The sequence below is a fragment of the Rhinopithecus roxellana genome, chromosome 14 (assembly GCF_007565055.1).
Source record: "Rhinopithecus roxellana isolate Shanxi Qingling chromosome 14, ASM756505v1, whole genome shotgun sequence".
Lineage (NCBI taxonomy): Eukaryota > Metazoa > Chordata > Mammalia > Primates > Cercopithecidae > Rhinopithecus > Rhinopithecus roxellana.
In genome coordinates, this window is record NC_044562.1 from 33633090 (window position 1) to 33777268 (window position 144179).

Sequence of the window (144179 nt, forward strand, 5' to 3'; positions counted from 1 at the left end):
CACCTGTAATCCCAGCACTTTGGGAGACCAAGGTGGGCAGATCACTTCAGGTCAGGAGTTTGAGACAGCACGGCTGACATGGTGAAACCCTGTCTCTACTAAATATATAAAAATTAGCTGGGCATGGTGGTGGGCACCTGTAATCCCAGCTACTCAGGAGGCTGGTGCAGGAGAATCGCTTCAATCCCGGAGGCAGAGGTTGCAGTGAGATGAGATTGTGCCACTGCACTCCAGCCTGGGCAACAGAGAGAGACTGACACTGACACACACACACTGAGACAGAGAGAGAGAAATAAAATGTAAAAACAAAAGTTTTAATGGTTCATTTAAATTGCTTCCTTTGTATTATTTAAGAAATATATCTAGTGGCTTATACATTTTCCCATGGTTCTCAGGCTAATACATCAAATACCAGTGCTTAATAAGATGAAATGAAATAGTAATACAATAATCAATGCTATTTGGCACATGGTAGCCAAGAAAAGAGAGGACTTACTTATTGCTCAATTTAGCAGTGCCCTAACAGGTTTAGAGTTTAGTTTACAGCTAATTTAAATCTCCCACTTAAATATTACTATGTCCCTGTAAGCTCTAGGCTCATACAGGCATTGTGGCCACAGCAGCTTTCCATTTCTTGAGTAAAAGAAAGCTTCCGAACCTGTTTGAGATCCTTAGCCCCATCTCCAGAGACTGCAGTGAATTTACAATTGGAAGCCAGGAGGTGGCAGCACAGAGGATTATAGGAAGGTTTGTATAGAACCTTTGTAGGAAAGTCTAAGGTTTGTATATAACCTTTGTGGGGAAGCCTACCTGCTGTCTTTACTTTTGTAGAACTTGTCCGGAAGAGTTGCAGGGTTCTGGTCTGTCGATGTATCTCCTGAGTGTTGTGGAGAAAGAAACCATATAAAGGAATGGTGAACTAAAAACCCACAGGCATAAATTCGGTTATCTTTAACACTCAGATGGGGAAGGATCTGGGCTTCACATTGAGGCAAGCCTTCGGTGGTCTTTGATGGCAAATGTGAATGATGCTCAACTTTTCTCCTACTACAGTTTTTGATGCATATTTTCTCCTATTTTGTAACTTTGAGTCACCTTGCATATAGAAAGTGCTTAATAAATGCTTCTTAGAAACTCTGCTTCTGCTTTTTAGAGTTTAATTGAATTAGGAAGAACACCCATGATAGCTGGGTCCAGGCTTATGTTTAATTTTGGTTAGGTTTAATATGGAGAGACTTTGGAGAACACAGAAAACTTGGAATTGTAGGGGGCTTGTCTTCCGGAGGTAGGAAGAGGTTGAATTCCAAATCTCATCTCCAGGGCTGAGACTTGAGACTGTTCTGGGCATCTGGAAAGTGTTTGTTATGGCAGGAGAATTAGCTGTGACAACAGAGTTCGATATAGGAGTATAGTTAGAAATGGAGATATAATTAAAGTGGGAATATTGTTAGATGTAGCAGTATAATTAACCATGGGAGTCTAGTTAGAGATGACAACATAGCTAGCTATAAGAATCTACTTAGAGATGGCAGCATAGTTAATCATAGGAAAGATGGGGGTGAGGTAGGGAAGAAGATATGGTAGGAACCGAAGGATGGGTGACTCAAGGCACAGATGAATATAGAACATTTGAGTTTCATAATTTTCTACTTTTGGCTCTGGGTAGTACACTAAGGATAAGTACTGTTGTTATTATTTTTTTTGAGACAGAGTTTTGTTCGTCACCCAGGCTGGAACACAGTGGCACAATCTCAGCTCACTGCAACCTCCACCTCCCAAGTTCAAGTAATTATCCTGTCTCAGCCTCCTGAGTAGCTGGGATTACAGGTGCCAGCCAGCCACCACACTCAGCTAATTTTTCTAATTTTTGTGTTTTTAGCAGAGATGGGGTTTCACCATGTTGGCCAGGCTGGCATTGAACTCCTGACTACCTGCGCTGGCTTTCCAACGTGTTGGGAGTATAGGCATGAGGCACCACACTTGGCCAAGTACTGTTTATTTTTCTTCTTTGCATTGCAGAAGAGGTTGAGCACAGTGCCATGCTTACACAGTTCATAATAAATATTTGTTGAGTTGAATCGTTTCAGATGGTCACAGTTGCCTATAGAAGGTGATGGGGTTGGATCTGACTAAAGTATGAATACTTAACAATAATTGCAGCTAATGTTTATGCAGTGCTTCCCATTTCCCATGAAACTGTACTAAGGGCTTTCTGTGTATTATTTCACCCAATCCTGACAGCAGCCACAGGGAGGCACTGTCATGCCAAAGGCCATACTCTAAACAACCCCGCCAGTGGTTCATACATTTGACATGCCTCAAAATTCCCAAGCCTCTGGAGTTTGGGAGCCTTTTAAAAATGCAGATTTGGCCGGGTACAGTGGTTCACGCCTGTAATCGCAGCACTTTGGGAGGCCGAGGTGGGTGGATCGCCTGAGCTCAGGAGTTTCGAGACCAGCCCGGGCAACATGGTGAAACTCCATCTCTACAAACAAACAAACAAACAAACAAAAACCAAAATATTAGCTGGTTGTTGTCGTGCATGCCTGTGGTCCCAGCTGCTCAGGAGGCTGAGATTGGAGAATTGCTTGAGCCCAGGAGATAGAGGTTGCAGTGAGCCGAAATCGCACTGCTACACTCCAACCTGGGTGACAGAGTGAGACCGCATCTCAAAAAAGCCCAAAAACCCCGAGAAATGGTATAAAACACAGATTCTTGGGCCCCTACCAAAGAACATCAATTCAAATGATGTCAAATAGGGCCCAGGAATCTGGAGTTTGGGTAAGCATCCCTAGGGATCCTAGTGCTAGGTCTTTAGGGTCATTGCTCTGTGAGAAACTCTGCTTCTGCTGACAGTCTCAGATGAGAGTCCCTTTACACTCAGTGAAATCATTTCTCTCTGTCTGTTTGGTTTGGGGGTAGATGTTGGTGAGGTCACCAGTTTTCTATCTGAATTTTTAAGGGACGCAGTGGGAGTCTGACGTTCCTCTTGCAGAGAGCTCCTGTAGTGTGTTTTGTGGGGCTTTGGCCCCACAGGACTATTCCCTGTGGGGTCCTTTCTGTCCATTCTAGATGGCGGTCCTCCTTGGATACACACATCCTGCTTGAAACAGTGCATTGGCAGCTGCCATTACCAAGAGTAGTGGATGTTTTCTCTGGCCCTGCCAGCATCCATTCCCCTTTTTGTGTTTCCAGTTGATTTTCCTTTGGAAATGAGACTTTTCCCACTCTTAGCCCTTTCCTGTCTCCCCAGTTCCTCTTCACTTGAGCTCTGCAAGGGTGTGCATGAGACTAGAACCTGCTAGGGAGATGTATTTCCTCCCTCTGAGCAGAGCAATTGGTTCTATTTGGGCCCAGGAGAGTCAAGGCTGGGCCTGTTGATCAACTGTCTGGGAAGGAGCTATCCTCTTTCTGCTAAGATCACTAACAGAAAAGAGGGTGCAATTCAGGCCTAGTGGGGACCTGAGAATGCCATAACTCAGAGCTCAGAGATGAAAAGAGACCAATGTTTATTTTATCTTTGGAGGGCCTTGGTCCAGTTATGTCTAAAGCTGGCATTATGTCTGAAGTTTCCAGTTACTTGAGGCAGTGCATTTCTTCTTATACTTAAACTCGTTTGAGTGATGTTTTTTGTCCTTAATAATTAGAAGATGATTAATATCCAGAGGATAAAGGTCATAAATTTCTACACAATAAAGGTGTTAGACACACAACAGGGCTAGAACCCCTTCATTGAAGGGCTGAAATAACCAAACTTTCTTGGAGAAAAACATCTTACTGTGCTCTACACCTCTTCCAGCCCAGCTTATGTGTTTTTTTTTTTTCTCCCTGGGAAAAATTACTTTCTCTTTTTAAAAGGGTAGAAATATTCCTGAGTATGAACTTGCCTAGAGAGTAATCTCTACTGAATTTTGAGAAGTTATAATAGGTTTGTTGTTTGGAACTGAAGAATAAGAAAAGACTAGCCGGGCGCGGTGGCTCAAGCCTGTAATCCCAGCACTTTGGGAGGCCGAGACGGGCGGATCACGAGGTCAGGAGATCGAGACCATCCTGGCTAATACGGTGAAACCCCGTCTCTACTTAAAAATACAAAAAACTAGCCGGGCGACGAGGCGGGCGCCTGTAGTCCCAGCTACTCGGGAGGCTGAGGCAGGAGAATGGCGTAAACCCGGGAGGCGGAGCTTGCAGTGAGCTGAGATCCAGCCACTGCACTCCAGCCTGGGTGGCAGAGCAAGACTCCGTCTCAAAAAAAAAAAAAAAAAAAAAAAAAAAAAAAACAGAAAAGACTATGACTATTAAGGTTTCCTAGAGTATATACTTTGGGGAAGGAGGGGAAGTGAAATTGACCAACAAACTGCATCCAATAAAAATAGTTTGAGGCCGGGAGTGGTGACTCATGCCTGTAATCCCAGCAATTTGGGAGGCCGAGGTGGGCAGATCACGAGGTCAGGAGATCCAGACCATCCTGGTAACATGGTGAAACCCTGTCCCTACTAAAAGTACAAAAACAATTAGCCGGGTGTGGTGGTGGGTGCCTGTAGTCCTAGCTACTTGGGAGGCTGAGGCAGGAGAATGGCATGAACCTGGGAGGCAGAGCTTGCAGTGAGCCGAGATCGCGAGATTGCGCCATTGCACTCCAGCCTGGTTGACAGAGCAAGTCTTTATCTTAAAAAAAAAAAAAAAAAAAAAAAAATTGAAAATGTAGAAAGTCATTTGTATTATGGGAAATGACAGGGTGATAGAACAGATAGAAACAGATAGATAGTGTCTGTTTCTCTTCAGGGAGGCGAAGCGAAGCAGATACACAGAAATAAAAATCTCGCCTGACTAAACCCAACTTTGGTGTGTTGTACCCTGCCTAAAAGAGGGTTGTGTTCTTTCAGGATTAGCTCTCTCTCTCATCACAATTACCCTTTTCCTGCCTCTTAACCTACTTCAGGTGACTGTATGGGGTTAGTTCTGAAAGCAACAGACTCTAACACTGGTTAACTTAAGCCAAAAAAGAAAAAAATAATTAGTGTTGATTGACAAGTTATGGAGTAACCCATAGAATGATGGGAATACTAAACAGCTAGACTAAGAGACCTTGTTTCGGAAATGCAAGAGCAGGAAAGCTCTAAGCATCTAACGCCTAGAGCAATAGCGGTTGGGCCGGCTCTTCAAGATGCTACCCTTAAAATCATTCATGCCTCAACTCCAACTGTTTTCCAACTTTGAGTCTTTGCCCTTAAGATGCAAATTATAGAAAAAGTGATTGGCTCATCTTGGTCACATGTCAATGTCTTGGTCACATGTCCATTTCTTGTTGAGGGTTAGGGGTGAGGGATGGAGGGTACCTTCATTCTTATAGCCAACCTATGGAATTGGGGGCGTGTTCTTCAAAGGAAAACAAAACGCTGTTACCAAAAGACAGAGTGAGGGATACTACAGAGGCAGAAACAAGAGACTCTTTAAGGACCCGTGGCTGGATTTTACTTTGGTGATGTTAGTCATGTCACTCCCTAATGTGACTTCTCTGGAGAGGTGAGGCATGTTGCTTCTCTATCTTGGATCACTTGGGGTGAGTGATGATGCTTGGCTCAGAGTACTGGTTTATTTCAGAAGCTCTCTTTTTTCTCTAAGGAAGACGGTGCTTGTTAGTTTTTCTCTGCTGGATTTGGGGAGCTCATAAATAGGCTCCTCAGAATTAAACATAACCTTCCATGCCAACACTAAATAGCTCTTTTTCTGTTTTCTTGCACTTATTCAGCACATTTGTTAAGTGCGCACTATGTGCATGCATTATTCTAGATGTTGTCGTATGGCAAGGTCTGCACTGTTCTAGATGTTGGGGATACTGCAAAGAACAAAAGAAAGTCCTTTACTCCATGAATGGACCCTACATTCTAGTTCACCATTGTATTCCCAGTGCCTGGCTTAACAAATTTTTGTAGAACGAATAACTGAATGATACCAGCTATTGCTATGTTGTCTAAGCACAACTTTTTGGTGAAATGTGTTAATGATGTGCCATAGGAGCTTAATTTTTTTTTTTTTTGAGGTGGAGTATCACTCTGTCGACCAGGCTGGAGTGCAGTGGTGTGATCTCAGCTCACTGCAGCCTCTGCCTCCTGGGTTCAAATGATTCTCCTGCCTCAACCTCCCGAGCAGCTGGGATTACAGGCATGTGCCACCACTCCTGGCTAATTTTTAAAAAAAATATTTTTAGTAGAGACAAGATCTCACCATATTGGCCAGACTGGTCTCAAACTCCTGACCTCAGGTGATTCACCCACATTGGCCTCCCAAAGTGCTGGGATTATAAAGGCATGAGCCACCATGCCTGGGCGGAGCTTAAATGTTTTGAATTTCTACTTCTTCCTCCCTGCCTATGGCTTTTCCTCTAACTCCCAGAAGTCGTCAAAAAATTCTTAAAGAGAGGGGCCTGCAAATTCTACTAGTTGTTTTCAAACCAGACTCTAGAGTTTCCCCTGCTATGGGGAAATCTGAAAATAGGAGCCAGCAGGTCTGCCTTAGAAACAAGGAGATAATGGGTCTGTGAGTCACTGATGTCAGGGGACTGCCTACTCCCCGGACATCAGGTGCCAAGGGGGCTCTTGGTAAAAGTCAGATGATGCTGCCTGTGGTTGGCGGTGTTGGCTTCAACTTAGGCAGTAGGAGCCATCTAGCACCACTCTAAAAAAGGGGAAGCTTGCTGCTCCCCTGTGAATGCTATCTGAAATAGGAAATGGGATTGTCAAAATGTGATCTCAGCTACCACATTTGAATGTGAAACTGGAGAGTTTGGTCGTGTTTTCATTCCTATCAAAGTTGTAATTTATCAACAAGGAAACTATGAAGGCACTAAAATTCTGGGAAGATGAATGCTAAGAAAAATACTGATCTAAAAATCCCTTAAAACCTAATAAACAGAATACTCCCATCAGTTAATAAGAATGAGGTAGTATTATGTATAACAAGCATTGCTTTCCAAGACATATTATTAAGTAGAAAAAGCTTGCAAATAGATGCATGCATGCCTTTTAGATAAACAAAATAAAACAAAACTCACTGATAATAACAGCACACACAATGATGCTACATCACAAGTACACATACGTGTTTATGTGTCCAGAAAAAGGTTTGTACCATATTGATAATAATGGTTACCCTGGGAAATGTGGGGGGGTGGAGGTAGAAAGGGGATTAGCGTTGTGGATAGTCAACAGAGGAAATCTGAACTGTAATATTCCAATTTTTCAGAAGACTTAGAACTTAAAATTAATTTAAAAAATGTTAGTAACTGTTAGAGTTGGCAAACATTCGACATAATCCTTAGCAAGGCAGGACATTAACATCTTGATCAAGTTTGTTAAATAGATGTAGTTTTGTGGCTTTCTATAAATACCCTGTCTGAAACAAACCACATAAAAGATGTCTGTATATTGCAGAGGTACAAATGTCATATGCAAGCCAAGTAGTGCTGGAGCAGACATTTCCCCCAACAGGCCTATATTATTTGAATTTGTTTAATAATATTGAATTCTGATATTTCTTCAGGGTTTTATAAAGGTTTTAATTTGAGTCTCACAACTGTGTTGAATAGGGTAAGACTTGTCACCTCTATTTCACAGATTAGAAAACTGAGGTTCAGAAAAATAAGTGACATGTTTAAAAATCAAAGTTAGTAATGGGGCACAGCACCTATATCTTCCAGGAGCTGAATGCTCCAATTACTCCATTCTCAGCAAATCCAACTCCAATAGTTACTAGTAGTTGTCTGTCCCTAGATTTCATTTTCTTGCTAGCTGAGTTCACATTTTGGGACCCTCCTTTACCCACTTTCTACTTGAACCTAGGTGGATTATCTTAAAATCCAAAATCCAATTTCAGAATATAGTCATTTTTACCAGGGGATTTTCCAGCCAGTAGGAAGTGTGCTTTCTAAAACCACACTCAGCCTTCATCCTGGCACCAGGTGCAAGTGGTAAGCGACATGGTGTGGGCATGACAACACAGTCCTGTGCTGTCTGGTGACAGCTGGTTCTCTGTCACATCCTGTTAATGTTTCATGATGGGTCCATATCCTGTCTCCTCAGCTAAGCCAGAGGCTGCAGGGACCTTCTGTTATTTTTACTTATCTGTTAGTAGCCTCTCAATGAATATGTACTTGGTAAGTCCCTTCAGCCTCACACTGTAGCTGGAACAGGACAAACCTATGTGTAGTAAGACATTTTTAAAAATAATTCACCACCCATGAGGACTGACACTTTCATAAGCTCTTGCTCCTCCTCCTCACCCTCCAAACCGGTTCCTCCCACACTCCCTCTATCTCAGCCAGTGGAGATTCAGCCTGCAAGTTTATAAATCCAAAACTTGGGACTCACTTTTTTCTTTTTTCTTTTTTTTTTTTCACACTCTACTTACAATCCTTCAGCATATTCTGTTGGCTCTACCTTCAAATTCCATCCAGAGTCCAGTCATTCCTTATCACCTAGACTGCTACCACCCACCACCCTGGTCTAAACCACTGTCATCTGTCACCCGGGTTATTAGAATGGCCTCCATATACATCTCCCTTGACACCTAGATTTTTCTCAAGACAGCAGCCAGTGGATCCTATTACCATCTTAGTCAGACCATATCGTTCCCTCTACTCAAAAACCTCCGAAGATTTGCTCAGCTCATGTGGAGCAAAATCCAGAGTCCTTGCAATCAATGTCCTACAACGTCCCATGTTCCACTATCTCCTATAACTCTTCCCCTTCCATGGCCCCCTTCTCTCTAGGGCCCCTGGAGTCCATACTCTCTCACAGGTACCCTATAGTTCATTCTCCCTCTAGGGTTTTGCCCATAGCTTTCACTCTGCCTGAAATACTCTTCCTGGCAGTATCATGGCTAGCTTGCTCACCTCCTTCAAGTTTTTCTTACATGTCATAGTCTCCGCAAGGCCTTCCCTGACCACCTCATTTAAAAGTGCAGGCACCACTCCCCTCCACGCAACACACACGCGCACGCACACACACGCACGCACACGCACGCACGCACATGCGCGCGCACGCACACACATACACACACCCCGCTCTCCCTGGCACTTCTTACTCCCTTCCTCGCCTTATTTTTCTCCATAGTACATATCGACTCCTAACATACTGAATAATGCTTTGTTTGTCTGACTTCCCACTAGAACATTTGCTCCATGAGAGTAAAGATTTGTATTTATTTCATTCACTGCTGTATTCCCAGCTCTTAGAAAATGCCTGGCACATAACAGATGAGATGCTCCATAAATATTTGTTGAATAAATCAGACTGGAAAAGACAACACTTCAGATTGAACCTTGTATTTGGCGAGGGTATAGGGAAGTAGATACTTTCATATGTTGCTGGTCAGAGTGCAAATTCGGATTATTTCTTTGGGGAGCAATTTGGCAAGATCCATCAAAATTAAAAAGGCACCAGACCAATGACCCAGCAATTCAACTGCCAAACATTTATCCAATAGATATTCTTTTTTGTTTTTAATTTAATTTAATTTTTTTTTTTTTTTTGAGACGGAGTCTTGCTCTGTCACCCAGGCTGGAGTGCAGTGGTGTGATCTCGGCTCACTGCAACCTCCACCTCCCGGGTTCAAGTGATTCTCCTGCCTCAGCCTCCTGAGTAGCTGGGACTACAGGAGCGTGCCACCACGCCCGGCTATTTTTTGTATTTTTAGTAGAGATGGGGTTTCACCATGTTGGCCAGGATGGTCTCGAACTCCTGACCTCGTGGTCCGCCCCCCCCTCGGCCTCCCAAAGTGCTGGGATTATAGGGGTGAGCCACCGCACCCGGCCTATCCAATAGATATTCTTGCAGATGTGTTCAAATACGTTGGTTCAAGAACGTTCACTGCAGCATTATCTTAATAACAAAAGGCTGGAATCCACCCCATATGTCCATCAATAGGGGTCTGAGTAAGTAACATGTGGGCATCCTTAAAACTGCTTAGCATGAAACTGTTAAAATGAGAGGAGGATATCCACGCTCTGACATGGGACAGCCTCCATGATACACTGAGTCAAACAAACCAGGTGCAGAAATGTGTGGAGTTTGCCGCTGTCTGGGTCAAAGGGAGGAGGACAGGCACATATATTAACAAGTTTTTACAAGCACAAATAAATACAACTGCATATAAATAAATAACTCTGGAAACTCACAAGTGGTTGCTTCACAAATAGGGGCTACTTAAGGACTAGGAGGTTTGAAAACAATTTTTCAAATCATTGTAAATATATTAAACAACAACAACAACAACAACAACAACAAACCCCTACGTCTAGATGCATCAATCCATGCTCTTTTGGTAACTTTTTCTCTGTGTGGAGCTGACATCAAAAACATGCCCAAAACTCTGCTTTGAAGGCGTGGGGGTGGGGGTGGATGAAGAACTTTAATTTCCTCGCGCAGTGAAGCCAATAAAAGGTATGAATAGATTCAGCCCAACCTCGTGCTCTGTGGCTCCAGGGCTTTCCCCTCTCCGCCCTCCCCCAGCCTGGCTGCCTGTCTTCGGTGCCCTGGGATTTTGAGGACTGGCTGGAGTCTCTGCTTCCCCCTTAGAGGGCGGCAGCGGGGCGTCTCGGGGACGCATGCGCCCCAAATTGCGCTCGGGGAATTAAAAGAGAGGGAAAAAAGCCCCAAGAAAACTCACGCCCCAAACAAAACGCAAGTAGAGGAGGGCGCGCGGCCTGCAGCCCTCGCTCGCGTCCCCGGCCGCGGCGTGATGCGCGCGGACCAGCCCGCGACGCCCGGGCTGCAGCTGTCCCCGCACCTGGACGCCGGCCCGGTGGCCGCGCCCCAGCCTCGATCGCTCGCCGCGGCGACTGGCCCCCAGCCTTCCGGCGCCGGTGGGGCCCCTCGCTCTCCATGGGGCTGAGGGACTGGCTGAGGACCGTGTGCTGCTGCTGCCGGTGCAAGTGCCTGGAGGAGCGCGCCCTGCCTGAGAAGGAGCCCCTGGTCAGGTGGGTGCACCGCCCGGGCCGGGATCTGGGCTTACCTGGGCCGAGGCCGGGCGCCGGGAGTGTGGACACCTGTGTGCTTGTGTGAGCTGGGAGGTGGGCTTGCTAGAAGGGCACGCGGAGGCGCCATCTCAGCCCCTTGGTTCCTTATAGGATGTTTTGCGTTTAATTCTTGGGTAAGATTTTTGTCGAAAAGCACAAATCTTCGGAGACACCTGAGACCCAGCTGGATGTCTGTACAAAGTGCCAAGAATTCGGGTGTCCTGCCTGGGCAGGGAAGTAAGGGAGAGAAGTTAATCAGAAGTTTCCATAGGGGTCTGATAAAATACAACTGTGACTGGGTATTTGATCGGTATATTACAGTGAAATGGGCGACTGTGGATTTCTGTGTCATTCAGCAAAAAAAGTTGTCTATTTCTCATTCAATTTTGTTACCCAGAGAAGACAATTCCAGTGACTGAGTACGAGGAAATATTTTTCACACGAAAAAAATGCATGTTTCATCAAGGGGCAGCCTATTCACTAGGATGTTGATTCATTACAGGTTAAGCTATGAAGTGTGAGGAAACGTAATTCTCATTAGCAATAAGCTAAGAGGCTTTGTGAAGAGACCATACCAGCCCAGTTTTGTTCAGGGCTGTGATTTTAAGCAATGGTTTTCTATCTCGAGTTTGCTGAAATCGAGGCTGGACTAGGTCATGCCTCAGGGGTAGACATGACAGAAACAGAATATTTAAAATGGAATTAGGAAACAGTATTTCAGGTGGAACTCCAGGGTTGAGTAAGCCAATACTGAAGCCAGGTTTTCTTTCTTTGAAGTATGCAAGTCACGTAATACAGCTTGCACAACTTTTTCTAAGGGATGATTTACCTTTTCTTACTCTATCAAGTCCAAACACCCCCTTGACTTTGGAGATCTTACATAACCCCTTCCTGTCTGTCCACTGTGATTTTCCAGTACATTAAACAGTGTACACTCCTTGCGGCTGTGGGAATAATCCACTCATTTGCTCCAACCCTCCCTCAAGTGGTGACCTTTATCCTTGCTCCTCCTTACCAAAAGCTGTTTTGAAGGCCTTCTCAAGCAATCTTCTTTGATTACTTTGCCCTTATCCATCTTCCTCTTGTAGGATGTAGGACTTAGAAATTACCATCTACTCCTTGCTGTTTGGTGAGCACACATGTATATAAACATGTAACTCTTGTATATTATATATATAAAGTCATACACACAATACACGGTGTTTTTGATTGCTCTTGTCGATGGCACTCCCACTTAGATTTTTAGATTATTGTGGGTAGGGAGAAATGGAATAATCTATCTCTAATCTAATAGGTAGTGGGCAACTACAATCTAGAATTTTATGCTTAGGTTATATGCTGAACTTTTCAGGGCTCTTAGTAACATGAAATACAGGCTTGAGCTTAGTTTCATCCTCAGAGGCCTGAGTATTTCCAGTTTTCTGTCCAGGATTGCTGTTTCAGTTAATAGTTCTGGTGGTTTTAAGATCTAGACCCTCTCCTGTCTTGGCTTCTATCCAGTGAGTACAAGTCAGTGAATTTTGCAGGTGATTTTAAGAAGCCCCAAGGTCAATTGGAGCGGAATAGCATAGTGCTTGTGAATCAGGTTGCCTGGAAGGAGTCTGCTCACCCAACTGGGTGACCTGGCACAAGTTATTAAAATTATTTGTGCCTCAATTTCCTCATCTGTAAAATGGGGATGATAATGGTACATAATTCAAAGGGTTGCTGTGAGAGATGAAAGGAGATAATACATATAAAGTGCTTAGTAGAGAGTGTGACACATGGTTAACACTCAATAAATTGTAGTAATTAATTATCATTGTTATTCTGAGCATGTGGGTATGAGTGGACTGGTCTCATGTGGTTTAGTGTCATACTGGCATCATTTCCATGTAAGAATATTTGGGAAGAACAGCTTATTAATGGATACGTGGAACAGTGGCATGTGTGTATATGGGTACCTGCAGGTTCTTTCCTATACAAGGCATCTGAAGATTGGATCTGAAAACTCTTTTTAGTTGATTTAAAATTTTTTTAAAGTATGCAATTCAGTAGTTTTTAGTATATTCACAAAGTTGAGCAACCATCACCACTATCTTTTTTTTTTTTTTGAGACAGAGTCTCACTCTGTCGCCCAGGCTGGAGTGCAGTGGCGTGACCTTGGCTCACTGCAAGCTCCGCCTCCCAGGCTGACGCCATTGTCCTGCCTCAGCCTCCCGAGTAGCTGGGACTACAGGTGCCCGCCACCATGCCTGGCTACTTTTTATTTGTATTTTTAGTAGAGATGAGGTTTCACTATGCTGGCCAGGATGGTCTTGAACTCGTGACCTCGTGATCCACCCACCTTGGCATCCCAAAGTCCTAGGATTACAGGCATGAGCACTATCTAATTCCAGCAGGTTTCATCACCCCCAAAAAGAAACACTATACCCTTTTGCAGTCACTCTTCCCTCTCTTCCTGCCCCCACTGAGGCAACCACTAGTCTACTTTTTGACTCTATGGATTTGTCTGTTCTGGACATTATGTATAAATGGAATTATGCAATATGTGGCCTTAGGTATCTGGCTTATTTCACTTCACAGAATGGTGTCAAGGTTCATTGTGCTTTAGCGTGTATCAGCACTTCGTTCCTTTTTATGGCTGAAGATTTCATTGTGTGGCTCTATCACAGTTTGCTTATCCATTCATTAGTGGATTGACATTTTGATTGTTTCTACTTTTGGGCTATTATGAGTGCTGCTGTGAACATTCAAGTACATACAGATTTCTGTGTAGATGTGTGTTTTCAGCTCCCTTGGGTAAATACCTAGGAGTGGAGTTAGCGGACCATATAGTAACAGTATATCTAACTTTTTGAGAAGCTGGCGTGCTATATACAAAAATGACTGGTTTGAAATCTTGATGTGGTGAAATCCTGTGGGCAGATGGTCCGAATTATTATTTTATTAAGAGCATCATTCTTCATGTCAATTTTTTTCCATCTATAAAAAAAGTTTTGTTCAGACATCTTTTATTCCCAAACCAAATCCTTTACTGATTGAAAGAATGGTTTCCGTGTTTTCGCTCCCTAAGGCAATAGTGCATGGAAGAGGTGAGGTCAGGGAAGACATTTGTCACCTGTGTGCATGGTCACCTCCAGTCCTTTTCCAAAATGCACCAGGGACTCCGTTCATTCAGGAAAAACAACGCTTGGTCCCAGCTCATTTGCCAGACTGACAATACCACTGATGACATTGGTCCTTTTGACTTTGGTCCTTTTGCTTTTTCTGGAACCATGTCCCAGCGGGGGGAATGCCTGTGCTTTCTCTGATTTGCATCTGTATTTCTCTCTGGCCCACTAGTTTCCTTCCTTCCTTCCTTCCTTCCTTCCTTCCTTCCTTCCTTCCTTCCTTCCTTCCTTCCTTCCTTCCTTCCTTCCTTCCTTCCTTTCTTTCTTTCCTTTTCTCTTTCTCTCTCTCTCCCTTCCTTCCTCCCTCCCTCCCTCCCTCCTTCCTTCCTTCCTTCCTTCCTTTCCTTTCTTTCCTTTCTTTTCTTTCTTTCTTTCTTTCCCCTTTGTCTAGAAATCTGCTGAGGCTTCCCCCAACTAAAAATTTATCTTGCTGTGGTCCTGCCCTTCAACTCCTGTTCTCTGCTGTTCACTGTATAACGCACAAACGTCTTTAAAGAATAGTAAACTGTACCCCCACCTGCTTCTTCACCTTTGTATTTTCCCCCCACTTAGAATCACCTGGTAAATTTGCTTAAAATGCAGCTTTTGGGACCTATCCCTAAAGATTGTGACTCACTGGGTCTGGGATGGAGCCTGGAATTCTGCATTTTGGTAAATATACCAGATAGTTTTGCTGAAGGTGGTCTAGGAATACCCTTTGAGAAGCACAGCTCTAAATGCTGATGCTCAAGATGGGACTGAAGGATTGCATCCATTTGGGTAGCATCCATTTATTAAGTTAGTAGTTATTGGGCTTCTACTGTTTGCCAGGCACTGAAATCTGGTTTCTGCCTCTGGTATAATTACATGAAAAGTGCTCTCTTGAAAGAGAAAGAAATTGGATATTCTTTTCTCAGTGTACATGGAGTACCTCTGTGCAGACTATTCATCCTTTCTTTTACATTTTCTGCTGCCCTGGCTTCTCTGATTTTGCTTTCTCTAGTCTTTTTGTCTGTGATCAACCTCATCATGCAGGTTTTCTTCCTGGTGCCATCGCCAATGCCATAATTGTTAGCAGAGACACCTTTTTGTTTTCTTTACTTTTTAAAACTCTGCTCAGATTTTAAAGACTACCTTTTCAGTTGCCACCTTTTTGATGAAGTCTTAGAAATTCTCCCCAAGAAGTTATGGTATCTCGTTTCTTTCTTTTTACCCCTCGAGTCACTTACTGCATTTTGCCTAGTATTACGTTATAAGGTGGGTGGTATAGTTCCAGTGAAATTGGAGAGGCTGAATCTTACCTTAGTATCCTCTGTGGTGCCCAGCACAGTGGTCTACATGGAATAAGAACTGAATAAATCCTTTTTTTTCCTCTCTTGAGACGGAGTCTTACTATGTTGCCCAGGCTGGAGTGCAATAGCATGATCTCAGCTCACTGCAACCTCTGCCTCCTGGATTCAAGTAATTCTCCTGCCTAAGCCTCCTGAGTAGCTAGGATTACAGGTGCACCCCACCATGCCCAGCTATTTTTTGTATTTGTAGTAGAGACGGGGTTTCACCATGTTGGCCACGCTGGTCTCGAACTCCTGACCTCATGATCCTCCTGCCTCGGCCTCCCAAAGTGCTGGGATTACAGGCATGAGCCACTGCATCTGGCCCATACTTTTTGAATAGTAATAATTACAATGAATGTTTGTTTATTAATTGCTTTCTATGTGTAAAAATTTTAAATGGTATTTAAAGCAAAATATTGTGAAGAATAATAAAGCTAATACCCATAGCTAGCTACCCTAGCACTCACCTTAAGAAAGAAAACGTTAAATAGAGTTGGGTGATGCACATATTTCTCCATAGCCGCATCCTGCTCTCACCTGCAGTGGTGACCTTTACACTGAATCTGTGTTTAGTTTTCTTAAACATGATGCATACTGGCTCTGTGAACCAAGCCTAGTGGGAGTTAGGAGACCAGGGTCCTCATCCCAGCTATTAACCAGCTGTGAGATCCTGGGGAAGTCTCCTAACTTCCTTGAACCTTAGTTTCTTCTTTTGTAGAATAAGGAGATCAGACTTTAATCATGATCTTGAAGGGCTGTTCCAGGCTTGATTGTCCTCTGCCCATGGACTTGTGTTAGCTGACGTTCTGTTTGACCCGACGTGGAATACAGAGCAGTGAGGCTGGCGGTAGTGCCCGGAAGGAGGCTGAAGACCCAGGAAATATGAATCCTGACCTTTTGTCTAACTCTTCTGTCCAGAGTTGTCTCAGCAGTGAATAATTTTGAGTGAGCAATTTTTATGGAAGGAATTTTTATTTTTATGGAAGGAGCAATTTTTATGGAAGCAATTTTTGTGGAAGGAAGAACAAGTCTGGGCCTGGAGAAAGGACACATGGCCTGATTCTAACACAGCCTTGATCCTAACCCAGGCTTCAGTCCCAAATATTTGAATCATCTACTTACTGTTTTCTCACGTTTTCCCCAATTTTAGGACTGAGTCATCTAAGAGTCACAATATCAACCGTCCGTATAAGGTTTGAGGTTCTGTATGCTACTCTCCCCTACACTGACCACATTTCTAAAACAGGGTAAATAGTGATCAAACAACAACAACAACAACAACAATAAACCGGTATGCATTGAGGAGAGGATAATGATGCAAATAGATTGTTTTGGTGTGGCTAGATCATTGATCATTTGTCTGTAAAATAGTGAGTGGCTTTTGGTTCAAAATTTCATGTTATTAATTAAAAGAAATACTTGGAGTATGTAATCACCAGTTTTCTGGGGTTGCCACCACCACTTCCCATAAATGTGGTAGCTTTAAAACAAGATAAATCTATTCTTTCACAGTTCTAGAAGCCATAAGTCCGAAATCAAGGTTTCAGCAGGGCCACAGTCCTTCCAAAGGGTCTAGGGGAGAATCATTTTTCAGTGATTCCAGCTTCTGGTGGCTCCCAGTGTCCCTTGGCTTGTGGCCACACAGCCTCATTGTTTGCCTCCCTTCATCTTTGATGTGTCTCTCCTCTGTGTCTCAAATATCCCTCTCTTTTCTCTTTTGAGGACACCAGTGATTGGATTTAGAGTCTGCCCTAAAACCTAGGATGATTTCATCTCAAGATCCTTGACTTAATTACATCTGCAAAGCCCTTGTTTTCAAATAAGGTCATAATTATAGCTACTGGGGATTAGGACTTGGACATATCTTTTGGGGGGAAACTATTCAACCCATTACAGAATGCTTTTGGAAAGATGTGTGAGCCCAAAGCATTGGTTATTATTTCACTTTTGTAGCATGGCTTTCTTCTGTCAGTGATAAGAACATGCTCTTGCCATATAAAAATCTACCTGAGGCCAGGTGCGGTGGGTCATACCTGTAATCCCAGCACTTTGGGAGGCCGAGGCAGGCCGATCACCTGAGGTCAGGAGTTTGAGACCAGGCTGGCCAACATGGTGAACCCTGTCTCTATTAAAAATTAAAAAAAAAATTAGCCAGGCGTGGTGGCGGGCACATGTAATCCCAGCTACTTGGGAGGCTGAGGCAGGAGAATCGCTTGAACATGTGATTCTTCTGAGCATCTTTGTGTTCCTGGTGGCACAGCTGCAGTCACCTTTAAGGAGAGAGAGATGCTCAGGTCCTCTGGCACCATGGAGCCTACTGCCATGTAGGAACTAATACAGACATCAGAGGCCTGGGAGATGCTGAGTCAGGGCACAAAAGAGCTGGCTGTGGTGTAAACGTCATGCACCGAGGGATCTTTCACAAGGGTTACTTTGAACTTTTTCAGGGAAGTACAATTGTTACTCTCTAATTTCTATTAGCTGTTAATAACTGATAAACATCATTACATCTGTCTGATTTTTCAAAAGCAAAAGAAGAAATGGAAAGAATGAACAACGATAGCTATGTTTTTATGCGTGGCTCTCTCTTAAGCCACCCAAGAGGACCATATAATGAGCTTCCAAATCTATTTTGCTCCTTGTTCATCTCGATGCCCACCTGCAGCTTCCATTCATGATAACAAACTTGATGCCCTCTGCAGGCAATGAATGGAGAACAGATGTCACTGTTTTATTTTTCTACAGTGCCTGAATTCCTGTGAGGGAAAAGTAAAATAAAATCTCAGTTTGCTCTAGATGACTATTTTGTGCCCACAAAAGGATCATTCTAAAAAGGAATTGATCAGGGCCTTCAGGTGTGGGTCAAATTCAAAACAAACTGAATTTTCCGGAATGACCCACAGATAGAAAGCATTTACAACAGTGCCTAGTCTATCACAAGCCCAATCTGTGCAGGATCAGGAGCATGAGGGCAGGGAAGATGAACTTCCCTGTCAGAGATACTTTCCTCCTCAACTCAGTCTCTGCCCCAAGCAATGTGACTCAAACTAAACCATTTCTTCTGTATCTGTTAATAAAATCCTCACCATAGCCCTATGAGGCACAGCTGATTCTTGTTGTCTGTGGTAGTTAGATTCTGTAAAGTCACTTGAACACTGAATTAGTGAATACTGAACCATTGTTCCTAGGAGAAATACAGGGTTAGGTTCCTGTGAGCCGATGGCAGGATTAGATCCCTGTCAACCAATCAATACATAACGTTGTTTTTTGGGTTTCTGCCTAAAGACACCTTATTTAATATATATTGTTGATCTATCAATATTGAACTCATGGACAACACCCTATATCCCACGTTGGAGTGAAGCTTATCCAACATGTATGTTAGCACTTCAGCACTACATTTTGGGAGATATTCTAAACAGTGAAATTGCCAGCTAAAAGTACAAAAATGAAAAAAAAAATGCCGCTAAGTGGGGGTCGGGTGCAGTGGCTCACACCTGTAATCCCAGCACTTTGGGAGACCAACACAGGTGGATCACTTGAGGTCAGCAGTATGAGACCAGCCTGGCCAACATGGTAAAACCCCGTCTCTACTAAAAATACAAAAATTACCTGGGCGTGGTGGCACATGCCTGTAATCCCAGCTACTCTGAAGACTGAGGCAGGAGAATCACTCAAACCTGGAGGCGGAGGTTGCAGTGAGCTGAGATTGAGACACTGCACTCCAGCCTGGGTGACAGAGTGAGACTCCATCTCAAAATAAATAAATAAATAAAATGTTGCTAAGTGATCACAAAAAGGACACTTGTTTCCAATCTGATAGCTGAACCAAGAAGCCTGAGTGTTGCCTTTTGACCGCATCTGGGTTGTGCATCTCAGGCAACTCTAAATTTTTTACCATTCTAGGCCTGTTCACGAATGGCCTTGGAAACATCACTAGTATTGATTTTGGGGTTACAGGTAAATTTTGATGAGTGGGCGAATTTTCAAATACAGAATCTGCAAATAATGAGGATTGGCTGGAATTATGTCCGCCATCCCCACTTGGCCATTGAGGAAACTGAGGCACAGAGAACTTCAGTAACTTGCTTAGAGGCACACATGGTTGAACTGGGATTCATATGCTAGTAGATTTCAATGCCATAGAAAGAGCAGAGCCCTTCTGGTGCACTGAGAGGTATGGAACTAACTGCTTATGTGGTATGTGTTAGAAATTGTGTTTGGAGTTTGAATCTGTCCCTGAATTGTTACAGCCTGGGATCCAGAAACACTGGGCCTTTTCCTGCATTGAGGCTAGGGAAACCAGGTGCCAGTGGGAAAGAAGGGTGGGGGTAAGGGAGGGCTCACAACATGTAAAAGGGAATCACCACCAACTCTAGAAGTATCACAATCTTTCACATTTGTAGAGTTTTTCATTTTACAGTGTGGACTCTCATGACCCTGGAGCTGATCAAATCGTCTTCTCCCCATTGGAAGGGCTTTTAGAGAGTGTTGACGAGTATGTTTATGTCAGTGAGATTTCTCAGACCGGGGCCCAGATGGCCTGACTTTTTTCCCACCACATACTATTGGATTTTCCAGAGCCAGGTCTCTGAGCAGATTGGGAAGATTGGCACACCTCATCTGTGGCTTCCTGCAGAAACCTGCAGTTTACAAAGCTCCGGGGCCAGACAGTGATTCACAGGAAGTGCCTGCAGGGGCACAAAGGGTTTGTACTGAAGGAAAGTGCCCTAGATGGAAGATTCTCATTGCAAGGCTGGTACTTTTGCCTGCTTGAAAGACAGGGGAGTGATAGGGGAGGGCCAAAGGGGCATGAATGCTGTCCCGGGCCAAAGGGGCCAAAGGGGCATGAATACGCCCAACAAGTAGGAGGGAAGCTCTTTATAAGAAGTCAGCTGTCCAAAATTCACAAGGATGACTTTTAAAGGTTTTCTTCCCCAGAAAGCCACAGCATCCCTCTTCTTTTTTTGTGACTTGCATTAGTCAGTCTTAGTGACGTTGGAAGTTCCTGAGAAGATGAAATTTTTTTCTCCTACACATCATGTGAGAGTTTGCTGGAACTTTTTATTCTCTAGAATCTTGAAGTGATCTTATCAGTACACCACCTATGTTTAAAAAGTAAACTCTGCTTAAATGCTGGGTAAAATAGTTTATTCCATTAGCAACTGAAGTTGTTTTAGTCTTGTTAATAAATCTTTGTTTTGTGACGGTTACATACCGTGCACTCTATTCTTTTGTCCCCTTTTAGGAAATAATTTTGGTGACACAGTGTGCAATAAAAGAACCCTGAACTGTTTGACACTGTCCTGAATTGGCTTTTACTTAGCTTTTTTCTTTTTTTTTTTTTTTTAACAAAATCTTTTAAAAACATGTGTTCGAATATGTGATATTACAGACAAAAAACCATACACAAATATGTTCAGTATAAAGAATAACTATAGGCTGGATGCTGTTGGCTCATGCCTGTAATCCCAGCACTTTGAGAGGCCAAGGCAGGTGCATCACTTGAGGTCAGGAGTTCGAGACCAGCCTGGCCAACATGGTGAAATCCCGTGTCTACTCAAAATACAAAAAAAAATTAGCTTGGTGTGGTGGCAGCACTTATAATCCCAGCCACCCTGGAGGCTGAGAAAGAAGAGTCACTTGAAGCTGGCAGGCAGAGGCTGTGGTGAGCCAAGACTGCGCCACTGCACTACAGCCTGGGTGACAGAGGTAGACCCTGTCTCAAAAATAAATAAATAAATAAATAAAATAAAAAGAATGACTAGAAAGTGAACACTCCTGTAACCACCTCCCATGGCGAGAGATAGCTATTGCCAGCCCCTTATCTCCTCCTTGATCATATCTAGACTTCTAGCTTTCCCACCTATGTGTGCACCTTAAAGATGTACTTTTGTATTGCCTGCCTTTAAACTTTGCATAAACGGGATCAAACTGTGTGTTCTCATAGAACTCACTTTGTTGGTGGAGCTTTGTGAGATTCCTCCGTGTTGTTGTGTGTAGGCTTGTTCATGGTTCTTATTGCTTTAGAGTGTATTCCATTTTGTTCCCCTATTCTACTCTTGGTGGCCTTTTGGGTGGTTTCCAGTTTGGGGCTATTAAGTATGGTTTAAAGTCAGCATATAAGGTGAAATTAATTATTCATCCTTCAGTCATACTGGCCTGCCCCTGGTTCCTCAAATATACCACCCACACCCCTGCCTCATGGCCTTTACACTTCCTGCCTGCCCTGCCTTGAAGACTCTTTCTCTAGTTTTCTGTGTGGATAACTCCTTCACTTTATTTAGATCTCTGCTCAAAGTCATTTTATCAGAACATTCTTCCCTGACCATTCTCTTAAAACCGTGCCCCACTCTTCACTGTGTCCCTTACTCACTATGTATTTCTTTATAGTCCTGAATATCATGTGACATAAACATATGTGCTTATCATCTGCTTCCTTCCACAAGACTGTAGGGTGAATTTTCATAAATTTAAACAGCTAAAAAATGTTAGGAGCTTGTCTGTGAGCCTGAAGACACAGAGTCATACTCATCTGTACAGTTTAGAGCCCTGTGAACTTGGGAAACAAGGGTGCATTGGGTCAGAAAATATTTATTGAGCATTTACTATGTGCCAGGCACTGTTTTTTTTTTTTTTTTTTTTTTTTTTTGAGGCAGAGTCTAACTGTCATTTAGGCTGGAGTGCATTGGCACGATCTCAGCTCACTGCAACCTCCGCCTCCTGAGTTCAAGTGATTCTCCTGCCAGGCACTGTTTTAAGCACTTGAGATATATCACTGAGCAAAGTAGATGCAGATCCCTGTCCTAGTGGCTTTTATTCTAGTCCTAGTGGCGGTGGTAGTGGTGGGGGGCACAATAAACAGTAATAAGTAAACTAGGAGATAAATAAGATAAATAAGTATGTAGGAAACAAAAGTAGAGCAAGGGAAGGAGCATATTGCAATTTTAAATAGGTTGGTCGGGCAGGCCTTGTTGAGGAGGTGGTGTTTAAACAAAGACTTGCAGGAGAGGGAGGAGTGAGGATGTGGCTGTCAGGAGAAAAACATTCTAGGCAGATGGAGATCAGCCAGTGCAAGGCCCTGAGGTCAGAGTGTGACTGATGGGTTCAGGGAACCGAAGAGGACAGGGTGGTAGGACTGTCACTGCAGGCCTGTGGACCACTGCAGGACTTTGGCTTATCTCGTAGGCCAAATGGGTTAGCCACTGGCAGGTTTTGAGCTGAGGGATGACATGATCTGATTTACATATTAAAATGATCACTTTGGCCATCCTGTTAATAAAGAGAAATAGGTGGGTAAAACAGACAACTGCAGAAATTCTTTTGCAAAACGTAAGAGGCCTTGGCTCAGGGTGTAGTGGTAGCGGTGGATGGTTTTTGAATGTGGAGCCAATAGGATTTTCTGATGGATAGGATGTAGGGGATGAGGGAGTGGGGGATGCCGTCAAGGGTCTTGGCCTGAGCAATGGGAAGGATGGAGTTGCCATCATCTGAGTGGGGAGCCTGTGGATGGGTTTAGTGGGAAGATCAGGTGCTTGGTCTGGACCACACTGAGCTTGTGTTGTCTGTGAGACATCCCAGTGGAGATGGGAAATTTGAAATTTGGGAGAGAGTACTGAGCTGGGGATTCCGATTCAGGAATCTTCCTCATGTAGATGATGTTTAAAGGCGTGGCACTAGATGAAGTGACCAGGTGTGAATGAAAGCAGAGGAGACACCAAGGACTGGGTCTTATCTTCCTGAGCCCTCGTATTTCCTCAGCTGGATGACATAACAGTGCTTGCTTCACAGGGTGCCTGTAAGGACCATCTTCAAGCCTCGAAAGCAGGGCACAGATGTGTGAAGCAGCGTCATACGGGGCTCTGCCTCAGTGTGAGAATAGAAAGCCCAAAGGATAGGAGCACATCAGAGTGGGATGCCAGGAAAGGGGTGCCCAGGGCTTTTCTTCCTTCACACTGAGCCAGGTCACATCTCTGGGGTTGAAGGAGGTCATGAGTTTAGGTGGCAAGTGCTGAGGAAAGTGCTGGAACCAATGGAACAATCGCCCCACCGCACCCCAGCTTGGGCAACAGAGCAAGACTCTGTCTCAAAAAATAAAAAATAAATAAATAAATAAGAAATAAACTTGGGGATAAAACATGTTTAAACACTGGATCAACTAGGTAAGACAAAGCCTGTATCTGAAAGAACAAAAGAAGGAGAGATAGAAAGAGAGAAAGGAGAAGGAATGAGAGAATGAGAGAGAAGGAAAGAGAGAATGAGAGAGAAGGAAAAAGAGAGAGGAGGAGAGGGAGAGAAAGAGAGAAGAGAGAGAGAAAGAGAAGAAGAGGGACAGAGAGAAACCAAGAAAGGAGAGGAAGAGAGAGGGGGGAAGAAAGAAAAGAAAGAAAGAAAGAAAAGAGTAGAGGGAGAAAGGAAGGACTGAAGGAAAGACAAGGAAGGAGAGTGAGGAGGGAAGGAAGGCGATGATGGAGAGGGAGAAGATCTTTGGTTCACCTTCTCCATCCCAGGGAGGTCTCAATAGAGGGAAGAAGGGAAAGGTCTTGAAGCCAGGGGAGGTAGCAGGCCAGCGACTTCCTAGCAGGAAATCAGACCAAAATCTGTGAGTGTCAAGGGCGTGGACCTGGCAGCCTGTTTTTCTGGACCATTGATTGCTGTTGACTGGAGATTTTCTTTCCTTGCTGTTTTCAGAGTTTCAGTCTTAAGCTAGTGGCCACTGCCACATGGCCTGTGGGGAGAGCAGTAAAGTCACTGGAACTGCTGGTGTCGGCAGCCAGCCTGTGTGCACTGTATTTTGTGGAGCCTTCCAAGGTCTTTTACATACAGCCCTTGTTAGTAGTGAGGAATCCTGAGGAATTCTTGGTAAATGGCTTCAGTGCTGACTGGCACTTTGCAGCTGTATCCCCAGGCAGAAGTTAGTACCTACAGACCTTTGTCTCTTGTTTAGCTGTAGATCATGTTGAAAGAAAAGACTCTGGATTGATTGGGTCTCATGCCCCTGGGTGGGATTAAGGGTGAAATCTGAGACTTTTCTCACCCTACCTTTTGAGAATAAAAGCAGCTTAGTGTGTAACCTCAGAGCCACCTCTCAAATGCCTGATGTTAATAAAATATTTATCATCAGCAGATGGTGGCCAGGGGAAAACAACCACTCTCACTTTCTTTAGAGCCTTTTAGAACTCATGATATGGGGGAGGGAGAGAAAGGGAAGTTTCTGACTTCTGGTCTGTTTCCCCTCATCTGTCCTCCCAGGGGTTTTCAGGCCCAGGCCCCTGGGCCTTTGCACTAAATTCTCTTGGCACAGGCCCCAGAGCCCTTCATGGTCTGGGATACATAGTGGTTCCAAAGCTGCTTCTCCTTAGGCCATTTGCTGTAGGCTTCTCTCTGTTCTAGTTTCTCTGTCCAAAGGGTTAAAAGTTTTAAAACAACGTGGCTTGATACCTTGACCTGATGGCTGTGAAGGAGTGAAAGGGGCAGGCCCAGAGAACCGGACCCAGGATCCGGTGAGCCAGGCCAACTCTCACAGATGCTTCTGACGCTGCTGAATGAGCTCACAGCCCCTGTGCATTTTCACCAGTATTTTGAAAAAAGTTCTTTCTTTATTTAACAGTGGCACCCCACCTTTCCTATGCCCCAAAGAAACCTTGCAATTACTGAATAAGAACGAAACAGGAGCCAGGTCTGGGTCTGGAGAGGGAGCGGGGCAGAGTGGAAGAGCTGCTCTGTGGCCACAAGCAGGTCAGATCCTGCTGGGAAAGGCCCAGGAGCTCACAGAGATTACCACTGCTGGGAGGCATTGCCCGTCCAGGGGCATAGCAGTTGGTTCTCTTTCCTGATTTACATCATTCTCTGAATATCAGTGACGAGGCAGAGTTGGAGGCTTGTTACAGGAACACTGCTTCTAATTAGAGCAGGGCTAGATATGGTGAGATCCAGGAGGCACTCACCTTCTGGAGACATGGGCACTTCTAAACAGGCTGGGGTTGACCTTCCTATAGAGCTTTACTTGGGCTTGTAGATTAAGGATGAGAGGCTAGTGTTTTATGCTGGCTGAAGTCATGTGTGTATGTGTGTGGATGGATGTGATAGGCGAGAGAAAGAGAGGAGAGACAGAGATGCAGAGACAGCTAGAGAGAGGAGAGGAGACATAGAGAAAGAGGAAAAGAAGCGAGAGTGAGAGAGAGCAAGAGAGAGGAAAGAGAGACAGAGACAGCTAGAGAGAGGAGGGACAGAGAGACAGAGAGAGAGGTTGTGAGAAGGTGGGGAACTGGCCAGGGAGGCAGCTGAGATCGTCATTTTAAAATAGGAAAAGAAATTGTGGCTTAGTGAAGTAAAAGGTGGCTAAATTATTCATGGTCTAATGTTATTTTTACTGATTTTTCAGGTACATACTGGCTCCTTTCTAAAGCTCCTGCTTTAGGGAAATTTTTAAAAGGCAGTAACCATGAGTTATGTCTGGGATTTCCTTCAGCAGATTTTGGGGTTACAGCGCAGTTTGTTGCATTCAACAAGTACTTTTAAGGCAACTGCTGTGTCCTAGGACCCTGCTAGGTGATGTGGGAAAGAAACGTAGAAATGTAGAAGAGAAACTGGATACAACCCCTTCCCTAGAGGAACTGACCCACCTGTTGAGGAGACAAGACATAGAAATGAAACACATCTGGGAGAAGATGGAAGACCGATGTCAGGAAAAGTCCCAGGGTTTCATTGCCCCAGAAGTTCATTTATTGTGATGTTGGAAGCCATGGTTGCCACTCTTGGTAGAAGCTCTGTGCCAGGTCTGGGTGACTCAAGGACAGTGCGTCCTGGAGACAAGCCCCCAGGGGAACCTGCTGGTTTGTACAGGGAGCATCCACGTAGGTAGTCATGATCTGAGCTGCTTCACTGGCATTTGGATGTTGAGTTATATGACAGTGGCTTGTCTGAGATCCCCACCCAGGAACTCATGTTGGGGGGACTGTCAGCTGGCTGCCTGGCCCAGAAGAAGTCAAGCACTGCAGTATTCTTATCCCTATCTGCAAAGGATGGGTCCTGACACCAGGACCCATGCTTGTGTAACATGAGGGGTGGAATGCAGGAGCCCTTGTCTCAAGCCCTGAATATATTATGCAGTGGTTGCATATCATCGGCTGCAGAAAGAAATTGGAGTCAGCATCCTTCATGTTATTGACACTTCTCTGGCGTCCACCTGCTCTTTGGCATTCCTCTTTGTCCTGCCTGATCTCTCTTTCTGGACTCACCTATTCTCTTCTGTCTCCTAATCCCCTAAGACTGTTCTTGTGATTCTCTGACCTGCTTCTGTGATGCCATGAAATGTTGTGTATTGCTCCCACACCTAGATCTCTGCCATGTCCTCGCTCCTAAACCCAGGTCCCTGACATCTCCGTGAACATTCTGCAGACTCATGAGGTCAGTCTTGGCTTCTGCCCCATACATTGCAGTTAAAGGCATCACCTTTGCTGGTATCTCTGTGCCTCCCACAATGGGCTGCTGTCACCCCTCTCAGATGCTGCTGGAATCAGTCCTCATTGCCACTCTCACTGCTATTTCCCTCACTCTCAACCTCACTTACTTTTATCTCAATCATAATTTCAGAGTGTTCAAAATTATGTATTTGTTTAGCGATAGAACCCCATTTTTCCTGTGCCTCAAACAACCTTCCTTCTAGCTCTAACAAAGACTATTTGAATGGAGAAGCTGCTCTGGTTATGGTTGGTTTGTGGGTTCTTTCTATCTCTGCCAGAGAAGCCCTGTCCATCTCTTTCTCTACTCCTGCCCCACTGTGGTCCCAAGGCCCCCTGACACCAGGACCTCAAAGAGCATGGCTTGAAAATTACACCTACCCCCGTGTGACAGTTGATTGTGACACCCTCCTAAGCCATCTTCTTGTTCTTCCTTCACCCAGAGTTATTTCTCTAAAATCCAGACCTGACATGGCTCAAAAGCCTGTTGATAATGTTGCAGTTCTCAGAATGAAGCTTGGACGCCAGCACTACTTTTAGTCTGACCCCATATTACCTTTTCTTCTTCATGTCCCTTCATTTTCCTTGCTCCATGCACCACATGCTGCTGTCATTCAGGAATACTTCAATTCCCCAATCCCGTGGGCTCCCAAAGCCCCCATATACTGCTTTGACTTGAGCTGATCTTTCTGCGAGGAATAACTCTGCCCTTGTGCCTCTTCCTGCTGGAAGCCTGTTCAGTCCTCAGGTCTGGTTAGTTCTTGAACTTCCTTCTCATCATACATAACTTATCACTTCTTCCAGTTTGTTCCTACAACAATCTGTGCATGCTTTTAAAAAAAAAAAATGTACTGATCTCATTGCATTATAGTTAAGGGCAGAGACAATGTCCCATTTATCTTCATGTCCCCATGGCACCCAGCGCAGGACTCAGTATACGGCAGGCATTTATTCCACATTTGTTGAATAAACAAACAATGGAACGAATGAAATGAAGGAATTTGACATGCTCATTAAAGTTCACATGGGCAGCGCCCAAAGGCATCATTTTCCTTCTCTTTCACTGGTTCCTCATTCTCAGGAAGAGTCAGGCTGTAGGGCTGCCTGTGTTCTAGCTTTTGTGGTATCAATCAGTAAAAACAGCGTGGTTCTGAGCATAGTGTGCTTGAGCTGTGTCTGGTTTCCCATCATCTGCACCTTTCCCCATAGGGCCAGGTACTTTGTTCAGTCCCAGACCCTAAACTTCTGACCTGCAGCCACAGGGATTTCAGGAGCACTGTTCAACATTCAGTCTCTAAACCCCATGCTGATTCAGGTAGCTGGCTTCCTGCTAGCCTTGGTTCCAAGGTTCTGTCCTCACCTTTTGCCCTAGTTTTTGTAAGTGGGCCCTGGTTGTTGTCCCAGTTTATTTTATTTTATTTTATTTTATTTTTTTTTGTGAGCTGGAGTTTCGCTCTCGTCACCCAGACTGCAGTGCAATGGCGCGATCTCAGCTCACTGCAACCTCTGCCTCCCTGGTTCAAGCAATTCTCCTGCCTCAGCCTCTCGAGTAGCTGGGATTACAGGCATGTGTCACCACACCTGGCTAATTTTTGTATTTTTAGTAGAGATGGGGTTTTGCCATGTTGGCCATGCTGGTCTTGAACTCCTGACCTCAGGTGATCCACCTGCCTCAGCCTCCCAAAATGTTGGGATCACAGCTGTGAGCCACCGCGCCTGGCCCTGTCTTTCAAAATTTGAGACTGTGATTGGCAGTCTGACCTGTACATCATCACTCTAGGGCTGGAGCCCCTCCCTAGCTGGGTGGGTTCCTGCTGCCGAACCCCAATCTGGGGACTAGCACTTTGCTTCCTGTTGCAAGATTTCCTTAGTGCCAACTTCTGAGCATCCCATATTGACATCTTAACATTTCATGTTTCCTTCCACCCCAGGCCTTTGAAGATGCTGTTTCCTTTGCCTGCAACTCTGTTCCTGTTTTTCCACTTAAAGGTGGAAAAACCTTTAAGAAGAGGTGCTCCAGCACCTCTTCTTCATGACGCCTAGCTGATGCCTGCCTTCGTGAGGGTTTTCTCTTAGCAGCTTGCATATGTTCTCATGGCCTCCTGAGCTCCCGCTTAATGGCACTTATCACAATTCTTATTTTATAGTCATATGATCATTCATTAATGTGTTTTCCATACTAGTGAGATCCAAGGGCAGGGATGATGTCTGTTTTGCTCACAATTTTATTGAGCCCTGTGATTAGCATGTGGTCAGTGCTTTATACATATTACTAGATGAAGTGAATAGCTTCGGTATGACCCTACCTGTCCTTCCCACAGAATTCAACTGGGGGTTACGGAATTAACTGGGGCTGTGTGCAGGCATGCCCCAGATGTGATGCTGTGCCACTAATCTCTGTAAGTCCACACCCAGGTACCACCTTATCAGGCATAAATCATAAAACAAATGTACAAAACGGGACTGCTGAAATTTCTCACTCAACATTCTGTCTTGTTTATTGAAAGTCTTTGGGTATGCATATTTATTACTTAATTTTCCTGGTGTAAGGAATTTTATAGCTATTATATATCATTGTACTCCAAGTTTACTGTGCTTCCTTGAACTCAGAGCCAGTCAAACGTTCACCCCTTCATGTTACTCGTTTTCTTTTAATCACACAAGAATTCTATTCCTGGCTGGGCACGGTGGCTCACCCCTATAATCTCAGCACTTTGGGAGGCCGAGATGGACAGATCACTTAAGGCCAAGAATTCAAGACCAGCCTGACCAACATGGTGAAACCCCATCTTTATGAAAAATACAAGAATTATCCAGGCGTGGTGGCAGGCGCCTCTAATCCCTGCTACTTGGTAGGCTGAGGCAGGAGAATCACTTGAACCTGAGAGGTAGAGGTTGTAGTGAGCTGAGGTTGTGCCACTGCACTCCAGCCTGGGTGACAAAGCGAGACTTTGTTTCAAAGCGAAAAAAAAAAAAAAAAAGAATTGGATTTCCTTTGTTGTCTTAGCTTCTGGGGTACTCAGTGCTGAATTTCATATTTAACTGTAGTAATTACATCTGCTCAGGTACATCTGTTCTCTGTTCTTTTTAAAGTGATTTATTTATATTTTTGGTTTGTTTTTACTGCTCTATTGTGTTATGCTTAATTATTAAAGACAATTGAGACCTTTTTGACAATATATTTATATATTACATTGTATAAGTTTTAGTTGATATTGTATGTTGCATGCATATGATATATAACATTATATATATTATAAAACCCCAATCTTTCCTTTTTTTATACAACAGTGATAGCAATCCATATTCCTCATTTGGAGCAACTCTGGCGAGGGATGATGAGAAGAATTTATGGAGTATGCCCCATGATGTTTCCCACACAGAGGCAGATGACGACAGAACCCTGTACAATTTGATAGTCATTCGTAATCAGCAGGCCAAAGACTCAGAGGTGAGCACCTTTTGAAGTCTTGCTGTGTGCAGATGATACTGTATAGCAAAAAATAGTAATTCCTGAGAAGATCAGCTTGAAATAACAAAAAAATTGAAGGATGAGATGTTTGAAATGAAGGGCAGGTATTTCAGCAGCATATATTATCACTGGTTGCTAATTATAACTAGTCTTGATTGACCTGCTTGATATAGAGATAAGGGTCATTTCTAATTCCTACCTTAATGGCACAAATTACATGCAAGGCAATGCTGTTGAAGTTTGTGAAGATAGTTTGCCATCTTAAATGGCTTACCCCATCCATCTCTAATCTTTCCAGTTGTTTACTAAGCCACAGTTACTTGATTCAGACTGAAATTTGAAGGGTACTTTGCCTTATCACTAATTTTGAATTAGTGAAGCCTGAATTATTTTTTTCCCCCCTGTTTAAAGATCCTTAAATTGTGCATGTTAATCAGACAGCAGTGGATCCACTATATATTAGAGATTCTTCTTGTGATAAGGCTTGAACCCTCGCAATAACTCTAAATCCAAAGTGATTGATTTAAGAACACTAGAATATTAAAAAGGAGAGAACTCTGTAAGTTAAGAGAAAACAGCAAAGAGGATCATAGTCTTTTTCTCCTTTCTTTCAAAAGTCACGTTTGAGTTAGGTTTACCGACTTCTGTGTTCATCAGCTAGCTCTGAGGAGGAACCTGTACTAAATATACACTCCATGCTTCTTTGTGTAGAGGAATTGAGCAGGGTAGGGAACCTTATAGTTGGGTTTAGTATGTATGTTGGCAGCAGGGGGCGGGTGGAAGTGCTGTGGAGCTCGTCTTTTCCTTATTGAGGTTTCTTTATTTTTGGTAATTAATTGCTATCTCCCCTCCCCCAAAAACATATTTTAGCAGGAGGTGATAACTTTTAGAAGTGCCATGTGTCCCAGTCCTTTTATTCTGATGTGACTTGGATGCTTTGGAGGGGTTAGAGATGCAGATCACAGGGTCGGGGAAGGGCCTGCAGTTGCTTCTGCTCTCGAGGTCTGGGGAAGGGTGGACTGGGACTCCTTCAGTGGCTGCTGTGTAGCATCCCACTAGTGACTGAGCACCCACTATCTCTGGCTGCCCATGTCCCCAGCAAAATCCCCTCTGTGATGAGCAATGCTGAAGGGAAGTCATAAAGCCTGCTGCTGCCAAGAACTGCACTCCCTGGCTGCTCTTTCTGAGCATATATTTGGGAATGTGTGGCCTTGTTTTCTCTTTAGTAGAAAGAACAAATTCTTACACTCCTGTATTACATTAACCAGCTAAAGTTTCCGCTGGTGAAAACAGTCAGTTCTTCTCTTTTCTTCCTCTTCTTCCCTGACTCTGCCCAAAGCAGTAAGAGCAATATGGAAATAATGTATAGTGTCTCTCTCCCTTTCTCTCTTTCTGTCTGTCTCTCTCACCAGGCCCCATGCAAATGTGAAAGGGGCTGGAAAAGGTATTTGGCCTGAATTTGGCAGCTCTCCCTGGAGGAGCTCCCACCTTTCTGCTCACTTGTCTTTACTTTTCAAAAGACAGCAGAGGCAACATGAACTACAAAGCCCCTCGAAAAGCACAGCTTCTAAAGTGGCCCATTGTGTCTTTTTTGTGTGGTCCTTGGGCCTGGTGTGATGGGTCTTCCAGAAGCCACCGCCTCTGCCTTCGCCTCCTCCTCCTCCTCCTTCCTCTTCCTCTCCTTCTTCCTCTTCTCCCTCTTTTTTTAAAAATTATACTTTAAGTTCTGGGATACATGTGCAGAACGTGCAGGTTTGTTACACAGGTATACACGTGCCATGGTGGTTTGCTCACCCATCAATTGTGATTGCTCAATCACAGACCCAGGTCTGTGATGTTCCTCTCCCTGTGTCCCTGTGTTCTCATTGTTCAACTCCCACTTACGAGTGAGAACATGTGGTGTTTGGTTTTCTGTTCCTGTGTTAGTTTGCTGAGAATGATAATTTCCATCATTCTCGAGAGCAGAGGCAACTGAGAATGATGGAAACCATCATTCATCCATGTCCCTGCAAAGGAGTGAACTCATTCATTTTTACGGCTGCATAGTATTCCATGGTGTATATGTGCCACATTTTCTTTATGCAGTCTATCATATCATTGATGGGCATTTGGGTTGGTTCCAAGTCTTTGCTTTTGTGAACAGTGCTGCATTAAACGTACGTGTGCATTTGAGATACGTTCCATCAATACCTAGTTTATTGAGAGTTTTTAGCATGAAATGGTGTTAAATGTTATCAAAGGCCTTTTCTGCCTCTATTGAGATAATCATGTGGTTTTTGTCATTGGTTCTGTTTATGTGATGGATTACGTTTATTGATTTGCATGTGTTGAACCAGCCTTGCATCCCAGGGATAAAACTGACTTGATTGTGGTGAATAAGCTTTTTGATGTGCTGCTGGGTTTGGTTCGCTAGTATTTTATTGAGGATTTTCACATTGATGTTCATCAGGGATATTGGCCTGAACTTTTCTTTTTTTGTTGTGTCTCTGCCAGGTTTTGGTATCAGGATGATGCTGGCCTCATAAAATGAGTTAGGGAGGATTCCCTCTTTTTCTATTGATTGGAATAGTTTCAGAAGGAATGGTACCAGCTCCTCTTTGTACCTCTGGTAGAATTTGGCTGTGAATCCGTCTGGTCCTGGGCTTTTTTTTTTTTCCTTTTTTATGGCTGCATAGTATTCCATGGTGTATATGTGCCATATTTTCTTAATCCAGTCTGTCACAGATGGACATTTGGGTTGATTCCAAGTCTTTGCTATTGTGAATAGTGCCGCAATAAACATACGTGTGCATGTGTCTTTGTAGTAGAATAATTTATAATCCTTTGCATATATACCCAGTAGTGGGATGGCTGGGTCATATGGTACATCTAGTTCTAGATCCTTGAGGAATTGCCATACTGTTTTCCATAATGGTTGAACGAGTTTACAATCCCACCAACAGTGTAAAAGTGTTCCTATTTCTCCACATCCTCTCCAACACCTGTTGTTTCCTGATTTTTTAATGATTGCCATTCTAACTGGTGTGAGATGGTATCTCATTGTGGTTTTGATTTGCATTTCTCTGATGGCCAGTGATGATGAGCATTTTTTCATGTGTCTGTTGGCTGTATGAATGTCTTCTTTTGAGAAATGTCTGTTCATATCCTTTGCCCACTTTTTGATGGGGTTGTTTGTTTTTTTCTTGTAAATTTGTTTGAGTTCTTTGTAGATTCTGGATATTAGCCCTTTGCAGATGAGTAGGTTGCAAAAATTTTCTCCCATTCTGTAGGTTGCCTGTTCACTCTGATGGTAGTTTCTTTTGCTGTGCAGAAGCTCTTTAGTTTAATTAGATCCCATTTGTCAATTTTGGCTTTTGCTGCCGTTGTTTTTGGTGTTTTAGACATGAAGTCCTTGCCCATGCCTATGTCCTGAATGGTACTACCTAGATTTTCTTCTAGGGTTTTTATGGTATTAGGTCTAACATTTAAGTCTCTAATCCATCTTGAATTAATCTTCGTATAAGGAGTAAGGAAAGGATCCAGTTTCAGCTTTCTACTTATGGCTAGCCAATTTTCCCAGCACCATTTATTAAATAGGGAATCCTTTCCCCATTTCTTGTTTCTCTCAGGTTTGTCAAAGATCAGATGGCTGTAGATGTGTGGTATTATTTCTGAGGACTCTGCTCTGTTCCATTGGTCTATATCTCTGTTTTGGTACCAGTACCATGCTGTTTTGGTTACTGTAGCCTTGTAGTATAGTTTGAAGTCAGGTAGCATGACGCCTCCAGCTTTGTCCTTTTGACTTAGGATTGTCTTGGCAATGCGGGCTCTTTTTGGTTCCATATGAACTTTAAAGTAGTTTTTTCCAATTCTGTGAAGAAACTCATTGGTAGCTTGATGGAGATGGCATTGAATCTATAAATAACCTTGGGCAGTATGGCCATTTTCACGATATTGATTCTTCCTATCCATGAGCATGGTATGTTCTTCCATTTGTTTGTGTCCTCTTTGATTTCACTGAGCAGTGGTTTGTAGTTCTCCTTGAAGAGGTCCTTTACATCCCTTGTAAGTTGGATTCCTAGGTATTTTATTCTCTTTGAAGCAATTGTGAATGGAAGTTCATTCCTGATTTGGCTCTCTGCTTGTCTGTTGCTGGTGTATAAGAATGCTTGTGATTTTTGCACATTAATTTTGTAGCCTGAGACTTTGCTGAAGTTGCTTATCAGCTTAAGGAGATTTTGGGCTGAGACAATGGGGTTTTCTAAATATACAATCATGTCATCTGCAAACAGGGACAATTTGACTTCTTCTTTTCCTAACTGGATACCCTTGATTTCTTTCTCTTGCCTGATTGCCCTAGCCAGAACTTCCAACACTATGTTGAATAGGAGTGGTGAGAGAGGGCATCCCTGTCTTGTGCCAGTTTTCAAAGGGAATTTTTCCAGTTTTTGCCCATTCAGTATGATATTGGCTGTGGGTTTGTCCTAAATAGCTCTTATTATTTTGAGGTACGTTCCATCAATACTGAATTTATTGAGCGTTTTTAGCATGAAGTGCTGTTGAATTTTGTCAAAAGCCTTTTCTACATCTATTGAGATAATCATGTGATTCTTGTCTTTGGTTCTGTTTATATGCTGGATTACGTTTATTGATTTGCGAATGTTGAACCAGCCTTGCATCCCAGGGATGAAGCCCACTTGATCATGGTGGATAAGCTTTTTGATGTGCTGCTGAATCCGGTTTGCCAGTATTTTATTGAGAATTTTTGCATCGATGTTCATCAGGGATATTGGTCTAAAATTCTCTGTTTTTGTTGTGTCTCTGCCAGGCTTTGGTATCAGGATGATGTTGGCCTCATAAAATGAGTTAGGGAGGATTCCCTCTTTTTCTATTGATTGGAATAGTTTCAGAAGGAATGGTACCAGCTCCTCCTTGTACCTCTGGTAGAATTCAGCTGTGAATCCATCTGGTCCTGGACTTTTTTTGGTGGGTAGGCTATTAATTGTTGCGTCAATTTCAGAGCTTACTATTGGTCTATTCAGGGATTCAACTTCTTCCTGGTTTAATCTTGGGAGAGTGTAAGTGTCCAGGAAATTATCCATTTCTTCTAGATTTTCTAGTTGATTTGCGTAGAGGTGTTTATAGTATTCTCTGATGGTAGTTTGTATTACTGTGGGGTCGGTGGTGATATCCCCTTTATCATTTTTTATTGCGTCTATTTGATTCCTCTCTCTTTTCTTCTTTATTAGTCTTGCTAGCGGTCTGTCAATTTTGTTGATCTTTTCAAAAAACCAACTCCTGGATTCATTGATTTTTTGGAGGGTTTTTTGTGTCTCTATCTCCTTCAGTTCTGCTCTGATCTTAGTTATTTCTTGCCTTCTGCTAGCTTTTGAATGTGTTTGCTCTTGCCTCTCTAGTTCTTTTAATTTTGATGTTAGAATGTCAATTTTAGATCTTTCCTGCTTTCTCTTGTGGGCATTTAGTGCTATAAATTTCCCTCTACACACTGCTTTAAATGTGTCCCAGAGATTCTGGGATGTTGTATCTTTGTTCTCATTGGTTTCAAAGAACATCTTTATTTCTGCCTTCATTTCGTTATGTACCCAGTAGTCATTCAGGAGCAGGTTGTTCAGTTTCCATGTAGTTGAGCAGTTTTGATTGAGTTTCTTAGTCCTGAGTTCTAGTTTGATTGCACTGTGGTCTGAGAGACAGTTTGTTATAATTTCTGTTCTTTTACATTTGCTGAGGAGTGCTTTACTTCCAATTATGTGGTCAATTTTGGAATAAGTGCGATGTGGTGCTGAGAAGAATGTATATTCTGTTGATTTGGGGTGGAGAGTTCTATAGATGTCTATTAGGTCCGCTTGGTGCAGAGATGAGTTCAATTCCTGGATATCCTTGTTAACTTTCTGTCTCGTTGATCTGTCTAATGTTGACAGTGGAGTGTTGAAGTCTCCCATTATTATTGTATGGGAGTCTAAGTCTCTTTGTAAGTCTCTAAGGACTTGCTTTATGAATCTGGGTGCTCCTGTATTGGGTGCATATATATTTAGGAGAGTTAGCTCTTCCTGTTGAATTGATCCCTTTACCATTATGTAATGGCCTTCTTTGTCTCTTTTGATCTTTGATGGTTTAAAGTCTGTTTTATCAGAGACTAGGATTGCAACCCCTGCTTTTTTTTGTTCTCCATTTGCTTGGTAGATCTTCCTCCATCCCTTTATTTTGAGCCTTTGTATGTCTCTGCATGTGAGATGGGTCTCCTGAATACAGCAGACTGATGGGTCTTGACTCTTTATCCAGTTTGCCAGTCTGTGTCTTTTAATTGGAGCATTTAGTCCATTAACATTTAAGGTTAATATTGTTATGTGTGAACTTGATCCTGCCATTATGATATTAACTGGTTATTTCGCTCGTTAGTTGATGCAGTTTCTTCCTAGCCTCGATGGTCTTTACATTTTGGCATGTTTTTGCAATGGCTGGTACCGGTTGTTCCTTTCCATGTTTAGGGCTTCCTTCAGGGTCTCTTGTAAGGCGGGCCTGGTGGTGACAAAATCTCTAAGCATTTGCTTATCTGTAAAGGATTTTATTTCTCCTTCACTTATGAAACTTAGTTTGGCTGGATATGAAATTCTGGGTTTAAAATTCTTTTCTTTAAGAACGTTGAATATTGGCCCCCACTCTCTTCTGGCTTGTAGAGTTTCTGCCGAGAGATCTGCTGTTAGTCTGATGGGCTTCCCTTTGTGGGTAACCCGACCTTTCTCTCTGGCTGCCCTTAAGATTTTTTCCTTCTTTTCAACTTTGGTGAATCTGGCAATTATGTGTCTTGGAGTTGCTCTTCTGGAGGAGTATCTTTGTGGCGTTCTCTGTATTTCCTGAATTTGAATGTTGGCCTGCCCTACTAGGTTGGGGAAGTTCTCCTGGATGATATCCTGAAGAGTGTTTTCCAACTTGGTTCCATTTTCCCCCTCACTTTCAGGCACCCCAATCAGACGTAGATTTGGTCTTTTTACATAATCCCATACTTCTTGCAGGCTTTGTTCATTTCTTTTTCTTCTTTTTTCTTTTGGTTTCTCTTCTCGCTTCATTTAATTCGTTTGATCCTCAATCGCTGATACTCTTTCTTCCAGTTGATCGAGTCGGTAACTGAAGCTTGTGGATATGTCACGTATTTCTCGTGTCATGGTTTTCATCTCTGTCATTTCGTTTATGACATTAATTATTCTAGCTGTCAATTCTTCCACTCTTTTTTCAAGATTTTTAGTTTCTTTGCGCTGGGTACGTAACTCCTCCTTTAGCTCTGAGAAGTTTGATGGACTGAAGCCTTCTTCTCTCATCTCGTCAAAGTCATTCTCTGACCAGCTTTGATCCGTTGCTGGCGATGGGCTGCACTCCTTTGCAGGGGGAGATGCACTCTTATTTTTTGAATTTCCAGCTTTTCTGCCCTGCTTTTTCCCCATCATTGTGGTTTTATCTGTCTCTGGTCTTTGATGATGGTGACGTACTGATGGGGTTTTGGTATAGGTGTCCTTCCTGTTTGATAGTTTTCCTTCTGACAGTCAGGACCCTCAGCTATAGGTCTGTTGGAGATTGCTTGAGGTACACTCCAGACCCTGTTTGCCTGGGTATCAGCAGCAGAGGTTGCAGAAGATAGAATATTGCTGAACAGCGAGTGTACCTGTCTGATTCTTCCTTTGGAAGCTTCCTCTCAGGGGTGTACTCCACCCTGTGAGGTGTGGGGTGTCAGACTGCCCCTAGTGGGGGACGTCTCCCAGTTAGGCTACTCAGGGGCGAGGGACCCACTTGAGCAGGCAGTCTTTCCGTTCTTAGATCTCAACCTCCGTGTTGGGAGATCCACTGCTCTCTTCAAAGCTGTCAGACAGAGTCGTTCGCGTCTGCACAGGCCTCTGCTGCTTCCCCTGTTGTGCCCTGTCCCCAGAGGTGGAGTCTACAGAGACAGGCAGGTTTCCTTGAGCTGCTGTGAGCTCCACCCAGTTCGAGCTTCCCAGCGGCTTTGTTTTCCTACTTAAGCCTCAGCAATGGCGGGCGCCCCTCCCACAGCCTCCCTGCTGCCTTGCGGATAGATCGCCGCAGACTGCTGTGTTAGCAATGAGGGAGGCTCCGTGGGCGTGGGACCCTCCTGGCCAGGTGTGGGATATATTCTCCTGTTGTGCCAGTTGGCTTAAAGCGCAGTATTGGGGTGGGAGTTACCCGATTTTCCAGGTGTTGTGTGTCTCAGTTCCCCTGGCTAGGAAAAGGGATTCCCTTCCCCCTTGCGCTTCTCAGGTGAGGCGATGCCTCGCCCTGCTTCAGCTCTTGCTGGTCAGGCTGCAGCAGCTGACCAGCACCGATTGTCCGGCACTCCCTAGTGAGATGACCCCAGTACCTCAGTTGAAAATGCAGAAATCACCGGTCTTCTGTGTCGCTCGCGCTGGGAGTTGGAGACTGGAGCTGTTCCTATTTGGCCATCTTGCTCCGCCCCCTCCACATTTTGGTATGTTTTTGCAGTGACTGGTACCGGTTTTTCCTTTCCATATTTAGTGCTTCCTTCAGGAGCTCTTGTAAGGCAGGCCTCGTGGTGACAAAATCTCAGCATTTGCTTGTCTGTAAAGGATTGTATTTCTCCTTCACTTATGAAGCTTATTTTGGCTAGATATGAAATTCTGGGTTGAAAATTCTTTTCTTTGAGAATGTTGAATATTGGCCCCCACTCTCTTCTGGCTTGTGGGGTTTCTGCAGAGAGATCTGCTGTTGGTCTGATGGGCTTCCCTTTGTGGGTAACCCGACCTTTCTCTCTGGCTGCCCTTAAGATTTTTTTCTTCATTTCAACCTTGGTGAATCTTACAATTATCTGTCTTGGGGTTGCTCTTCTTGTGGAATATCTTTGTGGTGTTCTCTGTATTTCCTGAATTTGAATGTTGGCCTGTCTTGCTAGGTTGGAGAAGTTCTCCTGGATAATATCCTGCAGAGTGTTTTCCAACTTGGTTCCATTCTCCCTGTCACTTTCAGGTACACTAATCAAACGTAGATTTGGTGTTTTCGCATAGTGCCATATTTCTTGGAGGTTTTCTTTATTCCTTTTCCTTCTTTTTTCTCTAATCTTGTCTTCTTGCTTTATTTCATTTAGTTGATCTTCAATCTCTGATATCCTTTATTTTGCTTGATCAATTTGGCTATTGATACTTGTGTATGCTTCATGAAGTTCTTGTGCTGTGTCTTTCAGCTCCATCAGGTCATTTATGTTCTTCGCTAAACTGGTTACTCTAGTTAGCAATTCCTGTATCCTTTTTTCAGGTTCTTAGCTTCCTTGCATTGGGTTAGAACATGCTTCTTTAGGTCGGAAAAGTTTGTTATTACCCACTTTCTTAGGTCTTCGTCTGTCAGTTTGTCAAACTGATTCGCTGTCCAGTTTTGTTCCCTGCTAGCAAGGAGTTGTGATCCTTTGGAGGAGAAGAGGCATTCTGGTTTTTGGACTTTCCATCATTTTTGCACTGGTTTTACTCATCTTCGTGGATTTATCTACCTTTGGTCTTTGATATTGGTGACCTGCGGATGGGGTTTCTGTGTGGATGCCCTTTTTGTTCATGTTGATGCTATTCATGTTGATGCTATTCCTTTCTGTTTGTTAGTTTTCCTTCTAACAGTCAGGCCTCTCTGCTGCAGGTCTGCTGGAGTTTGCTGGAGGTCCACTCCAGACCTGTTTGCCTGGGTATCACCAGCAAAGGCTGTAGAACAGCAAAGATTGCTGCCTGTTCCTTCCTCTGGAAGTTTTGTCCCAGAGGGGCACCAGCCAGATGCCATCAGGGGCTCTCCTGTATGAGGTATCCGTTGACCCCTGCTGAGAAGTGTCTCCCAGTCAGGAGGCGGAGGGGTCAGGGACCCACTTGAGGAGGCAGTCTGTCCCTTAGCAGAGCTCAAGCACCATGCTGGGAGATCCACTGCTCTTTTCAGAGCCAGCAGGCAGGAACGTTTAAGTCTTCTGAAGCTGTGCCCACAGCCACCCCTTCCCCCAGGTACTCTGTCCCAGGGAGATGAGAGTTTTATCTATAAGCCCCTGAATGGGGCTGCTGCCTTTCTTTCAGAGAGGCCCTCCCCAGAGACGAGGAATCTAGAGAGGCAGTCTGGCTACAGCGGCTTTGCTGAACAGTGGTGGGCACCACCCAGTTCAAACTTCCCAGTGGCTTTGTGTACACTGTGAGGGAAAAACCGCCTACCCAAGCCTCAGTAATGGCGGACGTCCCTCCCCCAACCAAGCTCGAGCATCCCAGGTTGCCTTCAGACTGCTGTGCTGGCAGCGAGAATTTCAAGCCAGTGGATCTTAGCTTGTTGGGCTCCGTGGGAGTGGGATCTGCTGAGCCAGACCCTTTGGTTTCCTGGCTTCAGCCCTTTTCCAGGGGAGTGAACGGTTCTGTCTTGCTGGTGTTCCACGGCCACTGGAGTATGAAAAAAAACTTCTGCAGCTAGCTTGGTGTCTGCCCAAGTGGCCACCTTGTTTTGTGCTTGAAACCCAGGGCCCTGGTGTTCTAGGCACCCAAGGGAATCTCCTGGTCTGTGGGTTGCGAAGTCCGTTTTAAATGCATAGTATCTGGACTGGAGAGCACCCTTCCTCACAGCAAAATCCCTCACAGCTTCCCTTGGCTAAGAGAGGGAGTTCCCTGACCCCTTGCTTTTCTCTGGTGAGGCAACACCCCACCCTGCTTCAGCTTGCCCTCTGTGGGCTGCACCAACTGTCTAACCAGTCCCAATGAGATGAGCCAGGTACCTCAGTTGGAAATGCAGAAATCACCTGTCTTCTGCATTGATCTTGTTGTGAGCTGCAGACTGGATATATTCCTATTCGGCAATCTTGAAAGAACCTCTTCCTCTTGCCTAAGAAATGAATTCAGGCTCAACTGTAGAGGAACGGGAACTCTATTTCCAAAACAGGCACTCAAATAAATAACATGAAGATGTGATGATACTTATGCATGAAATGATTCGAAATAACTCTTTTCATTGTGCTTCCTTTTTTTTTTTTAATTTTTTAAAAAATGTTTTATTTTGAGACAGAGTTTCACTCTTGTTGCCCAGGCTGGAGTGCAATGGTGTGATCTCAGCTCACTGCAACCTCCGTCTCGTGGTTTCAAGCGAGTCTCCTGCCTCAGCCTCCAGAGTAACTGGGATTACAGGCATGTGCCAGCACACCCAGCTAATTTTTGATTAACTATCGGCTAATTTTTGTATTTTTAGTGGAGACAGGGTTTCACCATGTTGGTCCAGCTGGTCTTGAACTCCTGACCTCATGTGATCTACCTGCCTAGGCCTCTCAAAGTGCTGGAGTTACAGGTGTGAGCCACTGTGCCCATCCACTGTCTTCTTTTACATGTGTAACAGTAATGTAGTTTTAAAAAGTTGCTTATGTTGCTGGGTGTGGTGGCTCATACCTGTAATCCCAGCACTTTGGGAGGCTGAGGTGGGTGGATCACAAGGTCTGGAGTTTGAGACCAGCCAGACCAACATGGTGAAACCCCATCTCTACTAAAAATGCAAAAATTAGCCTGGTGTGATAGTGCTCGCCTGTAATTCCAGCTACTCAGCAGGCTGAGGCAGGAGAATCGCTTGAACCTGGGAGGCAGAGGTTGCAGTGAGCCAAGATCGTGCCACTGCACTCTAGCCTGGGAGAGAGAGCGAGACCTTGTCTCAAAAAAAAAAAAAAAAAAAAAAAAAAAGTTGCTTATGTTTTCTTCTAAAATGTTGAAATTCATTTTCCCTACAGATTGGATCATATATTATGTACTGTTCTGTACTTTGCTTTTTTCCCACTTAATATATTTTGGACATATTTGCATTTTAATATGCTTAGATTTACTTTTTTGCTTTAGATGACTCTCTAGTATTCTCTTGCATGGATTCACCATCATTTATTCAACCAGTTCCTATTGATATATAGGTTGATTTAATTTTTTTCCTGTTGAAAGCAGTGTTGTAGTGGACATCCATATATATTTGTATGACCTTCCATAATTTTTTCAGTAGAATTGTTGTATCAAAGTATGCACATTTGAAATGTTGGAATTGTGACAGTGCTTCATGTATTAGTCTGTTCTCGTGCTGCTAGTAAAGGCATATCCAAGACTGGATAATTTATAAAGGAAGGAGGTTTAATTAATTCACAGTTCCTCATGGCTGACGAGGCCTCACAATCATGGCAGAAGGCAAAAGAGAAGCAAAGTCATGTCTTACATGGCAGCAGGCAAGAGAACTTGTGCAGGGGAACTCCTATCTATAAAACCAACAGGTCTGGTGAGACTCACTACCACTAGAATAGTATGGGGGAAACTACCCCCATGATTCAATTATCTCCACCTGACCCTGCCCTTGACATGTAGGGATTATTACAATCCAAGGTGAGATTTGGGTGGGGACACAGTCAAACCATATCACTTCATTCTTGGGAAACTAGGAAACATACTTCAAGGTGGAGAACAGAGGTTGCAACCTCAGATCTCTCCAGGGACTAGGCAGTAACATCAGTGAGGGAAATGGGCACCCCCTACCCTTCACCCCACATATTGAATGGCATTGGAAACTCATACTGCTTTTAATGGGAGCAGCTGTTAAGCTCTAGATAACTGTTTGCCATGTTGAGAATGTGGAGCCACTGGCCATGTTGAGAATGTGGACCTGCAAATACTGGAACTTTTAATTTGTCAAAAGAAGCTGAAAATCCAAATTTTCATATAAAATGTCCAGATTTTAAAATAACTCAATTAAAAAATATGTCAGCTAACTAAAATATGTTTTCTTTCCAGTAGGAGATAGCTTAAAATAAAATAAAATAAAATAAAATAAAATAAAATATGCCTATGGGCTACTGATATGTAAAGATGTTTGTAGCAAGGATTACTACTACTTATGATTATTGTTGTTTTGTCCATGATAATTGAAAACTGAATTCACCATTGATTTAAAAGGTGAAAGTGGGAAGCTAGAGGAGGGTTGTTTTTAACTTTGAATGAGTTCCATATTTATTACTATTGCTTATTTTCTTTTCCACACAGGATAAAATTGGTACAGATTTTAATTTAAAAAAAGGATTCTGGTTTTGGAGGAAAATCAAATTTCACTTACTAAGGAACAAGGAACCCTAGATATATTTTGTATAATACAATTTAGAAGCTCAAGAAAGGTATTAAGAAGAATGGAACATAATATTTTTCCTTGAGTAGCAACAGCACAAAAGACCTAGAAATGTCCATATTTGGAATTCTCTAAATGATGAAAAATAATTTCAAGATAGTGTATGTATTATCTGCATTCCCCTTGGAATCTGAAGCTGGTAGAGGAAGGACCACAAATAATTAAGGCTAAATTTACAGTATTCCAAATTGAAAAAGAGTCAGGAAAAAAAATATACATATAGAAGAGCGAATAATGAAACAAAGGCATGAGTTTGAAGTCAGTTGGTGTCAAAAAATACAAAACAACATTATTTAAATCTCATAGACAGAATCCACCTTCATTTACATAAGCCTTCTGGAGCTGATGGAAAACAGACCTTCAGCAGAAGAAATGATGCATTTGCAAACCTCTAAGTAGTGGAAAAATTATTGCTCTTGTCATTGAATGATGCCATAAAGAATATTATGTTTGCCTAAGAAGTAGTAAACAGCCTCAAAGTCATGTCCCTAAATTATCCTTATGTTCATTTTCATTATAGTTGTACTTTACATAACACGCTCTGCTCTAGGGAGCTGAATAATTGTTAATGAAATATGGATACAACTTATTATGTAATAATTATAATCATACTGAGTGAACTTATTCTCTAAGATATTAATAATAATGAAAATAGTGCCAGGCACTGTTCTAACCACTTTGCCTATATTAACTGTGTCCTCTTTAACAACAACTCACTGGAGCAGACCCCATTATTATTTCCATTTTAAGCAACTTTTCCAAGGGCACACAGCTGCTGAGTTTGGATGCAGGATTTGAATCTGGGTTTGTGGCTTCAGAGATATATAATGAGTATCAGGATTGAAATGGAGAGAAAGGAACAGATATTGTTTGTGATTCAATATAGATTTCAAAATGTATAAGCCAAGTCTGCTCATAAGTCTGTCTCCATGTCTTGTTGGTGCCAGTGAGTATGAAAGGGATTTTCATGTCAGTGGGATGACAGCTACGTTTGGTCTGAGGATGGTGACCATGTTTCAGGAAGTGCTTCCAGGCACAACACACATGTTTCCCAACTTATGCTTTTCCATGGTGATTGCAACTGGTTAAGACTTATTTTCCGGGCTTCTCTTTTATTACCTCCAAAGTATTTCATTCTACTCTGTTCCATCCCTTCTTCACTTTGTTTAGTGTTCTCTGACCTGTTTTAGTGCCTGTTTCTATGGTTTGGCAGTTCCTTTAGGAGTTTGTACGTAGCTTTAACATTTTGACTCTGCTAAAAAAGCCTTAATTTTTATTTTTATTTTATCTTATTTTTTTGGTGACAAGGTCTTGTTCTGTTGCCCAGGCTACAGTACAGAGGGGCAATCATAGCTCACGATAGCCTCGACCTCCTGGCCTACAGCAGTCCTTCTGCCTTGGCCTCCCACAGCATTGGGATTACAGGCATGAGCCACCGTGACTGGCTGCTTTTACATTTTTGATTAAGGAGATATATGCTAACTAATACGGTTTGGCTGTGTCCTCACTCAAATCTCACCTTGAATTCCCACATGTTGTGGGACGGACATGGTGGGAGCTAACTGAATCATGGGGGCAAATCTTTCCCATGCTGTTCTCTTGATAGTGAATAAGTGTCATGAGATCTGATGGTTTTAAAAAGAGGAGTTTTCCTGCACAAGTTTTCTCTCTTAGCCTGCTGCCATCCATCTAAGATGTGACTTGCTCCTCCTTGCCTTCCGCCATGGTTGGGAGGCTTCCCCAGCCGTGTGGAACGGTGAGTCCAATTAAACCTCTTTCTTTTGTAAATTTCTCAGTCTGGGGTATGTCTTTATCAGCAGCATGAAAATGGACTAATACACTGACTATCAGATCATTCTCATAAACCCTTTCTAGTACTGTTTTGGTTCAAAAATAGGTGATGTTTATTTGACATAATGAGTGACAGAAATTCTACGCTTATCCTTTAAGGCTATTAAGTAATTGTATGCTCACAAATGCATATCCCTCTCATGACATGTGTCTGCCTGCTTGTCATTCATCAGCAGGAACCACATGGTCATCAGATGCTTGTGTGGCTGGAGTGATCTCTGAAAACCACACTTGGCCAAACCCCCTGGGAGCAGCTAAACTTTATTTTTTTAAAACTACAGAGGCAATACTTCCTAAATACATGCAAGTATTACATATCAACTAAAAATAAAAGCGAAAAATTAATACTGCAGAGGCAGACACATAAATGATCCTCGTTTATAATGTATTTGCCCCTAGTACATCAAGACTACCTGCTAGGGTGTTGCCAGACATTGTAAACAGTTCCTTAAAAATGTTGAAGATAGGAACAGACCTTCCCAGGGGCTGTCTCCAATGTCTGGGTCATACACTTAGCCTATCATGTCCCTAATACAAAAAGAGGCAACAAAGCAGAGTTGATTGGAATAATTGGTGGGAGAAACAGGGAAATGGGGGTTGAATTGATCGTGTACCAGCCACAGAATGCTTAAGCACTCAGAAACCCAGATATTCCAGTTTGGCTCTGTAAAACTGTGTCTCAACATGTCCCCAAGAATTGGACAAAGCCCACTCTTTCGGGGCCATCTGATTTTCCAGAAGTGGGTGAACATTGGCTACATTTGGAGATAGGACTGCAAGTTTTACCCCAGCCATGGAGGAGCAAAATAACTGGAAAATGGAAGTGATTCTGTAGATAATTTTGGGATCCTCCAAAGGCCTCTTTCTTTGAGGTTCAGATTATCTGGATTATTGAATGCATTTATTCTTTCTTTTACTTTGCTAGTGACTATTTGGGTTTAGAGGATTTGGGGCAGGGTGGAGGGAGAGAATAAACAGGCTTACTAGGATCTGAGAATCAAGGGTTCTTGCACTCTATGTTCTAGAGAATAATATTTACAGAGTATTATCCTGTGTGCTAAGCAGCATGCTTCATGTTCTCCAGACAAATACTGAATCCTCACGGTAACCCTCTGAAAGAGGCATTTTGACTCAGATGATTAGAGACTTTGTCACTGCTACAAAGTGTTAGAGGAAATGACTGGGAAAATTGGGATCCCAGCTCAGTTCGGTGTGACCCAGAAACCTGCATGACTGGAAACAGTACTCCAGGCTCTCCAGTGAGTTTAGAAAGAGCTTCAGTGGAACCTCTTTGGTCAAAGACAAAGTTACCAAGCGGATGTTGGCTTCCTTCCTCGAGTAGACACTCTGGTCTGTGTTTGCTGATCATTACTCACCCTGTGTCAACTGATTCATGGAGTGACTGGTTTTGGTGTTGTTTTTGTATCTACCTGCTTTGAGCACTGTGTATCACATGGTCCTGATGCTGTTGCACCATTCGGTTACTAAAATCCACTGGATTATACCAGAAGACATTTTGTTCATCAGTCTGATGTTTCTACTCTTTGCTCATCCTTTTTAAAGAAGATATAAGCATTTCTTTTGATTAGCATTAAGAGATTCTTTCTTTCTTTCTTTCTTTCTTTCTTTCTTTCTTTCTTTCTTTCTTTCTTTCTTTCTTTCTTTCTTTCTTTCTTTCTTTCTTTCTTTCTTTCTCTTTTTTGACAGAGTTTTGCTGTGACAGAGTTTTGCTCTTGTCACCCAGGCTGGAGTGCAATAGTGTGATCTTGGCTCACTGCAACTTCTGCCTCCCAGGTTCAAGTGATTCTCCTGTCTCAGCCTCCCAAGTAGCAGGGATTACAGGCATACATCACCACATCTGGCTAATTTTTGTATATTTTTAGTAGAGACAGGGTTTTGCCATGTTGGTCAGGCTGGTCTCAAACTCCTGACCTCAGGTGATCCACCTGCCTCGGTCTCCCAAGGTATTGGGATTACAGGTTTGAGCCACTGCGCCTGGCCAGTGTTTCTTACTAAGTAGGTAGCATATCAGTGTTCCATGTAAGTCAGCAGAATTGACACAATAAATAGTGGCAAACCTGATGTATGCCAGGTAGCAACATCATTAGCAATTCTGCAGGATGTGTGGTGGTGAAGAATGTGGTCTCTGGAATCAGACAGGTTTGTGGATAAGAATCATACCTCTGCCATATTCTAACGAGATGACACTGAAGAGTTGTTTAACCTTAGAGTGATTATACTCTCTGTTTTCCAGTTTGGGACATACTCACCTAAGTTCTTTTTTTTTTTTTTTTTTTTTTTTTTTTTTGAGACGGAGTCTCGCTCTGTCGCCCGGGCTGGAGTGCAGTGGCCGGATCTCAGCTCACTGCAAGCTCCGCCTCCCGGGTTTACGCCATTCTCCTGCCTCAGCCTCCCAAGTAGCTGGGACCACAGGCGCCCGCCACCTCGCCCGGCTAGTTTTTTGTATTTTTTAGTAGAGACGGGGTTTCACCATGTTAGCCAGGATGGTCTCGATCTCCTGACCTCGTGATCCGCCTGTCTCGGCCTCCCAAAGTGCTGGGATTACAGGCTTGAGCCACCGCGCCCGGCCACCTAAGTTCTTAAGTAAGAGGAGAGGGGCTGCTAATATTAAGTATTCCGGGCCAAAAATATAAACTGGGACTGCCCTAGACAAGGATCACCTTTCTTTTTAAATTTAAAATGTATATAACAAAAATTTCCTATTTTAATAATTTTTAAGTTAAGTGGTACAGTTCGGTGGCATTGAGTGCATTCATATTTTTTGGCAACAATCACCACCATGCATCTTCAGAACTTTTTCATCTTTCCAAACTAAAACTCTGTGCACACTAGACAATAACTCCTCAGCTCCTGGCAACTTTCTACTTTCTTTCTCTATTAATTTGGCTACTTTAGGTACCTACTATAAGTGGAATCATGCAGTATTTGTCCTTTCATAGCTAGCTCGCTTCACTTAGTGTAATGTTTCCAAAGTTCATTCATACCGTAGCAGCCGTCATAATTTCCTTCCTTTTTAAAGTGGAATCCGATTCCACTGCGCGTATGCGCCATGTTTGCTTCATTCATCCATTGATGGACACTCGGGTTGCTTCTGTGTTTTGGCTCTTGTGAGTAACGTGGTTGCAAACATGGGTGTACAAATATCTGCTTGAGTCCCTGCTTTTGGTTCTTTTGGGCATATATCTAGAAGTGGAGTTGTTGGATCATAGAGTAATTTAATGAGTTATTAATTATTTAATTTATTTAAGTAATTTATTTAATTTGTTAAATTTTTTGAGGAACTGCAATACTGTTTCCCACAGTATCTGTACCACTTTGCATTTTCATCAGCAAGGTGCAAGAGTTCCAGTTCCTCTACATCTTTGCCAACACTTGTTGTTGGAATCTTCAAGGAATGAAATGAACGAAAAGACAAGAAAGGAAAGGAAGGAAACGGAAGGAAACGGAATGAAAAGAACAGGAAAAGAAAGGAAAAGACAATGAAAGGGAAAAGAAAGGAAACGAAGGAACGAGAAAACCAAAGAAAGAAAGGAGAAAGCAAAGACAGAAAAGAAAAGGGGGGAGAAGAAAGGCAAAGAGAAAGAAGAGGCGAAGAAAGGAAAAGAAAGGAAAAAGAAAGGAAAAGAAAAGCAAGGGAACTCCAGCACAGAAGGAGAAGACAGGAAACGCATGGCAACGAATTTAAGAAAAGAAAGGTTATTTCCCCTACCCTCCTGCCACTGACCCATACTTTCCTTCCCCTCCCCTCCTTTCCCTTCCTTCCCTTCCCCTCCCTTCCCCTCCCCTTCCCTTTCTTTCCCTTTTCTTCTTTCTAAGCCAGAGTCTTGCTTTGTTTCCCAGGCTGGAGGGCAGTGGCGCAATCTCGGCTCGCTGCAACCTCTACTTCCTGGGTTCAAGTGATTCTTCTGCCTCAGCCTCCCGAGTACCTTGGCCTCCCCAAGTGCTGGGATTACAGGCATGAGTCACTGCACCCGGCCTCTATCACTTTTGTTAACCTCCAAATTGCTCAATAAAAAAATAGCTGACAGCTTCATACTGATCAGTTTTCATACCTGCATAAAGTATATGCACTGAAACTGTGGGCCAGTCACAACCACTCAATATCATCATGAGGGATGTAAACCTGGAAGAGGCTGATAGCTGGTGGAGCCTCCCTCGAAGCTGCTTGGCCATGGAAGGTAAAGGAAAGGACAGGAGACTGAGGAGCTTTTTGTAACTGAATTCTACTCTGTTTTCCGGGCATTCATATTCTAGGATGTGATGACCAGGCCTCCTTGTTTTACTATTCTTTAGAGTCTGTCCTCATTGACCTCCTTCCCCTGGAGCCCCAGAAAGATATATGAAGGCCAAGGGTAACGTAACTTGTGAGTCCTGACAGGTCAGTGAAATAGGAAGGATGGACAAGTTGGGGCCCTCTAGGAGAATGCAGTGCCTGGAGGAAAAGGGCAGACACTGGCCAACTTTCTCCATATCCAGAACCTTACTGTCACAGCAACATGTTGCTGGACCTCTGCGTTTCCTGCGTGTTGTGCTTGTGATGGTCAAAATTTCTGGAAAGCCACATATTAATTGGCAGGCATGTGCAGGATAGTTTGCTGACAGAAATGGGCTCTTTCCATTAGTTTATTATTATTTTTTTCACATCTTGCATATAACAACTGGGCCTGAAAGGAAACTGAAACCATAAAGCTGCCTCAAAGGTTTTATTTTTTAAAAATCACAGTCAATGACATACACATTTTGAAACACTAGGGATTAATACCAAGTCAAGCCTCCAGTGACCTACTCAGTATTGACTTTGGTTTTTCTTAGAGTATCTGAGATCATTAGAGATGGCTGCCTGTCATACAGTCAAGGCACCTCCTGTAAGCATTTGCTGGCTTCTCATAGCAGTCTTTTGAAATAAATAAACTATTTATTTTAAAAGAGAGTGAGTGAGAAACCCAAAGAGGTTAAGTGACTTTTCTCAGTAGTGCCCAAGCAGAAATGCACTTCTTACTTGGTGTCAATGCTATTTACTATAAAGTGGAGAAGGAAAGCTACAAGGTTCAGTGAATTTAGGGCAGATAATTGAATACTTTTGTTTACCGTTTATTATTATTATTATTCTTTTTGGGACAGAGTTTCACTCTTGCTGCCCAGGCTGGAAGGCAGTGGCAGGATCTCGGCTCACCACAACCTCTGTCTCCCAGGTTCAAGTGATTCTCCTGCCTCAGCCTCCCGAGTAGCTGGGATTACAGTCTTGCACCACCATGCCTGGCTAATTTTGTATTTTTAGTAGAGATGGGGTTTCTCCATATTGGTCAGGCTGGTCTCGAACTGCTAACCTCAGGTGATCCATCTGCCTCGGCCTTTCAAATTGCTGGGATTACAGACGTGAGCCACCTCGCCCGGCCTATCTTTTATTTTAAATGTGAACAGGAATAAGCTTATAGGCATACAACTTTGTAGAAAAAAAAATGTAAGATAGCGTCCAGCTTACTTCACTCTTATGAAAACTCCAATGTGTGATTGTTATTTCAAAGGCATCTAGGCTATTGTCATACACAGGGCATGCTTTAACAAAAGCTCAAATTCTACCTGATGTGTCCATTCATCAGTTAATTTTATTTAAAATAATGTGTCTCACATTAAATCAGGAAGCTTTGATTAGTAATTAGAGTGTTATCATTTCTTCATACACCTGAAAGGCTACTTTTTGTTTTGAGTCTTGATGGTAATTTTGGCCTAGGAAATTCCTTTCTGTTTTTCCTAGATTCCTCACCTCTAAAGTCAGTATGAGAACTGAGTGGTCAATATTGCCACACATTAGATTTTCTCCATCCGCCACCATATGGGCCCACTTCCAGTTTTGCATCTATTCTTAGGGTCAGCATGGTAGATGTGTGAGGAGGGAGGCTGGTCGATTGTTCATGCAAAGCTCACAGACTTGCAGTGCCATCGGTGTGGTGACTTCTGCTCTGATGATCAGCTGTGCAGGTCTCTGAACTTGATTTTTTTCAGGGCTAGGGCTGTTTGAACTTAGTGGGTGTATTAGTCAGCATCCTCTAGAGAAGCAGAACCAACAGGATGTGGGGGGAAGAGAGAGAGAGAGAGAGAGAGAGAGAGAGAGAGAGAGAGAGAGAGAGAGAGAGAGAGAGAGAGAGAGAGAGAGAGAGATTTATTTTGAGGAATTGGCTCACATGATTTTGGAGGCTTGGCAAGTTCAGAATCTGAAGGAAGCCAGCAGGCTGGAGGCCCAGGGAAGAGTTGTAGTTCAGATCAAAAGGTAGTCTGCTGGCAGAATTCCTTCTTACTTGAAGGAGGTCACCCTTTGGTCTATTAAGGCCTTCGACTGGTTAGATGAGGCCTGCCCACATCATGGAGTAAATGTGATTTACTCAGAGTCCTCTGATTTTAACATTAATCTCACCCAAAAACACTTTCAGAGAAAATCAGAATAATATTTGACCAAATATCTTGGCACTGTGGCCCAGCTAAGTTGACACATAAAATTAACCATCACACAGGGTTTCACTAAGACTAACCAAATTCTCAAAAACTGCTGTATAAACCCACATGCGTATAACCATCAGGTTGGACATAAACTTGACTGGTCAGTGCGGTCTCTCCTCTTTAACAGAATCTGTTAGGGAAGAGAGTGAACATACAGGAAGGTGACTTGGTAAAAAGGAATCAGATAATAAGAAAAATGACAACTGACATTTATTTATTTATTTATTTATTTTATTATATTTTAAGTTCTAGGGTACATGTGCACAACATGTAGGTTTGTTCCATAGGTATACACGTACCATGTTGGTTTGCTGTACCTATTAACTCATCATTTACATTAGGTATTTCTCCTAATGCTATCCCTCTCCCTGACCCCCACCCCACAACAAGCCTTTGTCCAAATGTTCTCATTGTTCAGTTCCCACCTATGAGTGAGAACGTGTGGTGTTTGGTTTTCTGTCCTTGCAATAGTTTGCTCAGAATGATGGTTTCCAGCTTCATCCATGTCCCTGCAAAGGACAGGAACTCATCCTTTTTTTATGGCTGCATAGTATTCCATGGTATATATGTGCCACATTTTCTTAATCCACTCTATCATTGAGGAACATTTGGATTGGTTCCATGTCTTTGCTATTGTGAACAGTGCCACAATAAATATACGTGTGCATGTGTCTTTATAGCAGCATGATTTATAATCCTTTGGGTATATACCCAGTAATAGGATGGCTGGGTCAAATGATATTTCTAGCTCTAGGTCCGTCAGGAATCACCACAATGTCTTCCACGGTGGTTGAACTAGTTTACCCTCCCACCAACAGTTTAAAAGTGTTCCTATTTCTCCACATCCTCTCCAGCATCTGTTGTTTCCTGACTTTTTAATGATTGCCATTCTAACTGGTGTGAGATGGTATCTCATTGTGGTTTTGATTTGCATATCTCTGATGACCAGTGATGATGAGCATTTTTTCATGGGTCTGTTTGCTGCATAAATGTCTTCTTTTGAGAAATGTCTGTTCATATCGTTTGCCCACTTTTTGATGGGGTTGTTTGTGTTTTTTCTTGTAAACTTGTTTAAGTTCTTTATAGATTCTGGATATTAGCTCATTGTCAGGTGGGTAGATTGCAAAAATTTCCTCCAATTCTGTAGGTTGCCTGTTCACTCTGATGGTAGTTTCTTTTGCTGTGCAGAAGCTCTTTAGTTTCATTAGATACCATTTGTCAATTTTGACTTTGTTGCCATTGCTTTTGGTGTTTTAGTCATGAAATCTTTGCTCATGCCTATGTCCTGAATGGTATTGCCTAGGTTTTCTTCTAGGGTTTTTGTGGTTTTAGGTCTAACATTTGAGTCTTTAATCCATTTTGAATTAATTTTTGTATAAGGTGTAAGGAACGGATCCAGTTTCAGCTTTCTATGTATGACTAGCCAATTTTCCCAGCACCATTTATTAAATAGGGACTCATTTCCCCATTTCTTGTTTTTGTCAGGTTTGTCAAAGATCAGATGGTTGTAGATGTGTGGTGTTATTTCTGAGGGCTCTGTTCTGTTCCATTGGTCTATATTTCTGTTTTGGTACCAGTACCATGCTGTTTTGATTGTGTAGCCTTGTAGTATAGTTTGAAGTCAGGTAACGTGATGCCTCCAACTTTGTTCTTTTTGTTTAGGAATGACTTGGCAATGTGGGCTCTTTTTTGGTTGCATATGAACTTTAAAGTAGTTTTTTCCAATTCTGTGAAGAAAGTCATTGGTAGCTTGATGGGGATGGCATTGAATCTATAAATTACCTTGGGCATTGTGGCCATTTTCACATTTATTCTTCCTATTCATGAGCATGGAATGTTCTTCCATTTGTTTGTATCCTCTTTTATTTCGTTGACCAGTGGTCTGTAGTTCTCCTTGAAGAGGTCCTTCACATCCCTTGTAAGTTGGATTCCTAGGTATTTTATTCTCTTTGTAGCAATTGTGAATGGAAGTTCACTCATGATTTGGCTCTCTGTTTGTTAATGGTGTATAGGAATGCTTGTGATTTTTGCACATTGATTTTGTATCCTAGACATTGCTGAAGTTGCTTATCAGCTTAAGGAGATTTGGGGCTGAGATGATGTGGTTTTCTAAATATACAATCATGTCATCTGCAAACAGGGACAATTTGGCTTCCTCTTTTCCTAATTAAATACCCTTTATTTCTTTCTCCTGCCTGATTGCCCTGGCCAGAACTTCCAACACTATGTTGAATAGTAGTGGTGAGAGAGGTGACAGTTTTCAAAGGGAATGCATCCAGTTTTTGCCTATTCAATATGATATTGGCTGTGGGTTTGTCATAAATAGCTCTTACTATTTTGAGATATGTTCCATCAATACCTAGTTTATTGAGAGTTTTTAGCATGAAGGGCTGTTGAATTTTGTCAAAGGACTTTTCTGCATCTATTGAGATAATCATGTGCTTTTTGTCGATGGTTCTGTTTATGTGATGGATTATGTTTATTGATTTGAGTATGTTGAACCAGCCTTGCATCCCAGGGATGAAGCCGACTTGATCATGGTGGATAAACTTTTTGATGTGCTGCTGGATTCAGTTTGCCAGTATTTTATCGAGAATTTTCACGTCGATGTTCATCAGGGATATTGGTTTAAAGTTGTGTCTGTGCCAGGCTTTGGTTTCAGGATGATGCTGGCCTCATAAAATGAGTTAGGGAGGATTCCCTCTTTTTCTATTGATTGGAATAGTTTCAGAAGGAATGGTACCAGCTCCTCTTTGTACCTCTGGTAGAATTCAGCTGTGAATCTGTCTGGTTCTGGACTTTTTTTGGTTGGTAAGCTATTAATTATTGCCTCAATTTCAGAGCCTGTTAGTGGTCTATTCAGAGATTCAGTTTCTTCCTGGTTTAGTCTTGGGAGGGTGTATGTGTCCGTGAATTTATCCATTTCTTCTAGATTTTCTAGTTTATTTGCATAGAGGTGTTTATAGTATTCTCTGATGGTAGTTTGTATTTCTGTGGGGTCGGTGATGATATCCCCTTTATTATTTTTTATTGCGTCTATTTGATTCTTCTCTGTTTTCTTCTTTATTAGTCTTGCTAGTGGTCTATCAATTTTGTTGATCTTTTCAAAAAACTAGCTCCTGGATTCATTGATTTTTTTGAAGGGTTTTTTGTGTCTCTGTCTCCTTCAATTCTGCTCTGATCTTAGTGATTTCTTGCCTTCTGCTAGCTTTTGAATTTGTTTGCTCTTGCTTCTCTAGTTCTTTTAATTGTGATGTTAGGGTGTTGATTTTAGATCTTTCCTGCTTTCTTTTGTGGGCATTTAGTGCTATAAATTTCCCTCTACTCACTGCTTTAAACGTGTCCCAGAGATTGCTGAACATTGTGTCTTAGTCCTCATTGGTTTCAAAGAATATCTTTATTTCTGCGTTCATTTCATTATTTACCCAGTAGTCATTCAGGAGCAGGTTGTTCAGTTTCCATGTAGTTGTGTGGTTTTGAGTGAGTTTCTTAGTCCTGAGTTCTAATTTGATTGCACTGTGGTCTGAGAGACAGTTTGTTATAATTTCTGTTCTTTTACATTTGCTGAGGAGTGCTTTACTTCCAGCTATGTGGTCAATTTTGGAATAAGTGCGATGTGGTGCTGAGAAGAATGTATATTCTGTTGATTTGGGGTGGAGAGTTCTATAGATGTCTATTAGGTCTGCTTGTTGCAGAGCTGAGTTCAAGTCCTGGATATCCTTGTTAATTTTCTGTCTTGTTGATCTAATATTGACAGTGGGGTGTTAAAGTCTCTCATTGTTGTGTGGGAGTCTAAGTCTCTTTGTAGATCTCTAAGGACTTGCTTTATGAATCTGGGTGCTCCTGTATTGGGTTCATATATATTTAGGATAGTTAGTTCTTCTTGTTGAATTGATCCCTTTAGCATTATGTAATGGCCTTCTTTGTCTCCTTTGATATTTGTTGGTTTAAAGTCTGTTTTATCAGAGACTAGGGTTGCAAACCCTGCTTTTTGTTGCTTTCCATTTGCTTTGTAGATCTTCCTCCATCCCTTTATTTTGAGCCTATTTGTGTCTCTGCACGAGAGATGAGTCTCCTGAATACAGCACACTGATGGGTGTTGACTCTTTATCCAGTTTGCCAGTCTGTGTCTTTTAATTCGGCATTTAGCCCATTTACATTTAAGGTTAATATTTTTATGTGTGAATTTGATCCTGTCTTTATGATGTCAGCTGGTTATTTTGTCCGTTAGTTGGTGCAGTTTCTTCCTAGCATCGATGGTCTTTACAATTTGGCCTGTTTTTGCAGTGTCTGGTACTGGTCTTTCCTTTCCATGTTTAGTGCTTCCTTCAGGAGCTCTTGTAAGGCAGCCCTGGTGGTGACAAAATCTCTCAGCATTTGCTTGTCTGTAAAGGATTTTATTTCTCCTTCACTTATGAAGCTTATTTTGGCTGGATATGAAATTCTGGGTTGAAAATTCTTTTCTTTCAGAATGTTGAATATTGGTCCCCACTCTCTTCTGGTTTGTAGAGTTTCTGCTGAGAGATCTGCTGTTAGTCTGATGGGCTTCCTGACAACTGACATTTATGGAGCACTCCCTGTACTCCAGATGCTGCTCTAAATATGTTACATATACCACACCAACTACCATTGTCCTCCAGGTATGATAACTTGGTGCTTTCCTCTCCAGTATAAAGTTATTCATGTCATTTGGCTAGAACCTCCTGTCCTTTGATGGTGGTAGATGGTGAATTCTGAATGTCATCCCTAGATGAGTAGTAGCCTTAAGCACTGGGTACATGCAGAAATTTGGGAAGGAAGATAGCAGAATGTGGAATCAAGGCAAATCTAGAATAATGTAACATTGTGTGAATATGGGGCCAAGAGCAAGGGATGTATTTCAAATAAAGGCTCCAGTTGAAGAGGCTGGGCAGATACCCAGAGAGAGCCAACAGATTTGGAATAGAAGGCAAGATGCATGGGATAGAATGGAAGGTAGAGTTTCAAGAAATTGTAGTCCGAGTGAAACACACAGATTGTTGCAAGTAGAACTTAATGCACTGCCAAGGCTCAGTGAGGAAATGCCATCCTACTGTCCCTTTTTTTTTTTTTTTTTTTTTTTTTGAGACGGAGTCCTGCTCTATCACTTGGGCTAGAGGGCAGTGGTGCGATCTTGGCTTACTGCAACGCCCACCACCTGGGTTCAAGTGACTCTTCTGGCTCAGCCCGGCTCCCCCGCACACGCCCCCCATGAGTAGCTGGGATTACAGGTGCATACCACCACGCCCTGCTAGTCTTTGTATTTTTAGTAGAGACAGTGTTTCCCCATGTTGGCCAGGCTGGTCTTGAACTCCTGACCTCAGGCGAGCTGCCTGCCTCAACCTCCCAAAATGCTGGGATTACAGGTGTGAGCTCCCATGCCTGGCCCCATGAGACTTCTTGACTGTCTTCCCATCAAATAATGATATCATCTCTGTTGCCCATTGATAGTTACACTTTCCCAGCTGAAGGCTCATTCATTTTCTTGATTCATTATTTAATATATAAAGCTGACTGAAGGTACAGAAACCTATGAGGATATTAAGCTTTGGGGAATCTCTGTCCGAATGGATTGTGGCAGTGTCTAGTAAAGATTTACATTTTTCTCTTGGCTGAGCCCATGGGAAGTGGCTGCCCCCAAATGGTATTCCTTGTGATCAAAACAGCTCCTTGGCTTCTGTGTCAGTCATTTAGGTTGCACTGACTAGCTCTTTTTAAGGTAGAATAGCCTACATATTGCATCTAAATTAAATCAGCTCATCCAGCAGTTTTGCTGTCCATCTAGCCTACGGTCAGTGGGCACCATTCTCACACTGCTAAACAAAGTTATATGTTTCCTGGAGTATGGTTATGCAAGGCAAAAGTATAGAAATAAAACTACCTAATGAAAGTACTGGTTAAGTATATCTTAAGTAGCTTCACTAATGAATGTTATATACCTTGAAAAATAATGAGATAGGATTTATAGATAGTGAATTGGAAAGATGGTTATGATTTATTGCTAAGTGGGTATGTATAATGTTATCCCATTTGTGTAAAAGCATATATATGCTAATGTACAGTGATAAGATTTGTGGACAGTTACCTGTATTAGAAGTAGGTGGAGGGAAGGAGGCTTTTACTTTCCTTTAACTTTATAGTTTTCTGTACAGTTTGAATACAATTCAGAGGTATTATTTCATATATATGTAATTCATATAAAATGAAATTCTCTCCCTATTATTTCCTAACACATTTTGTGGTGGCTGTTTCCCTGGGTTTTTCTAAACTGTTTTGCTTTGATTTACTGTGGGTGTGCTGGAGAAAGTGGGAGGTGGAGAGAGAGAGAGAGTGTGTGTCTGCGTGTGTGTGTGTTTAGGAATTGTGTCTGTGTGTTTAGGAACTGGAGCAGGCTTTGAGGAATTGCACCAGAGTAGATAAAGCAAAAGGGCGATGAAGCCATTGGTTAGCATTTATCTTTCCAAGGGTCTGAGATTCTTCCTTGACATTAGGCCCTTTCTTTGCAGCTGTCTTCCCCTCCACCTGCCTGTGAAGTCACATGCTAATTAATAGATCTTTGTGTGCTGCCCTTTTCACCACTGTGCCCTCAACACCACTCCTAGCCCTGCCTCTTCACCTTGGTTGTTCTTGCTCCTCTCACAGTTAATGAAAATGGCTCTTAATTGCATGGATCTCAGAAGAGCCCCAGATACAGACGCAATGGAACCTCCTGATGTATGTGGGTTCGGGTGGGGCATTGAGGAAGGTTCTGAGGAGCCCTCCATAAGAACACTGGGCTTGCTCTCTGGCTTTAATTGAATATGTGGGGAAGTGGGAGCACCTGCCCAGTTCTGATGGGGGCTGAGACCTGCTGCTTCTCAGACTTAAATCTGCAGGGTTCTGGAAAGAGACTGAATTTTTCTTGACATGAAACAGTCCTTTCCTTTGGGTGCCAGGTCCCCAGATACCTGTTGTTACATAATCCTTACACAGGGTCGTGCTATTTACAGCCCAGGAGTGAGCTGTGTCATTTTATGGTTTTGCAATCTAGGAGGCAGGCCACACAGCAAATGAATACAAGCTGGGCACACCCTCTTGAAATAATTGCCATGTTGAATTACAATTTAGGTGAGGTAAAGTCACACCCAAGCTCTTTTATCAATATGCTGTTGACTTTGTTGTTAATAAAGCACTTAACGTGGGGTGATTTTCAATGGACCCAAGTCCAAATTAACCTAGTTTCTTCTTCCATAAAGAACATGTTTTGCAACAGGAGGCCACAAGCATGCAGGAAGTGTGTTGGAGTCACAGATTGCCAGACCTGGCTGTGGAGTTGCATTTTTCAACTAAGAAGTAGAAGGTCCAGGTGCCCTTGACGATTAATCAGGCCCAGGTATTGGGCTGTCCTCAGAGAGGGCTGTGATGGGAGTAAGCCTGTTGCAGCACAACCAAAATATTTTTTGTTCCAGTGTACAACCGAATGTACTTTAATCTGTTCTAGTTTCTTTTCTTTTCTTTTTTGCAAGTGTTGGTGTGTACCAGAAAATTTGGAAAACAGGTCCAAGTGGTAGAGATAAAAATCTACTGCAGTTGAATTCGTTGATAAGCCCAGGACATGCCTCAGGGACGTGGCATTTATCCATTTGCTCCAATCTCTTTCCCAGCAATCACTTAACATTTGGGGGAGTTGGAGGATAGCTGGGAGTAGGCATGCAACAGCTTGTAAGGAGGGAGAGGCCTGTGGACTGTGGACTGGACAGGGTGTCCACTCTTTAAATCCAGGCTTGGCAGTCTACAAAAATAAACTCGAAAATGTTCTTTGTTGTCTTATGCTGCATGTGGTGTTATCTGTTTAATGTTGATGAGGTTTCAGCGTGAGCCATTATCCTTTTGCTTCTCCAGGCAGAAGTTTGGAGGGAATGGGCTTTGGAGTAGGACTGAGCTACCCAAAGATGTATTTGTAACCAGCAAGGTGGGCTGCCTTTGCATGCAAGGTCATTTTCCCTATTGTCCTGGGCTCTCCTCTTAACTCCCGGAGGGCCCCTTCTCCAGGGTCATCCAGCCTCAAGGGTTCTTGCCCTGTCATCCTCTGCCTGTGCCCCTTTGGTTGCTCCTTACCAAGTTTAGCTCACCCCAAAAGGACCCCAACACTCATATTTTTTTCTCCCTTCTTTTCACCCAGTTACATGTCCATTCACGCTACCTAGGCTTAGCTCAGCTGGGAATTGTTAAGAAGCAGGTATTAGGAGACAACCAGAGGAGTTCAGTGAGGGGTGTGAATGGCTGATGAATTTAACCTGCTCTGCAATTTTGGAAGAGGAACTTGTAAAGCGAAATTCATCGTAACTGGTGAAATTGAGGGAGAGGAGAGGTTTTCTGAACAGAGAGGCCAGTTCAATGCTTTCTTGCCGGACTTCCAGATAACCTATGGATAATGCTGCTAAAGTTTTTTTTTTTTCCCAAGTTGGAGTTGGAGCAGCCTTATCATCTGAGAAACACCACCAGAAGCTTGATTTCCAGGATTCCTAGGAAGGAGACAGGGTCCTGAAGGTAGAGGACGTGGCACTGGACCATCCAGGTGGCTTCTTGTCCAAAACGACTTTGTGGAGCCCAAGGGCTGAATGGTCTAGAGGGGGTGATCCCTGGCATGAGCTAGCAATCAGCACCTGGTACATCTTTGAGTTGCACTGTTGGGCAACTAACTGTGGGTGCCAGGAATGTTTTTCCCATCTGACGGGTTAAGTAAGGCAGCACGTTTGAGAAATGACCTCCCTTCTCGCAGGCAGATCCTTGGCTGACGTTGAAACACAGACTGTCCTTCATATACTCACTCTACCTGTTCATCTGCCCTAGTTTCGAAAGGTGTTCTCTTGTTCTTTTGTCTCTGCTGCTTTGGACTCTTTGCCCAGCTACAGTAAGTTGAGAGCAGGGCCGTGTAACACAGGCAGAAAAGGAAGTAAGCAGGACTTCTGCTCCTTTGATCTATCTTTTTCTTCATTCAGCTTGCCCAGGATATTCTACCTCATTCTGTCTGTGCCTGTCTTTATGCGAACTTCTCATCTGACACAGGGCAAGATCCGGTCATCTGGAGGAACTGGCTCCGGACCAGATATATCTAGGCTTTTGATTGCTAGGTGTCCAAAAACATAAAATTTCATTGACTCCTTAATATTTTAATCCATGACATGATATTTACTGCTTACCTGTTTTGAAGTGATGTTTGCGGAATAAAAAGCACCTTAGGGTATATAGAAACTAGAGAGAGGGCATATGCTGACATGTGTCAGAATGATGATTTTCTATTGAACTCCTGCCTCCAAGCATGGATAGCAGTTGTAGTTGTCACTATTTTATTTTATTTTATTTTATTTTTTTAAATTTTACTTTAAGTTCTGGGATGCATGTTCAGAACGTGCAGGTTTGTTACATAGGTATACATGTGCCATGGTGGTTTGCTGCACCCATCAACCCATCATCTAGGTTTTAAGCCCTGCATGCACTAGATATTTGTCCTAATGCTCTGCCTCTCCTTGCCCCCATCCCCTGACAGGCCCCAGTGTGTGATGTTCCCCTCCCTGTGTCCATGTGTTCTCATTGTTCAGCCGCCACTTATGAGTTAGAACGTGCAGTGTTTGATTTTCTGTTCCTGTGTTAGTTTGCTGAGAATTATGGCTTCCAGCTTCATCTATGTCCCTGCAAAGGACATGGATGAACTCATTCTTTTTTATGGCTGCATAGTATTCCATGGTATATATGTGCCACATTTTCTTTATCCAGTCTATCATTGATGGGCATTTGTGTTGGTTCCAAGTCTTTGCTATTGTGAATGTCACTATTGTTTTTTTAACCCACTGTAGCAGCTGAAGCTGTGATTATCTTGTCCTAATAATTAACATTTGTGCAGCACTTTTCTTTGCAGTGTGCTCTCTTGTGTAATGTTTGAGCTCCACAAGCCTATGGCATTGGCAGGCAAGTGTCTTTCACTCTACAGTTGGTAAAACTGAGGTCACAGAGGCTGAATGACTTGCTAGTCAGGGGTGAAGCTCAGATTCAGACCCAGAGCCCATGCATTTCCATACTGCCCTTGTGCATGTATGGCTGTGCAGATGAGTAAGAGATGCTTGTTAAAGAGGCTTGGGTCACAGTCCTTTGATGTAGAAGTCTCAAAGTAGAAAAACTCATATTTCATTACTGGCTCTGTTTATTTGATTCATCTTGTGAATTCAAAATGGAAAATCCATGCATTTAGTGGCTGTATTGTTTGCTGGGGCTGCCATTCCAAAGTACCATTAACTGGGTGGCTTAAACAACAGAAACTTGTTCTCTGACAGTTCTGGGGGCTAGAAGTCTGAGATGAAGGGTTGGTTCCTGCTGAGGGCAGGATGTTCTCCAGGTCCCCCGCCTTGGCTTGGAGGTGGCTGTCTTCTCCCTGTATCTTCATGTTGTCTTACTGTGCACGTGTCTCTGTCTAAAGTTCCCCTTCTTATTGGGAAACTAGTTGTACTGGATTAGGGCCCACCAGAATAACCTCATTTTAACTTGATTACTTCTGTAAAGAGAGTGTGTCTAAATAAGGTCATCTTCTGAGGTGCTGGGGCTTGGCACTTCAACATACCAATTTTGAGGGGACTCTATTTAACCCATAATGATAGGCATGCAGTTGATAAAACAAAAAATGTAGGCCATGGTGAGAATTTTTAACTCTGTCCTAAGAGTTAAATACTTTCTAGTGAATACTAGAAAATACTAGAAAATTCTAGAAGTGAATACTTCTAGAAAGTGAATACTTTCTAACTAAATGAGTAGAAAACACTTCTTTGTCCCTTTGCAAGGTTTTCTCCTTCCCTTTGAACCCTCTAACTCTCAGCCTGAGAAGCTTACATTGGGAGTTCTAAGTAGGCCTAGCTTTAACTGCACCCCCACCCCTCCATGACTCCCACATTGGGAGACAGTTCTCCCTGGGTCTGCTGGTCTCTGCACATCTTGTGAGCAGAGGCATCGTTTGCCCTTTGTTCTGGACTACTTTTTCAAAGATGCTTATATAACACATGGCCTTGGGAGGTGGACATATTGTCTCCCTCTGGCACAAAGGGCAGGCAGGATTATTGTCCATTATAAAAGATTCAGGTTCCCTAAGTTCAGGGTTTCTCCTTTGTAATGCAATCTACTGTATATGCATCATTTGTTTTTCTTTGCCTTACAATATGGAAACTGGGACTCGGAGATATGGCATAAAAAATGCTGATCCAGGAATCTCATTTCTTTTACCAGCACCCATGAAATTGGCAGGAGAACTTGTTAGCTTGTAAAGGGGGTAAAATCTCAGATGCTTTACAATTCTTGACACACTTAAAATAGCTTGTGTACTGGCATTGCGGCTCATATCTTAATCATGGGTCAGTGCTTTGGCATAAGTCTGTGCTTTTTATGCTTTTTTATGTTATCTCTGGAACTGTTTTCCCTCAAATGAAATCCAGCAGGAAACTAATACAATTAAAGCTTCTCTGGATCAATGACATAGGGGTCATTGACTAGAAGCCTAGATTTCTAGAAGCCTAGATTTCTCCATCTTAGCTCCAGAGACGTCTTTGGAGAAGCTGCCCAATTTCAAAAACATTGTGTTGGGCTACGAAAGACCCCTTTAAAACTCAAATCTGATGTCTGGGAAGAATAACACATTAAATTCTTATCAGACAATGCCAGGTGCAGTGCCTGACGCCTATAACCCCAGCACTTTGGGAGGCTAAGGCAGGAGGATTGCTTGAGCTCAGGAGTTTGAGACCAGTCTGGGCAACATAGCAAGACCTCATCTCTACTAAAAATAAAAACAAAATTAGCCAGGCGTGGTGGTGTGCGCCTGTAGTCCCAGCTACTCTGGAGGCTGAGGCGGGAGGATTGCTTGAACTTTGGAGGTTGAGACTGCAGTAAGTCATGATTGCGCCACTGTACTCTAGCCTGGGTGACAGAGTGAGGCCCTGTCTCAAAGAAAAAGGTCTCATGAGACAAATTAATTATATTTAGCAAAAAATTAAGTTACCAGTTACTCATAGGTCAGCACAAATTCGTTTTTCAAAGGATTGGGCTCCAGGACTAGTACGTTTTGATTGTAGGCTACAGAGGGGAAGTTTGTGAGAGGGAACACTGCATCGGCGAGCCCTGGGCATAGGGCAGGGCTGAGAGGTAGAGGAGGGGAGTGCTAGAACTGAGAGGTGCTAAGAGTATAGTAGATGGTAATGAAAGTCACTTTTGAACTACTTGGTTTCTGTGATTATTAGGATCCCTTCAAGTTGTCCTATGAGCTTTGGGTAGGGCCAGGCAGTGGGAGAGAAGCACCTTTCTTCCATGTGTATTTTATGTTGGGGTTCTGTTGTGAGGCATCATTTGAAAAAATTACTATCCTGCTGAAGCAAGATTAAAAGCTCATCTTTTTTACTCTCTTACCTGACGCTGTGGTAATGAGTGTTGAAAAGTAAAACAGATGCTTGTTCCCTAGAGCACAAGAGGAAGGTGGCTCAGCAGAAAGGGTTCCTGGGGTTTGGGCCCAACTCTACTACTGTCTTTTGACTCTACTGTGAATTTGCTGTGTGACCTTTGGCTGGCCACTCAACCTCTCTGGGCTTGTTTTCTCATCTAACAGAAGGGATATCTCCTTCTGGAGACATGATTTCAAAAAGTCCCCATATTTAAAGGCTGATGTACTGTGAAAAGGTGATGTAGCTTTTAACCCCCCAAAAACATTAAACATTGGATTCCTATGTGTTTGCATCTTAAGCTGCTAGACCTCATTCATGCCAGACCTCATTCATGCCCTTTGAGCAAGATGCATGCACTTGGCCTGAAGTGGAAGTTGTGGGCATTTTTGAGAGTAAAATCTGTGGATTTGATTCCTCCTGCTACATTTCCCTTCACACTTAGGACACACTATGACACGTGGGCCAAATCCAGTTTGCTGCCTATTTATAAATAAAGTTTTATTGGAACACAGTCGTGCTCATGAGGTTACATACTGACTATGGCTGCTTTTGTGCTACAAATGATGTTTCACACAGAACCCCAACATAAAATACACATAAAAAGTTTGCTGGCCTCTACTTGAGGCCACTTGGTGCTCAGTAGAGTTGGCCCAAATGACTGTGTTGATTTAATTTTTCATACAAAAAGGACACATGAGCAACTTCTTTGAGGAAGACTTCTTATACCCATGGTGTATGATACTTTGGAAGAAGAGATCCTCTTTAGAAATTGAGAGAATCTTCTAGCTTTTTCATTTATGGGTATAAAACATTTTTCATTTACTGGTGATTTCTTTCTTTTGAAAAATGGCTAAACAGTGCTCTATTATGTGAGATTAGTCTAAGTGAAAAAGTGCACTATAATTTTCAAATATATTAAAATGCACCCTCTCTTGGGCTAGTGCCACTCTGCTGTTTTCCTTTCATAATCTGGGGTTTTAAATCCACAGGAAATGTTTTAGTGCCTTTGTTTGAAGCCTATCATGTTGACAAGGAGGCAGGCAGATGACTGACAAGGTAAATGTCTCAGAAACTGGGAATGGCTGCAGAATTCAGCATTCACAAGGTAGCTTCCTAACTTGCTTGGTGAGGAGTCATTCATATGTCTGTAACAGCGAGGAAAGACTGGGGTAATTATAAACAAATGTGTTAACCAGTGAGTTTCCAGACAATCCCAGGACTGCTTCAGCTTAAGTGATTATTTTGCCTGAGGCTTTTGGCATCAGGGTTTGTAAGAGTAAACCCCAACACTTGAGTAGGGGAGGCAGAATCTGCAGGCTCAGTTAAAGATTATGGGTGAGTAAAAATGGACAGTGAATGGGATGCTAGAATTGTAAGGGAAAATGTTTGCCAGGTGTGGTGGCTCATGCCTGTAATCCCAGCACTTTGGGAGGCCAAGGTGGGAGGATCATGAGGTCAGGAGTTCGAGACCAGGCTGACCAACATGGCAAACCCTCATCTCTACTAAAAATACAAAAATTAGCCAGGTGTGGTGGCGTATGCCTGTAATCCCAGCTACTTGGGAGGCTGAGGCAGAATAATTGCTTGAACCTGGGAGGCAGAGGTTGCAGTGAGCTGAGATCGCACCAGTGCACTCCAGCCAGGGTGACAGAGTGAGACTCTGTTTCAAAAAAAATAAAAATAAAAATAAAAAAATAAAAGGGAAAATGTTTTACAAGGCTTGAACTTAAGTAATAATTCTTAGCTGTTAAAGGAATCCTGTTGCCGTTGACAAGCACAACATATTGTCCCTTTTATTAAAGGATCAGTGTGACCGGGTTTGTTTGTAGGGACACAGTGTGCTCTAGATGTCCTTGGGGTGATTAGGGAAGTGGTTTAATTTGTGGCTCTAAGTCTTAAAAAAAGAATATGGGTAATTTGAGAAGATCAGGGGTAGGTCATGAAAATATGAAAAAATTAGAAAGTAGAAATCAAGCTATGGAAGTGGGGCGGGATGAGCAAAACCCATTGTCAAATCAGATCCACACGGATCATAAATTTTACCCATCATTAAGCTTTACTAATAATTCCAAAGAGGCAGGCAATTGAGAGGCTCAGATAAAGCAGAGAGAGGTCTGGGACATTGAGGATGTCTCCCTGGGACCCCCTTGCCCTCCCTAGACCTGTCCCTCTGACTCACAATACTAAATGGGTCTAGGTAAAGTGTACAATGCAAAGCTTTTAAGTTATAAAAGAACTCCATTTGATACCCCTCATTATTTTGTTGGCTACATGACATTTTCCAGGGAGCCATGCCTCAAAAATTTTGAGTATTGCAACTCTAAGACATCCTTTGGCCAGAGACATCCTTCTAAGGGTATTCAGTAGGCAAGGTTTTTTCTCCTAGCAAGGATCATTCCGCTCATTACCTGGAGGTGCAGTTGATGAAAAATTAGATAGGATCACCTGTCTTCTTTACTTTCTTCCTAGGATCATTCATCCCTTCTCACCACCAAGTCCCCTACTCCCTTTAGTTGAATGAATGGATCACAGCCCTGCTGCTTTAACTTCTTCCTCCTTGAGAGTAAAGGTAAAAAGGACTGGAATTGTTCAGTGTCAAGCAGAAATAAACAACTTGACAGCTTGCAAACAAAGGAAGAGCAAATGTAAGTAGGGTCCATGGTGATAGGTTTCCTGAAGAATAATTAGGAAAGGGTTCACCACTACAACAAGAAGCTTTTGGGCTAAAGAATGAGAAACTCAGATTTCTAGGATTGTTGGTTTTTCTATAAAAGCACATTTTAACTTTCTGATTTCTTCTCTTCCTTCCTCCCTCTGTATCCCCTGCCTATCTCTGCTGAATGTTCTCCCTTACCCCCTGAGATGACCTCAACTCTGCTGGGGCTCCTGTCCTTGTCGTCACCTTGTTCTTGTTGTCTCCATGCTCCCTGTCTGCCTCCTCCCCTTTGAGGCTAGCAGAGATCCTGGAATACAGGGTCAATGCCCCGCAGAAGCAACAGTGTTGTCGGCTGAATTCGGGGACATGCACAGGAACCTGCAAATTTATCGATAGGACTTTCAGTTTAACAAAATTCTTTGAAATCAAATGAGCTATGGCCTGTGAGTTGCCATCCTAAACATAGCAAATACCTTTTAAAATAAATGTAAGTTATAATAGTTCTCAGACCTAGACTTTTCCATTTTTGAGCTAATTAGATGCTAGATTAGGTTTACAAAGGAAGCTTTAAAAATAATCATTCTTAGGGATTTTTAAGTTTCTGTTCTGATTATAAAAGAAGTATGTGAGCATTGTGGAACATTTGAAAAGTACAGGAGGAAAAAAGTCACTCATATGTAATCCTAGTCAAGATAAATACTATTGTACTATTTTATGGCATTTTTCTTTTTTTTTTTTTTTTTTTTTTTTTTTTTTTTGAGACGGAGTCTTGCTCTGTCACTCGGGCTGGAGTGCTGTGGCTGGATCTCAGCTCACTGCAAGCTCCGCCTCCCGGGTTCACGCCATTCTCCTGCCTCAGCCTCCCGGGTAGCTGGGACTACAGGCGCCGCTACCTCGCCCGGCTAGTTTTTTGTAGTTTTTTTAGTAAAGACGGGGTTTCAACGTGTTAGCCAGGATGGTCTCGATCTCCTGACCTCGTGATCCGCCCGTCTCGGCCTCCCAAAGTGCTGGGATTACAGGCTTGAGCCACCGCACCCAGCCATTTTATTGCATTTTTCTTCCGGTATTTTGAAAAGAGATATCTGTCCATCTGTCTATCTATCTATCTATCTACCTACCTACCTACCTACCTACCTACCTAGAGTCTTAGAACTGGAATTCTTGGGTTAAAGATTTTGCCCATTTTTATATGCTTTGATACATCCTGCCAAATAGTTTTCACAGAAAGTGACAAAAATTTTATAACTCAATCATAATACAAAATAGCCCCTTTCAGTAGACCCTCTCAAGCACTGGCAACTTCATTTTATTTTTATTAGATAATTTGGCTAGACAACAATAGCAAAACAGTGTTCATTGTTTGAGAATTTCTTTGATTATTACAGGGTGGATCTTAATTGATATTTTTGTGAATTATCTCACTGTCTTTTGCTCATTAGTGTGATTCTCTTCTCTTTCTCTCTCTCTCTCTCTCTTTCTTTTTTTGAGACAGAGTCTCACTCTGTCATCCAGGCTAGTGTACAGTGGTGTGATCTTGGCTCAACTGCAACATTGACTTCCTAGGTTCAAGCGATTCTGGTGCCTCAGCCTCCTGAGTAGCTGGGACTACAGGCACGCGCCACCATGCCGGGCAAAGTTTTTGTATTTTCAGTAGAGGCGGGGTTTCCCCATGTTGACCAGGCTGGTCTTGAACTCCTGACCTCAAGTGATCCATCTGCCTCAGCCTCCCAAAGTGCTGGGATTACAGGTGTGAGCCACCATGCCTGGCCTGACTTTCTTTCTATATTAACCCCCTGCTATATTTATATCAAATACTTCTTCTGGTATTTTCTTGCCATTTTATTGTGATTTTTTCCCGTAACTGTATAAAAGTTTCAAAATTTTGCTAGTCACGTTTATCTTTTCTGTTGTCTTGGAAGTCTTTTAAAAGTAATGAGACATGTGTCTAAGTGTAGCTGTCGGTTAAGTGAGATTATGGGTATGAAAACATTTTTGTAAAACGAAAGACACTATTATTTCTTTCCCTTCACATATAGAAGTTTCAGATTTGTATTTAGTCAAATTTATTTATCTTTTTTCTTGTCTTAGGGGTCTTTTCAAAGCAATGACGTTAGTCTAGGTGTAGTTATCAGTTAATGAATTAGGGTTATGAAAGCATTTTTGTAAACTGAAAGACACGCTTCAACTATGGGACTAAAAGGGCGATGGATCTTCACCTCCACTGTCACCTGGAGAGGGCCTGAAATCCTGAAGGCTCCACACGAGAGTGTTTTCTGGTGGCATTAGGCTAAAGAGACATTCCTTTGCAAGTTTTGCCATCCTTTAAAATTAAACAATTGAGTATAATGTTGTGTAGATCAGCACTGCCCAATAAAAAGGCAATGTAAGCCATATAAGTCATTTTAAATTTTCTAGTAGCCACATTAAAAAAGTAAAAATAACATAGGTGAAATTAAATTTAATAGTCTAATTTAATCAGTTATATAACAAAATTATCATTTCAACATGTAATCAATATAAAAGTTCCATTTTTTGTTTGTTTTTTTTGAGAAGGGGTCTCACTCTATCACCCAGACTGGAGTACAATGGCATGGTCACGGTCTCAGCTCACTGCAATCTCCGCTCCCAGGCTCAAGCCATCCTCACACCTCAGCCTCCTGAGTAGTTGGGACTACAGTATTTTTGGTAGAGGCGAGGTTTTCACCATGTTGCCCAGGCTGGTCTTGAACTCCTGGGCTCAAGCAGTCCATCTGCTTTGGCCTCCCAAATTGCTGGGATTACAGGCAGGAGCCACCATGCTTGGCCCTTTCTTCTTAAGTCTTCAAGAATCTGATGCATATCTTACCCTTACAGCCCATCTCAGTTTGGACCAGCTACACTGAGGTGCTCAGTGGCCATGTGTGGCTGTTGGCTGCTGTATTGGACAGCACAGGTCTGGATGTGAAGGGATAGCAAGATGTTTGAGATGTTTTCTCTACCCTGGATTCAGAGTGCAAATTAAATTTGGGTCACTACTTTGAAGAAGTGGCCTTTCCCAATGGTACATGCTTAAACTAATTGAACGAATTGGCAATTTCTGCCTTGTTAGAAATGTAAGTCTTCTTTTTCTATTCACGAGCAGGAATTCAGTCATGTTATCCTTTGTCTTTGCTGTAACTAATTATCTTTCTTTCTTGCAGAGCCCCAGAACTCAGAGGTGGTTCCAACTAGTTGATTAGGAATAACAATATCACATGGAAAATGGCAAGGCCCAGCCCTCCCACTGACAGCAATAGCAAAATCTCATCCTGAGTTTTGCTCTTTTAACCCTAAAGCTGTACATGAGGTAGGAGTCCCCAAATTAGACAAAACTAGCTTGAATCTTATGCTTAGTGGCCCCTTCCTGTGGCTTTGCAGACACACTTGGGCAGCAGGAGCTGTGAGCTCTCCCTTGGCTTAATCTGGTTAAAACCAGGATAAAGAATTAGGTCAGGGGCCTCTGGCTGCAAAGCAGTCTGTTTCCAGAACTCAAGTGGAGCCGTGGAGTAAAAATAAATAGAATTGGAAAAGCGTTACTCAGCCTTCGCATTTGACCTTTTCTAGGTCAAAACTCTAGCTTGGATTCAGAGTAAAAGCAGATAAGCATTGCAAAGAGTGGTGGGACTGCATTAGTGACCAGGCTACGCATGTACCTGTCTAAGGTACTCTAAGCAGTAACTCCAAGGTGCGATTTGGGATTTGAGGCTCTGCATGGTATATAGAGATGAACTGCCCCCAAATTTCACTTTATTAATCTTTTAAGTATCAGAGTATCTGGGGTGGGGCCTTAGGGCCTGGTGATGGGAGCAGCAGGTGGTCCTAGGCCTGGGGGCATCGTGAACTCTGCTAAGACCCAGTTTTTCCTGGGATTCAGTGAAAGGGCAAGTAGATAGCTCTGGGTCAAAAAGGAGGAGAGGCTGGGTGCAGTGGCTCACGCCTGTAATCCCAGCACTTTGGGAAGCTGAGGCAGGCAGATCATTTGAGGTCAGGAGTTCAAGACCAGCCTGGCCAATATGGTGAAACCCCATCTCTACTAAAAATACAAAAATTAGCCAGGCATGGTGGCGGGCATCTGTAATCTCAGCTGCTAGGGAGGCTGAGGCAGGAGAGTCGCTTGAACCCAGGAGGCGGAGGTTGTGCATTGTGCCACTGCACTCCCGCCTGGGTGACAGAGCAAGACACTGTCTCAAAACAAACGAACAAACAAACAAACAAAAACCTACATGTGAATCTGATACCTAGAAGCTGGTTCTCATCTCACTGAATGGGTAGGTCTAATGAGGCATGGAGAGAGATACCTACATCTGAGTTTGACCTGCCCAGCCAAAAAGGCTCATTTTCATCAGCTCTGGTTACCAACAGACAAACCTTTCTTAAAGTGAGTGCTCCAAGGTGATGAGACATCCAAGCTAAAGCATAAAGCAACCATTGTTGGGAGTTATTGAGGGCCCCTCTAAGTCCTGAAGGTGCCAGGCCACTGGGCACAGGCTCCTCCTGGCCTCCACCCCCTCCCATCTGCTAGTCCAAGATTAGTCCAGTCTTTTGCTTATCCTCTAAGTCACTATGTTTCTTTGCTGTGTCATTTGATCCTTTTCCATTTGGGCTGAGGAGAGGGCAGACAGTTAACGAGTACACCAGCTGTCTAGGAACAGTGAAATATGATCCTATCTTTTTCGCTTGCACACCATGCCTGGTAGATGCAGAAAGTCAGCTTTTGTAGTGCTGGAAGAAGATGACACCATCCAGGCCCAGGTGTGTTTAAAGGAAGCTTGGAGCTTCTTCTGCATGATCCCCCATCCCTCATCTTCCCTGCCAAGTGTCCTCAGTCTGCACCTTCCCCTGGGATCTCACGGCATTGACCTTCCTACAGCTGGCAGTGAGAAGGGTGTTGGTGAGGGCACCTGGAGAATGGAGGAGGGAGGCCCATCTGTATTCTGGACCTGAGTAGCCAGGCCAGAAGCTACTTTTGGAAAGAAAGTTTCTGCTCACTATGTTCTGTTTCTTTCTTTGTGTCCTAGTTTCCACATTGGTGACAAGGAAGGACAATATGGTGGACTCAACTTGGACCTAATTGTGTGGCAGCTTAGAGTGCTGGGAGTAGCATAGGCTTTGGAGTCAGACAGACAGAATTCTGGGCTCCCCACTTACCAGCTGTGAGATCTCAGCTGAGATGCTTAATCTCATAGATCCTCACTCTACACATGTCAAGAAAGGGATCCATAGCCTCACCCATCTCCTGGGATTTTGTGATGAATGCAATGACACATGTGGAGTGCCTGGGACAGTGCCTGCCACACAGCACATCCTCAGTGTTGATGACTTAAAGAGACGTACTGAAAAGTACTTTTCAAATATCAAATGCTTGATTACGCACAGAGGAGAAGAGGTGAATGGGTCATTTTGTTTTATTCCACCTTTCTTGAATTCATTCTATTTTCCCAAAATATTGGAATCCAATTTTTTTTTGTTTGTTTGTTTTTAGATGGAGTCGCGCTCTGTCACCCAGGCTGGAGTGCAGTAGTGTGATCTTGGCTCACTGCAACCTCCACCTGCAAGGTTCAAGCGATTCTTCTGCCTCAGCCTCCCAAGTAGCAGGGTTTACAGGTGTGGGCCAATATGCCTGGCTAATTTTTACATTTTTGGTAGAGATGGAATTTCACCATGTTGGCCAGGCTGATATTGAACTCCTGACCTTAGGTGATCCACCTGCCTCGGCCTCCCAAAGTGCTGGGATTATGGGTATGAGCCACCGTGCCAGGCCCAAATATCTTAATTATATAAACCTGCCTTGTTCAGAATTGGCATGGATTATAGCCCAAGTGGCTTTTTCCAATAAAATTTAGTGCCGCTTTCTATATTCACAATAGGCACTTGAGCACGGCCAGAACTTGGCTTTTACATGCATCATCATGTGCAGTGCAGTTCAGCAGCCCCACTGGAGGACCTGCTGTGTACAAAGCACTGGGTAGGACCTGGGAGAATCCTGGTTCTTGTGGTCAGGTAGCCTATACTCTGGTAATAAAGGAGACATTATACATACCTATGGTATAAAAGTGTATTGGCCGGGCGTGGTGGCTCACACCTGTAATCCCAGCACCTTGGGAGGCCGAGGTGGATGGATCACGAGGTCAGGAGATGGAGACCATCCTGGCTAACACTGTGAAACCCCGTCTCTACTAAAAATACAAAAAATTATAAAATAAATTAAAAAAAACAAATAAAAAATAAAAAAATAAAAAAATAAAAATTAGCCAGGTGTGGTGGCGGGCGCCTGTAGTCCTATCTACTTGGGAGGCTGAGGCAGGAGAATGGCGTGAACCTGGGAGGCAGAGCTTGCAGCGATCTGAGATCATGCCACTGCACTCCAGCCTGGGCAACAGAGCGAGACTCTGTCTAAAAAAAAAAAAAAAGGAGTATCTATACAGTCAGTAACTCTACAAGAATTTTCGTAAAGGAGCTGAGGAAGTTCAAAGCAAGCAGCCGTTACTTTCAGTTGGTAAGAACAGCAGAGACTTCTCAGAGGTGGTGGCATTTGAGCTGAGCCTTGAGGGGTGAGTAGGATTTAGATCACAGAGGAAGGAGGGCATGAATGAACATGGTCGAGGCATGCAGGTTCAAGGTGTGCTGGAGGATAGAGTGGTGGTCCCGAGTGACAGAGGCAGACTATGTGTGGACAGCTGTCATTGGGAGCAAGACCAGAAAGGTCAGATCATGGGTAACCTTCTTGGGATTGAAACTTTATTCAGTAAGTGGTATGGAACAACTGAAGTTTTCAGAGAGGGAAGTGACCCAGTCTCATCTTTGAGAAGACAGCAGGTTGGGAGGAGATTGGAGAATTTAGCTTCTGGAAGCAGAGGAACCAATTTCTGCAGGCATTCAGGCCAATTAAGGCAGAAAAGAGTAAGAATCTTTTGCAGAGGGAAAGTCAACAAGTTGAGGTGGCTGGCTTAGATTTGGAAGATGGGATTAAGGGAGGGAGCAGCAGTTGACAAAGTTGGGAACATAAGGTGAAAGGGTGACTTGTGGGAGGATGGTGGAGTCTGATTGGGCTCATCCACATGTCAGCAGCCTGTCCACTTGGACACATCCAGCAGAAAGGTGGAAATTGAGACCTAGAGCTGAGGCCTGGGGTGAGGACTAAAGTAAGAGACTTAGGATTCACTAGAGAGAAGTAATAACAACAGAAATTGAGGCATTAGGGGAAATTATCTAGGGAGAGAGAGGTGAGAAGACCTAAGACAGAGCCTTAGGAAAGGACTGCAAAGGAAGAGATGAAGGAAGAGGAACCAGCAGAGGGAAGAGAGCTGAGAATGAGGGGGATCAGTTGAAGGATGTGCTTTAGAGGCAGCAGATCCCAAATCCCAGAGTTCCTCCTGACTTAGACTGTAGGCAGGATACTGTCGCTTTCCTCCCCCAAATAGGGATAATAATACCCACCTCACAGGGTGGTGGGGGACTTACCACCCATGGCGCTCAGTGGGCACTTAATAAATGCTCATCTCCTTTTCCCTTTCCCATAGAAACCTAGAAAGGCACGTTAAGAAGGGTGTGGCCATCAGGATTAAATACTTCAGAGGCGGTGACGGTCTTTGGAAAGGACTATTACGCCCCTAAATCAGGTCACTAGTGGGATGGGGAGAAGTATTAATACCTTAGCCCTTTCCATAGAGAGCAGGCCTGAAGAAGGCAGATTGCTGGGGGCTGGTGATCAGCGGGTAGGAGGAAGTGAGAAGAGCAACAGAGCCTCCCAGTCTAAGCCATTTGGCAGTGAAGGGAGGGATGGAGAATGGATTGGAGCTTGAGGAGGTCAAGGAGTTCGTTAAGGGCAGGGGGCTGTGGCTGCTTGCATCAGTGCAGCCAGCTGTCCTGTGAAGAAAAATGAGCTTGTTTCTTGCAGAATCCTTTTTCTCTTGGGTGTGGCAAATGCCATCAAGCATTTGGATGTTTGTTAAAATGTGCAGCTGATTAACTCTGGGAGGAAGAGGCCCATCATGTGAGTGAGTGAAACTGGTTTGCTGCACGAACTCTGAAGAGGACTTGGCTGGGTTCTGAATCAGGAGTTCTCGTAAGGCTGTCATCTCACAGGCCTGGGGGAAGAAGGGTGCATGCTGTCCAGGGAGGTTTCCCAGGAGACGCTTCCTTTTGAGATAAGAGCTGGGGGAAGGAAGTGGGAAGAGCAGAGGAAGTACCTTACGTAAGTCTTCCTGGGGGTTTCTCAGTCTGGAAGCCTGAAACCTCATTTCAGAAAAGTATCAGGGAGTCTCACAGCCCTCCCTGCTGCAATCACAGCTCAGTCCTAAATATTTACCTTCTCTCCTCGGTCCTTAGAATCTCAGACCTCTGCGGCTCCTGCCCGCTTCCTCTCTTTCTTCCTCTTGAGGGGAATGATTTGCCTTCATCAAACTCCTTGAGAGATGAAGTGGAGACAAAGTGGAGAGGAGGGTGTGGGGGAGGGAGGGATGGGAAAAGTAGGAGGGGCTGGAGGGTCCTGCCACTGGCTCTGAGGAGGAAGAGGAGCGCTGAGGTCCTCAGAGGAAGCACCAGGGCGCTGTGTCCCGTGAATCCACCCTTCACAAAAAGATCGTCCCTGGGTTTGGCAGCATCCTTTGCTGGATGCGGAGAATCTCTGCCTCTAGAAAAGTTCTGTTTCTCCCCAGATTTCAGTCGTGTTTTCCTAGTTCCTTCTCAGGCGTAACTGAGGAAGCGTGGCTTCAAGTTGATCTTTTCTCAAATCAGTTGTTTTTTCTCTATTTTTTCTACTTCTTTTCCTTCCTTCCTCCCTTGCCCACCCTCTCCCGTCCTGTTCAAAGAGGCAGTGTGGACGGTGGCTCAATGTGTTGGCCGCACAACCAGACTATCTGGGTTTCATATCCCAGTTTTTCACTTACCTGCTGTGTGCGCTTGGGGAAGTTACTTCAGTCTCAGTTTCCTCATCTTAAGATGGATTATAAGGGTATCTGTCTCATAGGGTAACATAGCCCTCCCCAACTGGAACACTGAAGTATAATTTTTAGACTTTATTTAGAAACACACTATATGCTTTTTAGTCCATGTTTAGTGACTCACACCTATAATCCCAACAATTTGGGAGGCCAAGGCGGGAGGATCACTTGAGCCCAGGAGTTTGAGACTAGCCTGGGTAACATAGTGAGACCTCATCTCTACAAAAAATAAACAAAATTAGCTGGGTGTGGTGATGCACACCTGTAGTCCCAACAACTCGGGAGCCTGAGGCAGGAGGATTGCTTGAGCTTGGGAGGTCAAGGCTGCAGTGAGCCATGATCATGCATGCCACTGCCCTCCAGCCTGGGTAACAGAGTGAGACACTAGCCCAAAAACAACAACAAGCAACACCAAAAGAAATGAAATGTACTATAAAATTTTTAATTTCTAGAAATTTAATTTCTACAGGCTATTTCAATATAACATGTTATTTCTTGTATTGCCTGACAAAACCCAAAAAGGATTTAAAGGCATCTGCAAAAAAGGGCAGATAGATGATTGATAGATTAGATAGGTAGGTAGGTAGGAAGGTAGATAGAGAGATAGATAGATGCAATATTTGCAGAGTATTTACTATTTCCTAGGCACCACTCTAATCTCTTAAACTCATTAATCCTCATGAATGCCACATTTTGGGTAGATTGTAATGTTTGGTTTATCCAAGCCCTCAGCCTTTCTTTCACATGAACTGCTGTGTAGGCAGTTCTGCTGCTTTGGCTGTGTTGATTTTTTCAACCTAAAAATAGAGGTATTTTTATTTATTCCTAATAAATTTTGGTCTTTAGATTGTGCCTCACAGGCTTTATTTGTTATACATTTGACATTATAATTCCATGTACTAGTAGTAATCCTTTCTACTTTTGTGATCTTTGACTTCATCGAGTCACTGATAAAAATCAGCTCCAAAATTGAGCCCCACGGTGCATTACTGGAGACCTTTCTCCAGACTGACATCAACAGTTCTGTGTACTCTTTAGTAGTGGTAGAACTACCCTAGTCTGCATTATCTATTCCACATTTATCTGTGAAAGGCAAACATGAGAGGATTTCTTAGATGCTGGTGGCAATCCAGATCCCCACCGCGTATTATATGTCTTTCTCCACCTTATCTGATATTTCCCACTACCTACAAAACGAGAGAAGACTAAACTGGAGAAGCAGTCAATACAGGCTTTCTATCTTTTAGATGATCCCTCTTCGTTTTAAGTAGAAGCAGCATAAGATGATGTCAATGGGTGAAAACTGGAGGAGACAACAGTCATCATATTCAAAGAATTCATTTTACCAAGAAGTTGCCACTTTCAAGTAAAAGTATTTTACAACTCTAATTCTTAGTCTGTGATTTAGATGTATTTAATTTTTGTAAAGCAGTATTGTCATCATCCCAGCAGTGTGGCATATTCTTTTAGTTTGTGGTTTGAGTTGAAATGAAAATTCCCAAAGGGTTGTATATAGTGCATGAATCCATGTGGAAACTTAATACTTTTCAACAGTGATATTGGAAAGAATGACTAGGAAGCAAAAAAATCTTAAGGAATGTTCAAGTTTTAAGACACATGTAGGAAAATATTTTTCTGTCTATACCAAATGGTAAAAAAGTCAAAGAAAGAGCCCAAATCTTACATTTTCGTAAAGACTGATTACTAAAACATATTATAAAGTCAAAAGTGCAAGGTATAATATGCTACTATTTATGGGGAAAATGCTGCTAAAATTGGTAACATTAATTACCTGTAGAGAGAATACTAGTGACTGGGGGACAGAGCCTTTAGTACTTTTTGAATCATATAAATGTATTACCTTAACAAATAATGAATGTGGCCAGGCGAGGTGGCTCACGCCTGTAATCCCAGCACTTGGGGAGGCCAAGGTGGGTGGATCACCTGAGGTCAGGAGTTCGAGACCAGCCTGACTAACATGGTGAAGCCTCATCTCTACTAAAAATACAAAATTAGCTGGGCATTGTGGTGCATGCCTATAATCCCAGCTACTCGGGAGGCTGAGGCAGGAGAATTGCTTGAACCCAGGAGGCAGAGGTTACAGTGAGCTGAGATTGCGCCATTGCACTCCAGCCTGGGCAACAAGAGCGAAACTCCTTCTCTAAAAAGATAAAATAAAACAATTGAATGCATAAGAAAAAAGAAGCAGGATTTGAGGAAACAACAATAGTCATTCTTTTCTGTTTTTTTTCTTTTTTATAGGGTCTGTGGGCTTTGGAATTCGATGCATTTAGATTTGGGTTCTGGCTTAGCTGCTGTTTGCAGTTGGGCATGGGGCAAATTACCTAACTTCACCAGAGTGTCATCTATAACATTTTGAGTGATACTCTTCTGGTTGTTCTGTGTGCGTGCGTGTGTGTGTGTGTGTGTGCGCACGCGCGCGCACGGATCAAATACAATAAGGATCATTTTAGCCTGAGTTTGAACATCTTCCCCTGAAGATGGTTTTTCACCATCCAAGAAAGACAAAAGACAAAGTCATCTTAATGGTTGGTCTTCAGATGGTGAATAGATTTTAGCTCCAAGTTTTTAATCAAACGTGAACTTTGAACTGGTCATTACATCCAGCCAGAAGGATTCAGCCTGTCTTCATAAGAGAGTTGAATGGTTAAGTCAATCATAGTTAGACCCTTCTCACTTGAATCTTCAGAAGAAATTAGCCAATTAGATATAAGCCACCTCTTTCCTTTGTTATAGCAACATCTCATGAGAGTCAGAGGCTTTGCTCTGCTGGACAGAATTCAGGGGAGGTACCATAAAGTAAGCCCTGGCTACAGACAAGGGCTGCTGTTATATCTGTGTCATTGCCTAAGACACTTTAGGGACAGAAAGATGGGGATCTAGGCAGAGCCATTAACACTACATCCTCTGTAAGCCCTATCTATTCCCAGTTAGATAAATCCATGCACTGAAAATTTTTCCTGAGGGCGAGGGTGGGAAAATATGAAATTAACATTTTGTGTGGTATCTATATTGTCCTTTATATACTCAGTGAGTGGGCTTTGCAACATGAATCTTTCCAATGCAAGGGCTAGGAAAAGAACTCCAGTTGTCTAAACCCAAATGGATTGGCTAAGATAACAGAGAGTTCCTGAAGTAGGTCTGACTTCAGACGAGAATTGACCCAGAGGCTCAGAATATCCATAGGCTCTGTATCTCTGTGATTGTTTCAACTTTGTTCTCTGAGTGTTACTTCTTGTTTAATCTGGCTCTTCTCAGGCTAATCAAAGTGATGAGAGCATTTCCTGATTTTGCAGCTTCATATCACATTATGCAGGAGAGAGAAAACACCATTCCTGATTGCTCCAGAAGCTTCATGGATTTCACAGCCTCTCTTTTGGCTTGAGTTGGGTTATGTCCCCATCCCTGAACCAATAGGTTATGCCAGTTGGCTTAGGTCATTGGATTGCAAACCTGGAATCCTTCAAGGGATTCTGATGTCATTGGTCTGGGAAGTGAATCCCATCCATGGTTATTTTAGAACACTCCTTGGATGATTCTAATATACAGCCAAAATGAGTTTATTGGCATAAGCCAATCAGTGTCTGCTCTGATAGCTAAGATTACAACTGTTCTGCAAGGGAAAGTCTCGGTATACTTAATAGATTGATGGGAGAAGGAGATAACAGATGTTGGCAAAGAAAACATCATATTACTTGTTATTAGCTACTCGTTAATAGCAAACATATTAGCTGCCCTGATGTTCATGCCCTTTCTTTCTTCCTTGCCATCAGAACCCAGTTTTTGTTTGGGGCAGCAAGGTGCCAACCTTAGGCGATGAATTGTGGTTGTCCAAAGTGCTATTGATAATCTGCTTCCTCACTTTTCCAGCCTCCCTTGCAATGAGATGGGGGGGGGAGAGAGAGAGAGAGAGAGAAGGAGAGAGAGAAAGAGAGAGAGTGCACATGTGCACAGAGGAAAAGCTAAGTTACTCTTTGTTCATAGAGGGAGTACAAGGAAGTTTAAAGTTAACACATGAGAAAATTGGAAGTATAAGCCTATTCTTGGAGTTATGGAAGTAGCTATCAGAGAAAGGAGAAGAAGAAATGTTGAACAGTAGCTATCTCTGAGGAATTAGACTGGAAGAAGAGGATTAAATGAAAAATGAAAACCTTTAGTTTCATTTTGTATCTTTCTGTTCTCTTTGTTATTTTATTTCTATGTGATTATATTATTATTATTATTATTTTTTTTTTGAGACGGAGTCTCGCTCTGTCGCCCAGGCTGGAGTGCAGTGGCCGGATCTCAGCTCACTGCAAGCTCCGCCTCCCGGGTTTACGCCATTCTCCTGCCTCAGCCTCCCAAGTAGCTGGGACTACAAGCGCCCGCCACCTCGCCCGGCTAGTTTTTTGTATTTTTTAGTAGAGACGGGGTTTCACCGTGTTAGCCAGGCTGGTCTCGATCTTCTGACCTCGTGATCCGCCCGTCTCGGCCTCCCAAAGTGCTGGGATTACAGGCTTGAGCCACCGCGCCTGGCCTATATTATTTTTATAATTAAAAATGAATTGATCTCTTTTGAAGATGTTCCTAAGAGTTTAAGGTGATTTAAAATGTATATGTTATTGTTAGAGTATATTTCTTTAAGTGTGTAAGTCACCTTTTTATAAGAAATAAAAAGTACTTTTAAACTATCCCACTTATCTACAATCAATAATATAGATGAGAATCAAATGTTGTGTTTTAAAATATTTAATTGACAAGTGAAAGTTATATATATTCAAGATATACAACATGATGCTTTGATATGCATATACATTGTGTGGTGATTGCCACAGTCAAATTAACACATCCATTACCACTCATAACTACCATCAGTGTGTGCCCGCGTGTGTGCATGCAGTAAGGACACTTAAAATCCTCTTGAATTCCAAGTAAACAATATAGTATTATTAACCATAGTCACTATATATACACCATGGGGATGTATATCTGTACCCCCATGTTCATTGCAGCATGGTTCACAATAGCCAAGATGTGGAAACAACTTAAGTGTTTCTGGATGAATGAATGGATAAAGATAATTTATTAAATATATTGCAATGGAATACTATTCAGCCTTAACAAACAAGGAAATCCTGCCACTTGTGATAACATGGATGGACCTAGAGGTCGCTGTGCTAAGTGAAATAAGCCAAGCGCAGAAAGACGATTACTGCATGATCTCACTTATATGTGGAACCTAAAAAAGTCAAACCCGTAGAAACATAGAATAGTCATTGCCGAGGAATAAAGGGTAGGGGAAATGGGAAGATGCTGGTCAAAGAATCAAATGTTGTTTTAGTTTTATGCATGAGAAAGTGATCTGAGGAGCTTAAATCAGGACTCAAGGTCAAGGTCAGCTCCTGGGGATCCAAAGCTGGAGGAGAATTAGCCATTGATGGTGGCAGGACATTGAGTTCTTTCTGCCTTTCATCTTGTTGCCTCAACCTTCTTATCTAGCAACCATAATCTGATTTGGCCAACAACTGATGAGGAAAAAAAGCCCCAAGAATTCAGCTATAAACATCTTCAGTTATTGATTTTCAATTATGTTTTTCAGTTTGACTTGTTCTCAGGTATCTTATGAAATTAGCTCAGTATGTTTTCTTTTGCTACACCTTTGCTAATTTACCCATTGTTAAAGTTCAGGGCCATGGCATCACATTGACCAGAATACATTATTTCAGAAATTAAGGAGAAACAAATAATATTATTTTAGAAAATAAGACTTTAGCTTTTGATGTCTGGTAGAATTGCATTGAAGTCACTTGGGAAGAATATGTAATTGACCTTTAACTGTTATTTTCAAATTATTTGTTTCAAACTTAAAAAAATAAATCATTACTATTTAAAAATTGGAGAGGGACATCAGAAGACTTGCTCTAACGCCAGGGAGTAGGGGAGTTAGTTTCTTTAGTTGTGGAGAGAAGTAACTGGATAAAATTTTTTACATCACTATTTTTCATTTGCTGCATTTCGATCTGTATTAGCTTGTTCTCACACTGCTATAAAGAACCACCTGAGACTGGGTAATTTATGAAGAAAAGAGGTTTAACTGACTCACAGTTCCACAGGCTATACAGGAAGCATGGCTGGGAGGCCTCAGGAAACTTACACTCATGGCAGAAGGGCGAAGGGGAAGCAAGCACCTTCTTCACACGGTGGCAGGAGAGAGAGAGAGAGAGAGAAAGAGAGAGAGAGAGAGAGAGAGAGAGAGAGAGAGAGAGAGAGAGAGAAAAGTGGGAAGTGCTACACGCTTTCAAACAACCAGATCTTGTGAAAACTCTATCACGAGACAGACAGCACCAAGGGGATGGTGCTAAACCATTAGAAACCATCTCCATGATCCAGTCACTTCCCACCAGGCCCCTCCTTCAACACATGGGGATTACAATTCAACATGAGATTTGGGTGGGGACACAGAGCCAAACCATATCAAGATCCAATTCTTTAGAGTCACATGTTTAAGAGGAATCCAGATTCTCCTCTTACCAATTATTTAATCAAGTGCCTATTCTTAGTTAAAACCCTACCAATGCTTCTACTGATTTTAGAGCTTTAAATTTTGCATAAAATTTCCAGATACTTTCATGTATGATTATTCATGACTATCCTGTCAAAAGATGACAATAATAATATGGAAGTATGACATCCATATTTTCATTCCACTAATTTTAACAAGCACCTGTCATGTGCAAGCTGTCCCCAAACCATGGTAGGGGAAGGTGGGATCCAAAGATGCATCAACTATGGATTCATCCTTAGCAAATCTTTAATCTCATATTGATTACTAGTTATGTGTTGCTTCCCCATAAAATGTTTTATCAGAATAACAGGCACTGAAACAGAATGAATTCATATAACATTCATTGTGGATATTTAGGAATAGCAAAATGACTAATAGGTGGACAGCAGGAAGGGAAGGATGTTTTAGAAGTCCAAAGCCTGAATGATCCAATGATGACTGGGTCTCTGAAAAACGGAGATTTGGCTGCACTTAGAACAAGGCCTACAAGGCCTAAGACATCAGCCTATGGAGCTAAAAGAAAAATTGGTAGAGACCTCTAATTGCAAGTTGGCGAAGCCACCTAGTGGTTCGTTTCACAAGTTAAAGTTGTGTGAATATATGAGGCAACTCATCCGTGGATTGAGTGGGTCTCTAATCAAGTGTGACTAAGAATCGGGTCACTTTTCATGAATTCCAGAAAGCAGGGTCATTTTCATTGAGAATAAGCACAGTGTAATTCTGCCTAATATTTTGTTTATTTTACTGCCATCTTTTTATCTAAAAGGAGTTAAGGCAACTTACATGAAAGTATAGTGAGATAAGATAAACTAGAATAAGACAGGAAAGAAAGAAGAAAATATGAATAAAGACATAAAAAGTAGCCAGAAATTGAAGTAATTCAAAAATGCTTGTGAAATCCTGTATATATATATATATATATTTCATGAAAGGACTTGAAATTTTCAGGCACAAATGGAAACGGATCAGTTATAAAATTTACAGCATCCAGAAAGATGAAATAATTTTTAGGAAAGATAAAACCATCTGATACTTAGAGCAGATAAATTTTTCTTCTGGAGGTCCTCACAAACTGCATACTGCATAATGTAATGTATCATGTCTTCCATGCTCATAGTAGAAATAATTCTGAGTCCTAGAGGAATTTTTTTTTTTTTTTTTTTGAGACAGAGTTTTGCTCTGTTTTCCAGGCTGGAGTGCAGTGGCACAATCTCAGCTCACTGCAACCTCTGCCTCCCAGGTTCAAGCAATTCTCCTGCCTCAGCCTCCCAAGTAGCTGGGACCACAGGCACACACCACCACACCCGGCAAATTTTTTGTATTTTTAGTAGAGGTGGGGTTTGACCATGTTGACCAGGCTGGTCTTGAACTCCTGACCTCAAGTGATCCGTCCGCCTCAGCCTCCCAAAGTGCTGGAATTATAGGTGTCAGTCACCACACCTGGCCTTCTGATTTTTTTTTTTTTTTTTTTTTTTAGACAGAGTCTCACTCTCGCCCAGGCTGAAGTGCAGTGGTGTGATCTCGGCTCACTGCAACCTCTGCCTCCTGAGTTGAAGCGATTCTCCTGCCTCGACCTCCTGAGTAGCTGGGATTACAGGTGTGCGCCACCACCTCCAGCTAATTTTTGTATTATTATTAATATTAATATTATTATTATTATTAGTAGTAGTAGTAGTAGTAGAGACAGGGTTTTGCCATGTTTGCCAGGCTGGTATGGAACTCCTGACCTCAAGTGATCTGCTCACCTCTGTGTCCGAAAGTGCTGGGATTAAAGGTGTGAGCCAGCGTGCCTGACCTAGGATTGTTTCTTAATTGTGCTACACTGATTTGGAGGAGCATGTGGACCAACCTCCATTTTAAGGGCTTGTATTAACTCATCTGATCCTCACAATAAGCCAATGAGGTAGGTAGTTTTATTATCCCCATATTGCAGATGAAGCAACTGAGGAACAGTGAGGTTAAGAACTCTGAAGTCAGGCTGTCAGTAAATAACAGAGCTGGGATTCAAACCCAGACACTCAGGCTCAGCACCCACAGTATTTTCCAATATGCTATACTGAGTGGCCAAGTAAGTATAATAAGGCCCATCCAATGAAGACAGCAGTACTTGAGTTTTTCCCCCTACAACTTATATAGTCTGTGGGGGATGAGATAGGTATGCTTTAACATGATACCAAAGATATGGCCAGGGTTGCATATTTCTTATATGACTTAGTTAACTTTGCCCTCTTCCAAGGTCATAGACTTTGTCTCAGACCCCAATCACCATGCACACGTGCACATGCACATTCAACATGCCTTTGGTAAAATACAAGAGGACCAGGCGAAAGTGTTCAAACTTGCCACTTCCTGACTTCTAGAAAATAGCTGAAAGCCCATGGCCTGCTGATGGCACATCCACAGATTCAAGATCTAAAATGCAGTCATAACAAAACACAATTGGTTTTGCTACTTTTTTTTTTTTCAAAGTGGTATCTATAAACATTTGGGAAAGGCAGCTAAATTGGGTTTTCTTAACCAGTCATGAGTTGATTAGCAATCAACAAGGCAAGCCTTGAGCAGAACTTAGTAGAGAAATAATGGCATCATTGAAACATTTTCAGTTAGAGGAGTCAAAATATCATATAACTTGAGTCCTAAATTGAGCATTTAGAATGATGTTCTTTTGGGCTGTGCATTAGGATAGCTGTGTGGTTAATGTCTTTGCTAAGAAACAGTAAAAGGTATACTCTATAAAATGACTGCTCCATAGTGACAAGGCTCGTTAAAAACAAATTTCTTTGACATTTTAAAGGCACACTTATCTCAATAAAGATCCTAATGCTCCTAAAAGATTCAAGTTCTGTATTGGAACAACATGATGGCATCCCTATACATAGGACTGATAAAGAACTTTAATCAGTTGATAAAGTTGAATTTGTGACAGATTCATCCTATCAAAGGAATATAAATAAAAAAGAATGTTGCTGAGATATGGTGAAGGAAACATTGCCCAGGAATCAAGAAACTTGGGATGTTCAGGTCTACTTTATTCTGACTACAAAAGGAGACATAGATTTTTGTGTGTGTCAGTTTCTTATGAACTTTGGAGCCAGACTTGGGTTCAAATATCTATTCTGATACCTATTAGCTGATGACATTGGATTAGCCAATGAAGCTCTTTGGGCCTCAGTTACTGTATCTATAAAATGGCTTTAATAATATATAGATTTTATTAGGTGCTCACTGTATGCAGATATTGTGCTTTCTGTATGCCATCAGTCTTTATAACATTCTTAAATGGAATATTTATCATTGTTAACTCCACTTTACAAGTGAGATCACTAAGTTGAGAGACTATGTAATGTGAAGAGTTTCAGTAAGATAATTTATGCAAGGTGCCATATCACCTGGTGCTGAGCAGATTCTCCAGCAGTGGAAGCTGATACTATTCCTATCAACTTTATCTCATCCGTCTCCTTCTCTTCTTTTAGGCATGCTTTGAAGATTAATAAAAGAGAAGAGCCATGTGTTTAAGCAACATGAAGTTTGGGAATGAGATAGAGGTTTAAGCCAAGGGGTATAAACAAAACTAAACTTTTATTTTCCTACAGGAGTGGCAGAAACTCAACTATGATATCCATACCCTGCGGCAGGTTCGAAGGGAAGTGAGAAACAGATGGAAACGCATCTTAGAAGATTTAGGTAAGTCTGAAAGAGATTGTGAAATGGTAAAAATAACTAGTTGTGATCATTATTCTTCAGTTTCTCCACCATGGTTTTTATAAAAGGAATGTCAATAATTGACTGATTAAGGCTACTGTGTACTAATTATTGTCCCAATCTTGCTCTTATATCCTCAAGCATAAATGCCTGATGTTTCTGCTGTCACCAGTCCATGTCTTCTGGATACACTCTGCCATGTGTTACTCCATCTGTCCCTAGTATAGGGTACACAGGCCAGTGCAGTCATATAGGCACTACCATTTATTTTTTTTGGCATTGTACATTAATTTAATTAGATGTGGGTATTGGCCAATTAGGTCATAGCTTTGTATGATGAAGCATGTTGGGAGAAATATTGTTTGCAAGACAGACAGCAAAACTCAGTGTAGAATTTCAGAAGAAATATGGAAGAAAAGCTTCAAGGTTGGCAAAAATACTTGTGACATTAGGTTGGATACCTGCCCTCATCACTAATGGTTAATGATAATGATTTTTCTCAGTTGTCCCAGGATTGTGATGTAATAAATGTGACCCCCACATTATAAAATAATCCTGCTTCAGTGTTTAAAAAGTGAATTGATCAGTTCTGAAGTCCTTGATCCTTTTGCTTTGGAAGAGAACATGACATTTTGGCATCATCACTTTTCAAGTGTGGGGTGCCATGTGACCAGTCTCTGTTGCTTTGGTTGGCATGCAATGGGATGGGATGGGACCTCTGCCCTCTTTGCACATCCAGTATTGTTGTGAGCTAATAGCCATTTTTTTTTTTTTTTAAACAATGTAAGTTACTCCAAGTAGGTTTAAGTCTTTGAGTTCTTTATACTTTTGGGTAAGTGATTTTTACCAGCGAATCATATTACCCTGAGGAAAGAAATCTAGGTTTGGAGAAGGACAGCCTGGAGGGAACCACTTTGCAGGCTGGGAGGCAGGTAGGAATTCTGGGGACAGGGGAGAAGGTAAACAGTAGGAAGGACAGGAAAGAGGGCTTCAAACCAGAAACAAGGTGGCAAGCAGCTGGTGGATGAGTATCTGAGGCTCTGAGGGAAAAGTTAACAAAGAGAAAAAAAAATACCAAAAGAATTGTAATTAAATATCCTGCCAATCACAGAGATCTGGGAGGCAGCACATGGAATGGTGCCTTTGGCTTCAGTTTTCTGATGCTTTATACTTGTACAGAATCCACATGGGTCTGCTTGTAATCTCCTGTGGGGACCGTATTGCGGGACACTTGTTAACTTGGGACCACTATACATGAGTGGTACATTTTTCTACCTTAGGTTTTCAAAAGGAAGCTGACTCTTTGTTGTCAGTGACTAAACTCAGCACCATCAGTGATTCGAAAAACACAAGGAAAGCTCGAGAGATGTTGTTAAAACTGGCTGAAGAAACCAATATTTTCCCAACAAGTTGGGAGCTCTCAGAGAGATATCTCTTTGTTGTGGTAAGTGGATGCTTTTTGTCATTGGCCCTAATTTTGCCTTAATTGTTTGCTTTTTAAAAACTATTCACTATCCTACTTATTCCAGCACCACCATCACTATCACATATGAGGTGGCAGATGCTGGCATTATATACTCTGATTCCCGGTAGCCCGCAGCATCAGAATCACCTAAAGAGCTTTAAAAGTTCCGATTTCCGTAGCACATGTAGACCTACTGAGGCTTGGGTTCCAGCTCAAGAGTTTGTATTTTTTCAGTGGATTCTACTGTGTAGTCTGTTTTCTGAACCATTTGTAGGTCAAAGAGATGTGAGAAGTATTGTTTATATAACCTATAAGACTAAAAAATAATCTGAAAGGACGTTAAGGAGTGGGGAAATGTTTCCTGGATAATGTAAGTAAAGGATTAAGGTATGTCTCTACATTTGTTAGGAAAAAATTAATAAACATCTTACTTGCTCATTGTCATTTCCAGGGTGGGTTTTGTTGTTGTTAGATTGATTTTTCCTATTGACATGTCTTGGTTCCTATCTTGCCAGCAGGTTTTTGGTTTGTTGTTTGTTTTTGCAGGACCGTCTCATTGCACTTGATGCTGCAGAAGAGTTCTTTAAGCTTGCTCGTCGAACTTACCCCAAGAAGCCTGGGGTTCCATGCCTGGCAGATGGCCAGAAAGAACTGCACTACCTTCCATTTCCAAGTCCCTAAAGGAGAGGCTCAGGGACAGAATGGGAATTCTTCCATGAGGACTCAGCAGTCAAGCAAATTTGGACAATTACATGTAGAAGAGAGTGAGCAAATAGTTTGCTTAGTGAAAAATGATAATGAATTCTACATAAATGCAAAGTCTTTAATCTGAGGACCCTGCCCCATGAATTGTGCAGGGTGCACTGAAATGCCTTGGTGATCTCACATTTAGGAAGAAAGTTACAGAGTTGGTCAGATGGATAGTTCATAATGGGTGGTTCCATTCCAAGACCCGATTGCCCCAGCTTTGGTTTTAGTTGTGTCATAATCTCTGATCGTTCATCCTACTGACAGAGTGTACTATTTCAGTTAATAAAACAATATGATTAATAGAGCTGTCACTGAGTCCCGAAATGGATTACCAATTTTAAAATAATTATTATAAAATGTATACCAACCCCAAAATAATACTAGGCATGATGTGACCTCTCTGATTTGGTCACCTTGTAGAACCTTGGAGATGTCAGGGCATCGCTTTGAGTATCAGTTTATGATTATTCAGAAGTATAGATGTATCAGATGACAGACATGACAAGGAGTGGCTGGGCATGGTGGCTCACGCCTGTAATCCCAGCACTTTGGGAGGCCAATGTGGGTGGATCATGAGGTCAGGAGTTCGAGACTAGCCTGACCAACATGATGAAACCCTGTCTCTACTAAAAATACAAAAATTAGCCAGGTGTGATGGCACGCGCTTTTAATCCCAGCTACCCAGGAGGCTGAGGCAGGAGAATCACTTGAACCCGGGTGGTGAGGTTACAGTGAGCCAAGATTGCACCACTGCACTCCAGCCTGGGTGACAGAGTGAGACTCCATCTCAAAAAAAAAAAAAGAAATGACAAGGAGTGCTGCTCAGAAGGGAGACCCAAATGGAGGTTCCTACAGCTGCATTTAAAGAGTTCTGTGTTCATGTGTGCTACATGCATTTTAAATTCCCAACATTATTGGTACCTGGTTCTCTTATCTTTTTATATTGTCCATTTCTTTTTTTTTTTTTTTTTTTTTTTGAGACGCAGTCTTACTCTGTCGCCGGGGCTGGAGTGCAGTGGCCAGATCTCAGCTCACTGCAAGCTCCGCCTCCTGGGTTCACGCCATTCTCCTGCCTCAGCCTCCCGAGTAGCTGGGACTACAGGCGCCCACCACCTCGCCCGGCTAGTTTTTTGTATTTTTTAGTAGAGACGGGGTTTCACCGTGTTAGCCAGGATGGTCTCGATCTCCTGACCTCGTGATCCACCCGTCTCGGCCTCCCAAAGTGCTGAGATTACAGGCTTGAGCCACTGCGCCCGGCCTATGTTGTTCATTTCTATTCCAAAAGCCTTTGGATTTTTTTTTTTTTTTTTTTTTTTTGATGGAGTCTTGCTCTGTCACCCAGTCTGGAGTGCAGTGGTGCGATCTCGGCTCACTGCAACCTCCACCTTCCGGGTTCAAGTGATTTCCCTGCCTCAGCCTCAGGAGTAGCTGGGGCTACAGGCACATGCCACCACACCCAGCTAATTTTTTGTATTTTTAGTAGAGATGGGGTTTCACCATGTTAGCCAGCATGGTCTCGATCTCCTGACCTTGTTAGCTGCCTGCCCCAGCCTCCCAAAGTACTGGGATTACAGGCGTGAGTCACTGTGCCCGGCCATGCCCTTGGCATTTTATCTGGAATAGCATCTGTAAAATGAAGCATTTGACCTCTGTTTTCTTCTCTTGTCTTTCATCTGTTTCTGGTTCATTGACTGGCAGCTGCACCTGTGGGGGGACCTCTCATGCAGACTTTTGCACATATGCAGGGAGTATTGCACTGAAGATCTTTGCTGGACCTTCTTCTGTTCAGAAGATAAGTTTCAAAACGGAGCAATGCTGCGAATGCAGGTTGCTTCTCTCTACAGATTGAGAAGTCCAGCTTCAAAAGTTACTTGCCACTTAAGCAAGGAACTTACCAAGAGATCATGGTTTATTTTACTGAAAAGACTTTAAGGATTTGTAAGTTTAATCCATAGATTGCTGAGAACATGACAATATTTTTATTTTTACAGATTTTACACTTCTGAATTCAGGTTAAAAACTAACTTGTATTTAGTCTGCTTAGAGGATTGTGACTTGAAAATTTCTGTATACCAATGAGTTTTTTGGTAGCGTCCACAGTGTTTAAAATATTTCATAGGCAAGATCCGTGTTCTCCATTTATTAATGCATTGCAGCCAATTTAACTGCTGTGTTTCAGGAAAATTCTTCCTAGTTTAATAAGTAAACTAAAAGTTTTATTTTTTATATTTAGTGCTTAATCTTTGTCTCATGTTATGTAAAATTAGCCTGCAGATATTTTCTCTCACTTCTGTAGGCTCTTGCAAGATAAACATTCAAACAGCGAAAAAAACAATAAAATAAACAAATCTAAGGATGTTGTGTTGTTTTAATCTCTGTCTCAGAATTTGCATTTTGCCTTTCCGCCTTTTTTATGTCAAAATAGATGAGATTGTTTGCATCTATAGAGTATAAATTGTTACCACAGTATTTTTGATAATGAATAAGTATAGGACTATCTCTGTGATTATTAAAATACATGGAATTATCCAGGAAATATTCCTTACAAGGAATTAAAAAACTCCTGTATTTACATTTCAGCTGGATGTGTGTTATATTTCTGACATAAGAAGGGATAGATATTCTTTCCCATAATCCCTTTAAATTAAAGGGCAGAGAGGCTGAAACACTCATGGGTTTAAGGACCTCCCATCATCCTAAAGCTAGTCAAGGATTAGATGTGTGCTAAAGTCCACTGGACATGGCAGTGCATGAGAGAGGTGCAGGGGTGTCTCAGGTGGCCACTGGAGATGTCACAGTGTGCTTGGCAGGACCAGGAGCCACAGATGTGTGGGAGGCCAGAGAGTTTCCCACTTTTTGTCTCCCTATCGACTACTTTAGTACTCCTTTTTTATTTTCTTACTTTAGTACTTCTTTTATTATTATTATTATTATTATTATTATTATTATTATTATTATACTTTAAGTTCTAGGGTACATGTGCACAACGTGCAGGTTTGTTACATATGTACACTTGTGCCTTGTTGGTGTGCTGCACCCATCAACCCGTCAGCATCCATCAATTCGTCATTTATATCAGGTACTTTAGTACTTCTTAAAGGCTCATCTGTGTATGCAGGTTGATTTTGGGTGGTAGATGGATTGAAGTTTTTATATTAGTATTTATTCTAATACACACCAGGGGAAAAACCCTATAACTAGTAGATCAAACACCTGGTTTTACAGTTCATGGATGTATTGCACAGAATATTATTTATGCTTTCTTCAGGGCAAAGGGACACCCAGGAAGGCACAGAGGACACATGTACTAAAGGGATAAGGAATGCATTGGTCAGAGGGCACCAGCATCCCTGAGAAGCTCAGTGGCAGTTCTGAAGGCCAGATGCTGTTACAGAAGTGAGCTCACTGACAGCAATGGACATGGAAGAACAGAGGCCCAATGGCAGTGAGTCACTATCAGAAGACAAATGGATACAATTATCACAATGAGTGGCCAGGTTGAAGGATTCCTGCACAGAGCTTTGGAGACAATTAATGGAATATGGCATCTTTAGGAGCAAAATAGGTATAAAATGAGTATTGCTCAAACGATACCTTCAAAAGACCTCAAGGATGGGTGATCAGGAGATAGGGCACAGCCTCCTTAATAAAAGGTTGTAATCTTTTGCCAAATTTTCAGACCTTTGTTATTTTCCAAATGCAGAAACTGCTGATTGAAGGAAAGTCTAGGTCTCCAAGAAGGTCTTTGTAAAACCACTGCAAGTGTGTATAGCAATGATGTCCCTGTGGTTATTTACTTGGATAACTGTATACTGGGGAAGGGGAGTACATGAATAATCTGAGGGCCCTGAGACACAAGGTCCAAGCTGACATTGATACTTCAGGACCAGAGTATCACTAGAGTCCACCTTTTGGAGCGAGGGGCATATGGTATTCAGATAATACAAGGAGTTCTTTTCCATGTATTACTTAGCACTAGGTCCACTGAATTCACAGCTCTACCCAATGGTAGGGTCCCTGTCGATACTACTTTCAGAATAAATGGTCATTTCCCTACTTATACTCCCTGTCATCTCCTTACTTTCAGAATAAATAATCAGACTGAATATACTTGGGAATTGACAGAACCGCCATTCCTTTCTTGGTGTGTGTGTTAGAATTGTCTTAAACGGAAAGCCATGTGGAAGCCTCTGAAACTGCCCCACCTCCTGGCCAAGATGGTAAACCAAAATTAATATTCCATCCCATGTGAAGGCAGAGATTAGTGCTACCCTTCAAGACCTAAAGCGTGTGGGAATGTTGAGCCGTATCATAATTCCATTTAATTCACCACTCTGACCTCTATAAAAACTAGACACTGGAGGATGAAAGTGGACTATTGAAAACTCAGCCAAGTAGTAACCCTAACTGCAGCATCTGTACCAGATGGGAAACCTTGGCTAGAATAGATTAAGACAATGTCAGCTACATGGTTTGTGGTCACTGCTCTGTCAAATGTGTTCTTTCTCTACCCATCAGAATGGTAGATCAAAAACTGTATTCCCTTGAGATAGAAAATATTTATGATGGACACACACACACACACACACACACACACACACACACACACTCTCTCTCTCTCTTACATTGCTCCAGAGTTCCCTATTAGGTTGGCTGATGCTTTTGTTAAATCTCTCCCTTTCTCCAAGTCTGTCTTCCTTCTCTCCTCCACAGGAATTTGCTAATGGACTTCTTTCATGCCAATCTCCATCTCAAAATAATTTCCCTCAGGGAACCCAACTATGACAGTATCTGAGTTGCCAATACAATCACTATCACATATTTTCCAATGTGATGGTTTTTCAAGACTATCATCAAGTATCCTTTCTTTAGTGAGGACATTAAATGTAAGTTTCCCTAGGTGTTATCTGACTAATGGCAGTAACTTTTGGAAGAGAAATCAATTTATCTGACTACTTTCCAATGCCCAGAGAGGGATCATGGCACAGCCCTGGCTTCCTTTCCATTGAATTAATGTATTTATTCATTTCCTCGGATCACTTTCTATTACTAATATCACAAGAAATATTTTGCAGTGAAGAGAGTATACTCTCATAACTTCTAAATCACAACCACGTACAGGATGAAAATCGCCACTTTGAACTTGCTATTTACAATGTTTCAGCAAGTGTTATTAACTTCTAGAATATTCTTCCATCTTCTGTTTTGACACACTATGGATGGACATTTCGGTATCCAGTTTTCAAGTCACTTAACCTATGGGTTTAGAACACTGGGTTGTGGAGAACTAAGTCAGGCAATCAGATTTTAGCTTGAGTCTCATCGTTTGATCACTTATTAGCTATAGGGGATTTATTTGATATTGTTTCTCACCTATGTTCTAAGTATGTAAAGATAATCAATTTGGAGAGAATAGAATTAGAAATACAAAAATAAAATTATGACATAATAGCTAGAAGAAGCTTAAGCCTACAGATCATTACTTTTTAAAAAACCAACATCGGGTTTACTCATTCTGCCTCAGCCTCCCAAGTAACTAGGACTACAGGCGCCTGCCACCACGCCCAGCTAATTTTTTGTATTTTTGTTTTTTTTCAGTAGAGACGGGATTTCACTGTGCTAGCCAGGATGGTTTCTATCTCCTGACCTTGTGAATCACCTGCCTCAGCCTCCCAAATACCCGGCCAACATCTGTAGTTTTTATGCAACAATTTATTTTAAACATTTTTGACATGAGTAGTGTGAAATATGCATATGTGTAACTGAATTTTATCATATATTTTAGAGACATTTAGTTAGCATTTGAAGTATCCTTATCAGGAATCCACTTTCTAAAGATGGTTGCTTAATCATTTCAATTATCTTCATCAACATTTGTATCCAAAAGTTTATTAAGCTGTGTAAAGGATACTAGGAATACTCTTCTGTCTGGTTTCCGTCACCTTTTCGAGGAAGAAGATACTACAAATCTGTCAAACCCAGCGGTACTCAAGGCCTAGAGCTCTATTTGTTTTTTATCTGTCTAGTTCACACACCTGACAATATGTTGTCGGATCTTATTATTGGAATATTGTTGTGTCTGCCTAAGAATGAAACTTCGCTCCCGTTTCATTGAAACTTTTATTTCAATAGTTGTGCCTGAGAACAGAAAGGAGGACTTATTTGGGATTACAGGAAGCAAAGGTAGAATTTCTGAACAATAAGAGTTATACGTTTAGAAGAATTTGGGCCAACACTTGCTTTCATGGTAACATGCCACCTGTTACAAGATTATGAGGAAAGAAATATATGGTCTTCACTTTCTTTTTTTGTTGTTGTTGCTGGAGATGACTGGTATTTACTAAAAGACTGGATATTTACTGACAGGTCACATTGGCTCAGGTTTCTAATTTCTAATTTCTTTATTTTATTTTATTTTATTTTATTTCATTTTATTTTTTTACTTTTGTTTGTTTCTTTTTTTTTTTTATTATACTTTAAGTTCTAGGGTACATGTGCATAACGTGCAGGTTTGTTACATATGTATACTTATGCCATGTTGGTGTGCTGCACCCATCAACTTGTCAGCACCCATCAATTCATCATTTATATCATGTATAACTCCCCAAGTGCAATCCCTCCCTCCTCCCCCCTACCCATGATAGGCCCCAGTGTGTGATGTTCCCCTTCCCGAGTCCAAGTGACCTCATTGTTCAGTTCCCACCTATGAGTGAGAACATGTGGTGTTTGGTTTTCTCTTCTTGTGATAGTTTGCTAAGAATGATGGTTTCCAGCTGCATCCATGTCCCTACGAAGGATGCAAACTCATCCTTTTTTATGGCTGCATAGTATTCCATGGTGTATATGTGCCACATTTTCTTAATCCAGTCTGTCACAGATGGACATTTGGGTTGATTCCAAGTCTTTGCTATTGTGAATAGTGCCGCAATAAACATACGTGTGCATGTGTCTTTGTAGTAGAATAATTTATAATCCTTTGGGTATATACCCAGTAGTGGGATGGCTGGGTCATATGTTACATCTAGTTCTAGATCCTTGAGGAATTGCCATACTGTTTTCCATAATGGTTGAACTAGTTTACAATCCCACCAACAGTGTAAAAGTGTTCCTATTTCTCCACATCCTCTCCAACACCTGTTGTTTCCTGACTTCTTAATGATTGCCATTCTAACTGGTGTGAGATGGTATCTCATTGTGGTTTTGATTTGCATTTCTCTGATGGCCAGTGATGATGAGCATTTTTTCATGTGTCTGTTGGCTGTATGAATGTCTTCTTTTGAGAAATGTCTGTTCATATCCTTTGCCCCACTTTTTGATGGGGTTGTTTGTTTTTTTCTTGTATATTTGTTTGAGTTCTTTGTAGATTCTGGATATTAGCCCTTTGTCAGATGAGTAGGTTGCAAAAATTTTCTCCCATTCTGTAGGTTGCCTGTTCACTCTGATGGTAGTTTCTTTTGCTGTGCAGAAGCTCTTTAGTTTAATTAGATCCCATTTGTCAATTTTGGCTTTTGCTGCCGTTGCTTTTGGTGTTTTAGACATGAAGTCCTTGCCCATGCCTATGACCTGAATGGTACTACCTAGATTTTCTTCTAGGGTTTTTATGGTATTAGGTCTAACATTTAAGTCTCTAATCCATCTTGAATTAATCTTCGTATAGGGGATAAGGAAAGGATCCAGTTTCAGCTTTCTACTTATGGCTAGCCAATTTTCCCAGCACTATTTATTAAATAGGGAATCCTTTCCCCATTTCTTGTTTCTCTCAGGTTTGTCAAAGATCAGATGGCTGTAGATGTGCGGTATTATTTCTGAGGACTCTGTTCTGTTCCATTGGTCTATATCTCTGTTTTGGTACCAGTACCATGCTGTTTTGGTTACTGTAGCCTTGTAGTATAGTTTGAAGGCAGGTAGCGTGACACCTCCAGCTTTGTCCTTTTGACTTAGGATTGTCTTGGCAATGCGGGCTCTTTTTTGGTTCCATATGAACTTTAAAGCAGTTTTTTCCAATTCTGTGAAGAAACTCATTGGTAGCTTGATGGGGATGGCATTGAATCTGTAAATAACCTTGGGCAGTATGGCCATTTTCACAATATTGATTCTTCCTATCCATGAGCATGGTATGTTCTTCCATTTGTTTGTGTCCTCTTTGATTTCACTGAGCAGTGGTTTGTAGTTCTCCTTGAAGACGTCCTTGACATCCCTTGTAAGTTGTATTCCTAGGTATTTTATTCTCTTTGAAGCAATTGTGAATGGAAGTTCATTCCTGATTTGGCTCTCTGCTTGTCTGTTGCTGGTGTATAAGAATGCTTGTGATTTTTGCACATTAATTTTGTATCCTGAGACTTTGCTGAAGTTGCTTATCAGCTTAAGGAGATTTTGGGCTGAGACAATGGGGTTTTCTAAATATACAATCATGTCATCTGCAAACAGGGACAATTTGACTTCTTCTTTTCCTAACTGGATACCCTTGATTTCTTTCTCTTGCCTGATTGCCCTAGCCAGAACTTCCAACACTATGTTGAATAGGAGTGGTGAGAGAGGGCATCCCTGTCTTGTGCCAGTTTTCAAAGGCAAATTTTCCAGTTTTTGCCCATTCAGTATGATATTAGCTGTGTGTTTGTCATAAATAGCTTTTATTATTTTGAGGTACGTTCCATCAATACTGAATTTATTGAGCGTTTTTAGCATGAAGTGCTGTTGAATTTTGTCAAAAGCCTTTTCTGCATCTATTGAGACAATCATGTGGTTCTTGTCTTTGGTTCTGTTTATATGCTGGATTACGTTTATTGATTTGCGAATGTTGAACCAGCCTTGCATCCCAGGGATGAAGCCCACTTGATCATGGTGGATAAGCTTTTTGATGTGCTGCTGAATCCGGTTTGCCAGTATTTTATTGAGAATTTTTGCATCGATGTTCATCAGGGATATTGGTCTAAAATTCTCTTTTTTTGTTGTGTCTCTGCCAGGCTTTGGTATCAGGATGATGTTGGCCTCATAAAATGAGTTAGGGAGGATTCCCTCTTTTTCTATTGATTGGAATAGTTTCAGAAGGAATGGTACCAGCTCCTCCTTGTACCTCTGGTAGAATTCAGCTGTGAATCCATCTGGTCCTGGACTTTTTTTGGTGGGTAGGCTATTAATTGTTGCCTCAATTTCAGAGCCTGCTATTGGTCTATTCAGGAATTCAACTTCTTCCTGGTTTAGTCTTGGGAGAGTGTAAGTGTCCAGGAAATTATCCATTTCTTCTAGATTTTCTAGTTGATTTGCGTAGAGGCGTTTATAGTATTCTCTGATGGTAGTTTGTATTTCTGTGGGGTCGGTGGTGATATCCCCTTTATCATTTTTTATTGCGTCTATTTGATTCCTCTCTCTTTTCTTCTTTATTAGTCTTGCTAGTGGTCTGTCAATTTTGTTGAACTTTTCAAAAAACCAACTCCTGAATTCATTGATTTTTTGGAGGGTTTTTTGTGTCTCTATCTCCTTCAGTTCTGCTCTGATCTTAGTTATTTCTTGCCTTCTGCTAGCTTATGAATGTGTTTGCTCTTGCCTCTCTAGTTCTTTTAATTTTGATGTTAGAGTGTCAATTTTAGATCTTTCCTGCTTTCTCTTGTGGGCATTTAGTGCTATAAATTTCCCTCTACACACTGCTTTAAATGTGTCCCAGAGATTCTGGTATGTTGTATCTTTGTTCTCATTGGTTTCAAAGAACATCTTTATTTCTGCCTTCATTTCGTTATGTACCCAGTAGTCATTCAGGAGCAGGTTGTTCAGTTTCCATGTAGTTGAGCGGTTTTGATTGAGTTTCTTAGTCCTGAGTTCTAGTTTGATTGCACTGTGGTCTGAGAGACAGTTTGTTATAATTTCTGTTCTTGTACATTTGCTGAGGAGGGCTTTACTTCCAATTATGTGGTCAATTTTGGAATAAGTGCGATGTGGTGCTGAGAAGAATGTATATTCTGTTGATTTGGGGTGGAGAGTTCTATAGATGTCTATTAGGTCCGCTTGGTGCAGAGATGAGTTCAATTCCTGGATATCCTTGTTAACTTTCTGTCTCGTTGATCTGTCTAATGTTGACAGTGGAGTGTTGAAGTCTCCCATTATTATTGTATGGGAGTCTAAGTCTCTTTGTAAGTCTCTAAGGACTTGCTTTATGAATCTGGGTGCTCCTGTATTGGGTGCATATATATTTAGGGTAGTTAGCTCTTCCTATTGAATTGATCCCTTTACCATTATGTAATGGCCTTCTTTGTCTCTTTTGATCTTTGATGGTTTAAAGTCTGTTTTATCAGAGACTAGGATTGCAACCCCTGCTTTTTTTTTGTTCTCCATTTGCTTGGTAGATCTTCCTCCATCCCTTTATTTTGAGCCTATGTATGTCTCTGCATGTGAGATGGGTCTCCTGAATACAGCAGACTGATGGGTCTTGACTCTTTATCCAGTTTGCCAGTCTGTGTCTTTTAATTGGAGCATTTAGTCCATTTACATTTAAGGTTAATATTGTTATGTGTGAACTTGATCCTGTCATTATGATATTAACTGGTTGTTTTGCTCGTTAGTTGATGCAGTTTCTTCCTAGCCTCGATGGTCTTTACATTTTGGCATGTTTTTTCAATGGCTGGTACCGGTTGTTCCTTTCCATGTTTAGGGCTTCCTTCAGGGTCTCTTGTAAGGCAGGCCTGGTGGTGACAAAATCTCTAAGCATTTGCTTATCTGTAAAGGATTTTATTTCTCCTTCACTTATGAAACTTAGTTTGGCTGGATATGAAATTCTGGGTTTAAAATTCTTTTCTTTAAGAACGTTGAATATTGGCTCCCACTCTCTTCTGGCTTGTAGAGTTTCTGCCGAGAGGTCTGCTGTTAGTCTGATGGGCTTCCCTTTGTGGGTAACCCGACCTTTCTCTCTGGCTGCCCTTAAGATTTTTTCCTTCATTTGAACTTTGGTGAATCTGGCAATTATGTGTCTTGGAGTTGCTCTTCTGGAGGAGTATCTTTGTGGCGTTCTCTGTATTTCCTGAATTTGAATGTTGGCCTGCCCTACTAGGTTGGGGAAGTTCTCCTGGATGATATCCTGAAGAGTGTTTTCCAACTTGGTTCCATTTTCCCCCTCACTTTCAGGCACCCCAATCAGACGTAGATTTGGTCTTTTTACATAATCCCATACTTCTTGCAGGCTTTGTTCATTTCTTTTTCTTCTTTTTTCTTTTGGTTTCTCTTCTCGCTTCATTTCATTCGTTTGATCCTCAATCGCTGATACTCTTTCTTCCAGTTGATCGAGTCGGTTACTGAAGCTTGTGGATTTGTCACGTATTTCTCGTGTCATGGTTTTCATCTCTGTCATTTCGTTTATGACCTTCTCTGCATTAATTAGTCTAGCTGTCAATTCTTCCACTCTTTTTTCAAGATTTTTAGTTTCTTTGCGCTTGGTACCTAATTCCTCCTTTAGCTCTGCGAAGTTTGATGGACTGAAGCCTTCTTCTCTCATCTCGTCAAAGTCATTCTCTGACCAGCTTAGATCCATTGCTGGCGATGGGCTGCGCTCCTTTGCAGGGGGAGATGCGCTCTTATTTCTTGAATTTCCAGCTTTTCTGCCCTGCTTTTTCCCCATCTTTGTGGTTTTATCTGTCTCTGGTCTTTGATGATGGTGACGTACTGATGGGGTTTTGGTATAGGTGTCCTTCCTGTTTGATAGTTTTCCTTCTGACAGTCAGGACCCTCAGCTATAGGTCTGTTGGAGATTGCTTGAGGTCCACTCCCGACCCTGTTTGCCTGGGTATCAGCAGCAGAGGTTGCAGAAGATAGAATATTGCTGAACAGCGAGTGTAACTGTCTGATTCTTCCTTTGGAAGCTTCCTCTCAGGGGTGTACTCCACCCTGTGAGGTGTGGGGTGTCAGACTGCCCCTAGTGGGGGATGTCTCCCAGCTAGGCTACTCAGGGGTGAGGGACCCACCTGAGCAGGCAGTCTGTCCGTTCTCAGATCTCAACCTCCGCGTTGGGAGATCCACGGCTCTCCCCAAAGCTGCCAGACAGAGTCGTTCGCGTCTGCACAGGCCCCCGCTGCTTCCCCTGTTGGTCTTCAGCTGTGTGCTGTCCCCAGAGGTGGAGTCTACAGAGACAGGCAGGCTTCCTTGAGCTGCTATGAGCTCCACCCAGTTCGAGCTTCCCAGCGGCTTTGTTTACCTACTTAAGCCTCAGCAATGGCGGGCGCCCCTCCCCCAGCCTCGCTGCTGCCTTGCGGATAGATTGCCGCAGACTGCTGTGCTAGCAATGAGGGAGGCTCCGTGGGCGTGGGACCCTCCCGGCCAGGTGTGGGATATATTCTCCTGGTGTGCCTGTTTGCTTAAAGCGCAGTATTGGGGTGGGAGTTACCCGATTTTCCAGGTGTTGTGTGTCTCAGTTCCCCTGGCTAGGAAAAGGGATTCCCTTCCCCCTTGCGCTTCCAGGTGAGGTGATGCCTCGCCCTGCTTCAGCTCTCTCTGGTCAGGCTGCAGCAGCTGACCAGCACCGATTGTCCGGCACTCCCTAGTGAGATGACCCCAGTACCTCAGTTGAAAATGCAGAAATCACCGGTCTTCTGTGTCGCTCGCGCTGGGAATTGGAGACTGGAGCTGTTCCTATTTGGCCATCTTGCTCCGCCCCTCTAATTTCTAATTTCTAACCCATTTTCCAAACAAAAGATTAGTGCAGAAAATTAAAAAAAAAAGAAAATTAAAAAAAATTATATTATCAACTATAATATCAGAACTGTAAGACAACCAAGCATTCATAGCAATTTGGCATATTTCATTGTTTTTTATGTGCATATTTAACATTTATATGTATAATAATTATTTTTTTGAGATGCAGTCTCCCTCTGTCGCCAAGGGTAGAGTGCAGTGATGCAATCTCGGCTCACTGCAACCTCTGCCTCCTGGGTTCGAGCAATTCTCCTGCCTCAGCCTCCCAAGTAGCTGGGATTACAGGCACCTGCCACCACATCTGGCTAATTTTTGTATTTTCAGGAGAGACGGGGTTTCACCATGTTGGCCAGGCTGGTCTCGAACTCCTGACCTCAGGTGATCCGTCCAGCTCAGCCTTCCAAAGTGCTGAGATTACAGGTGTGAGCCACTGTGCGTGGCCTATATGTATAATTTTAAACCCTGATTTTAAAATTTAGGTCAGGGATTGTGAACTTCAATGCTTTCAAGAGTCATTGGATTGGGACTGTGGATCAAAGGGGGTTATATGCTTTTTGTCCTAAAGGGAATAGTTATTACTTAGCTGCAAATAATTGTCATGTACAAGGGCTCAGTTTTGCCAGTTATTCTGATTTTTTGAGTAGAGTCAAACAAACATATTTTTGTGTAAATTTTCTCAGTATTAAAATGTTCACTAAATTAAAATTTTAAAAACATTGTATAAGCCAAAGATATAGATATATGATCTGATAGTTTACCACATTTCTGAAGCCATAAACATTTTATGTTACTAAATAGCCTCTGAGAACATCATTTTTACAAAGCTATATAATATTTGAGTAGATGCAACAAAGTTTACAATCTTTCATCTATTTTTGGACTTTCAGAGGCTGTTCCCAATTTTTCTCTGCAGTGAACATCTTCATGCATATTGCTTTGTCCTCTGTTCTTAGTGAAATTGCAGAATCAAAGGTCATGAATATATAAATCATTTTTTATGCTTATCATCACGTATTTTCCAAAAGACCTGTACAAATTTATGCTATCACTTACCAGTGATGTATGAGAACATAGTTTCACTATATCGTTGTCATCACTGAAATATACACTAGTAAAAAACATTGGTAAGGAAAAAAATTGGTACCTCCTTGTTGATTTAATTTGCATGTTTATTAGTTAGGTTGAACATTATTCCATATGCTTGTTTACCATTTTTATTTCTTTTGTGACTTGTCTATTTGTTTTCATTGTCCCTTGTCTGTGGGGAAGAAACTCTACTTTGAAATTTTAACAATGTCAATCTATGCAGCAGCCAGGTATAAATAAACATCAACACCTGCTTCATGTTTAAAACATCTGTTTTATGGGGCTTTTCTGTTCTCTACTACATGTCAGCTTTTATCCTTGGGTCTCTGTCTCACATGGCAGCATTCGTAATAGAGGCAAAATGGATTGAAAGGCATCTTTGAATGCCTTTGATACTGGCTGAGTTCATGTTGTGGGACATCATTCTCAAGGACTAAGACTAATCAAGTTTTACATTTACCTTTTATCATTAGTTTCTGAATTATGTTCTAAATTATTTTGAGTTTACAAGTTTTAACGCTGTGATACTGGGTGCAAGACTAACTCCTGGCTTTGAGATTCCATAGCGAAAACTCCAGAGCTCAAATGGATCTTACAAGTCTTCTATTCCAAACTGATCATTTTGCTAATGTGGGTTCAGGTCACTGCTCCGAAGCCATAAAGCTGGTAAGTAACTGCAACATGGTCTACTACCTGTGACTCTGATCTCAAGTTTAATTGTCTTTCCTCTTCATCATGTTCTGTTTGCATGTTACCGCTACATTTTGCAATATAATTTGGTCCTGATATATCTTAATTCAAGTAAGGAATGGTGGCATTTTCGTTATATTCATGTCAGAAATCTGTTACAGAGGAGTAGTTGCTTAGCTCTTTCAAGCCTGATGAAAAATTTCCGGAACCATGGAAAACTTCTATAAATATTGGTTTTGTTACTCTTCTTTTTTTTTGTTTTTTGATACGGAGTCTCACTCTGCCACCCAGGCGTGCAGTGACGCGATCTCGGCTCACTGCAAGCTCTGCCTCCCGAGTTCGCGCCATTCTCCTGCCTCAGCCTCCCGAATAGCTGGGACTACAGGCGCCCTCCACCACCCCCGGCTAATTTTTTGTATTTTTAATAGAGATGGGGTTTCACCGTGTTATCCAGGATGATCTCAATCTCCTGGCCTCGTGATCTGCCTACCTCGGCCTCCCAAAGTGCTGGGATTACAGGCATGAGCCACTGCGCCTGGCTGGTTTTGTTACTCTTTGAGAGATACAGTGGTGAACCAAGATGCAGGACAAATTAACCATCAAATGTTTTACTTTGTTAATGGCAGAGTGCAAAAATGCAGTTTAGGTATCTTATTAGAGGTAATTTTATTAGCATCATTACTGCAAGAGGCTCAAATCCAATTATGGGACAAAAATTGAACTGATGATTTCTATTCAGAGGCATTTGATGGCAATAAAATACACGAAACAAAGGAACTGACTGCTATGTTCTAGAAGCTAAGTATCTACTCTTTAGTATCCTGAACTTCGTCTCTGTTGAAGCTTCTGAACCTTTCTTTCGGGCAGGTGAGCAGGTGGCTGCAAGGGTAAGTGTAGTAGGAGTTCCAGCTAAACCTACATTAGTTTTCAAAACTGGGGGTCTTGTTGGATATGTAGGTGCCTGCATCCCACTCAGGATAATCTAATTCTGAAGAACTAGCATGAGGCCTGAAAATAGGCATTTTTTTTTTTTTTTTGCAAAGATTGTACAGAAAGTTTTCATGAGCTGGGTGCAGTGGCTCATGCCTGTAATCCCAGCACTTTGGTAGGTTGAGGTGGGTGGATCACCTAAGGTCAGGAGTTCAAGACAAGCCTGGCCAACATGGTGAAACCCCATCTCTACTAAAAATACAAAAAATTAGCTGGGTGTAGTGGCAGGGGCCTGTAATCCCAGCTACTAGGGAGGCTGAGGCAGGAGAATCGCTTGAACCAGGGAGGCAGAGGTTGCAGTGAGTAGAGATCATGTCATTGTACTGCAGCCTAGGCAACAAGAGCAAAACTCTGTGTCCAAAAAAAGAGAAAGTTTTCATATACCCCACATCCAGTTTTCCATGTTATTAACACCTCACATAAGTATGGTATGTTAGTCATATCTAGTGAACCAATATTGATACATTATTATTAATTAAAGTCTATCCTCTCTTCCTATTTGCTTGGTTTTTACCTAATGCCACATTACATTTAGTTGTCATGTCTCCTTAGGTTCCTCCTCTTGGGCATGATAGTGTCTTGGACTGTCCATGTTTTTGAGGTGTACTGGCCAAATATTTTGTAAAATATTTTTCTTGTGATTAGACTGGGGGGAAGGCCACAGAGATAAAGTGTCATTTTTATCACATCATATCAAGGTTACACATTAACAAGGCGACTTAGTGTGATGATGTTGACCTTGATCACCTGCCTGAGAAACTACACAGCTTTCATGATCCCTGCTCCAGGATAGCTTGATGCAGGTGATCTCTGGAGCACCTTTGGAGAAAGAGTGGATGTTGCGTCCACTCAAGGATTCCAGCATGTCTGAAGATGTCTAAGGGGCTTATATCCGAAAGACAGGCAATAACAAATGCTGGCAAGGATGTGAAGGAAAGGGAAGCCTCATACGCTGTTGGCAGGAATGTAAATTAGTACAACCATTAGGGAGAACGGTTTGGACATTCTTCGAAAAACTAAAAATAGAGCTGCCACATGATCTGGCAATCCCACGGTTGAGTGTATACTCAAAAGAAAGGAAATCAGTGTATCGAAGAGATAATCTACACTCCTATGCTTGTTGCAGCACTGTTCACAACGGCCAAGATTTGGAAGCAAGCTAAGTGTCCATCAACAGATGAATGGATAACGAAAATGTGGTGCATATACACAAGAATGAGATCCTGTCATTTGCACTAACATGGATGGAACTGGAGGTCATTGTGTTAAGTGAAATAAGCCAGGCACAGAAAGACAAACATTGAATGTTCTTACTTATTTGTGGGATCTAAAAATCAAAACAATTGAACTCATGGAGACAGAAAGTGGAAGAATGGTTATCAGAGGCTGGGAAGGGTCGCGGAGAAGGGGTTTGAGGGGAAGGTAGGGATGGTTAATGGGTACAAAAGAAATTAGAATGAATGAATAAGATCTAGTATTTGATGGCACAACAGAGTGACTAGGCAATAATAGTTTAATGTACATTTTAACATAACTAAAAGAGTGTAATTGGATTGTTAGTAACATGAAAGATAAATGCTTGAGGGATGGATGTCCCATTTTCTATGATGTGACTATTACGCATTGCATGCCTGTATCAAAATGTCTTATGGACCTTAGATAGATGGATAGATAGGTAGATAGATAGATTTCTCCTTTTGGTTATGTTTCTTGGAAGAATACTGACTAATAATGTGAGTGACCTTGGGCAAGTTATTTAACCACTTTAATCCTTAGTTTCCCCTATAGTTAAATGGGTGAAATACTTGTTATAAAGTTTAAATGAGCTAATGCATGGGAATTGATCAATTCAGACAGCACCCACTAAGATCCCACTTGAAGTGGTTCCAGCTGTGGTTTCTGAGTAAATCAGGGGCCCAAAGATTTTGGAAGGAATTTTCAAATTCCTGAGGTGAGGGTGGCCACAGTGAGTTGAGATGAAACTAGAGAAATTTTGTTATGTGACGGCTCTTGAAACTTTATAGTAACTTCTTAGCTGAGATGTCCTGAGAAATGTAGTTTCACACATGAGGGCAAGGTTGAAAAGATCTGATCTAACTCTTGTTTTTCTTTTTACTGTCTAGGCCTCTGGAAGAGGCAGCACATCCACCCAAGACAGTGATGGTGCCAGGGAAATTACCAGCTCTTCTGAGAGTTCTGCTGATTCTGTTTAATAAACTGGGGCTTGGAATTTAGAGGAGAATGAAACAGAGTGGTGGAGAGCATAGGCTCTGGTGCTGGAGGGCTGGACTTTAAGATGAGTTTAGTTGTGTACAGTTGGGAAAGTTATACAGTCTTTTGTGCTTTGGTTTTGTCAACTTAAAACAGGAGAAATAAAACCATCTAATCTGTCTAGGTTTTTGCATGAATTATATAACTAATTTATAAGGCAGTGACTTTTTTTTTTATTTATTTTTATTTTTATTTTTATTTTTTTTGAGACAGGGTCTCGCTCTGCCACCCAGGCTGGAGTACAGAGGCACCATTAGGGCTCACTGCAGCCTCAACCTCCCAGGCTCAAGTAATCCTCCTAACTCAGTCCCTCTGAGTAGCTGGAACTACAAGCATATGCCACCATGCCCAGCTAATGTTTTGTATTTTTTAGTGGAGATGGGATTTCACCATGTTGGTCTCGAACTCCTGTACTCAAGCAATCCACCTGCCTTGGCCTCCCAAAGTGCTGGGATCACAAGCATGAGCCACCGCACCTGGTCAAGGCAATGATTCTTATATAACAGGGGAGGGGAGCAATTTTGCTCCTCAGGGGATATTTGGCCATATCTGGAGACATTCTTAGCTGTCACAACTGGAGCAGGGGTTGGGGGAAGCAATTCTCATGTTGTGGGTGGCCAGGGATGCTGCTAAACATCCTACAATGCGTAACACAGGCCCCCATCACAAATAACTATACATCCCAAAATACTAGTAATGCTGAGATTGAGAAATCCTGAGATGAAGTATTGAGAATAAAGCCTGTCTTGTGGCAATTGCTCAGTGTTACCTATCATTAATAAGCTTTGAGTAAGAATGACATACATCTGACACATAGTTTACTGAGTGAAAGAGATGGAGAGGAATCTTCATTTTATTCTCTGATAAGCCATACAAATGACATTTCAGCCATAAGGACTGGCTTCCAGGTTTTTTGTTGTTGAGAAGATGCTGTTATTATTATTATTTTGAGATGGAGTTTTGCTCTTGTTGCCCAAACTGGAGTGCAATGACGCGATCTTGGCTCACTGCAACCTCCGCCTCCCGGGTTAGAGTGTTTCTCCTGCCTCCACTTCCTGAGTAGCTGGGATTACAGGTGCCCACCACCACGCCCAGCTAATTTTTTGTATTTTTAGTAGAGATGTTGGCCAGGTCGTGAACTCCTGACCTCAGGTGATCCACCTGCCTTGGCCTCCCAAAGTGCTGGGATTACAGGCATGAGCCACTGTGCCCGAGCTTATTATTTTTATAATCTGGGTAAACATGTAGTTTCCAACCATAACAAATGCTGGCCTTTTGGTTGGGGTAGTTTGGAATATGCCCAATTATTCTTTCTCAGTGAATGAATAAGTGAATGAATTAGTAATTATAGAGGAAGCTCCAAGGCACATGGTATTAGGAAGATGTCACAGGGAGACCTGAAGGACGAGACAGTGAGAAGGGTGTTATGCCTGGAAAATTGGCTGTGGGATACTGCCCACTGAGTCTCCTTTCAGTAACACTTCAGATTTTTGCTGGCACTGTCACCAGTAACTTGTATCTATGGGCAGACAGGTTGGCAGCCCCCGGGAGGGCTCAGGAGGGTATAAAATATCTCGGAATGGCAAGGAGAATTTCCCAAAGGATCTGATGGCATCCTCAGCCAAAGACATGGTGCTATCAGCAAAGTGATGAGGATGAAGGCAGGGCACCTTGGTGGGTATAGAAAACAAGGGAAGCTTGTCTTTCCAACTGGCAAAATGCTGCTAAACCTCCTGCTTTTTGTAGCTTTCTGTGTCTGCTAGGTTACATCTTAACCTATATTAATGTACCTTGTATCCTTTGCCCAGGTCTGTTGGGTGCCTTTCTGTCACTTGTCTCCTAAAGAAAACAGATCCAAGTTTAAAAGGCTTGTGTTATTCTAGGAGGACCTAGGTCTCGGCAGATAAGCCTCAGAAGCTGGGAGTGGCACGGGGCTGGGCCAAAAGGGTGGGAGGCCAAGGAAAGTGGGGTGAGGAGAGGTAAGAGAAGGGTGGGAGTTCTGGAAGGCTGAGTGGCTGTAGATCTGGTTTTTCTACACCAACCCCCCTTTAAAGAGATCAGCTATAGATTACGTATATGTATCTATTCTTTGTAATGTTGTCATTCCAAATATCTCATGTTTTTCCCTTAAAGAATTTCATTGCTGGGGAAAAATGTTGAAAATCACTAGCATACACAGATCCAAAATCACCCCTTATTTATAGATTGTAGCAGATTAAACAGTTTCCCCAGAATTCACTATTCACTGAAGAGTTCAGGGTGTCCAGAAAAAGTTAAGGCAAAAGCAGGATTATTTCCAACAATTAACACAATCTATTCCGTTTACTCCAGACAAGGCTGTTAAACCATCTTAGAGGGCTTCTCGCCTTCAGGAACTCTCAGGCACATAGTCCTGTCTTTGAGTTTGAGTCTGAGGGGAAGCTGAGATGAGGCTAAGATGGGCGTGAGATGCATGCCAAGGCTGTGTGATGTTCGGTCTCTCTGGAATTAGGACAACCTGCGTCCTTCTCCTGTGAACATCTGTGGAAGCAGCACCATAAACACTCCGGTGAGTGCTTCTCAATGATTTCCATGGGTGGATAAATGTAACTGATTTGCGTCTTAGAGTAACAAACAGATCCTCCCATCTCCAACGAGGGGCTTTGCAGGATTGCGATTGAACGCTAGATGCCGCTGTTTACTCACTTTGTGGTCTGAGCTTCACGCTATCATCCCCAGTCTCCATCAGGAGAGACAATTTTTAAAAGCCTGAGTCAGTTTACGAAGTTCTGTCTATTTTTCTCTCATTTAGTGATTGATTTAGAGGGTTTTTCTTTCTTTATTTTTTGGTGAATTTCAGGTGTTGTCTTTTTCTTGGAGAACATTTGGAAATTGGCAGAAAATGAAACGACGAAAGGGCATGGATGTCTTTTAAAGAAGAAAGGTCAACTCAGACTAAAGGCTTGTAAATTAGATCATTTTTGGACTTCTGAGTTTCTGCTCCAGAGAAAATTCAAGTTACTCTCAGGTCTACCTGTTTCTCTAGCTCTGTAGCATGCCAAATTGTGTTTGTCTTCAGCATGTATTTGAATATTATAATGTGAGATATGCCGAATAGCTGCCTCTACCGCATTCCGGGTTGCTAGTGTCATTATTGGTTTTCTACCCTCTAAAACAACTTTTTACTCTGGCAAATTTTTAAAACGAAAGGGGAAAGACTAGTGAAGTGTGCTGCAAATACCCATTCCTTTTAAACCTACCAAATTTTAAATAATCATCTAATTAATTTTCCTCTTAGGCAGGTTTTGCTATCTCAATTTGATAAGCAGTAAAATTAAGGATTAGAGAGATTAAGGAGTTACCCAAATTCATACAGCTAATTGTGCAATCTGATTCAAACCTTTATTTCCAAAAAAGTTTCGGCTTGACTTTTACCAGATCTGAGAGCATGTCTGAAAGGTATATCCTCTTTTGAAGACCAAACGTACATAATACGTTCTCAAAGGTTTTTGAAATATATTTGCAGAATCTTCTAAAGAGAGAACAGTTTATTGTTACATTTAACTATAGCTAGATTTATAAGAGCTGTACATATTGTAAATGTGTGTATATTTAGGCATTGTGTTCTACAAAGTAATTCAAAACTATCAGAATCTAGTTGAGATTTCTTAGAAGCTATACACTGGCACACAATTGGATGTTGTAAATGACAGAGACAGTTCATATTTCCAACCTGGAAAGACCACTATAGGAATTTCCTTGGACATCTCACTGCATTCATAGAAATTGAATATTTTAAAAGCAAAGCTGGGCTAACTCTCTTGTTCTCTATAGTTAGTCACCCTCAATCTTCAAAACTGTCTACCACTCCTTACTTTTATTAAAGTCCTGGATGCCTCCTTTGGTAACTCCATAACCTTGGGCCACAGAAAACCATGGAAAGTTGGTTTCCCCTCACATAGGATGTAGTCTCGATCCCGTTTTATAAAGCTGGTCAGTCCTTTTATTGTTATTACTTTAGCAAACCAAGCACTAAAGAAAAATAGGCCAGTTAGGACCCAGTTTCAGACTCCAAGCAATTTGTTAATGTGTGGTAAAGGGAATCCCTCTCTCAAAAGGCAGATTACTAAAAGTGATTTAGAAACACAGAACATCGCAAATACAATTGGAGAGCCCTTGCTCCATTTTTTTGTCTTCAAAATTCCTTGATTCTTCCAGAACAAATATGACTCAGACTTAGAGAGAGCTTTATCTCTGTGCTTCAGTAGCAAAAGTACTCAAAGTATTTATCATATTGAACTGAAATACATGTTTACATTACTGTGTCCCTGTCCCCCAGAAAAGAAGGCCTCTTTTAGGGTAGCACCAAATCCTGGTCAACTACAAATCCTGGTTGTCTTTGTATTCCTGTGACCTGATCTTTTCATAGTGCCTGGCCTACAAAGATGTTTTTTCAATCCTGACTTCATGTCAGAATACCCTTGGAGTTGCAAATGTACAGATAGGTTGGCCCCCTCCAGACCTCCTGAATCGGGCTCTTGGACAGCATGGTTCAGAGAAAAGAAAACCAAAGACTTGGGCAGTTATAGATCTGAATCCTCCAGGACATGTGACCAACTCCTTTAGAAGAATATACATGCAGGCTGGGCGCGGTGGCTCACACCTGTAATCCCAGCACTTTGGGAGGCTGAGGTGGGCAGATCACCTGAGGTCAGGAGGTCGAGACCAGCTTGGCCAACATGGTGAAACCCCGTCTCTACTAAAAATACAAAAATTAGCCAGACGTGGTAGCACATGCCTGTAATCCCAGCTACTCAGGAGGCTGAGGCATGATAATCTGTTGAACCCGGGAGGCAGAGGTTGCAGTGAGCCAAGATTGTGCCGTTGCACTCCACCCTGGGCAACAGAGTAAGACTGTCTCAAAAAAAAAAAAAAAAAAAAAAAAAAAAAGGAAGAATGAAGAATATACATGAATTGCCAGCTTTGCCAGCTTCTTTGAGTTATAACTTGGGAAAAGTGTCTCAAGAACTCTGAGACATTTAAGTTTAGAAAATAATTCAGCTTTCAGTTGGGGAACCACACCCAGAAGAAAAATACTTCACTAATTAATAAAATCTACACACAAAGCAGAAAAAATTTATAAATATCTCTTTGGAATTATGTATGAGGGAAATCCTCAAATGTTAAATTCAAAGTTGGATAATAAACGGTGAAATGAATTGTACTGTACCCAATATTATGAATTTAAGTTCTATAAAATATTATCAATAATATCTTTGTTTTGTATGCTATTGTTATTGCTTTAGTTCAGCAACTACAGAAATAGTTGTGAGGTCTTTCACAGGTTTGCTGGGATGCTGTGATTCTGATTTCCCCATGATCATCAGTGTTTCTTCCTGGGGAATTCTCAGTTACGTAGCTCCTTTGCAGTCTCCTTTGCTGGATCCTTCTGTTATGCGCGTCTGTGTGAAGAGACCACCAAACAGGCTTTGTGTGAGCAACGTGGCTGTTTATTTCACCTGGGTGCAGGCAGGCTGAGTCCGAAAAGAGAGTCAGCGAAGGGAGATAAGGGTGGGACCGTTTTATAGGATTTGGGTAGGTAAAGGAAAATTACAGTCAAAGGGGGGTTGTTCTCTGGCGGGCAGGAGTCGGGGTCACAAGGTGCTCAGTGGGGGAGGTTTTTAGCCAGGATGAGCCAGGAAAAGGAATTTCACAAGATAATATCATCGCTTAAGGCAAGGACCGGCCATTTTCACTTCTTTTGTGGTGGAATGTCATTGGTTAAGGCGAGGCAGGGCATTTGCACTTCTTTTGTGATTCTTCAGTTACTTCAGGCCATCCGGGCATATACCTGCAAGTCACAGGGGATGCGATGGCTTGACTTGTCAGAGAGGCCTGACACCTTCTCTAACCAATCTTAAAATGCAGGAGTTTCTATGACTTTCATTCACTCTTTCATTAAAAACAAATGTTGGCCATTCTGACATGAAGTCAGGATTGAAATATGAAAAGATCAAGTCACAGGAATACGAAGACAACCAGGATTTGTAATTGACCAGGATATGGTGCTACCCTAAAAGAGGTCTTCTTTTCTGGGGGACAGGGACACAGATGTTTAATGTTACTCCTGTGATTCAAACACTGTAGGAGGCTGAGGTGGGCGAATTGCTTGAGCTCAAGAGTTCAAGGTCAGCCTGGGCAACATGGCAAAACCCCGTCTTTACAAAAACAAAAACACAAACAAAAATTAGCCGAGCATGGTGGTGTGCATCTGTAGTCCCAGCCACTCAGGAGACTGAGGCGGAGGATCCCTTGAGCCCCGGGAAGTCAAGGCGGCAGTGAGCCGTGATCGCACCACTGCACTCCAGCCTGGGCAACAGAGTGAGACCCTGTCTCAAACAAAAACAAAAAGCAAATATTTATAGAAGGCATTTGAATAAGAAGAAAAGATTGGATCCAGTTTCTAGTGGGTAAGGCAGATGAGAACAGAGTAGACAAACAAACAAGGTAATTGTAATTTCAAGCAGTACCATAACATGAACACTGGATGAGATAAGGTGGAACTGAGTGGGGCCTCTCTGCATAGGGTGGTCAGGGGCCTCTTCTCTGAGAGAGGTCTGGGTGGGACCCTTAAAGGATGAGTCACAGTCATCAGTCATGCAAAGATGTGAAGGAAGAGTGGCCCAGGCAGAGGGAACAGCAAGTGCAAAGGGCTGGAGGCAATAAAGGCTTTGGCATAGCTGAGGGTGTAAAGGAACAGAACATGCCTGGAGTAGCCTAGGGGGTCATCATGAGCACAGCGCTAGAGGCATGAGGAAGGGTGGATCTTCAGTTCCTGCCTTGTGCGACCAGAGAAGGGTGTCTGCCGTGGAGAGCCAGGAGCTGACTTACGCTGTGAAACAATAATTTGCCATGCATTGCGAATGGATCAGAGGATGGCAAGGATGGGAGCAAGATGAGTCAGAATTGAGAGAGGGTGATGGTTTGGAGTAGGTTGGTGGCATTGAGGAGGAGCATAAAGGGGTGAAGTGTGAGGTGTAGTTTGGAGAGGTAATGGACAGGAGTTGCTGATGGATTTGAATTTGAGGGATGGTGCAGGAAAAGGAGAAATCAAGGATCACTCATAGCTTTCTAGCTGTGGCAGAGTGTGGGACCATTTGCTGAGTTAAGGATGTCTGGGAGAAGAGGCTGGATCAGAACAGAATCAATTTTGGATCAGTTTTGATGAAACCCCATGAGTTCCTCCCTGGATCCCCAATAATCGGAGAACGTATTTTGTTTCTAAACACGTATGGAATATTGTGGATTTTTTTTTTTTTTTTTTTGGTAACAGCTTCATTCAGGTATAATTAACGTACTATGCAATTCACCTGTTTCAAATAGATAATTCAATGGTTTTCAGTATATCCACAGAGTTGTGCAACTACTACTACAATCAATTTTAGAATATTTTCATTACCCTAAAAGAAACTGTACCCTATTGCAGTCACTCCTCCTTCATTCTTCACATCTACCTTCCTCACTCCAAACCTTAGGCAGCCACTAACGTAGTTTCTGTCTCTAGATTTATGTGTTGTGGACATTTGTGTAAGTGGAACCTATGGTTATATGGGACCCTTTGTTCCTGACTTCTTTCACTTAGTCTTGAAGGTTCAACCATATTGTTGCATGAAGGCGTTTGAATAAAAAGAAAAGGAATACAATGATTGTATTCCTTTGTATTGTGGAATAATATTTGTATTCTTTTGTATTGTGGAATAATATTTCCTTTGTTTTTATGAAATAATATTTCATACAATATTATAACATTTTATGGATCCATTTATCGGTTAATGGGCATTTGGGTTTATCTTAGTCTGTTTGGCTGCCATAACACTCGCTGTGGCCTGAGTGGCTTAAACAACAGCAGTTATTTCTCACAGTTCTGGAGTCTGGAAGTGTGTGATCAAGTTGCTGGCTGATTCAGTTCTCAGTGAGGGAGCTCTTGCAGGGCGCCATCTTTATGCTGGATCCTCCTGCGGCAGAGAGAGATGATCTCTCTCCTGTCTCTTCTTCTAACAGCACCAATTCCATTCGCAAAGTCTCGTCCCTCATGACCTAATTACCTCCCAAAAGCCCCACCTTCAAATATCATCACAATGGGGATTAAGACTTCAACATATGAATTTTGGAGACATTGCATTCATAGTGAGGTGGTTTCCACTTTTGGGGTATTATGAATAATGTTGTTAGGAATATTTGTGTGCAGATTTTTGTGTAGATATCCAGGAGTTTTGTTTCAACATGAGAATTTTGCAGTGCTTTTAGGACAGTGTTTGTAGGACAAAACAAGCTGCTGCCCTTGGTTCCGTGCCGTCTTCTCGCAGCTGACCATCCTGTGACCTTTGCCCATCCTGTGACCTTTGCCACTTGAGTTTAGGAGACTCCATTCCACTGTAGACAAACCAACCTGAACCCTCATGTCTCCACCTCGTGTCTCTTTCTGTTTTGTATTCAGCTGCTACATATTTCAGGAGGAAAGGCCCTGCGGTTGGTCTGTTGGTGAGCATTTATGTGGGAGTTGGCTCACATTGTTGATGTGTGAAGAATGATGCTGTTGGCTCATGAGAGTGTGGGGCGGCTTCCTGGAGGAAGGAGGACAGCCTAACATGTATCACGAGAGGGAAGCTATGAGGACAAGAGAAGCTGCAGCTAGGAGGGAGTCCTGCGTGGGACCTCCAGCTCTCCACTTCCTAACTTGGGCAGATTGCTGAAACTTCCTGACTTTCATCTGTAAAATGACAATGCCAAGTAAGATTTATTTCATCAAGCTGTTGCTAGGAGTAAATAAGATCATGCTGAGCACTGTCCTGGTGTATAGTAATTTCTCAATAGTGGACATTTATTATTATTTTTATGTAGCTACCTCTTCATGGGCTACAGATTATTCAACTCAACATAAATTCATTTGTCTCCGGTCAGTCTGGCCATCTGTCAAGTCTGGTGATTCTCTCACCCTCCATCAACAACACATGGAGGTCAGCAATGTGGCTCATGCCTGCAATCCCAGTGTTTGGAAAGCTGAGGCAGGAGGATCAGTTGAGCCCAGGAGTTCAAGACCAGTCAGGGCACCATAGTGAGACCTCATCTCTACACAAAATTAAAAAAGTAGCTGAGTGTGGTGGCATGTGACTGTGGTTCCAGCTACTCAGGAGGCAGAGGTGGGAGGATTGCTTGGGCCTGGGAGGTTGAGGCTGCAATGAGCCGTGACCGCGCCACTGTACTCCAGCCTGAGTGATAGAGGGAAAAAACAAACAAACAAACAAACACACACACAAAAAACCCAACACATGGATAATAAGATATGCTTCATACGTTATTATAGTGGTTAAATGAGATAAGAACTGTACAGGATTTGGCATAAAATATATCATCAATCAATGATAGCTATGATGGTGGTGACTGTCCCTTTGTTAAGAATGTATCTTTTTTTTTTTTTTTTAATTTAAGTTCTGGGATACATGTGCAGAACGTGCAGGTTTGTTACACAAGTATACATGTGCCATAGTGGTTTGCTGCACCCATCAACCCGTCATCTACATCAGGTATTTCTCCTAATGCAATCCTTCCCCTAGCCCCCTCCTCCCCTATAGGCCCCCATGTGTGATGCCTCCTGCCCCATGTCCATGTGTTCTCATTGTTCAACTCCCACTTACAAGTGAGAACCTGCAGTGTTTGGTTTTCTGTTCCTGTGTTAGTTTGCTGAGAATGATGGTTTCCAGCTTCATCCACATCCCTGCAAGGAACGTATCTTTTGAACGCCTACTGTGAATTGCTGTTCTAGTCATGGGAATGCAGCAGTGAATAGAATGAAGTCTCTGCCCTTGAGGAATCCGCGTTTTCACCATCACTGTTATTATTGCCAATCTGGTCTGTGCTGTTAGGAACAAAAGGGAAAGGAGAACTAGGCATATCTCAGGTGATGCCTAAGTAGGAACATTGGCTGTATTTCTACTTAAAGCAGGCTTGGGACTTTGGACTTTGGTCTCTTTCCCCTTCATAGGAACAGATAAACAAAAATCCGAAAGAATTCAGGCTGTTAGGATCAGAGCCTGTTGACTCTCCCCTTGAACTTTCCCATAGTCTTTGCCTGGGTCCCTGAAGAGTCCCACTGTTCAGTCAAGGCTGCCTGTTCACAGACTATGGTGATAAATTCTGCTCCGTGTGTACCGTTTTAATTTGAATTGCCTGCAAACCTAAAAATTGTTATTGATGTTTTTAACTGTTTACTAGTGTGGCAGCGACTATGATTTGTGCTTTAATATGTTTTTCAAAGCCCATTTACTTTGTAAGTTCAATTCTAAAGTGCTCAGGGGGGTTCCCAAGTGGCAGACGCTAATGGACGACTGTGCTGGATGGCCTGTCGGAAGATGGCAGTAGAGACACGTGTATGCAGACCTGGATCTCTTAGGCAGGGTTTGTCACACCTTACAGTATTCAAAAAACAAACTTATTGTTGCTCTTGTTTGGTTTTTCATGTAGGTTTCACAGATAATCCACTTAGGTTTTTCTTCTGGTGCCCTGAGAGGTCTGCATCCTTCCAGGAACAGGACATTTTAAGGGATCCATTTGTAAAAGTAGACAAGATTGTTTGCAGATAGGGTCTTCCGTCCCTTAGCAATTGCTCAGTAAATTGTTGCTGATTGACTTACGGTAGTAGGTTAAAAGTGATTAACAAGAAGCAAAGTGATGGTGCCTACCTTGCAGGGTTTTAATAGGTTTTAAGCTTATTTATAGGTTTGTGAACAATCCAGAACATTGAATGAAAAAGGACTGGCAAGAAGAGGATGGACACGAAAGTGGATTTTATTTGATTACAGATATTAAGATTCTTGTCCTGGATCATTTTTGTCATCTCTGCAAGGACGATCAGAGTAGAGCCCTGCTGCCCTTGCAGGAAAGAAAAGCCTCTGCAGCTTCTTTCCAGCGTCTTTGAGAAAATGTTTATGTCGCATGATCTGCTGACTGCCACTTGGTGCCCTGTATGGATTTTCTAGACAGTTTGATGGGCAAGAAGAAAATATGCAGACGCTTCGGAATCCACGACACGAGTCTACTTTCCAGCTTCAGCTCTGTCATAACCCAAAGAGGGGTTTCAAAAACAGAAGGAAAACATGCACCACGATGATAAAGTGGAATGTTAGGAGTGAAAAAAGAGGGTAGTGGAGAACATACGCTTCTGCTGCATGAAATGGCTGAGTGTCTCTTGCACAGGCATTTGCATGCAGGGTCAGCTACATAATGTACCCAGGACAAAAGGAAAATATGGGGCCTCTCATTCTCTCTTGCAAAATTACTGAGGATTTCAAGTTGGTGAAGCAGAGGATTATATCAAGCACAGGAATGGTTCTGAGTATGGACCCTGCTCATGTGCATAGGTTTTAGCCCTATGAAGCCAGCAGTGTGTGTGGTGTGTGTGTGTGTGTGTGTGTGTGTGAGAGAGAGAGAGAGGTGGAAACAGAGACACACACAAATATACACATGAGAGAGGGAGAAGTTTTCTTAATATTCTATTTTCACTGCTTTACGTTTTAAGGCAGAGATTCTCCACTTTTGCACTAGCGACATCTTGGAACAGATAATTCTTAGTTGTGGGGGTCATCCTGTGCATCACAGGGTGCTCAGCCTTCTCCTTCTTATTCTTTACCCACTACATGCCAGCAACACCTCCCAGTGCCAGTTTTGACCATCAGAAATATCTTCAGACATTTGTCACATGTTTCTTTGTGGGGCAAAATCACCCTGGTTGAGAATAACTACTTTAAGATAAGATTTACCACATTCCCAAAGAGAGCTTAATGGCTTATCTTTCTTTCTTTTTTCCTTACCCAAGCGTGAATAAAAGTATGAAAGACCCGAGCCCAGTGGGAGCAAAATACCAACTATCCATACTAGGCTCATCTGGTTTGGGGTGAAGGCACATCCGGGTTCTTCATATGCGTAGCTTGTTCTGGCTGCCTTGGGTGAATATACATTTCACAGACTGTCTGTTCTCTGAGCCCTGAAAATGTATCCTTTAATCTTCAACTCAGAAAACCCCTTGACTCTGGAATGAGACACCAAAGGCCTTCCAGTGACAGGCGGGGAGTGGGCTGTTTGGATTGCTAATTTGTTTTCACTCTTTAGTCTGTTTTTCCTTCATGCTGATGTTCCTCTTTAGACCTGGAGTATGAATAATTCTGCGTAGCCTGAGGGGAGAAGCAGGCGGCCTGCTTGTAGAGTTGTTTGTACTGTAATGAAATAGAAAGTTTAAAAGCTTACTGAGCCTGAGCAGTTGAAAAGGGAGGGAGGTCTAGTAAGCACTTTCAAAATTACTCATAAAATATGACAAATTCTGGATGTCTCTTGGTGGTCAGGGAAATGAATCACCTATTTCACTTAACAAAGACACCCCCAAGCAGAACAGCTCCCCGAATGTCAAGTCCAAATGCAGAGAGGTCCAATCAAGAATGCTCATCAAGATAGCCTTCCTAACTCTGTATTTCATGAATTGTGAACCTGAAAGCCAAAGTCAGCCCTGACATTTTCTGGCTTGTAAGTAGTAACTTGACAGCTACTGTCTGAGCTATCTCACCTCTTCTACTTCATATTCAGAGAGGTTCTGGTCTGGAGATGGTTGGGCTTATTAAAACTTAATGACAAAAAATTTAAGGACCTTACGCTTGAGTGCTTTGCTGAACCTTTAGTTGAGTTAACTAGCCACAGGCTGGACATCTCCTTCAGGACAGCTGTTCTGAAAACGTACAGGTTTATTAAGTGCTGCATGGCTACATTGTATTATAAATATTCATTTATGTGAAAGTGACCCTTTCAAACTGTGAGCTCTTTAAGGCCTATGAATTCCCAGCAAATAAAACAATGCCTACCCTATAGTAAATGCTCAATTAATGACCTGAACTGATTTCAAGCCATAAAATAGATGAGATGAAAGAGTGGATCAGTTAAAAACATCCTCATTAGTTTGTACCACTGCACTGCAGCCTGGGCAACAGAGCAACACCCTGTCTCAAAACAAACAGACAAACAAACGAAAAACATTCCAGTTAATGGAAGGACAAATTAGCAACCTACCATTTTAATAAAAGAAGAAAGGCAACAGCGTGGCAGAAGAGAAGAGTTTTAACTGCTCTTTCTCCCCTTTCATGGAAGGAATCTTTGACTACTGGAAATCGCATAACACACTCAAGTTTGGACTGATGGATCATGAATACTAGCACCGGGAAGATTTATTTTTCTTGCAGCTGTAATATGCCGAGGGAACGGAAGAATTAGAATATTCTCCTCTCCTCCTTTCACATGGAACTGGCTGCCTAAGAATCTGCTCTAAGTGTTACAGGAAAGGGGTCCCGATCCAGACCCCAAGAGAAGGTTCTTGGATCTCACACAAGGAAGAATTCAGAGAGAGTCCATAGAGTTAAGTGAAAGCAAGTTTATTAGGAAATTAAAGGAATAAAATAATGGCTACTCCATAGACAGAGCAACCTCGAGGGCTGCTGGTTGCCCATTTTTATGGTTATTTCTTGATGATATGCTAAACAAGGGTGGATCATTCATGCCATATAGGCATGTAGATAACCAGCAGTGATACAAACAGTTCTTTGTCCATAGACATGCAAGTAAATTTTGTTCTCTGGAAATACACCATTGGTATTTCTCCATAACCTATTTTAGACCACATAGGGTAACTTCCTGACGTTGCCATGGCATTTGTAAACTGTCATGCACTGGTGGGAATGTAGCAGTGAGGACAACCAGAGGTCTCTCTCGTCTCCCTCTTGGTTTTGGTGGGTTTTTCCAGCTTCTTTACTGCAACCTGTTTTTATCAGCGAGGTCTTTCTACCCTGTATGTTGTGCTGACCTCCTATCTCATCCTGTGACTTAGAATGCCTTAACTGTCTGGGAATGCAGCCCAGCAGGTCTCAGCCTCATTTTACCCACCTCCTGTTCAAGATGGAGTTGTTCTGGTTCAAACACCTCTGACATAAGGGTAAATCGCTAGAAAGACTGAGAAGACTTTAGGAGTGGAAGTGGGGAGAGAACAAGGTAGAGACAAGACAGGAGGGGCGATTTGAGGCCCACCTGAGGTGGACTTCATGGATTCTTCAATAAGGAAAGTAAAGAACAATTTTGTACTGTTCTCTGGGTTTTATAATTTTAAAAATAGAATACAATCACACATCTCAGATATAAAATGAATACACATTAGAGATTTCATTTAAATCATTAATTAATGAGAGAACTAGTAAGATGTTACAACTAGTTCAAAGGAAAAGTTAAAGAACCAGCAAATAACGCTGCAATAAATTTACAAATAGATGTAAAACTTTCTCTTTCCACAGTGGGGGAGGAAAACCAATGGTATATTTTTAGAGAACAAAATTGACTTGCGTGTCTGTGGATGAAGAACTGCTTGTGTCACTACCAATTACCCACAACTGAAAGAGTTGTAAAACAGTGAAAGTCAAGGAAAGGCACAGAGACCTCATAGAATCACATAACCTGAAATGATGTATTTAGACAAGCCCTAGTTCTCCATTGAAGACACCTTACAATAACTTTGGTCCATTTCCAAGTACTTTATATTTTTGGTTCTATTTATATATGTTTGATTGTCTGATAGTAACACTTTCTTTGATGTAACAGACTGTACTTTCAGGAAAAGAAACTGAGCTGTAACTTCCTCTTCGAACAATTTCAGCAAGCCAGGATGAAACATTTGTGGATAGTGTCTGAGTCCATTTAGAGTTTCTATACAGAAATACCTGAGGCTGGGTAATTTATGAAGAAAAAAATGCTTATTTGGCTTGTGATTCTGATGGCTGGAAGATTGGGCATCTGCTGAAAGACTCAGGCTGCTTCTGCTCCCGGTGGAAGATGAAGGGAAGCTGGCGTGTGTAGAAATCACATGGGTGAGAAAGGAGGCAAGAGAGAGAGGAGAGGTACCAGGCTCTTTTTAACAACCAGCTCTCACAGCTACTAATAGAGCCAGAGCTTATTCATGACCGTGAAGACAGCGTCAAGCCATTCATAAAAATCCATCCTGGCTGGGCACGGTGGCTCACGCCTGTAATCCCAGCACTTTGGGAGGCTGAGGTGGGTGGATCATGAGGTCAGGAGATCAAGACCATCTTGGCCAACATGGTGAAACCCCATCTCTACTAAAAATACAAAAAATAAAATAATAAAATAAAATAAAATAAAATAATTAGCCGGACGTGGTGGCAGGTACCTGTAGTCCCAGCTACTCAGGAGGCTGAGGCAGGAGAATCGCTTGAACCTGGGAGCTGGAGGTTCCAGTGAGCTGAGACCACACCACTTCACTGTAGCCTGGCAACAGAGTGAGACTCTGTCTAAAAACAACAACAACAACAACAACAACAACAACAAAAACCAAAATCCATCGCCATGACTCAAACACTTCGTACTTCCTATTAGGTTCTGCCTCCAACAATGGGGATAATTTTAATATGAGGCTTGGGGAGACAAACATCTAAACTATAGTGGGTAGCTCTCAGGTTAAGGGGGGGAAGGGTGAGCAGAAGTCCATTTTGTGTACATAGGTATACCTCCTCTGAGACAACAGTTACAGTTAAATTTTAGACCAAGTTTTAACCTAAGTTGTTGCATCTAGTGTAGTCTCTACCCTACCTTGAGCTACATCCTGTGGGCACATGAAAGTCTTGAAAGGTTACAATTTGGAGCTCCTTCAAGAGCAGAAAAGCATAGCATCCCTCTTCCACAATTTTTTTTAGTGCTCCTGTGGGTAGGCTTTGCTAGGTATTAGGGGAGGAAGAAGTGTCTATCAGAACAGTCCTTAATGTGAAAAGGACTTGGATAATGGAGAGGTGGTCTCTGAAGTGAAAGGAACATCATGAGAGGAGAGCGCTCAGAAACCTCTACAGTAATGGTTTTCTGAGAACATGCGTTCTTTCTTTTTGTTAAAATAATTAATTAGGAGGCCATTAGACTGGCTCCTATGTAAGCAAATGGAAACCCAAGTCAGTGTAAATGGTCATATTCTAGGAAAATGAAACTTAAGCTTAACCAACCTGAACTGCCAATTAATTTCTAATTAGGGACTTTCCACCGGAATGGTCCACATTAGACTTCTGCTGCATTTTAACCAACTGTATTTTCTTTACCTTGCTTCTGAGAGTCACCCTATGAAAGTTTCACCCTATGAAAGTTTCATCCTATGAAAATCTTCCCCTCATGCCCTATTGGCGGAGAGCACCAACCACCTGCAATCTGGAGCTGCCTGATTCATGAATTGCTATCTGCTCAAATAAAATTTTAATGTGGCTAACTTTATCTTTTAACACTTTCATCAAAGTATTGTCACAAGGATGTAAAAATATATATAGCTGAAAATTCAGTTCTGATTGGTTTTTGTTGACTTCATAGCTCAGACCAAAAGAGGTCGTTTAAAGTTGAGTGGTGAAAATAGAAAAGAAACTTGTACTTTTTTTTTTTTTTTTTTGAGATAGGGTCTCATTCTATCACCCAGGCTGAAACTCAGTGGCACAATCATGGCTCACTGCAGCCTTGACCTCTTGGGCTAAAGTGATTCTCCTGTCTCAGCCTCCCCAGTAGCTGGGACTACAGGCATGCACCATCATGTGAAGCTAATTTTTAAAAATTTTTGTAGAGGTGGGGTCTTGCTATGTTGCTTAGGCTGGTCTCAAACTCCTGTGCTCAAATAATCCTCCCACCTTGGCTTCCCAAAGTGCTGGGATTACAGGCACGAGAGGAATTTATACTTTTTAAAGATGGAGACATGGATATTTAGTTAGGAAAACCAATGTGCCTGAAGCGGCTCAGTATTTCTGAGTCATGAGATCATGGATGAAATTAGTGGTGAATACAAAATCATCCTCCGGGTTTGGATTGAAAGGTGACTCTTGAGGATTTACTTTTTGATGGGGCATTTAGTGCAAGCTATTGCTTTAAATCACAAAGCTCTATCTGCTTGCTCACTTTTTTTGCTCTTTCTCCAGTAAGTAAACATTGGTGGAGAGGTTTATCCTCTCCTTGCATTAGAATTTTTGAAAATCCATTATGAATAATAGTAGTTAACCGAACTCCAAGCCTTAGCACCATGGAAATTGAACAATTTGGTCTGAAAAGCAAGGAAGAAGACACCAACATTCCTTTAAAACCTTTAAGTTTTTTTTTTTAAAAATACAACGTGTTGCTACATTACATCTGTGCATTACAGATAGCTTGAAAGTCAGACATAATTTGTGTTTCTAACTAATTTTCATAATTTTAGCTTTAATGCAAAATAGCTGGGGTTTTTGGATTGGGTTAGAATCTTGCTGTAAAAGTATGAAAATGAAACTGTAGATTTGATCTCCTTTCTTAGTAAACATACAGACAAAAATATGTCTGTGAAGCTTGAGAGCATATGATAATTTTTTTCTTATGGGAATACTTAGCACAATAACAAAGTAACCCAGAATGGAGAATTACTTCTTTCTACATTGTATTTATATCAAGTGCAATATCTCAAAAAGAAGTTGGCTCAGAATCATTGATTTAAAATAGGTCGTTGGTGAATTAATGAAACGTAACACCCCAAATTCTCAGCTGAATTAAATAAATAAGCCAGATAGAACCCCTGGTAGATACAAATGTCTAGTTTATATCTCCCAAGTTACTAAGACAGTGATTACTGAATCGGGGAAGAAGGGTAGAGTTTGACACATGGAGTGATTTATGAGTCCCTGTTACATGGGAAAACATCAGGCTGAAATCAATTCAGGTTTTACTTGCATTGTATTCTCTTTCAAACTGTACGAGGATTCAGGAATAGTCGGTATGTTAGGTGTGCAAAGATACAAATTCACATTGTGTGCTTGGAAGTGTTTCTCCTCCTGTAGGTGAGTCTCAATAGTGCATGAGTAAGATTGAGGAGGACAGATGAGGTGGTCTCCACTGCTTAATCAACACTAGAAGCTGAAGTTGAAAAGTGACAATGGATAATTAAAGATATTTTAGCATTCTGTTTGGCACCTAGAAAAAGTGGGAGTTATGTTTTTTGAGAATTGTGCATTTAGATTTACCACACCTATAGGACAGCTGGAAAGAAGACAAGTGAGAAAAACAGAGACACAGAGAAGGGCCTTAATTCCTTAGTGGTCGCACATTCCTAGGCTACCCAGTGATGGCCAGGTCCTTGGCTGTCATTTGGTCTTCAAGTTCTCTGTTGCTTGTAAAAGAGATTGAGGGCTAAAGTGCTCCCTGGTGAGGTGGAAACATCAACTTTTGCTTGACCTGATAGAACCGTAAGGCTGGAATATCCCTGGATGGCTGTTCCAGAAGAGCCAGCTTATCCATCCATTGCTGTTATTCTTATTACTAAAAATTTATTTCCACTTGACAACAGTGGCTGCTGTAAAATCGCCTCTCCAGTGACAGTTGTTTCAAGGAGCAGAACTGCCTGAAGTCCCAGAGTGTCTGCTAATGGCTGTCTTCTGAGTGCCTCCCAGATGGCTGGGGGATCATGGTCTCTGGGATTTCCCCTTCTTGTCTGGGGTATGAGATTGACGGTAGAGACGATGCCAGGTCCAAGGAGCTCCTGAGGGAGGATAGCACAGATATTCTGAGTGGGAAATGGAAGGGCTAGAATCACAGTGGTGCCATAAACTTGAAATTGAGTGTTGGGAATAGAGACGTTGAGAAGACAGCTGAAATAATTGAATAATATTAACAGTGTTACCAACCTTAAGGTAACTCCTTCTAATTACATATAGGAACAATTGGACTGTGACTCGTGAAGTCATTCCTTATATTTTGAGACCTAGAATCTGTAAGACAGAAAAGTATTTCACAGAGCAGTGAGATTGTCCCTTGCAACATCAGCCGGGTATAGTTGATGGCCATGGAATGACCTAAGAGGTGTGAGTGTGAGCTAGTGAGACTGGCTCTTGTGTGAGGGTTAAGTAATTTATGACTTCTTCGTGGTTACACTTCATTTAATGTTCTGAAAACAGTGAAACACAAAACCAGTGGGAGGCAAGAGAAAACCCTCTTTCATCCTCATCAGTGGCTGAAACATCTCAACTCAGAGTTGGCCCACCCATGCCTCTCAAATCTTACAGCAACTCTTTAAACTGGGGGAAAAAAGGGATTCAAATTCACCCAATCTTTAAGCAAATTATTTTTCTTTAAAACAATTAATTAATTTAATTGTTTAATTTAATTAATTAATTTAATAGGGTTCAGAACACATTACACCAAGTCATCCCAAAATATGCCTCTTTGGCCTAAGGATTATTTTGAGCTGGTTATTTTGAGAACCTGCAGACACAGGAGACACTTTGAAAACAGAAGTTACCTTTTTGTAAGAGAAATTTATACCTATGAAGGAAATCTTCACTTTTAAGGATATCTCCCTCTCTGCACCATTAAGAGAGGGCTGACTAAATCACTAGAGACTCTCATCAGTGGAGAAAGTGTGGACTTAAATCTGCAAAATAAACCTGGTTCTTGTTTATTGCACTTTTCCTGACCACCTCCCCATAACCATTTCTTTCGCCACACTCCTCTTTCTTTATTTCAGGGTACAATAGTATGTAAGCCTGAAGTTGAAGACAATTCTTTATCTATAGTCTTGAGATTTAATCTTTGAGATTTCCCAAAGTTATTGCCCATGTATTAACATGTATATAGGAGGTAAACATGTTATTAAACTTCTGTTTATTTTTCTCTTGTTAATCTGTCTTTTGCTGCAGGGAATCTCAGCTAAGAACCATGGAGGGTAGAGAAGAAATTATTTTTCCTCTCTTTTACTTACTTGCACAAGGCAAAACTTTTAAGTTAGCACATACAAATGTGGAGGAAAAGTAAGTTTCCATCCCCAACCCCTAATTCTTCTTCCCAAAGACAATAGCTGAGAATATTTTCTGGTATAAGCTACCAGAGGCAATCTTTCCAAATTGAAATGTGTATGTGTATATTTATGGATCTATCATCTTTTTGATACACACACAAAGTGTGTGTTTCCCTACCTTCATAACTATTAGCATATTATACATACTGTTCTGCATTTTGCTTTTTTACATATCTCGAATAGCATTTCCTATGTTTAACTGTCTCATTTTTTAATGCCATAGTGAATATTTTAATACACTTTTCTTTGTACATAAATAAAAATAAATCTGTGGGATCAGTTCCAAAAGAGTAGAACTGCTGTGTCAAAGAGTATATGCATTTTAAATTTTGATATATATTGACAAAATTTCTTCCAATTCATACTTGCAAGGGAGAAAAGAGATTGTTTTCTGTCTACCCATCTAGATTCTATGGTTGAGACCCATGAATCAAACTGATAAAAGACAGGTCGATAAGAGAAAAAGGTTTTAATTACAGATGTATGTATGGGAGTTCATAAAGAAAATGATGGGTCAAGGAGGTGGCTACAAGATTGAGGCTTATACACTATTTTTGGGTAACTAAAGAAAAAAGGATTTGGGGCTTTTGAACAGGGCAGCAAATTATGGAAAGGTGAGGGTGTGACTGCCCAATAGGTTCACTTTGCCCACTGCCTAGACAGAACTGATTTGTCAAGACAGGGGAATTGCAATGGAGAAAGAGTAATTCACACAGAGCCGGCTGTGCGGGAGACCCATGTTTTATTATCACTCAAATCAGTCTCCCCAAGCGTCTGCGGTTCAGAGTTTTTAAAGATAATTTGGGGGGTAGGGGCTTGGGATGTGGGGAGTGCTGATTGGTCAGGTTGGAGATGGAATCGTAGGGGGTCGAAGTGAGTTTTTCTTGCTGTTTTCTGTTTCTGGGTGGGCTGGCAGGACTGGTTGAGGCAGATTACCAATCTGGGTGATGCCAGCTGATCCATCAAGTGCAGGGTCTGAAAAATATCTTAAGCACCAATCTTAGGTTTTACAACAGTGATGTTATCCCCAGGAGCATTTTGGGGAGGTTCAGATTCTTGGACCCTAAACTGTAATTTCTAATCTTTTTTTTTTTTTTTTTTGAGGCAGAGTCTCACTCTGTCGCCGGGGCTGGAGTGCAGTGGCCGGATCTCAGCTCACTGCAAGCTCCGCCTCCCGGGTTTACGCCATTCTCCTGCCTCAGCCTCCCGAGTAGCTGGGACTACAGGCGCCCGCCACTTCGCCCGGCTAGTTTTTGTATTTTTAGTAGAGACGGGGTTTCACCGTGTTAGCCAGGATGGTCTCGATCTCCTGACCTCGTGATCCGCCCGTCTCGGGCCTCCCAAAAGTGCTGGGATTACAGGCTTGAGCCACCGCGCCGGCCGTAATTTCTAATCTTGTATTTGATTTGTTAGTTATGCAAAGGCAGACTGGTCCCCAGGCAAGAACGGGGTCTTTTTGGGAAAGGAGTTTTCTTTTTTTCTTTTTTGAGACGGAGTCTCGCTCTGTCACCCAGGCTGGAGTGCAGTGGCGCGATCTTGGCTCACTGCAAGCTGCACCTCCTGGGTTCACGCTGTTCTCCTGCCTCAGCCTCCCGAGTAGCTGGGACCATAGGCGCCCGCCACCACGCCAGGCTAACTTTTTGTATTTTTAGTAGAGACAGGATTTCACCATGTTAGCCAGGATGATCTGGATCTCCTGACCTCATGATCCGCCCACCTGGGCCTCTCAAAGTGCTGGGATTACAGGTGTGAGCCACCGTGCCCGGTCTGGAAAGGACTTTTATCAATTTTGTTTTAGAGTCAAACCACGAACTGAATTTCTTCCCAAAGTTAGTTCGGCCTATGCCAGGAATGAACAAGAACAGCTTAAAGGTTAGAAGCAAGATGGAGTTGGTAAGGTCTGATTTCTTTCATTATCATAATTTCCTTGGTTATAATTTTGCAAAGGTGGTTTCAAGGAGAGAAAATGTTTGGTAACTAAAGATTGTCTTTTATTCAGATAAGAGTCTCTCATGTGATAAGAATTGTCTCTGGAAATAGCTGTCTCCCTAGTTAGGAGACATCTTTACAAATGGAAATTTCTTTAAAAAAAAATTTCCTTTATGCAAGGGGAAATGTATATACTGTTTTTAGGCATTTTGAGGGAGATAAAGAGGTTTTTCTGTATCTGCTGGTTCTCAGTTGCCTTTAGCTCAGAATATTCTCTATGCCAAAGTGGCATATTTGGGGCCACATATTCTTCACACTCACACCAGCAATGCATCCAAGTTGTTTCTTCCTTAACTCTTGCTCACATAGCCCAGGTTTTTGATGGAGCTAACAACAATTTAATGTCTTCTTTCTATCTCTCTCTTCCACCTATCCAAAGTGAGATTTTTATGTAATATTAGCAACTTTCAAAAAACAAGTTGTTGCCTAGATAATGCAGCTCTTCTCACATACTGTTCCTGTTGTCTGAAGTTATGGGAGCTGCAGTATTAACAGAATAAATGCAGTTGATTTGATTCGGTAGAAAGGGCTTGAATTTAATCTAATATTTGCTTCTAATTTGATTATATGATTGTCCTAAGTCCCACTACTGAAAGCAAGAGGACATAGTTCTTACTTCCGGGTAGCTTAAATTGTTTAGCAATTAAAAGGAAAACAAAAGACCTGGAAAAATTGTTAGTAAGATGCTTTGAAGTATTTGTGGACAAAAGTGTATATCTGGATATATATCTCTTTTCGGCATACACAATTGCATGAAAATCAACATATACTTGTTTGCCTGAGGCTTGAATGGAATCTGAATGTGGTAAAAAGTAAAGGAATAGACCAGCAGTGAATCGAAGCTGTCCTTTTGGTGGTCAATTCCAAGGGAGTGAGGAGCAGATTGAAATTGAGCAATCAGAAGAATATAGTTGGCTTTTCAGGAATTTGGTTGTCATAGGAAAGGAGAAGGAAAGGAAAATAGGAAAGGAGAGTCATTGGAAAAGAGAAAATACAAGACTCAGAGAAAAAGGTTGTGGTGGAGCTCAGAGAGGCTGGGCTCCCAGGTATGAGAGGAAAGGAGGGAGGACCCTACTGAGAAAGGGGAATGGGCAATTAGTGATGTCCATTGAGATAGCTCAGAGCAGAGGTAAGAGGAGTTGAAGTTTGTTTAATAGAGGGGATAGAGGACTCAGATGTCAGCCAGGTGTTAACCCTGGGTCAACCACCCCTAGGTTTATAACCTTTACATGTCTGGATTGTTTTGTTTTTAATGGAGGTGTTCTGGTTATCATAAGGCTGAAGGTCTGAGGCACAGGAAAATGTCTGGTCCCATTAGCTTGGGAACACAGAGCATGGTTATCAACGATGATGGCTTTGGGAGATGTGGGTGGACAGGGAACAATGATATAGGAGCTAAAAAGGAACTATTTAGGCAGACAGTGAGGGTACGGGAGTCCTCAGTAAGGTTTTCCTTTGAATAAAAAGCAGTCACCAAATCATTTTCTTTTCTAACAAAGAGCAGCCTGTAAAATCAAGCTGCAGACATAGACAAGCAAGATGGAAGCTTGCATGGGTGAATGCTGGCAGTTGTGCCAATACGAAAAGGCTATCTGGGACTAGGCATGTTCAAAATGGTGGCTCCATCCCCTCTTCTCTTTGCCAGCCATGTGTACAGTAAGAAGCAGGCAACATGGCGCTAGCCAGGCAAAGACCTCATTTACATAATAAGATTAGGGTGGGGCAGCCAGCTTCCCCATGCATTATATAAACGTCACACCTGGCCCAACCAATCTTTGGGCCCTATTTAAATCAGACACCCTTTCCTCAAGCCTGTCTGTAAAATCTGGTGCACTCCACCATGGGCCAGAAGTCCCATTTGGGTGCCCTCGTCTGACCCGGGAGAAAGAGATGTTCTCCTTTCTCTTTCTTTTGCCTATTAAACCTCTGCTCTTAAACCCACTTCTTGTGTCAGCAGGCTCGATTCCCTTGGCCAGAGACAATAAACTCCAGGTATTTAACCCAGATGACACAGCTTCAACATTGTAAAGCCCATCTTTAAAATACAAGTGTTTAAATACATCTCTGCATTAAAGGAATGGTTGAAGGGAAAAATCCCAAGTAGCCACATGAATATGGCTGTTTAGAGACAACCAGGACTATTATTTGAAAAGTGATCTATGCCTTTTCAATAGGCAGTGGAGGTAGCTTAGGAAAACTACTGGCAGGACTGGACTATAAGCATGGAGATAGGTCAAACAGGACCACATGTGACAATCTTTCAGAAAGAATGTAAACTTATGCTTTTGGTCCATTTTCTATTTGTACTGTCATCCTCTGAGGTGTTACTAAGCCTTGAACAACCCCCGTGTTATCAAATACAAAAGCAGTGAAGGGCAGCACTTGGGCTATCAGTATATTGGTGCACTTGCAACAGATTTTGAATAATTTCCTTGATAAGATCTGGTCTCCAAAATACGGCCTGTATTGTTTCAGGAAAAGAGTTGCTTTCTGCCCATGTTAGGAGTCTCTGGTTTGGCCAGCAGAGGTATAGAGATAAGCCATGTGGGATTCAGGAGATGCTTCCTCTGCATCAAGAGGTATTTATTTATCTTGCCTTTCCTCTCACAATGGCCAGTTATCAGATAACGTTATCTCTTATATGAGATGTATTCTCCAAGGTAAAAAGTGAAGTGGTACAGGGCTCAAAAGACATCCTCTGACACTGAAAGGTGTTGGAATCAGGTAGGAGCTCCCAAAAGGGATTATTGTAAGGGTTTTACTTATGTGTTACCGATTACTGTTCCCGCAAGGATATCAAAACACTACAAGCATTACGTTACTTACTCTCATTTTAAATTGATAACGAAGAGAAGCAGAAATGAGCTGAGATTAGATGTTTGCCCCACTCACAGGATCAGTTAAGAAAACATGTTACCCCTAGGGTGAGGACTGGAGGCGTTTTCATGTTGGAGGAGCTCCCAAAAAGGCAAAACTAAAGATCCCTCATCAAGGTTTATGTTTATATCCATCTTTCCAGATGGCCACAACTTCAACCTGGCTGAAAATTTGAGAATGCAACCTTCAGCACTGCCTGCTACCTTGAAAAAAAAAATGGCATGGCCATTGATTGAGTGTAATGACGCGCAGCTGCAGGGTTTCCTCACCACTAGCTCTTCCAGGGGAAATAGGTCTATAAACTCAGACCCCTCTTGAGGCATGGAGGGAAGAAACTGTCTGGGTCCCTCCTTGACACCTGGACCTCACTGTGGTGCAAAGTGAAACTCATCAACTCAGGTGGCCAAGAAAAGCAGATGTTTAGCACAGCTAAGTGTAAAGTGTGGGGGAAATGGCTTTATGGGTCTTTGGCTGAGATGCTCACATTGAATGTTCTGCATAGGAAGTCATCAGGTACTGGAATAGTATAAACAGACCTTACTTCGTGGAGTAATTTACTTTGGATTGGTGGCAACAGCAACAATTTCTAGCACAAAGGAACATAAAGATCTACTTTTTATTTGAAAGGTTTTCCAACCAGCAAGGGCTGCTTGTAATGAAAAATAAGGGCATTGCTTCAATTTTAAGTGATTATTCATCATCAGAGGGAATGATGTTGACTTGTGGTGACAGTATTTCCCAAAGCACTTTCCATGGTATGATTGCCTTCATCTGTCCAATCACCCGTGGGACACGTAGGAATTATTGTCACTAGTAAACCCATGGGGAAACCGAGGCTTAGACGGCTCGAGAAATTTGCTCAAGGGCACACAACCAGTAAACAGTGAGAAAGAAACTGAAGTTAAATCTAAGTTCAGAGCTCCTTTCACTCAACTGGTGTTTCTTAAAGTGTGGTATGTGCCACTGGTGGGACATGAGATAATTTCAGGTGGTGCATGAATGGAAATAGAAACATTTTAATATTTAGGCTTTTATTTTAATCTAATTTAGAAGGGGGACAAGAAGAATGGCATAGAGGTTAACTCAGGTGAACTCAGGCTAAACTCAAGTTCCAGAGCCATTCCTCATTAGTTTAAGCCTCAATTTCCTAATCTGTAAAATGGGGATAATAGTAGCCCTACCTCATAGGGTTATTGTGAAGATTCAATGAGTTAATATTTGTAATGAGTTAATATTTGGTTACATTATAAGAGTTCTATAAGTGTTTATTAAGGAAATTAAAAAACACATGGAACTTATGATTGCATTGGATATTTTGAATTTAAAGAGAGTAAAATAGGCATTTAAGTAAAAGAAAAAGATTGGAATAATTTGAAGTAAATTAGGTAACTAATAGCACAGGTAGTGGTCATCTATGAAGACAATGACTAGTCTATATCAGGTAGGACAATAGCACAAAGAAGCCTGAGCCCACTGGGAGGCACTGGGGGCTGTACTGTGTTGCCTCTCTTCTGGAGGGAAAGATGGCAGTGGGAGTCATCAGCCTGTATCAGGACATTTGCTTATGTTTTGTATCCATTTACCCTCTCCTCTATTCTGAAGAAGTCATCTTCTCAGGCAATGTTCCTTAGACCCAATGCATGAAGACTCACTTTAGCAAGGAGTACAGTTCCAATCACTCTACCAGGCCCCAGGACAAGAAAAGCAAGAAAACCACCTTGGTTCCTTGCTCTGAATGCTTTAGTTGGAGTGTCAGAGGCAGAAAGGTGGAAGCCAGGACAGACCCAGGGTGCTGAAGGCAAGGGACTTGGGGGAACTGGGAGAAGGAGAGGAACTATCAATTCAAAAAACCAGACACCATGACCCTAAGAAGGAGACGGGAGGAGAAATGCTTTAAAGTGAGTCATCCTGTTTCAACACCAGACAGTTACCTCAGTGAAATGAAGGGGAACAAAATTTGCTGATACCATCACTCCCATTCACCAATGGCAGGAGAAAAAAATGAATATGCCATTTGTAGTGATTCCCCTTTAGGCACAGATTTACCATAACCTGCTCCTCCCTGGCTTGAGGTCTTTGCTCTGGCCAAGGATCATACAAGGATAAAAGCATCCCTGTCTTGTTTACTTGAGTTTGACACCCTGTTCCCTAATTAGCTGCTTCTCTGAGACCACTCTCTACTTGAACCTGTGTACACTGACGACATTCTTCCCTCAAGTCGCTAATAAACACAGCAACCTAAAATCACAGGGTGAAGTAAGTGGAGCAACAGGGCTTCTTCCTTGACGACAGTCACCAAAGGCTGTGGGCTGGAAGCCACATAGGCTTCAGGTCACTTGTCACTCTGGGCCAGTGGGACGTTGAAAGTTTTCAGACTCTCAGTAACTTGAGAAATCTGAGCTTCAGCAAAAGTCCTATAGTCAGGTAGGGTTAGACTACCTGGTTCAGATGAGTTCTTTCTCCTCTGGCTACTGCAAGGTAATTCAAGCTGATAAATTGTAGTAGAAAGGTACTGATCAACATAAGCAAAGGTTCAGTTTACTGGAAGGATTGGTGGTAGCTAAGAGAGTTGAAGAAATAACTGGATCATCAGATCTTGTAAGGCAGAGAAAATAGACTATCCCAGAAATATCCAGTAACAATAACTAACATTTATTGAGAGCTTACTATGTTCCAGCCCTTGTTCTAAGCCCTTGGCATACACTAATTCATCTGCTTCTTGATACAGTGCTATAAGTTGGGTATACTTATTATCCTGTGGGTAAAAGAGTTACAAAACCTAATTGACCTTTTGTTAACTGCCTGTTCTCTGGAAACTAGTTATGATGCTATGTGTCAACCTTGATGCTAGGAGACATTGCTTATGGTAAAAAAAAAAAAAAAAAACCCTTGATTGGGAAATTGCTCCTAGACTGACAGAACTATAAATACCTGTTAGGAAGCTCTAGTTCTGGGCTTCTCTGACTTTTACAACTTACATATCCTTATGGGAGGACCTGAAAGCTATGCCTCTGGAATTGTTATAAGAACTACCAGTTATTTGAGAAGAAGAGGGTGAAGGGGGAGGAGAGGTCACAAGGTTTTTAATCCAGAGCAATTCCCACCTGATGTGGATCTTAAAGCTAACTTTTATTGCGTGGACTATTGAAAGGACTCTTGTGCTGAAGAACATCTGATATGCTTCTCAATAAACTGATGCCAAATGTGGAGCTTGTGGAGCTTATTGCTGTCTTGTGAGTCTAAATGTTTATTTGAACCTAAGACGACCCTAATGGGCAGTGCATATTGCTTTTCTGCAGAAAAAAATGAGGCAGAGAGAAGTAAACCTAAGTAATCCATGGTCACATGGACAATAAATAGTAGAGCCATATTCAATCTTGGGCCAGCTGGTTCTAGTACTTATGTGGTGCCACATGTTGCCTCTCAAACAATTGTCTAGTCTCTGTAGGGCACAGCCTTCTACAGGAGGAATTTGCTCCTGTTAGTTCCAGTTTTGGGTCTCTCAGTTCAAGATGCAAATTCCTGGGGAAGAGAGGTGTCCTCACTGTGCCATGAACCCATTTCTGGCCAGGAGAGGGACAAGTGCTTTGAATGAAAATCCCAAGAGGCAAATCAGAAGAGAGTGAGTGTGGATTTGACAAAAGCAATGAATGCCCACTTTCACTGGGGTTGGATTGGGCTCTAGGACAGATCCATACTGAGCATTCGTCTGCAATATGCTTGTCATTGCTATTGCCATTGGTGTTAATGTTGAACACATATCAGGGGAACCTCTATTTGGTAGATTCTCACAATACCCTCTGTATTTAGAGACAGTATTTAGAGAGCCCTGAGAAGTGAAGTATTCCACAGTGTGGTTTTGCAGTATCAGGCAGGAAAGGTGTCTTTGGGTGAAACTGTGAAGTAGCTAAACTCCTTCAGAGGCTGGGGACACAGCTGGTAATTGACAGTTGGAGGCAAGTGGGAGAAGAAAAAGGCTTGTTGTGGGGAGAGGCTTTGGAAGGCCAGAGCTTGCTGGATCATGGGAACATATTGTGCTGGGTCAGGAAACAGGTCTGGTCCCCTCTAGGAGACTAAAGGGCAGCAGTTTGGTAGGCTTGGAGAGGGTGAGGTTTGGGATAGAACACAGAGCTGGATAACAGGATAGGTGAGGTATTGGGAATCGAGTGATAAGTTCCAGTGGGGTCATTAAAGAAGAGAGGAGTTAGTGAGTTTGCTGTGTCAGGAGCATTTGCCAAGGATGTGCCCTCAGGGGATACATCACATTCAAAAAATACATCTAGGACCACAGTGTCCACTGACAGTGACAGCTCAAGGCTTCTGGGATGGCTGTGACTGGTGGTTCAAGGCCTGTTTCTCTGAGGGCTGTGGGTTGAGCAGGGGTCTCTGTCACTGTCTGTCTTTGAATCTGCCCTCTCTTCAGGCTTTAGCCCCTCCTCCACATTGCTGTGACTCTCTCTGGGCCTTGCCTCCTGGTCATTTCATACTTTGAAAGTTTTTCCTTCTTCCCTCCTAACCCAATGTCTCAGGGTATCACTGGTTGCCTGGCTAGCTAATGTGAGAAATAAATTCAAAGAATAAGGCTGGTGTTAGTGACTGAAGAGTTTACTTGTTTTAGAAAATATATTTATATTTAACTAGTCCTTGGGAACACAATGTGGGAATCTCAGACATTGAGACATTTCTTCTGATTGACAGAAAGAAATATTTTTAAGCAGAAGGACTTTTGGCCAGACCTCAAACCTTATGAGAAATTTGGCCAGGGAAGAACTTGCAAAAATGAAACCTGGCTAATATGTATGCATGTTGCTTTGTAAAGTATTGCCCTCCTTGTCACTGGGTGTGTAGACGCAGAGTGTTTACCAGTTAGAATTTTCTCAGAGATGCCGATTAGGAAGATTAGATTAGTGATATTCTTTTACACATGACTTTTTTTCTGTGAGACTTCAATGCAATGAGGTAGAAATGACTACTGTATTAGGATTCACAGACTTTTTTTTCATTTTCCCTGCCTGCCAAGGGTTCATATGGGCTACAGCAGCACCTGGGCTTTGCCGTGTAGGACAGACTCAGGGCAAACAAGGGGAAAACAAAAACCCAACTGGAGAAGCCAGACAGGCTAAGCTGAGCTACATAAAGAGGGACTGAGTCAGAAAAGGGAGGAAAGAGAGGTGGAGGAACCACACAGGTTGGATGTTGTGGAAAGTTTTTGTTCTGGCTGTGAAAGTAGGAAGCAACATAAGATTTCAGGAAGCACCTGCCACCTGGGTGAAGGAGGTTAAGAATGGCAGCAATTGGGAGTAATGGATTTTAAAGATATCTTGGTGCGCATTAAATGTGTACTTCACCCCTTGGGCTTTTTCTTTAGAGACTGAGTATAGATTTGAATTGCTTTAGATTATGTATTTTTTCAATGACAGCTGTTTCTTTGAATGTGACTACATGCCAAGATTGGACCACAAAGCTGTCTGGCATTTACAGAAGAAGCCAAATATAACATAGATCAATGGTAAACCACTCTTCATGAATACAGAATGGACATCTAAGAGACCCCGTTAGCTTCACCCTTGTGTCCTGAGATGCTGGCTCTGACCCTGGGAGTTCTGTGAAGCCCAGTCTGAAATCGCCCTCTAAATCCACCCACAGTCCCTTCCAACTCTAAAAGTCATTGTGCAATGCCAGCCTTGCCTCACTTTTAGTCACAGACACTGGCCACAGGGAAATGTAGACTCTTTCTGATTACACATCTGAGTTGCCACATTTTGGAAAAGATGCCCTTGGCACGGAGCCTCTCCCGGCTCTGGGTCGTGGGTGTGGTTTTGTGAATGGGACCCACTGTGGTGCCGTGGAGTCCGGGTAACATGACCCAGTTCTCTGCCTTGCCTCAGAGCGGACGTCTAGTTACCACCGCCAGTCTCTGCAAAACTGCTCTGATCACCTAATATTTTCCTCTTGTCTGCAGACATGACTTCTCATAAATCCTTTTGTTGTCTACCTTTTGGAACAGGGCTCGAGGGTTTAAACCAGTTTGTTCAGTGGGACCCTGGGCATCAGGCAAACAAGGGATCATTTGAAATATTCTGGGAGTGGCCCTGGTCTCAGGCAGGCAGACTTAGGGGACACTGCAGACAGCCTTCCAGAGCAGAATGTTGATGAAGCAAACACTTGCTCCATCGAGGCTAAAGGAACACAAGAGAAGCCCAGGTGCGGAGCCATGTCTGAGAGGCTGAACGCTGGGTCCTGAGAAGATGTGGCATTGGTGACGACCAGCTGGATGAGATTCCTGTTTTTCCTTGCTTCCCACTGGAGCAAGCTGGAATTGTCTGTCCCTGAGAATTTCCATATAGTCATCTGTCTGAGAAGCCTACTTTTATCCCCCACAGAACCCTTAACAAAGACTCATGATTGACTTCTTAAATTACAAAAGTAATACATGCTTGTTTTGACAGATTATAAAATCCCAAAGTGCATGAATTTAAAAGCATCTCCTGCTTTCCCCTACAATTTCCTTCCGAGAGGTAATTGCTGTGAATGAGTTGGTGTATGCCCTTCCAGAATTTTTTCCACGAGAGGCTTCCATCTCAGTAGATAGAGGATGCAAAATGCCAATGCTATCATTTTAGATTTTGGGAGACAAGCAGGATTTGAGCGATGGGGGCTGCAGAAGGCCTGGTGAGATGCAAGGGCCAAACCCCTTGTTCTGATCCAATGATTTTTCCAGCAACCAGGCTCCCATCTCATGGGCTACATTTACTCATACATACATTTTTTTTTTTTTTTTTTTTTTTTTTTTTTTTTGTGAGACGGAGTCTCGCTCTGTCGCCCAGGCTGGAGTGCAGTGGCCGGATCTCAGCTCACTGCAAGCTCCGCCTCCTGGGTTCACACCATTCTCCTGCCTCAGCCTCCTGAGTAGCTGGGACTACAGGCGCCCGCCACCTCGCCTGGCTAGTTTTTTGTATTTTTTTAGTAGAGACAGGGTTTCACCGTGTTAGCCAGGATGGTCTCGATCTTCTGACCTTGTGATCCGCCCGTCTCGGCCTCCCAAAGTGCTGGGATTACAGGCTTGAGCCACCGCGCCCGGCCACATATATTGTTTTTAATGCAATTTTAATAGCCCACACATGTGTCTGATTTATCTACTTTTAGGCATGAGCTGTGTCAGTGGTCTGGCGCAAAGTCCTCAGCGGGGTGCTTGGCAACTCCCTAGTTGCTTCCTGATGAAGAGCTACTTTTAGTTTCTGAAAACCCTTAAGATTTTTGTAATGAACTGGGGATGAAGTGGTGGAGGGAATCACATGGGACATAAGTCCTTGCCTGTGCAGTATTTCTTTTTCCCTGTAGGAATTTCCAGAAGTCTTGGGAACAAGGTAAATTCTAGCTCTCCTGCTGAATGCCATCCAGGCTGGGCTTTAGCATGGACTCTTAGGTTGAGACTTGTTGGTTAAAGGTCCGTGTTTTAGAAACTCTATGAGGAATGAGCAGTACTGTGTTAATAAATATAAAGGCCTGTGCAGGGCCTAGCAGAGAGTAGGTCCTTCTTTCCCTTTTACCTCTCCTTCAGTTAACAGCTGGGCTTCTTAAATACACTGATTAGCTGTTGATAACGTATATTCATTCAATAAGTATTTATGGAGTGTCAGGCACACTTCTAGGCACTTGGCATACATGGGTGAGCAAACTAAATATTCCTGACACCAAGAAGCTTACAACCAGTGGCAGAAGAAACATGTAAACCATAGGTCAATTAAGTAAGTAGATTTTATAGCATATTAGATGGTGATAAATATTCTGGTAGGAAGAAAAGGGATAGTGTGGGCATGAGGTGAGAAGTAGGTGGGGTTTTCAACAGGGTTGTTCAGGATGGAGCCCCTGAGGAGGTGGGATTCGAGGAAGCTTTGAAAAAAACATAAAGGAATTAGGGAAATGCCCAAGGGAAAAACTTTGGCTATTGTCCCAGACAAGGACTAATACTCTCAGTGCTTCCCTTCTGCATGCCAACCCAATCCATTATGACATTCTTAATAATTTTAGGAAACTGTAAGTTCTTGATTAGGAAATGACTGAGGAGCAGAGGTGGGGAGTGCCCAGGAAAAAGGGTGAGTTTTGGCTCTCCCCAAAGAAAGAAATGACCACAGCTGTTACTCCAGATACCAACAATGGCAGAGCCATGCACCGCTGTGTGGCACTTGAGGGTGGCGGAGCACTCAGCATGGCTAGAGAGTGAGACGGGCAACAGCATGGCAGGGAGGTGTAGGCTTGGAGGCAGAGGCACCCACAGATGTGATTGGCACACCCAGAATGATCTCTCTTGCTCCTAGACACTCCTGCCTGAAACACCCATCATCAGAATAGATTCTTTTGATTTCCTCTTTAAAAGTGCACACAGCATTATGGGGATAACACATAACTAAAATCAAAATCGTGTTAGTGATTTATTAGTGTTCTTCTGCTGGGAGAGACTCAGAATACAGGGCTCTCAGGAAAGGGCAGGGGAAGGGTGGAGACAAGATACAGAGAGGGTTGGCTGGGCACGGTGGCTCACGCCTATCATCCCACCTCTTTGGTAGGCTGAGGCGGGCAGATCATGAGGTCAGGAGTTTGAGACCAGCCTGACCAACATGGTGAAACCCCATCTCTGCTAAAAATACAAAAATTAGCTGGGTGTGGTGGCACGTGACTGTAATCCCAGCTACTTGGGAGGCTGAGGCATGAGAATTGGTTGAACCTGGGAGGTGGAGGTTGCAGTGAGCCGAGATCACGCCACTGCACTCCAGCCCTGGTGACAGAGTAAGACTCTGTCTAAAACAAACAAAAAAAAAAGATACAGAGAAGGGGCAGACAGGTGCTGCAACCAACCTCACTGGCACCTCAGAGTCCTCCGAACTGAGTTATGTCCATTTACTGATGGAGAGCAACAGGAAAGTCACAGCATTCACTTTGATTGCTTCCTGATAAATAGAAATACTGCTCAGTCAGTTTTTGAAAAGTCTAGCAAAATCTGCCAGTGGGAACTGATGAGGAGAGAGTGGTTGATTTCTTTTAAATTGCTGAATCAGAGAGAGAAATATACTCCATAGTCTCTTCTTCTAACTGCTTGCTAATTTCAAAGCTGCATCCCTACAAGTCTCTACAGATAGAGATCTTGGCCCAGAATTTCTCATAGAATTCTCATAGTCCTAGATTAAGGGATTTCAGTTGACTGATTATCCTGTATTGACTGTCCTCTGCATAGTATATACAACATAATTTTTAGTGTGTATCACTCCCTGCTCAATAATTCTCCCCAGTTCCCTTTTCAAAGACTCCTTTTAGAGGCAGAACCCCTCCCTACCTGTCGTAGTCATGTAAGTATTATGTTTGGTCTCTTTGCATAATAATACCATGGTAACAGCCCAGGTAATAGCATGGTAATAGCCCAGCGTCTAACAGTGTAGTGTCTGCATCTAGTAGGTGCTCGGTAGTGGTTACATGGCTGAATGCTGTTGAGCAAATAAATAATTATAACAATTTATGCTCAATTTTTGGGCAGAAGATTTCAAAAGCCTTTTTAAAAACATACACTAGGCTGTGGTCTGAATGTTTATGTTCCCCCAAATTCATACGTTGAAATCCTCACCCCCGCAGTGATGGTATTAGGTGGTGGGGCCTTTGGAAGGGGATTAGGTCATGGGAGCAGAGCCCTCATGAATGGAATTAATACCTTTATAAAAGGGACTAAGAGAGAGACCCCTAACCCCTCCCACTGTGTGCAGTTAGAGGGAGAAGATGGCTGTCTATGAGGAAGTAGACCCTTGCCAGACATGGAATCGATCTCAGCCTTGATCTTGGACTTCCCAACCTCCAGAACTGTGAGAAATAAATTTCTATTGTTTATAAGGAAACCAGGCTATGGTATTTTATTAAAGCAGCTTGAATGAATTAAGACATTGTACTCCATTTGATCCTCACAGCATCATGGGAGACATTATCATTGTTCTCAGTTTAAATGTGAAGAACATGGTTAGAAAGGTAGGTGAATGAGCTAAAGTCACAGCTGATAAGTGGAATTTGAACCCAGCTCTAGGCTTTTGCTCTCTATTTTGAGTGAGATTTACTTTCCATACATAGTAGGCAACACGAATATGCCTTTGTCCTAGATGCCTAAATATACTCTATATCATAGATAATCAACAAAAATAATGGGTCAGTCTCTTCCGTCATGAGGCTAATTCTTTTTTTTTTTTTTCATAAACTCTAAACCTATATAATTCAAAAGAGTAAAAAAATAAGAACTGTAGCCAGAGTTAAAATCTCTGACACCGAATATCCTCCAACCCTTACCTCCACCCTCCTGCCAAGTTCTGTAGATATGAGACAGGCAACTCAAAAATGATTTTACTTGCACTTTATGTAAAGCAAAAGTAACAAGCATTTGCTTCTGTTGTGGGGCATTTTGAGATCTTCTGATGACCTTCACTGTTTGGGCCTGGTTCTCCAATTTGTACAACGGTTCTCAAATTTGAGTGGGCATACATACCAGCTAGGGGGCTTAAAAATTCAGAGTCCTTAGTCACGCTTGCTATTTTAATTTAGGAGGTCCACGTTCAGCAACACCTCAGGGTGGTTCTGGGGCCCATGGCGTGGTGGACACATTTACCAGGATATTGGCTCACAGCCACTCAGAAAGCTGCTACTTAAGTGTCTTGAAGCTTTGAGGACATCAACTAGAAACTCCAAAAGTCAACACCTTGTTGATCATACCTGAAGTCTGAATTCAAACACTTCTCAGGCTTTCCTTGTATTACTTACTTTGGCCGATGGCTGAGGTTTTTCACTACCGTCTTGCCATGGTGTATGTGTTTTTATTTGGTTGGAACTCGGGCTGGGGAGCAGGGATGATTCCCCTCTTAAAATACCTTCTACTTTTTATAAAGATCAAAAGCACTAGTTGTGTCTGGAGGTCACTGAACTAAATGTCCCATCAATGACTCTCAATGATGCCAGGAGTCGTTTCCAATTGCTCAAATACTGCACCTGCTTCTCTTCTTTCCTTGTTAAATATTTGCTGTCTGTCTGAATTGGGAAAGGTTATTTTGCACCAAATGCAAATGAGGATGGTTTTGACTGGTGCTTCATTGTACTTTTATGTGCCTTCCTTTTCTTGAGAATGTGCCGTGGATAGAAGTGCTGTCTATCACTCTTCCTAATGGGCTATTCATAAATGTGCTCCTCTGGTCAATCAGCTTGTTTTGTCTGTTCTGTGGCTTTATGGAGGTTTTGTTTTCTCACCTGTAGCAGATGTATTTGGACTCCAGATGTTTTAAAGAATCTTTCCAGGTGGGCCTATATTATGTTATACAGCAGCAATAACTCTTTTAAAGGGGTGGCTTTTTAAGAAGTTCTGATTGCTTATTGTTTGGGAAGTGTTTGTGGTTCCTAATTAAGCATTTCATTAGAAGCTGCCAAGGTCTTTTGGTCTACAAAGTGACTCTATTAAGTTGATTTTTTTTTTTCTAATTCCATATGGTGTTATGTCTATGCTTTGGTGACATGTAAATTTTGTGAAATCGAGACCCACTTATGAGATACTTAGTAAATGATTTTTACTAGATGATGATAGTAAAAAAAAAAAAAAAACCCACAGAAACTTTGTAAAAAACATGTTATATTGAAAAACCTTAGAGGAAGCAAAATCTAGCAGACATGGGGTGTAGGAATTTTAATATTAAAAAAATTTTTTTAAGAAAAATTTTCAACACATACAAAAGTAGACAAATAATATGCTGATCTCCCCTATACCTATCACTAAATTTTGACAATGTTCAGCTTGTGAACTTTATTTTTCTATGGCTCTTCTTCTTCCCCCTTCCCTGGATGATACTAGGCAAATCCCAAGTCATGTTATATCATTCGTATAATTTCATATGTAAATATTTCAGGATGCATTTCTCAAAGACAAGGACTATGTTATTACAATGTAATCGCAATACATACAACAGACAATAATCATATCCTCGAAATTGACAGAAATTCCATAATAACATCAGATATCCAATTAGTCTTCACGTTTCCTTAATTGTCTTAGGAATGCTCCCTCTCTCTCACATGCTTTCTCTCTCTCCCCAACTTAAAAAAACTCAGGATTCATACAATGAAATTAGTTAAATATCTTTTAAATCTCATTTAATCAATAGAGACTCTCTTCCATTACATTTTATTTTTCTTAGGATTTTGTAGTTGTTTTGGTTGGAGAAATTATGTAGTTTGTCCTAGAGCTTCCAGTTTGGGTTTTGCTGTTCCCACGATTATGTTAGATAAATTTTATTCCCATAATTATGTTAGATAAAATAATATACATCGTGTGTGCATACTGGAACATGCACTGGATGAACATGAACTGGATCCTTCCAATTGGAATTCAGGACTAAGAAGGGCTTTTACCATTTATATCTTCTTTCTCTCAGTCTCCAAAATCCCAGTTCTTATCAAAAGCTACGTAATTACTTATTTGTTTATCCTATACTATGCACAAAACAATTTCAGAATAACAATTCCAACACTACTATGAAGACTATGATTACTGAAGCTAATTCGTGGTAATTTTGCTTTGTAATTACTTTTGTCATTGGGTATGTAGAGTTGAATTCAGTGATGTTCTGGTAAAAGTTTAACAATCAGTATGGCGCAAACAAACAAATAATACAAGACAGGAACCAAAGTAAATGAAAACCTGATTTGCAGAATTTGCTAATTTCCATAGTATAAATACCCTCACTGTGGCCACCTTCAAGCTATGATCTTGAAGTCACTGAATGCAGAGGTGAGAAGACATGCTCAAAATCAGAGATCCCCTACTGTCTGGCTCCAGTACACTGTGGGGAAACTCCTCTGTTTTGAAGCCACTTGAAAGAATTCTTCACTGTGTGGTTGTGCCACCAATTGGACATTTGTTTCACTTCATTTTAAAGTTTTAGAGATTATTTTTCAAATTTAAATATTTTATAATTTTGCAAAGTATTTATGTGGTTTCAAAGTCAAATCTACAAATATTCAAAGAAGGTTAGCTTCTATCCCTATCATCTTCATGCTATGCTCCTCCTTCCTCCATAGGTTTTAAAAATTATGGTTTTAAACCATCTATTTTAAATTATTATGGTATCCTTCCATTACTTTCTTTTTAAAAAATGTATATATATATGAGATCTCTCTC

The 144179-nt window shown here is 42.1% G+C and overlaps 1 protein-coding gene across 1 annotated transcript; it reads left to right on the forward strand.

Annotated features, from left to right (window-relative positions):
* Nucleotides 1–10588: 10588 nt before the first annotated feature.
* MREG (melanoregulin) lies at nt 10589–89235 on the forward strand. The gene is made up of 5 exons (XM_030917138.1): nt 10589–10975; nt 30233–30392; nt 86180–86270; nt 87569–87732; nt 88300–89235. The coding sequence occupies exons 1-5, from the start codon at nt 10881–10883 to the stop codon at nt 88432–88434; spliced, it is 645 nt and encodes a 214-aa protein (XP_030772998.1). The 5' UTR covers nt 10589–10880; the 3' UTR covers nt 88435–89235.
* The last annotated feature ends 54944 nt before the right edge of the window (nt 89236–144179 follow it).

What these genes read in the sequence shown, in the direction of transcription:
- MREG (XM_030917138.1), top strand. Translation starts at nt 10,881, where the DNA reads ATGGGGCTGAGGGACTGGCTGAGGACCGTGTGCTGCTGCTGCCGGTGC. An exon ending in AGCAGGCCAAAGACTCAGAG is followed by an intron (nt 30,393 to 86,179) that starts GTGAGCACCTTT and finishes ATTTTCCTACAG; the next exon opens with GAGTGGCAGAAACTCAACTA. An exon ending in ACGCATCTTAGAAGATTTAG is followed by an intron (nt 86,271 to 87,568) that starts GTAAGTCTGAAA and finishes TTTCTACCTTAG; the next exon opens with GTTTTCAAAAGGAAGCTGAC.